Genomic DNA, 137,305 nt, shown 5'->3' with positions numbered 1-137,305 from the left:
TCCTTCCTCAGCGTCAAACCAATAGCTTGTCGGTGTTTCTCGAAAAGTTCTTTACCAAGTGGTTTGGTAAAGATGTCTGCAACATTCTCTTTGCTATCACAATGCTGCAATGCGATGTCACCAAGTAACACTCTTTCTTTGATGATGTGCTCTCTGACATCAATGTGCTTTGTCCTAGAGTGATGTATTGGATTCTTGGTCAATGCTTGAGCTGATTGATTATCACAGTATATTGTTGTTGGCTTTGATTCATCGAAGTAATCTATTTCTGACAATAGTCTTCTAGCCTCACATGCAACTGTAGTGAGAGCCCTATACTCTACTCCAGTTGAAGACAAAGAAATAATTGGTTCTTTGTTTAACAACCATGATATAACACCTTGACCAAGGAAAAATGCATATCCCTATGTGGATCTCCTGGTCTCATGATCTCCTTTATAGTCACTGTCAGAGTATCCATGTAACCTTGGATGACTTCCTCTTTATTCTATCCCAAACTGTCTTATACCTTTGATGTATCTCAAGACTCTTTTGGTTGCGTTCCAGTGAGACTGTTTTGGATTTGCTATAAATTGTGCAAGTGAACTTACCGCATAACAAATATCTCTCCGTGTGATAGTTAAATATACAAGAGATCCGATGAGCTACCTATAGTATCTGTCATTGACTATAGGCTTTTCTGAATCTTTTGTAAGTTTCAAACTCTTTTCCATGGGAGTGGCTGTACAATCTTGCAATCTGCCATATGCAACTTATTCAGGAGACTATCAACATATTTTAGCTAACTCATGAAGATGTTGTTTGAATTTCTCCAGAACTCAATTCCAAACAATAGTGCATTAAGTCCAAGATCTTTTCTTTTTTTTGGGCTGAAAAAGTTTGTGTTATATTAGGATATCATCATCTTCATCATAAATATTTACATGTTCTTTGGTAAAGAACAACCAGGCCCCATGGGGAGAGTTTCATCATAACATTTCTTAGAAATATTCTTGAAGTAAAAAACAGTAGCAGCAGAGTCAAAAGAGAGGGACATAGGAGTCATCAGTGTCATCTGTATTGTCATCATTGAAGTAATTAGAGTGATTGAAACTCTCTAAGTCCCCAAAGCTGTCAGTGTCATCTGCATGGGCTTCACAAGGTGAGTCTGGTTCCTTTTTTATAGTTGTGGAGGGTACCTATTTAAGAAACTCAGTGATCTTAGCAGGGACTTCAAAGGGTGTGAAATTATCAATCCCAAAGAAGCTTTGAGTGTGTTCTTGTAAGTCAGCATTGAAGAGGGCAGCCTTTGCTTTGAAACTATGAATCATTTCTACAATTTTCTTCTGGTCCTACTCAGCCAGTTAACAAATAGTAAGTCAGCTTACAAAATAACCTGATTACACTGAAGATTATTCCTGGTTACCCATATGAACCAAAGTGCATGTGCTCTCAGGGGTGACCAAGTGTCCTGCTTTTTCCTTGCAGAGTCTCCAAGTAAGATGGCCTTCCAATTCACAAGCTCCCATGTCTACAGTTGGACTATTTTCCAAACCTTTTTGGCCATAGGACAAGCCACAAAGAGATGGAAGATATCTTCATTGGTAGAGGGGCAGTTCATACATTTACCATTACCCTTCCCAATCCTGAGTCCTCTGACATTGGTCCACACAGCTTTATGCAATATGAGCCACATCAGTGCAGATATTTTGTCTGGAATTGAAGGAGACCGAATGGCACAGAACTTGAATTTCCATTTCTCTTTGGAAAGGTCCAAGATCTTTCATGTTGAACTGTGCAAAGATAAGTATTGTTTCAATTTCTTGATGAAGCTATCCTTACATCTGGTCACAATCAGATTATCTATGTACAAACGTGCAATAGTAATGGCTTCCCCTTGAACTTTGTAGTAGAGAGTATGACCTGCATTGGACTTCATGTATCCCAGATCAGCAAAATACATGCGATTTTGCTGTTGTACCAACTTCTGGGTGCTTGCTTTAAGCGGTAGGGTCTTTTCTTGAGATGGCAAACCTGATTCTCCTTTCCTAGTTCAACATAACCTACTGGTTGTTGCATGTAGACTTCCTCATCTAGGTAACCATTTAGAAATGCATTCTTGACATTGAGCTGATACACATTCCATCTACTGAGTGTCGCTAGTGATATCAAGAACCATATGGAATCCATCTTTGCTATTGGAGCATAAGTCTCATTATAGTCTTGACCATATTGCTGTGCAAATCCTTTTGCAACTAATCTGGCTTTGTATCTTTCAATACTTCCATTTGGATTGCACCAACAACCAATCGTGCCTCCTTTATTTAGCCAAGCTTCTTTCCTTCTCATCATCCTACAAATGGAGGGGGTGCCAATTTGTGAAATCCTTGTAGCAATCATGAAGATTAGCTCCTAATTTCTAACCAATTAGTCAAACCCTAAATCAATTCTTGGTATAAAGGATCCTAGTAGGGTTCTTTTTCTTTTTGCAAAAAGAGACTTCTATTAAGTATTAAAGAAAAACCGTCAGAGCAAGCTCCATATGGGATACATCATGCAATGCATGAAAAGCTCAAGAGCCAAAAAGAAAGGATTGAGGCTGATAGTGCCATCTCAATCCGGTAGAAACCTCCGAGAAAAAGGGAGAACCTCTCCAAACTCGAAGAAACATAGTCCTTCTAGAAGAGGCTGCCCGTGAAGGGCCCTGCATGCTAGCCCATATGGCTATCAAAGTGTGAACCGTGTCAAACCAAATACCCGTGAACACCTGTAATGGGTGTGTCTGGGTGCCATCCAAGGCCTCAGTACATCTGGCTCTCCAAATGTGCCAAAAGGAAATGCTAGCCAAAATCTCCCAAGAGGTGTCCACTGAAACATGAGAAGCTCTGAACGGAGTAAGTGGTACATCCTGTAGAGAGCAGGGTCTATCACCTACCGGCAGACCGAGAGTGCCCAAGAAGAAGGCTCACCCTCATAAAACACCTGGGGCCTGGTAAGAGAGAACCATGCGACTGAGCCCCAAGTCATGAAGAAAGGGGAAGTGTGAAAGATGCTGAGTATCCGAGCAACCTCTTTCCAGACAGTCCTCGCCTGACTGCAGTCCCAAAGGCAATGTCGCACTGACTCCTCTGCAGAATGGCATTGAATACAAGTGGGATCAGCCCCAAATCATGATCTCCACAGGTTCACTGCAATCCCTCCATGAATAGAAAGCCAAAATAAAAGAGTGATCTTTCTATTTCTGAGGGATTTCCAGAGCCTCCTCCAGAAATTTCTACGCAAGTCTGCGGTGATGAAGAAGCTTTCCCAATGGGGGGCTCTGGAGGGAATCCAACCCCTACTGTTCAGCTGAAACCTCCTAGCATTACCAACCGTGAAACGAAAGAATGGAATCCCCCTCTCTCGGTGCCCATGATCTATCCATTCCCACTCTCCTGGGTCCCACTGCAAGCACCTGATAGGTGCACCTCCATATAAAGGCCAAGAGCAGAGGGTTGGGGTCTAAATACCACTGCAAGCCCGCTCCAAGGTCCACAAAACTAGCAATCCTGACAGGATGAAAGGAAACCTCAAGAAGAATGCCATCCTTGGATGTAGAAAGTAAACCTCCATCCCCAACATCAAAGACCAGTGCGTCTTCCCCGAGACCTCGGAGAGCAATCACCTGTAAAGGAACTGATGTCCTTGAAAAAGCCCCCATCCAAGTGGTGGAAGTAATAGGCAGCTCAACTGTCCATTCCACTGGGATGGCTGCATCTATCTGCTGAATCCTGCGTGCTACCCCTCTGAGGTGACTCACAGACTGCAGTCTCTGATCCACAGGTAGCCTGATAAAAGATTTCCAAGTGCCTATTGTGTAGGCGGGGCCTCTCTCCCAATTAGACCACTGCATGTAATGGGAAGTGCCCAATGGTCTAGCATGCTCGTCAAGAATACTATCATTCCAAATGATCGGCTACCTATCAATCTCTTCGATGGTAGAAGGTGGAATCCTTCGAAGAGTGTTCCTGAAGCTAGGTCCAACGTAGGACTCCCACCTTCTAGACCATGTCTGGTTACCTATCAAGAACCAAGTTTGGGTTTCAATGTAGATCACATGTTGGCTACCATAGGGATTCTAATTTGGATTACTTATTTGGATCCAACCTAGATGCCTGTAGGATTACGTATCATTTGATTTTTACTCATGACTCTTGCATTTAGGATGCCGATCACCTAGTATCCAAAATCTAGCTTCATTGAGAAGCCTTGATCTGGCCTATTATATTCATGGGGGCTCATGTGTGAGGCAATGATGTCTAACACTTATCCTTTTTGTAAAAGCATATCCAAATGTAATGTCAACCAAGATAGTGATTCACCCTCCATGGTAGCAATAGGATCACAGTCTTCATCCTAGACAACCATAGTAGCACCCACAAAATCCCCAATAGATGCCACAACCTCTATAGTAGCCCTAACCTCTAATGTCCTACCTCACAGGACTACTTCCTTGTTACTAGCTCTACATTTAGACTCAATCATTGAATAGCCCTAAAATGGGACCCAAAAAATGCCCCTCCATTGAGGACACCAATAGTTGTACAATGAGTATACTGGGTATTGATGATTGCTAGGCTCAAAATAGAGAATAAAGACGGTAGATAGCATATATGTTTGTTCAAGACATGATGTGATATTGTCCATGCATATTCATTCTATGTGTGTGTGTGTGTGTGCACGCGTGCGTGCGTGTGTGTGTGTCTCTCCCTCTCTCTCTCTCTCTCTCTCTCTCTCTCTCTCTCTCTCTCTCTCTCTCTCTCCCCCCCTCCCTCCCTCCCTCTAGGTGAAAGTATGGTAAGGTGTTCAAAATAGTATTGTCCACTAAACATAGGGGTATACCTGTGGGTACTTAGCTTCAACAGATGGGTAGACCCTCCTTGTGTATGCGTTGTCAGATTGCAGAGGAATCTAGCAAGCATTGTTTATGGAGTTGTACCAGCTCTAGAGTGGTATGGACAGGTATCTTCAGGTTGTTCTCATATGTTACTTCTGAGTCCTTTCTGATGACATGGGGCGCTGCTCTTTGGGGGAGAGGATCTGGAGCCTTTACTCTCTTTGAGGCAGAGCCAGAAGACTTTGGTTTCTTCATGCAGCGGCGCCAGAGACGGGGTTGCACGGAGGCCAGCATCATGGAGCTGCAGCATTTACTTTTGTTACCGATACCAGCACAGGATTCCATGCCTATTTCAGCTGTAGGGTCAGCCTGGGAGGTGATTTCCAGCATTACCCTATGGCGGATATGGTGTTCGCGATGTTCTCTTGTACTTGGGGACCATTTATGCATGGAGGCTGACACTCTCGCTTCCATTTGGACAGAGATTATTTTCACTCTTAGGAGTCAGCAGGAGCGGTGTACAGGCACCTCTTTGGCAACTCGTGGGAGACTTATATCCTTCATGAGGACATGGGACTGCTCTTTATTTTTTCACTTGACCCCTTTTGGGATGTCGTGGCATTTTAGACCACCTCCATGGCTTTTTTGCCACATTGTTGAGGCTAGGGATAGAGTACTTTCTCTCCCACCTGTTGTATGATTTGTTTTGAATGGAATATATCACTTTTTAAATTAAAAAAAAGTATTGTCCTAAACATGTGCTATAAAAGCACAAAACAAAAGGTGAAAATGGGGTTTTATAAAATTTTAAAATATTTAAATTTTCAAAAAAGACTTCAAGATTAACTATTATGTGCAATAAGACCCACCCACACAAAGATTGTATGGGACTTAGACAATGGATACTTTTGAGCTTGAAACTAAATGCCTGACTCATTTCAGCAAACTTTTTGCAGCACCATTGCCACTTACTCCATCAGAGATTGAAGCTAGAAACCTTTCCTTGGATACAGTGATGCCTATCATGGTTCCTCAAGATGCTCTCACTATGGATTTGAGTTTTCTCCAGAGTGAGCTAGATGATGCTTAAATCCTTTAGGTACATGGAAATCCTCAGGATGGGATGGGCTTACATGGAAATCCCCAAGATGGGATGGGCTTACACTAGAATTCCTTCATGCACATTGGGATCTACTCAAGGGAACAATCCTTCAAATGGTGAACCATTGTTGGATCCTCATGGAAAGAGGGACTAGTAAAGTTGGTCCCAAAAAAACAAATGTGTAAAACCCTTACTAATTGGAGACCCATCAATTTAATGCTTGTTATTACTACAAAAATGTTGGTGTAGGTCTACATCTGGCCCAGTATGTTTTTGTGCCACGAAGGTAGATACATGACAACATTGCCAATGCATATATAGACATTAAATATGGCAAATATAAAAAGCAAGATGTGCTAGTTATGCAGGTTAATATTGCTAAGGCGCTTGATAATGTGGAATGGGATTACATTACTCAAGTAATGCATAGATTGGGTTTTGGTTCAAGAATGTGCATTTTACTGCTATAACTACATGATTGGTGGTGACCTCTCCCATCCATGGAGTTTTGGTAGATCAGTGAGGCAAGGATGACCTCTCATTGCTTTACTTTATGCCAAAAGTACCCACCCACTATTGTTATACATGGAAAACTTACGAAAACTGAGGGTAGTTGCATGGGTTATAACTTCCAAATGGCAAACATTTTGTGGCTCAAGATTATGCATATGGCTCTTTTTTCTTTCTGCACAACACTTAATCAGACACATGCTCTATTATAGATAATTTGAAATTATATGGATTGGCTGCTGTGTTACATATCAATTTCCAAAATCTAAGCTTTTGCTACTAACTACAAAAGATTGGCATGAGCTACTATGGCTGGGTCAAATTTTGGAACCAAGACAAATAGTTTGGCACTTGGGATATCCGATTGGCTAGTGTATATCTTTAAAGGAAGAAACTTCTTGGGTGATGCAATGAATATAACAAAAAATTGGATTACTAGAAGCTCTCTACTTGGTCACTACACATGCATTTGCTCATCGTTCAAGCAATCATAATGGCTTATATACAATCCCACTTGCCACTTATACCATGGGAAAGAAAAGCCTTGGATGCTTTCATGTTGCAAGCAATGAAATTTCTTTGGAAGACAAGAAAAGGCAAGAAATATCCCCGTCTTTTGAAAGTTGAGTTAGTTTTTTCTCCCAAAATGCATGGAGGACTTAACATATTACATAGACACTATCATTTAATTGCTAAAAAATCTACCATGGTACTTACTTTTGCAGCTTGGAAGGAGCCATGGACACAAATGCTTGCTGGAATGTGCACTAAGGTTCATACACATGATTTTGGTGATGACTAGGACATAACTTTATGGGATTTTATTATGGGCTCCTTTCAAGGTAACATCCTTGGCAATCCTTTTGCTAGATGACTCATTGTGTTGATTGGAAAGTACTCTTGCAATTCTTCTTTTGGTTTGGCTATCTACCAAATATGGGAAACAATAAGGCATTAGAAAGCATTCACTGGAGCAAGCTCTTTCCTACACCTCTTGCTGTGATAAAGCCCTGAAAAGCATATTTTCTTACGTGTAAAAGTGACAAATATTTCCAAAATATTACTCAAGAGGATGACACTTTCATCTCCTTTCCTAAAGCGAATACACATTATGGTTTGGGCCTACACTCAAGGCCTTTATGGCACAAGTTGCGGGATTTGATTCGGCCATTTCTCTTGGTTCCTCCTCTTCAAGGGCAGAATAAATTGGAAGATTGGAAACTTGAGAGACTAGAGATAGGTTGCTAGAATCTTTAGAGGGTTGAAACTGATAGCTGAAAGAGTTTATCAAACTGGTCATCTGGCCATGGATACAACATAATGCTGATGAATTTTGGAGATTGAATAAATTGCCCAATTGGTGGAAAAGATGCTTGCATACCATATGGAAGAATGGGCTTCCTCTAAAGCAGAGGTCTTCATGTAGCATTGTCTAGTGCTACGGGTTTTTCCTATGGGGACCATAGTGGCCCAACATCATATTGCACCTATGAATTGTCTACATTGCTCTTGTCCCATAGAAATATTTCTACATCTCTTATGGACTTGTTTAGCAAACCAAGGATCTCCTACAAGCCTTGTCAGATGGCCTATGGATTCACTTCCCCTCGCATGCTTTCTCCAAATAGTTTTGGATTTTTGAGAGATTTCACTCTTCCCTTGATGATTGTAGCCCCTTATTTTCTTGGGTTGGATTCACTGCATACTGGATCATCTGGCATGATAAAAACCATTGCATGTCCTTGACTAACTCTCTGAATACTTATGCATTTTTCAGGCATTCCTTACATACATCCCTAAATGATAAATTCCTTACATACATCCCTATATGATGCTCATCATCTAGGTGGCATTTCCCTACATCTTTTGGAAGTGTTTCCCCACTGCTTCTAGCTGCCACGCTCGGTGGTGGCAGTTGCAAATTGCCTACGTTAATTGAAGCACTAGTTTCACACACAAATGTGTGTGTGTATGTGTGTGTGTGTGTGTGTGTGTGTGAGAGAGAGAGAGAGAGAGAGACAGAGACAGAGACAGAGACAGAGACAGAGACAGAGACAGACCTGTTTGGTATTGATTGGGAAGATTCAAAGTTTGGAAGCCATAAATGTACCATGGATGGGTAGTGGGCACATATCAAAGGATACAAAAGTAATGTGAAAGTTAAGTATATTCGAGATGTTTGGTATGTTCCAAATTTGAGGCAAAATCCGATTTCAGTTTTAAACATTGCCCATGATCAACATATGTTGGTCGCATTTCATGATAACCAATGCAGGATCTAGGATCCAAAGAAAGGGTATGAGGTTGTAGCAACAAGCACATATGACAGAAGCTTATACAAGCTTGATGCTCAGCCTTATGATCAAAAGGTATTGGCCGTAGCAAACACTTCCCAGGCTGATTCATGGCATGCCAGGTTTGGACGTGTACATCACAGGGCATTGTCCTACTTGTACAACAATAATATGACTCAGGGAATGCCAAAATTATAGCAACCAGCAAATGAAGTGTGTGAGGGGTGTGCACTTGGCAAATTGCATCGCTTGCCATTCAGTAAACAAGGCAAGAATTGGGTCCAGCAACCAGAGTGTTGCAGATAGTGCACAGTGATGTATGTAGCCCCATGACTATTCCCACGCATAGAGGAGCAAGGTACTTTGTGACCTTTATAGATGACTTTTCCAGGTTTACATGGCTTTTTCTCATGAAGCAAAAATATGAGGTGTTCTATTGGTTTCAAGAGTTCAAAGCTATGGCTGAGAACCAAACCAATTCTAGAATTGAAACACTCAACTCAGATAGAGGGGGAGAGTACATGTCACATGCATTCCAGGAATTTTTTAAGCAACATGGGATTACACATCACTTGACATGCCCTTACACAACACAGCATAATCCACTCTCTGAGAGGAAGAATCATACTCTCATGGACATGACGAGATGCATGCTGAAATTTAAGAGAGTCTCAAAGGCTTTTTGGGGAGAAGCAGTTGTGACAGCCACTTACATTCAGAATAGATGCCCTACCAAAGCTTTGGTTAATGTGACTCCATTTGAGGCTTTGTATGGCTTTAAGCCAAAGGTTAGTCATTTCAAAATTTTTGGCTCAGTGGCATATGCTTTGGTTCTAGACGCACATCGGACAAAGCTTGATGACAAGAGTTTCAAATGCATTTTCATGGGGTATAGCACTGAAAGCAAGGGATTTAGGCTTTATAATCCCACTACCAGGAAGGTGATAATCAGCAGAGATGTTCTCTTTGCTGAGAATGAGTGCATGTAGCCCGCTAGTGCTGACTTGCCACCATATGATGACACCCCTTTGGACATCATCCAACTTGAGGATGATGAGACAGAGTCTCCTGATGCTTCCCCTTCTACTTCTCATAGTTCAGAGGGCTTGCCACATGTTGAGGATGGCTTTCCCTCAAATGTTTCAGATTTGCAGCCAATTAATGAGAATAGACAGCCTCATGTTTGGAGGCATTATCAATGTCATGAAGCCACTAAAGATGTTGATGCAGCCCCAAGTGGTACAGCAGAGAAATCTATTCCACGTTGGGCAAGGTTGACCATTCAAGATGCTAAGGATCAGCATACTTTGGGAAAAACCAGGGCCAACACTTAGAAAAATCAGCAAAAGGTCAATTATGCTTTGATGACCTCAGTGATAGAAGCTGAAAATGAGCCTTAGAGCTTCAAGGATGCTCAGCCTAATCCGGCACGGTAGAAAGCTATGGAAGTTGAGATTAAATCCATTGAGAAGAATGCCACATGGGACTTGGTTGATGCACCCATTGGGAAAAATGTGGTTGGCACGAAATGGATTTATAAGGTGAAATACCATTTAGATGGCACCATTGAGAAATACAAAGCCCGTTTGGTTGCCAAGGGGTATGCACAAGAGGAGGGGATAGATTATGAGGAGACATTTGCTCCAGTGGCTGAGAGTGTATCCCAGCTTATTGACTCACATGGGGTTTTACAGATAGAGCCTGATGACGTCTTACGCATAGCTTCAGATTTCTATGCCACCCTCCTTACTGCTGATCCTGAGACACACGATAGAGAGGATGCTAGACAGGCTGTTTGGCAGAGTATCCCTGTGTTGGTGAATCCGGATATGCATGTTCTACTCGACGCACCTTTCACCAACACAGAGTTCAGGACTGCACTTTCAGCCCTTCACGAGGGCAAGTGCCCAGGTTCAGATGGCCTCACCCCGTCTTTTTTCATTGCATTTTGGGATATGATTGGAGACTATATTACTTCAGCCATGCAGGCCATTTGGGACTCTGGCGAGATGCCTGGGTCGCTTACAGAGGGTCTCATCCACCTTATCCCAAAAGGAGGTAGCAGAAATTTAGTGTCCCAGTGGAGGCCTATCACACTTCTGGGGACTTGTTACAAGATTCTGGCCAAGGCTATCAGCCTCCGATTGCAGCCACTTCTCCCTGATCTTATTCATGATACTCAGACGGGATTTGTGCATGGCAGAAGTATCTTTGATAACATTTTTTCTTTCTGGGAAGCTTCAGAGTGGGCCATGCAGAGTGGCCAGAATCTTGCCATTCTACTATTGGATTTTGAAAAAGCTTATGACAGAGTAGATTGGGGTTTTTTGGAGGGCACCCTTCTACGCTTTGGATTCACTGATGTTTGGATCAGAGGTGTTTCCTCTTTGTACAGATCAGCCCATAGCCAGGTACTTATTGGTGGGGTAAGGGGTGAGAGATTTCAGATTTCGAGATCAGTCCGTCAGGGATGCCCCCTTGCTCCTTTCCTTTTTTTGTTCGTGGCCAAAGCTATGAGTATCTATGTTAGATCTCAAGCTGACATCTCTGGGCTGAGACTTCCCATCAGAAGAGAAGAGCAGCTACTTGACAGTGAGTTGGCTGATGACACAGCAATTTATTTGGATGCCTCTCCACAGACGCTCACTTCTTTCAGGACAGCATTGGATTTATTTTGCTTGGCAGCAGGGGCGCAGATAAATTGGCATAAATTCAATGGCTTTTGGATCAGTGATGAGGACACTCCAGTTTGGGGGCTTGACATAGGGTTCACTTGGGTTCAGAGGGGTGTGCCTATCAGGTATTTGGGCTGCCAGGTCGGCTTGGGTATTTCTACCACGCAGCAGTTTGCTCCCGTGTTGGAGAGCATCAGAAGGAAGCTTCTCTTTTGGAGCTCAGCCAAGCTGGATCTTGCCTCTAGAGTTGTGGTGGTCAACCAGGTCCTCTTGGCCACAACCTGGTTTGTATGTTCATGTTCGTGCCGTTCTAGGGACTGTATCATTCAGCTCAGAAGACTGATCAGGAACTTTCTCTGGAGTGGGCTTGATGGCACAGCAGATGCCTTAGCCAGGGTGTCTTGGGAGACCCTCATCCTCCCTACACAGGATGGGGGTCTCAATATTATTGATCCAGATTTACAGTGCAGAGCTTTACTTTGCAAGATGGTGGTGCGAGGACTTGTGCCAGGACAGGAACTGTGGAAGGACTTTCTTATCAGCAGCATACAAAGGTGCACACCTTCCTTAGAAGGAGACTGGATGAGCAGTGTTAGATGGATCTTCACCACAGCACACCTTAGGTCACCTTCGTCCCCTCTCATGGTTGCCATTCTGAAAGCTTTTGGGCCAGTTTCAGAAGCACTCTTCGGAGGATTCCTCTTTCCTCCTGGGAAGAGATTGATAGGCAACCATCATGTGGAACGACAGTATTTTAGATGATCTTGGCAGGCCACTGGGTGCCTCACTCTACATGCAGTGGGCCAGGTGGGAGAGGGGACTTGCTTCTTCTTTGGGATCTTGGAAAGCTTTCCGTAGGCTTCCAGAGGAAACCAAATCAAGGTTGACAGGACATCTCAGAGGGAGTGCAGGGAGGATCTTGCAGATTGAGGCAGCCCTTCCAGAGGTTTGGATAGACACAGATGATATGCCACTCACTTCCTCCACTTGGGCAGGTACTTTCTCGAGAGGCGCGGTTCCGCTTCAGGTCTTAGCTTTCCGAGATGCACAGGAGGATGCTTTGGTTTTTAGTGTCCAGGATGGTGGCAGATTGCTCAGGTCCACAGAGGACATCTTGCTTGAGTCTGCTTTTCAGCCTATCAGGGTTGTAGGTCTTTTGATGCAGGGATCAGATTCAGAGTGGTTCTTAGACCCTGACCCTCGGCTACTCTCCACCGGGTCTTGGAGGCTCTGGCTCTATGGGGGAGTTCCCATCAGGTATTTACAGTGGGACCCCGGAGAGTGGGAGTGGATTGACGCAGGGCATCGAGAGAAGAGCATCCCCTTCTTTCGTTACACGGTCAGTAATGCCAGGAGATTTCAGCTCAGTAGTAGAGGTTGGAGACCCTCCAGAGTTCCTCATTGGGAGACTTTTGGTATTACTGTGGATCAGCAGAGGTACTTCTGGAGGAGGCTCTGGAAATCCCATAGGAATAGAAAGATCACTATCTTCTTTTGGCTTTCTATCCATGGAGGGATTGCAGTGAACCTTTGGAGATCCAGATTCGGAGCCGACCCTACTTGCCCTCGTTGCCTTTTTGCTTCGGAGTCTATTCAGCATTTTTTATGGGATTGCAGACAGGCGAGATTGATTTGGATGGGGGTAGCCAGGATTTTCAGTCACTTTGCCCATTCCCCACTTTTTATGACTTGGGGCTCGGTGGCTTGGCTTTCTCTTACAGGACCTCAGGTTTTCTATGAGGAAGTTGACTCCTCTCGGGCCATTTCGGTTCGACGTCATCGGATTGAGTTCTGTTCGTTGGATGTGGTACCACACCGTCCTTTTACAGCTGTACATGCCTCTGTGGATACTTCTTGGGAGATTCTAGCGAGCATAGCAGCCTGGCATATCTGGAGAGCCAGATGCACAGAGGCTATGGAGGGTACGCAGGTTCATCCCTCGCACACATTGGCTAGTATCTGGACAGACATCGTACAGACTCTGATGGCCGTATGGACGGGTATGCAGGGGGACTCCCGTGCAGCCTCAGCTAGGAGGGCTTCTTTCTTCAGGGAATGGAAGGATTCTCCTTTCTTCTCTGAATCTACTACAAGGTTGAGATGGCACTTTCAGCCTCAGCCTTAGCTTTTTTCCACCTCACTCTGAGGGGTTTTTATTTATCCTCATGATTTCATGATGTATTCCGCTTTGAGCTTGCTCTCGCGGGTTTTTGTTCTTACTTAATAGAAGTCTTTTTCGTGAAAAAAACACAGCCATACAACTTAGCCCAAGAAGGGGAATGCAAGCAGTTCAAGTAAAGATAAAAAAAAGGGCAAATGCAACTATTGCAAGAAGCCAGGGCATTACCTCGCAGAGTGTCAGAAAAGGATTGCCAATGAAAAGAAGAGGCAAAGGGATAGCTCGAGCAATAATTTTGTTGCCCCAACTGAAACTCGTGCTTCAGATGCACATGGTGAAGCTCATCTTGCCCAAGGTGATAGAGATTTTGTGTTTGCTGCATTAAATGAGAAGATGGATGCCAAGGGGGATTTGAATGCTGAAAATCAATCAGGGGATGCTTCCCTTGTTGCAAGTGATACATGGTATATCGACAATGGTGCTACTAAGCACATGACTCCTCGCCAGGAGTGGTTTGAGAGCATCACACCTGTTCATGGTAGATAGGTTACGTGTGCCAATGATGCTTCTCAAGACATCATCGGAGTTGGGCACATTCCTATTCAGCTTGATAATGGGAAATTTTAGTATATTTGAGATGTTTGGTATGTTCTAGATTTGAGGCAAAATCTGATTTCAGTTTTAAACATTGCCCATGATCAACATATGTTGGTCGAATTTCAGGATAACCAACCAATGCAGGATCAAGGATCCAAAGAAAGGGTATGAGGTTGTAGCAATAGGCACATATGACAAAGGCTTATACAAGCTTGATGCTCAGCCTTATGATCAGAAGGTATTGGCTGTAGCAAACACTTCCCAAGCTGATTTATGGCATCCCAGGTTTGGACATGTCCATCACAGGGCATTGTCCTACTTGTACAACAATAATATGACTCAAGGAATGCCAAAATTACAGCAACCAGAAAATGAAGTGTGTGAGGGGTGTGCACTTGGAAAATTGCATCGCTTGCCATTTAGTAAACAAGGCAAGAATTGGGTCAAGGAAACCAAAGTGTTGCGGATAGTGCACAGTGATGTATGTGGCCCCATGATTGTTCCCACGCATAGAGGAGCAAGGTACTTTGTGACCTTTATAGATGACTTCTCCAGGCTTACATGGCTTTTTCTCATGAAGGAAAGATCTAAGGTGTTCTATTGGTTTCAGGAGTTCAAAGCTATGGCTGAGAACCAAACCAATTCTAGAATTGGAACACTCAACTCTGATAGAGGGGGAGAGTACATGTCACATGCATTCCACGGATTTTTGAAGTAGCATGGGATTAAACATCACTTGACATGCCCTTACACACCACAGCAGAATCCACTCCCTGAGAAAAAGATTCATACTCTCATGGAAATGATGAGATGCATGCTGAAATTCAAGAGAGTCTCAAAGGCTTTTTGGGGAGAAGAAGTTGTGACAGCCACTTATATTCAGAACAAATGCCCTACCAAAGCTTTGGTTAATGTGACTCCATTTGAGGCTTTGTATGGCTTTAAGCCAAAGCTTAGTCATTTTAGAATTTTTGGCCCAGTGGCATATGCTTTGGTTCCAGATGCACATCGGACAAAGCTTGATGACAAGAGTGTCAAATGCATTTTCGTGGGGCATAGCACTGAAAGCAGGGGATTTAGGCTTTATAATCCCGCTACCAGGAAGGTAATAATCAGCAAAGATATTCTCTTCGCTTAGAATGAGTGCATGCAGCCTGCTAGTGCAAACTTGCCACCATACGATGACACCTCTTTGGACATCATCTAGTTTGAGGATGATGACATGGAGTCTCCTAATGCTTCCCCTTCTACTTCTCATAGTTCAGATGGCAATTCAGCCAATTCAGTGAAGCACAGTACAAAGCTACCAATTCAGCCACTACGGAGTTAATGTGGTTACGGAAGCTTTTGCATGACTTGCATCATGCACAGGATGGCGAAGCAAACTCTATCTTCTATGACAGCCTGAGTTGCATTGCCATAGCCAACAATCCTGTCTTTCATGCTCGCATGAAACACATTGAAAATTATTACCATAATGTACGGGATTGTATTTCTGATGGCTTCATTGATCTCATCTATTGTCCATCTGAGGACAATGTGGCGGATATCTTCACCAAAGCCCTGTCAACAGATATTTTCTTACGACATCGACATGGCTTGGGGATCAGAGACATTCTCACAATGTCAAGGGGGGTTGTGAAGTGATTCACAATGACATTGTTTTCATGTACTCCCATAGGTTGCATATCCATCTGGATGAATTTGTGCAACCATGGTACTTTAGGTACTACAGGGTACACCTGAGATGTTTCCAGGGTACTTTCAGCCATATCTTTGAGGGGGGATTTGTAAGAGATTACAAAGATATGGTGTAGGCATAAAGTCAACCCTATGGTTGACCAATAGTACTTGGGTACTATATATACCAAGTACTTATATTGTTTCATTTGAACATTTCTATTGGAGCTTCGTGTGTGTGCACTCTTACTCACTTGTGTTCACAACCTGTCTCCACTTTGTTCCTACACTCACAATATCAAGGGGGGTTGTGAAGTGATTCACAATGACATTGTTTTCATGTACTGCCATAGGTTGCATATCTATCTAAATGAATTTGTGCAACCATGGTACTTTAGGTACTACAGGGTACACCTCGGATGTTTCCAGGGTACTTTCAGCCATATCTTTGAGGGGGGATTTGTAAGAGATTACAAAGACATGGTGTTGTAGGCATAAAGTCAACCCTATGGTTGACCAGTAGTACTTGGGTACTATATATACCAAGTACTTGTATTGTTTCATTTGAACGTTTCTATTGGAGCTTTCTTTTGTGTGCACTGTTGCTCACTTGTGTTCACAACCTATCTCCACTTTGTTCCTATAGTCCCAGGTGTAAAAACTCAGCTTTGAGCACAGTGCTCGTAGCGTCTTAAGTGTCAAAAACAACCTGGAAAAAACCTCATTCCAGAAGACGAGCATCTAACAATCGTGGAGTGAGGTCTGGGGGGAGAGCCGCAAGCATTCAGTCTTTGGCTTGGGATCTGAAAGGGTGAGACCCGAAGATGCATGCAAGCAACATGGTAGAGCATTCAATCTCTACGTCCTTCTTAAGTTGCTGCAACTCGTCTTTAGAAAAAGTAATAGTTTTCGCGGCCGGTGGAGGTGTAGGACTGGTTGACGGAATATCCATGCCAATCGAGGTGAGGAGGCCGACTTGCACACTTTTGAGGCTCCTTCTGCTCCAAAAAACGCTACGGGAGAAGGAAGAGGGGGGAGACAGGAAGAAGGAAAAAAAATGCCGGGGGTAGGGAGGGGGTAGAGGGAGGGCTGAGGCAAAAGCGGGGGGAGGGAGCCGGGAAGAGTGAGCAGGGGAGCAAGGAAGGGGAAGTGGGCTGAGAGGGGAGGGGGCAGCTGAGCGGCGGGCAGGGATAGAAGGTGGTAGAGGAGAGGGATGTAGAGGCGGGGGGTAGAGGCGGGGGTAGGGAGCGAGTAGATGGGAGGGGTGTAGAGGCGGGGGGAAGGGTAGAGGCGGGGGGAAGGGATAGAGGTGGGAGAAGGGATGGGGGATGGTAGAGGTGGGGGGAAAGTGTAGAGGTAGAAGGTAGTGGGAGGGAAGAGGCAGGGGGAAGGGTAGAGGCGGGGGAGAGGGGAGAGGGGTAGAGGGAGCGGGGAAGAGGAAGAGGCGGGGGCAAGGGTAGAGGCGTGGGTGAGGGGAGCGGGGTAGAGGGAGCGGGGGAGTAGGGAAGAGGGAGCGGGGGAGCAGGGTAGAGGGAGCGGGGGAGTAGGGAGGAGTGGGCTAAGAGGGGAGGGGGTGGACTGAGGAGGGGAAGGGGCAGCGGGCTGAGAGGTGAGGGGGCGGGCTGAGAGGGAGAGAAGGGGGAGAAAGGGAGAGGCTGAGGGTAGGGGAGGGGGAGCGGCTGAGGTCGAGGGAGGGGGCTGAGGGAGGGGCTGAAGGAAAGGGGGCAGCGAGGGAGCGGGGAGGAGCAGCAGCTCCATTCGACCTTTGGGGTCCTCTGCCCTGGGTAGTCCCCCTAAAATGATATATATTGAGTGTTTGGTTTTCACTAAGTCTAAAGGTCCTCTGCCTTGGATAGTCCTCCTAAAAAGATGTATTGGTTTTTCTATTTTGGTGTGTGGCTTCCTAACATGTCCTATTATGAAGCCAAGGGGTGATGTACGGTGGGAGCCATGTATTGGCTTTGATAGGTTTAGAGGGGGATGTATTGTGGGAGCCATGTATTGGCTTTGATAGGTCTCGTAATCAAGCCTGGCTGAGTTCAAGGATGTTGGTGTATTCCTAGACCTATGAGCTGGTCATGTAGCCATGCTATAACGTGAGCCTCTGAGCATGTTGAGTCTCAAGCCATGAGAGTGCTTGGATCAACCTCTGAACACACTCAAACTTTAGCCTCTGAGTTAAGTAGGGTGCACAGTTTGATGATCGTCATTGTCATGTTCTATTCTTGGTTCCATTCCAATAGTCCTTCACCTTAGACTGTAATTGTCATGTTCTATTCTTGGTTCCATTCCAATAGTATCTCACCTTGCCTTCATGGGGGGGTGTTGGAATATGAAGCCAAAGTGAGTCTAAAATGAGTGTTCTAGGTGTGTTTTATAGTCTAGTGAATCCTAGACATGCCACGTGTCATATTGGGAGCTATCCCATATACACTATGGCTTTCTAGAGTCTAGTGTCACACTATGTAATGTTGTACTTGTCTATTGTCTATGACATCAGTCAACATCAAGCTTTATATCATGTGAGTATTTTGGTTATCATTGCCTAGCACTTGTTCTTTCATTTTCCTTTCCATTTTGCTTTTTATTATGCTTTCCACATTTCCATTCCGTTCCTAGCTAGCTACTAGATCTCTTCAGTTCCAACTGACAATTCTCATTTGCGAGAGGAAGAGGCCGGACCTACCCGACCTGGTAGCAAAGAAAGCCCTCTCTTGAGAAAAGTTCCTCCTATCAAGAGGAGGAAGGTCAACAGGGGATAGCACACCCACACCTGTTGAGGGGGAAACCCTTTCCACAGATGAAAGATGTGCTCCCCGAGCGTAGAGGGTACAAACTCCTCCTCTGCCTCAAACTCAGCTAAGTCTACTAGAACTAAAAATGAATTCCTACAAGGTACCTTTGGCGTAGGAGTGCGAAGGAGCCCTGCGGAAGGAGGAGTGGAATCAATAACCTCCTTACCTCTGTCAGGTGTAGACAGAAGTGCAAGGAGGGGGGTGCTGCAAGACCTTGGCATGGTGCTGCATGACCTCGACATGGATCTGCATGACCTTGGCCACGACTTTGGCATTGTTCTCAAGTAAGACACGGGTCTCTGCCGTAAGGTTCTCCCTAGGTGAGCGCTCCTGCACATGAACACATGAAGGGGCAGGAGTAGTATCATTTGCACATGGAACCACGATAGGAATGTCTCCTACCTAAAGAGACGGGTCTGTGGCGCCATCAGTGGTAGCTTGAGGTGGAACTAGCTCCCTAATTCTGACTGGCACCCAACGGGGGATGACTGAAACAGGATGTGCTAACTGTCCCGTCCAGGCTAAAGAAGTACCAAGACGAGATGCTGACGGTCCTGACTGTGAAGTCGAAGGTCTAGCAGTGCATGAAGAGCGAGGAGCTGGTCACGTGGTGCTATGATGCCCATGGATCTTTTAGGTCTTTTCTTCTTTCTTTTCCTTGGGCAATCTCCAGCAAAGTGCCCAAGGGTCCTGCTAATCCTATACAATCCAGCAAAGAGTGATGTCGAAATCTCTTGCTCTGCGTCTTTTTTACGCTACTGCAGCTCGTCTTTTAAAAAAAGCATTCTTTTCGCGGCTGGTGGGAGTGGATGGAGATTGGCTAAAGGAAGAGCCATCACCAATCGAGGTGGGTAAGGCCGACTCGGACACTTGGAAAAGTAGCAGGGGGGCTAGTAGGGTCGGGGGTGACAAGGAGTAGCAGCTGCAACTTTAGGAAGGAGTGAAAAACTTGATTGTAGGCAAGTTTCAAGGAGCCAACTATAATATTGACATATGGACTATAATTCTCACCCAAGTTACCACTAACACATATCATTTATTAGGCGGTAACATTGTCTGTACCGAGAATAAAGCATTTGCATTGAGAATAAATCATTTGTACCAAGAATAAAGTATTTGTATCAATGATAGTTAGCCAATTTCCAATTTCTCCAACCATGAAGTTTTGTTTGTGATTGCATCCATAATTGCATGAAAATCATGTTCATGTATGTAAGTCACATAAAAAAGCCATGCGATTACGTGAATATGCAATCTATGAGAGATTCCCTCTTTCTCCTTCAACTCACCTCCTCTCTCTCATCCCCTTGGTGATGGTATTGGTCTTATTAGAATACGGTTGAAGGTACTGCACACGAGGCGAGGTGTTGGAGATTTTCCCCAAAAAATGTCACAACAACATAGTAGTACTTGAGGTATTACTAATAAAAATATATATCTATTTAGTATTTTACTTGACAACTTGCATTGTGCTTTTATCTTTAAGTCATTGTGTGAACATAAAAATTTGTGATGTAACACTACACATTGATTGTTCTACTTGCTTGAGATGGTCATATCACAAATTTCCTTATTTCTTTGAATGATCAAATCCAATACCTTTGAGTTGAAAAATGGAATTGTGACTAAATAATGCCTAGAATGAGCTGCTCTAGTAGATACTTAAACTATTCTCAAGTAGAATTGAGGCACATATGGAGCCAAAGCATCCCAAATTTAGTGAAGGGGATCGACATGCATGATAATCGTTTGCTTGAGGTTTGTTCATCCAGTAAACCAATGAGTTGATTTATGGGTGGTGGCTCATTATGTCATCTTGATGTTTAAAGATTTAGTGAGAAAATTATCTTAAGCTTATATCATAGTATAAATTTATGATAGCTATGGTAACTTATTAGCTCCATCGGGTGCCAATATCTAGATGGTGTACCTTGTTGCATTCATAAGACGGTTCAATGGATTTGTCGAGCATAAAAGGTTTTTGGGATTTGATGCATTTAAGAGTATAGAAGTATTGAAATCCTCATAAAATCTGAACTCCAAAGAAATGATTTCCCTTGTAAAGCAGTTATGAAAGGGACAGTTAAATTTATTCAATTTGGCATGAAAAGAGAGAGAAACTTTGCATCCCCTGTTGGAATATGAAGCCAAAGTCAGTAAAAAATGAGTGTACTAGGTGTCTAGGGGTGTTTTATAGTCTAGTGAGTCCTAGACATGCCACGTGTCATATTGGGAGTTATCCCATATACACTATGGCTTTCTAGAGTCTAGTATCACACTATATAGTGTTGTACTTGTCTTGAGTCTTTTGATATCAGTCAACATCAAGGTATCTACATGTGAGTATTTTGGTTATCATTGCCTAGCACTTGTTCTTTCATTTTCCTTTCTATTTTGCTTTTCATTATGCTTTCCACATTTCCATTCAGCTCCTAGCTAGCTACTAGTTCTCTTCATATGGTATCAGAGCCATGTTCCTAGCCCTGCTCTCTCTTTCCCTTTTCCTTCCAAGAGGTTGAGCTGAGGGAGGCCAATGAAGCTACTCTAAATCCTCCTCCTTGGAAGGCTGCCCTCTTCTCTTCTTCCTTGAGCTCTCTTCTCCATGCCATGATCTGCCACCTCTCTTCTTCCTTCAACTACATCTTTCTATGACCTCCGGACGATGTGACGCTTTTATCCGGAGCTCGAAGCAGAACCACGGCTTTGTGTCTTCAGCAAAGTTGTAGAGGACCTTGAGTACTACAAATTTTGTTTTTACATCATTGCAATCTGAGTTTTTTGTGAACAGTTACAGCCCTTGCAAGAAGTGACGAAATTTGTTTCTGCGCGCGAATTTTGTTTTGAAGCTCAATGATTTGACAGCAAAGTTGTAGAGGACCTTGAGTACTACAAATTTTGTTTTTACATCATTGCAATCTGAGTTTTCTGTGAACAGTTACAGCCCTTGCAAGAAGTGACGAAATTTGTTTCTGCGCGCGAATTTTGTTTTGAAGCTCAACGATTTGACAGCCCAAGCATAATGTAACCAGCTCAACGTGGAGCCGCCCATCCTCTTCATCGTTGACATCTGCTCCAGCCCGCCATTTGCTCCTTCTGCCCGACATTCTCTTGGAGCTGCTGCCCACAAGTTTGTGCCTGCATTCTACCCATCATTCTCTTGAAGCTGTTGTCCACGCTGCCTCTATCTTCTCTGCCCGTCACTTGATGTGAGCTCTTGACATTACATTGCGGTGACTCCTTCACGTGACTACTCCAAACTTTGGTGAAGACTTCCCGAGCTAAATGTGAGTTCTCCAATACTACTCCAACACACTCCACTACAGTGATCTCTCTGATTACATCGAGGTTGATGTAGACCACTCTAAATCAACAAGTGACTTCTTCAACATTGCTTATTCGATGGGTACCTGAGGTACTGCGCATTGACACATGTGTATTAGCTACTTGGAGGACATCTCTTTCACAAAGAGATTTTTTAATTTATTACTACACGCTTGATGTGTATCGGGGTCCTCTGCCTTAGTCCTCCTAAAATGATATGTATTGAGTGTTTGGTTTTCATTGAGTCTAAAGGTCCTCTGCCTCGGATAGTCCTCCTAAAAAGATGTATTGGTTTTCCTAATTTTTTGGTGTGTGGCTTCCTAACGTGTCCTGTTATGAAGCCAAGAAGGGATGTATTATTGTGGAAGCCATATGTATTGGCTTTGAGAGGTCTATTTGTTTATTAGGCCTGGCTTGAGAGTTCTAGGATGTTGGTGCATTGGTCTCCTAGACCTCTGAGTTGGTCATGCATCCATACATGATGAGCCTCTGAGCCATGCTAGATGAGATTTCTATGTTATGCTCACTAGACTCTGAGCCATGCTCACTTGCCTCTGAGATTGTGTGGGGACCATGTCTAGTTCTAGACCGGCATGCATAGTTCTGATGACCATCATTGTCATGTTCTATTCTTGGTTCCATTCCAGTAGTCTCTCACCTTGCCTTCATGGGGGGGTGTTGGAATATGAAGCCAAAGTGCGTCAAAAATGAGTGTACTAGGTGTCTAGGGGGTGTTTTATATTCTAGCAAGTCCTAGACATGCCACGTGTCATATTGGGAGTTATCCCATATACACTATGGCTTTCTAGAGTCTAGTGTCACACTATATAGTATTGTACTTGTCTTGAGTCTTTTGATATCAGTCAACATCAAGCTATCTACATGTGAGTATTTTGGTTATCATTGCCTAGCACTTGTTCTTTTATTTTCCTTTCCATTTTGCTTTTCATTACGCTTTCCACATTTCCATTCCATTCCTAGCTAGCTACTAGATCTCTTTGTCCCCAAGTAGTGTTCCAACTGCTATTTTTAATATCTACTTGCTTTAGCCTCAAAAAGATGCACCAATATTGAACACAAAATGTTTGGTGAACTGAAATGCTTCAAAATGAAGTACAAAGAACCAGTCACTTGTGAAAGCCTAACAACCAATCAAAATGAAAACAAACCAATCACTTGGCCTTCTTGAAAGCCTACCTATCTGTATTTTCAAATTTGCAACTTCATGGATGACTTCGTAAGGATAGAGAAACCACCTTGATGCAAATTATCTAGTCTTTATAGTAGTGTGAAGCAAGAAAACAAGAGAGATCATTTTTGTTAATAATTTGGATCCATAACATTTTGTAGAGGATCTAATTGCAAGGGTGACAATGTTCTTTGAGTATTTGGGAATAGAAAGACACATCCAATATCACATTAAAATTTCAAACTACTTGCCCACAAGCAATGTATCCCAACTAAAAAATAGAGCAAGAAAGAGAGTTTATTAAAGTCTTCGAAAGACCTAAGGGTCGATGAGACTAAAAAAATTAGAGACAACAAACTGAATGGGGTGGAGCCACTAAGCAGACATCTGCACCCAAGACAAATATTAACACAAACATGAGTTCTAAATATCTCTAAAACCCATGGGGAGGACATTAGGGATCCCCCACCTAGAGCAAAATTTCCATTCAGATAGCCCAGACTAGCAGTCCCCAGGGAGACGACGAGCTCAGATCCAAAGCAGGAGGCATGACAGACCCTCAATGTGTCGATGCATAGATCAAGCTTGAGGATCGTTTTCCAGACCAGAGACACAATCGATGGGGACTACAATGGCACTTGTCTGACAAAGAGCCACTACTAAGAGACCACAGCAAATCATGCAGGCTGATCGACAACAATGCTCTAACATGGGTTTCATGCCACAGAAATTATGATGACCACTAGAGCTTGACCCTCTTATCCATTCTCAACTGCGGTAATGAAATTAGTTCCTCAAACATCATATAGAGGACCATCAGAGTGATATCGTGTCTTGAGCAACTGGTCTCTATGTCGTAAGTGAATCTCTAGACCTCTTTGATCTAGGTTGACTCAGATACTAGAGGGGGGACCGAATCCATCTTTGAAAAGGTAGTAATGATGACCCTGTATCTGATAATACATATGGCATCTGAAAGCAAAGTGCTTCTTTGACATAGGGTGCAGATGCAGCCCTCTCTACGATGACTGCAGCCCCCGTCCAGTCTCAATCATAATCAGTGTGAGGAAACCTGGAAAAACTGATTGAAATACTAAGAGAGCGAGAGGTGGATTTCTGTGTGGCCTGGCAGGACGATGAAGCCCGCCTTTGATATCCATAGACAATGATCTTTGTGAATGCTAAGCTTCGCAGTAAGAGAGAGAGAGAGAGAGAGAGAGAGAGAGAGAGAGAGAGCATTTCAATACGTGCAAATTTGATGGTCTCTCAAGGTTATATTGGTCTCCAGTGCATGAGTTGTCAAATGTTACAAAATTACACATGTAAATGCTGGGCTCTCACTAGGATTCCCCTTGCTAGAGGTCTTCATGATAGGTCTTCATGATAGTATATTTCATTACAGCGGAGACGAGCAGTACAATCTATAATCCTGCGATTCATCCCCTCACATTCCTAATCGTAAGATGAAGTTTTGTTTGAAATAAGAGAAAACGGTGCATTGCGAGTACAAACATATGCTCTCAGGAAGGGCAAAAGTAAAAAAGAGCTCCATGAGCTGAGCTGTCCTCTGATCTTGATATACATTGTTCTTCCTATGAGAGTATATATCGATCTTGAAGAGATATAATAATGTTAATGGATTATAAATGTTTGAAATGTAAAATCTTCCTAAGCTTGGATGTTCTTGAGTCTTATCCAAAATATATACCATGAACAGATGAAAATTAAGTTACAAGGCAAGAGTGGATTAATGGGATATTTGATTCAGGCCCCAATTTGAAACTATGAACTGTCTACTTCATTACATAACCTACAGATAGTTACATGAAAGTTCTGAATGTATTCAGGCTCCAGTTAAATAGACTCCTTATTTTTGCTTATGATATGTAAATGCAACTACACATATAGTCTTCTACTACAAAATTTCATTTGATCGCCACAGACCTATTGAGAGCAATCACTTGTTTTCTCTATGATGGTATGTAAGACTTTCTTCGACTGACTCTGTATGAGTGGCCGTCATAATCATGGAGCCTTATAAAAGAAGCGTTCAAGCATATCATTGCCAGTGGTGAGATGTCACCCCTATTGTGAATGCTAAAAGTCTCACAAGATGACTGCACTACAGCCCAAGTTTCTGTTCTAATTTTTCAATCTGGTCCAGAAACATCCATGTCATCTGCAGATAAAACAAGGATCCATTCAGAATTAATCTAAATATTTAGAAAAAAAAAGGAAAAAAAAGATTTCTAATCTAGACCCAAAGAACCAATAGATACTGATCTTATAGCACCTTAATGTAACCGTTTCAAACCATGGGAGATCATCTCCTGGACTGATTTCCAACCACAAAAACAACAGCTGTACCAATAATGGTGTAAGTACTATCCTTCGAAATAAACAAGGGAAAATGCTGGCGATAGAGATAAGATTTGTATAGTCATAGAGAATCAGGCTTTTCTTAACAGAACATAAGAATGCTAAAACTGAACATAAGAATGCTAAAACAATGTGCAATCTGTACATTGTCTTTTCTTAACAGAAGGTTCTTTCTAAAAAATAAAAAATAAAGAAGATAATTAACCATAAGATTCTTGAGAAATTTGTCAAGAAGAAACCATGACATGATAAATTTATAGGGCATCCACTATTTGAAAGCGGATAAGCAGGCTTTAATCCAATGTAATCAGGCTTTGCTTGAGTATAGTTAAAGTAGAGGAGAATTTGATTTTGTGACTCTTGATGGGGTTCATGTTTCACCGCTCCCAGGGATGACTTTTCCATACTTGTCCTAGGGGTCCTTTTACTAAGGGGTAAACCCTAGGGCATGACTTAGTATTCCTATGCTAACTTGTGGGCATGGGTTAATTTTCCATGATTTATTGCTTATCCCAGGGTTCTTAGTCTAGGGGTTGTGCTTCTTGAGGTGATACTAGCTTGGATTCTTAATCTTGGCTCAAATAAACAAGGAGTTCGTCACCATGATTTTTCTTTAGTTAACTTTCTCCAAGGAGTTCGTCACCCTTACCACTTGACATAACATTCATTACCGGCTTAAACAAGGCCTTAATCTCGGCTCAAATAAATTTTCTTGCCTCCTTATCTTTAATGCGTTCTCACAGGGCAATGGTTTTCTGTCAGAGATTGAAGGCCTGCAATTGCTTGTCATAGAGGCGAACCAAGACAAGGCTGTAGGTCAGGGAGATGACTTAGTTTACGATTACTAGTGCTTCTGTCTGCATGTTGTTGTTTGTCGTGTGCGCTCCTTCCAAGTGCACATGCTTGATGTGGATACTCTCTTTCTCTGGAAGGGACCTCAAAATGCCCAGACGCTCTTCTGGAAGGGTTGGGCCTGCAAGTCATCTTCAACCTTGATGCTTGGAAGTGGCTGAGCCATTGTGATCTCCCTGAGGCATTGCTTGGGCTGCTCTCGTCCTTGGGAGCTCGTGTGGCTGAGGCTCGAATTTAGATGGGTCGGAGAGGCTGATGATCCTAGGGATCTTGGTCTCCCTGAGGAACTCAAACCATACACCGTATTTGTGTAGTGTGATGAAAGAGGGGATAAGGCTTTGCTTTCAGTCTACGTCAATCCCTTAGTTGTGTCGTTGGAGCTTTGGTTGGGTTGAGTTGAAGCGGGTCTTTGAACTGGCTTTGTGACATGCTCTTGACTAAATCGAGGTCCTTACCCTATTGCAGCATAAGGGGTTTGTGGTTTGCTAGACCAAGTCAATGACTTGGCTAGCATCTTGATTTGTCTACCCAGTTTGCTTGAAGGGTGGTGAGTTGTTCCCACAAGGAGTCACGTTCTTGAATGAGGGTGATCACATCAAGGGCTGGAGATCGTGCTATGGCCGTGGTTCGATTTGTGATCGAATTTTTCTTGCTTTGCAACTTGCAATGTCCTTGGTATTTTCCAACTTTGTCATGGAGGAGTTGTTGTCTGGCCGCTTTGAGTAACAAATTGTCCAGGCCTTCATTAGTCCGCTAAGCTTGAGCAAGCAAGATCTAGGACTTTCAACACTCTATTCGGATGACATTGAAATGAACCACTTGATGGGGGATCCCGTTGATTGCAATGTGTGTAAGGCATTAATTGCCTTTGATGCTTAATTGTACAAGTCGGCCCATACTTCCTCCATTTGATTGTGGGTTACCAACTTGGAGAAGGGAAAGAGCCCCAGCAAAGTGCCAAAAGAGTCGTCAATTAGAACATCGGCAATGTCTTGCATGGTTGCTGGTGGCCTTGAATAAGACTAGGGGTTGTGCTTCTTGAGCCCCGGCAAAGTGTCAATGGAGTCACCAGTTAGAACATCGGCAATGTCTTGCATAGTTGCTGGTGACGTTGAATAAGACTAGGGGTTGTGCTTCTTGAGGTGATACTAGCTTGGATTCTTCCGGGACTACTGAGGAGTCGCTATGGCTATCAAAGCTTGGACATTGTCTGGGTGGTCTGTTTGCTACAGAGGCAAGGGTGATTGAATGGAGCATGCTTTAACTTGAGGAAATTGCTACAGTCTCGCTCACTGGAATTCTTGGTGGTGCTACTATTGATTGCTGGTGCTGCTCGGTGGCAGCCTGCAATAGTGTATGGTGTAATTTTGATTATGTTGGTTGCCAAAGTCCACTGGGACTTGTAGTCTGAGGGGCTCCGGAGTTGAGGGATCCTTAGAAATCAGTGGGCCAAGCAACTACTCACCCTACCAATTTTAGTTGGAATAGCATAGATGTCCATGTAATTTGCAATGGGTTTGCCCATTGGGATGACCCTTAAGTTGTTACCAAAACTTGGAGAAGAAGGTTGAAGTCCAATTGGCAGAGTTTGCCTTGTGAATCTCATTTAATCCTCTGATGAAGACCATATGATGCAAATACTTGAGGATGGCTCAGGGTAAGAAGGATGTGAGCTGAGCACACAGCCATACTACCACCTTTCAGGTGGATTTCCCCAAGGGTGTGGACGTAGACTTGGGTGTTTAGTGGTGGTGTCTGGTACAATGTGAGCGAGAAGCGCCCCTTTAGCATGATGCCGCATAGACCTAGACTACTCCATCTATTATTCACATGCAAATGCAGTAACATTTAGATCCCAATCTTGGCATACTAACTTCATTAACCCATCCATACATCCCATTCCACAATGAGCTCGCCATGGTTGAAAACCTCCAAAGCAAGATCTATCCCACTGAATGCAAACTACGTGGCTTTGTCCCAGAACTGGGCACCAAATCTCCAAGGCCCTCCTTGGAAGGAGGTGGCTATTCCAGCAAATGGTTGAAGATAAGAATATACGCTGATAGGATAAAATTTGTATATATTTTTCTCCACATAGATTGTGCATGAGGGTAGACACTGAACACATGATAGTGTTAATTTGCGGGTTGCGTGTGAATAAGCCAATGTAACTGGCTGCACATGTAAAATACCTTTTTATTTTGAACTTGAAAGGCTAAAAGTTTTTTGCAGGGACTTATCAGGGAAATGATGAAATGCAATGTGGTTGCACCAGACCTCCAGAGCAAGGGTGTCCAGTGTGTGGTCAAATGAAATGTCATGAAGGGTTTTTTTATATTTTCCTGAGTCACTGTGGTCTTATATGTTATGGGAATTTGATGTGTTCTGGTGCCCATGTCAAGGGGCTTTTCATGTGTGTATATGGGGGAGCATGCAAGCCCTAATGTGCATGCTAATGTGTGTGGGAATTGTGTGACTAAAGAAGAGAAGGGAGCTTCATGAGCTCTGAGAACAAGGGTAGCCTTGCATCGGGTGACGTGCATGGGTTGAGGGCTGGAAAGAGCCGTACGGGCTTTGTACGGGCTGCAAAGGAGATTGCTATGGGCTGATGCAGGGGATCGTGTACGGAAGGAGCAATTGAATGCTAGCTAATGCTGTTGATACAGCGACGTACAGACGGACAATAAATTTCCGTACGGGCTGGTACGGAATCTCAAGCGCAGACTTTGTACAGGCTGCTGTACGAGCCGTACGGGCCTTAATTGCTGATTGGTATGGGCTGGTAGTACGGTGCCTTGATTGCAGGCTGAACGGGCATGTACGGATCATTAAAGATGTCTTCTACGAGCTGTACGGAGGATGGACGTCATTCAATGCAGACTGTACGGATTACTGTGTGTGGTTGTACGGGGTGTAAGTACCTACTGTCGTACGTATGATTGTACGGCTGCTTGTACGGTGAATGTACCTGCAGGTTTACAGATGATTGTACCCGCCAGTTCTTCTTTTGAACAGCTTGTGGGCTTGGGGGTCTTGCTGGCCATTGAGCAGTGGGCTGTGGGTTCATAGTATTCTGAGGCTGACTGTTTTCTGAGTTTTTTTTGGGGGGAAAGTTCAGTTCTGAGTTCAGTCTGTTCTGGGCTGTGTAGTCTTTCCCCTCTTTCAAAGAGTCTGTGCGTGTTCTAGTCAGATTGTGTGGGAGGTTGACTTGTTACTTGTGTGCTCTGGATACCCGCTCTGAGAGTCGGTGCATAAGCTCTACCTTGAGAGCTACCACATTACAATATTGATCCCGGAGGAGATCCTGAAGATATGATTTTGTCTCTAGAGTTGGATTCTGAAGAAGTGGATATGATTGTATGGGGTTAGCAGTAAAGTACTGAGTCATTTTGTGTTTGTCTGAGGACAATCTTGTGTTTCTTTTTTTTTCATATCATTGTGTTGGCGATCCTGCTGGGGACAGAGTCTTTGTTTTGGTGAGTGAAAGTCCACCCAAGTCAAGGAGTACTCAGTGATCTTGGAAAATGGCTCAAGAATTTGCAAGATTTTATGGTTTACCCAATGAAGACCCCGAAAAGTTTATTGAGAGTATGGAGTTCACAGCTCTCATAAAAGACAGAAATGCACCCGAAGTGTTGCTGCAAATTTTATTTTTTTGCTTGATGGGAGAAGCCCGTACATGGTTGCAGGAATTTCAGGCCAGTTCTCAAAATGAGCAAGGAGAACGCAGGAATCTCACTTATAGAGAGGTAAGAAGTAGTTTTTTAGCACGGTTTTCATGTACCAGGGATCCAGATGGAGTATGGAGGGAGTTATGTGCTTTGTATCAAAGGAAAGACCAAACTGTGGATGATTATGTGAGTAGATTTATGGTCATGTGGAATAAATGGCAGTCAATTCTTTTGCCAGAGGTACCACCTCGTGTCATAAAGAAGGATAGATTTATTGCAGGATTAAAGCTTGAGATTCGGGTGAAGGTTGAGGTGAAGGACCTGCCAACTTTTGAGGAAGCCCTGAGAGTGGCTAAGGAGAAAGAGAGGAAGCAAAGAAGGATAATTCAGTTGGAGTATGGCGTGCCCGTTGTTCCTTCTGTTATGGAGATGCCTGTGCAGAATGTAATTGAGCCAGTGAGGCCAGAAGAAAAGAAAGAGGGATCAATGAAGGATGAAATTCATGAAATGGCTGACTTAATGAAGAATCTCAGTTTAAACCTTATGGCAGGAAGAGGACGAGGTCGGACTCCAGGTGGTAGAGGAGCAGGTAATGCATCCAATTCAAGTGTTCAAGCACCTTTGCAAGGCGGAAGAGGACGGGGAGTGTATGCTCCGTATGTGCAATGCTTCAATTGTCTAGATTGGGGACACAATGTGATAAGCCCCCCAGAGTTGGCGGTGATATGTACCCACTTCCTTCAGATTTAAAAGATAGGTCAACTGATCATGGAGTGGAGATAAAAGAGCATGGACCTTCAAGTAGTAACGGAGTAAAGAAGGTTTCTTTTGAAGATAAGGGGAAAGGTAAGTTTGTCAGCGTGCTTGGATTGGAAGAGAGTGATTTGGATGTTTTGCCTCTTGGGAAGAGAGACAGGGATGAAGAAGGAGAGCCAAGTGTAAAAGAGTAAGCAGGCTAAAGATGTTGTTACTTACTAGAGGAAAAAGGTAAGGAAGCCCAGACAGAAGTACAGAACAGCTGATTATCCCTTGGGAAAGGAGCAAGCTGAATATGATTTGATTGCTGATTTGTCTAACAGAAAGGTGGATGTTACTTTTGCACAGATGGTTGGGCTCTATCCAAGGCTGAAGAGAGAATGGAGGAAAGCTGTAAATCCAGGTAAGAAGAGAGTTGTACATAAAGTAGCAAAAAATATTATGTCTATTTTGGAACTTCCTGATATTTGCCCTTCGGTGGAGGCATGGCATAAAGGATATGAGCTTGGAGAAGCATACATTGATGGAGGTGCCCAGATATGTGTGATGACTCAATCTTGCGTTGAGAGGTTGGGTTTGGAGGTTACTGATCCTTCTCACTTCCGAATAAGAATGGCCAACCACGCTAGAGTGAAGAGTTTGGGGGTAGTGAAGGATTTGGATGTGGAAGTCTTCAATGTGCATTGCAGAATAGATTGTCATGTTATGCCGGCAGGTATGGGTGCTTACCCTCTCATTTTAGGCAGACCTTGGTTGAGAAAAGTGGGAGCTATTCAAAATTGGGGGAAGGGAATAATCTCAATATATACATCTAATGGTAAAAAGTTCAGTTTTGATATGGTAAGTCATGCTGAGATATCAAGCCCAATCGAAGAAGAAGAAAAGCAGAGTGAGACCACGAGTGAAGAAGAAAGTAGTACTACTTCTGACAGTGATGAAGCTCAGGTTGCTTTCATTGAGGGAGTGAACTTTTTGGGTACAAAGGAGCAGGCTGAAACTGTACATCAGTTAGAAGAGGACAGATTTGAAGCAATGGAGGAGTTTATGCAATCTAAAGAGGCACCTATCTCAACACAGGAATTAGTACAGCAAATGATTAATCCAGATCTTACTCTGAAAGAAAAGGAAGAGTATTCAGCCATGTTGCGCAGGTATCCCTATTTATTTATCACATCGTATGAAGAGATTAGAGGGTTTAAAGGGAAGCCTTTGAAGATTGAATTAAAAGAAGATGCAAGGCCGGTATTTCAGAAAATGAAAAGATTGAGTCCTGAGCAAGTGAGGATACGTCGAGAGGAGGTGGTCAAGTTGCTTAAGGCTGATATAATTTTTCCCATTGTTCACTTTGACTGGGCCAGCCCTGTGGTTATCGTACCAAAGAAAGATGGACGATGGAGAGTATGTGTTAATTACAAACCGTTGAATGCTATGACGAAGAGTAATCTCTATCCTCTCCCACATGTGGATGACATATTGGATAAGATAGCCGGTCATGAGATGTATAGTTTATGTGATGGGTATTCGGGCTATTTTCAGATTGCAATTGCTCCTGAAGACCAGACAAAGACAACTTTCATTACTCCCTGGGGCTGCTTTTCTTATAAGAAGATGCCTTTTGGTTTGAAGAATGCTCCCTCGCATTATCAGGAGAACACAAATGAGGTACTTGTCCCTTTTCTTGATAAATTTTGCAAGGCTTTTATTGATGATATTTGTATTTTTAGTGATCGGAAGGATCATTGTTCCAAGTTGGATCAAGTACTTGGGAGAATTGATGATAGTGGAGGACAACTTAATCCCAAAAAATGTAAGTTGGCACGGCCAAGTATTAAAGTATTGGATCATGTTGTTTTTGAGAATGGAATAGAGCCAGACCCTGAGAAGATTAAAGCATTCGTTACTCTAGCACCTCCAACAGAGACAAGGCAGTTGCATACTTTCTTGCAAAAGGTTAAGTATCTTTCCAGATTCATTTCTATGCTCTCTCAAGTTTTGTATCCATTACAACAAGCAGTGAAGAAAGTGCCTTTGCAATGGACAAGTGAATGTGGAGAGGTTTTTGAAGCAATCAAAGAGATTGTTGGAAGAGTGTCAAGTGTTAAAGCTCCTGATTTCGATAAGACTTTCTATGTCAATCCTTCAGTAGGGCCAGATGCATTGGGAGCCATTTTATTGCAGCAGGGAGAGCAATCAAGGTAAATGAGGCCCGTGTTTTTTGCTAGTAGGGTAAAAAGTGAAGTAGAGAAGAAGTATTCAGCTGTTGAATTGGTATTAGCTAGCTTTGTATTTGCATGTAGAAGATTTCGGAATTATTTATTGCCTCATTCTTTTGTGGTACTTACCAGTTGTACTCTGTTGCCACAACTTGTGAATGGTATTAATTTTTCACGAAGTATGGTGAGATGGATAACAGAATTGCAGTAGTACACTTTTACTTTCCTGGTACAGAATTCAACCAGAGCAACCCTGGCCGATTTGCTTACTTACAAAGATACCCCTATTTTAGTCAAGGAAGTGGAATATCATACTGAGAGAGTGCAGGAAAAAAGTTTAGAAGACAGCTATACCTTGTTCTTTGATGGTTCTTACATGAAGAGTATTGACAAAGCAACCGGTGGAATGGTTGTCTATGATCTTGATGGTAAGGTAATTCGGAAATTAGGTTTTCCCTTGAAGATAAGCAGTAATAATGAAGCTGAATATGCTGCTTTAGTTGAAGGCTTGCAATCATGTTTGAACATGGGAATAAAAAGATTGATTATAAAAGGTGATTCAATGCTGGTTGTAAAACAGATTCTGGGGGTGTGGAAGATAAAGCATGAACATTTAAAGAATTGGGTTAGCATTGTTAAAAAGTTACTCAGACATTTTGATGCATGGTTGTTACAGCATGTGGACAGAAACTTGAATCATGAGACACATGATGCTGCTTGTGGAGAGGAAAATGTTCAGGTGTGTGTAGTAAAAGTTCAAGAACCTTTGTATAGAGGGAGAGAGTATCTTTCGAATGTGGAGGCTTTCTTGCTCACAGGAAAAGTGCCAGAAGAGGTTCCGAAAGAAAAGAGGTATAGATTTGTTAAGACTTGTGAGTCTTATTGTCTTATTGACGATGTTTTGTATATGAAGGGTGCAGATTTAGTCTTGAGAAGAATCCCATGGCAAGCTGAGATCATGCATGTGCTTGAGGCAAATCATGAGGGGATTTGTGGCGGACATTTCGCATTCAAGACAATGCTAAGAAAGATACTAATGGAAGGGTATATCTGGCCCTCTCTACAGAGAGATATAAAGCATTGGTGTAGATCCTGTTTACAATGCCAACAGATGGGAAGAAGAGTATTACATCCAGAGTTGAGAAATCTCATCATAGCATACAACATATTCGAGAAGTGGGGGATTGATGCAATCGGTCCACTTCCCATGACTTCAGGAGGTAAGTGTTACATTCTCACTGCGGTGGAGTATCTTTCAAGATGGGCAGAAGCACGGGCAGTTGCTTCAGTCAATGCTAAACAAGTGAGCAAGTTCATATATGAAGATATGTTGTAGATTTGGAATGCCTTTGGAATTGGTAAGTGATAAAGGGCCTGGATTTAGGAGTGAGTTGGTTGACTTGTTATGTGATAAGCTCAGAATTAAGCATAGATATGCTACTCCTTATTATCCTCAGTGTAATAGTAAGAATGAATATTTCAACGGAGAGTTGATTAATATGATGAGTAAGATCATGAAGATGCATGGGAAAAGCTGGGATCAAGTTGTGCCACAAGCACTGTGGGCTTACCGAATAGCAGTCAAGGAAGGTACACAGTTTTCTCCTTTTCATCTTGTATATGGAAAAGAAGCTATGTTGCCATTGGAAGTAGAAATTCCAGCTCTGAAGTTGCTCATGAAAATGGATGAAGAACCTAACACCGAGTATGAAAGAAGGTTGGTTGAACTACAGGAAGCTCAGCTTGATAGAATGAAAAGCAGTTGAACACTATGCTCAGACTCAAGAAAAGAATCAAATGAAAGCTAATTTGAAGTATAAGGATAAGAACATCAAAGAAGGAGACTTTGTATTAAGATATGACAGTAAACTGGATAGTACTTTCAAGACTGAATTTGTGACAAAGTGGGTGGGTCCTTTCAGTGTGTTTAAGAAGTATTCAAATGGATCTTATCAGTTGAGTGATTTGGATGGAAGTTTGGCAGAGAGAGAAGGAGAGAAAGAGAAGGAAGAGAGGGAGAGAGATTAAGAGAGAGCCTCCAATTCCATCGTCCTAGGATGACTTTCTAAAGAGACTTCTAAATGCACATTTTCCATAGAGTTACATATGCCAAATTTTCCTTTGATTTTGTCTCAAGCTACTTTAATGTTTTTTAGGCTAATTGGGTTGTTATTTGCCATGCATATAGATATACTTTAAAATCTTTTCTGAGTATGTACATACCAGAATGTGATCCACTTGGAACACCAAAGTTTCCTATCCCCATCAAGGAAGTCTTTCGGATTGAAAATGTGAATTTTGAGGTACATGAGTCATCTATTATACAGGTGCTGGCCACGACTTATTTGTGCATGATTCCATTAAGAGAGCCACTACTATTCTCCATTATGGACGTGACAAATATAAATATCGAGATTGGAAATAACTGTGTGAAGTTAGACCAAGGCTAAAGAAGTACTCTATCCAAGAGGACCCTTATGTTTCTATGGAGGATATGGTGTACATTGTTGGTGATGTTCGGCATGGCAATGTGACCGGGTTTATCAACAGCTATAGAAATACAAATTCAAAGCCAAATGTATGTTATGTATTTTTCCCTTATTTACTACCTTGGTCCATCTTTATGAGGAGAGAAGACGTTGCAGAATATGGACACATTTGTGTTGAAACCATAGATTCATAGGAACTCATCTTCAACTCTGGCAGATGCTTCAAATTTCGTTACCAGACCAGAACCAGTTAGTCTGGTTAGTTACGATGAACTCAACATCGCACTCCGGTGTCTGGCCTGATTCACATGAACTCATTTTCAGCTCTAGCAGATGCTTCAGATTTCCCAGAAAAGGAGTTTGTGCCCTCTACTTTTGGTGAGCCAGTTATTGTGTTTCCTGTTGACAGGGCTTCTTCGTCAAGTGACAGGGTTCTTTCCCCTGTTGATTTTCCGCCACTTGGTTCCATTCCTCGCTCCTCGAGCAGGAGGTTTTCCCCTGTTGAGGGGTCTGTTTCCACCACTAGGTTGGGTAAGGTGTTCCACTCTACATCCTCTCGTCGATGAGGATTATTAGCTAGAACATACAGGGCCTAGGTGGCGTCCCACATCGCCGCCGTAGACAGCTGATTTAGGATCAGCTTCATCCAGGTGTTACTAGGGGTTCCATAGATATCTTATTTATTCAAGAGCACAAACTGGATTCTAGAGATTGTGCCAAATCAAGCAAGTTGCTTTCTGGCCATACTTTTTGGTCGCCTGCCTTGGGAACTAGGGGGGGCACTTCTATTTCAGTTTTGCAATCGGTTCTCCCCTTAGTTGTTGGACACAGAGTCATTATTCCCTATAGGGCTCAGTGGATCATTCTCTTGATTGGAGAGCATAAGGTTAGTTTCCTTAACCTGTATGCCTCCAACATTAGAGAGGAACGTGTCATTATGTGGAAGGATTTGCTCTCCTAGGCCCCCATTGCAGATTCATGGGCGATTGGAGGTGACTTTAACATGGTTGAGTTACCATCAGACAAAAAAGGGGGTAGAGAAGGAGGACTTAACTCTTTGGAAAGAGCAGCTTGGGATGCCTTCCTTTTTCACTACTGTGGCAGAGATACTTGGTTGGACGATGCCTTTCTTATTCAGCCACAGTCCCTCCTGTTCTCTTGGTCGAACAGAAGGTAGCAGATGCCTATTCATGCACGCATTGACAGATTCTATGTAGATGATTGGGCACTAGACAGATGGATCGATATGCATTGCTACTGGGGTTTCCACTTCAGACCACTTTCCTGTTGTGCTGGCTATCTCAAAGCCTCACTTGAGAGGCCGGTCTGCCAGCATCAGGATTCCAGATGCCTTGTACAGAGAGAAGGACCTTACAGAGGCAGCCCTGCAGATATGGGTTTCTCATGTCCAGCGTGGGCAGCCATATCCATCACATGTAGTTGCTACCCTTTCTGGTATTAGCGACTTCTACCACTCAGTTGCTTGTACCAAGAGATTCTCAGACGTGAGATTGGTGTTTGCCAGCAGTTGGCAGCTTTGCAGAGGGAAGAGCGAAAACGGCCTTCAGATGCTTGGATTCAGGAGCGCCTTGCTGCAACAAAGGATCATTAGCAGATATTGCTTGATCAGAGAGCAGAGTATCCCTTTCATGCACGGAAGTCCGTCTCAATTCAGATGGGTGGCAGAGTCAATAAACACTTTTTCTCTACTCTTGGCCCTAGAAATAGTAGAGAGAGTGTATCCCAGCTTATTGACTCACGTGGGGTTTTACAGACAGATCCAGATGATGTCATGCGCATAGCTTCAGATTTTTATGCCGCCCTTCTTACTACAGATCCTAACACACGAGATGGAGAGGATGCTAGACAGGTTATTTGGCAGAGCATCCCCTTGTTGGTGAAACCGGATATCCATGTTTTGCTTGATGCACCTTTCACCAACATAGAAGTTAGGACTGCACTTTCAACCCTTCACGAGGGCAAGTGCCCAGGTTCAGATGGCCTCACCCCTTCTTTTTTCATTACATTGTGGGATATGATCGGAGACTACATTACATCAGCCCTGCAGGGCCTTTGGGACTCTGGCGAGATGCCCGGGACGCTCACAACGGGTCTCATCCACCTTATCCCGAAAGGAGGTTGCAGAAATTTAGTGTCCCAGTGGAGGCCTATCACACTTTTCGGGACATGTTACAAGATTCTAGCCAAGGCAATCAGCCTCCGACTGCAGCCCCTTATCCTAGATCTTATTCATGACACTCAAACGGGATTTGTGCATGGCAGAAGCATTTTTGATAACATTATCTCTTTTTGGGAAGCTTCAGAGTGGGCCATGCAGAGAGCGGCCAGAATCTAGCCATTCTACTCTTGGATTTTGAATAAGCTTACGACAGAATAGATTGGGGTTTTTTGGAGGGCACCCTTCTACGTTTTGGCTTTACTATGCTTGGATCAGAGGTGTTTCCTCTTTGTACAGATCAGCCCACAGCCAGGTACTTATTGGTGGGGTAAGGGGTGAGAGATTTTTGATTTCCAGATCAGTCCGTTAGGGATGCCCCCTTGCTCCTTTTCTTTTTTTGTTCGTGGCTGAAGCTATGAGTGTCTAAGTTTGATCTCAAGCTGACATCTTTGGGCTGAGACTTCCCATCAGAAGGGAAGAGGAGCTACTTGACAGTGAGTTGGCAGATGACACAACAGTTTACTTGGATGTCACACCACAGACACACTTCTTTCAGGACAGCATTGGATTTATTTTGCTTGGCGGGGGGGGCACAGATAAATTGGCATAACTCCAATGGCTTTTGGATCAGTGATGAGGACACTCCAGTTTGGGGGCTTGACATAGGATTCACTTGGGTTCAAGGGGTGTGCCTGTCAGGTATTTGGGCTGCCAGGTCGGCTTGGATATTTCTTCCACGCAGTAGTTTGCTCCCGTGTTGGAGAGCATCAGGAGGAAGCTCCTTTTTTGGAGCTCAGCCAAGCTGGTGGATCTTGCCTCTAGAGTTGTGGTGGTCAACCAGGTCCTCTTGGCAACGGCCTAGTTTGTTTGTTCATGCTGGTGCCATTCTAGGGAATGCATCACTCAGCTCAAGAGACCGATCATAAATTTTCTTTGGAGTGGGCTTGATGGCACATCAGATGAATTAGCCAGAGTGGCTTGGGAGACCCTCAACCTCCCTACACATGAAGGGGGTCTCAATATCATTGATCTAGATTTACAGTGTGCAGAGCTTTACTCTGCAAGATGGTGGTGCGGGTACTTATGCCAAGGTAGGAGCCGTGGAAGGCATTTCTTATTAGCAGCATATAGACGTGCACACCTTCTTTAGGAGGAGACTGGATGAGCAGTATTAGGTGGATTTTCACCACAGCACACCTCAGATCACCTTCGTCCCATCTCATGGTTGCCGTACTGAAAGCATGGGCCAGTTTCACGAGCACTCTTCGGAGGATTCCTCCTTCCTCTTGTGAAGAGATTGATAGGCAACTAATCATGTGGAATGATAGTATATTGGATGATCATGGCAGACCATTTGGTGCCTCACTCTACATACAGTGGTCCAGGTGGGAGAGGGAACCCGCATCATATTTGGGGTCATGGAAAGCTTTCCACAAGCTTCCAGAGGAGACCAAATCTCAGTTGACAGGACATCTCAGAGGGAGTGCATGGAGGATCTTGCAGATTGAGGCAGCCCTTCCAGTGGATTGGGTAGACACAGATGATATGCCACTCGCTCCACTTGGGCAGGTACTTTTACGAGAGGCAGTGTTCCTCTTCAGGTTTTGGCCTTTCAAGATGCACATGAGGATGCTTTAGTCTTTACTGTGCATGATGGTGGCAGATTGCTCAGGTCCACAGAGGACATCTTGCTTGAGTCTGCTTTTCAGCCTATCAGGGTTGTAGGTCTTTTGGTGTAGGGATCAGATTCAGAGTGGTTCCTCGAACCAGACCCCCGGCTACTCTCCACCGGATCTTGGAAGCTTTGGCTCTACGGGGGAGTTCCCATTAGGTATTTGCAGTGGGACCTTGGAGAGTGGGAGTGGATTGACGCAGGGCATCGAGAGAAGAGCATCCCCTTCTTTTGTTACACGGTCAGTAATGCCAGGAGATTCCAGCTTAGTAGTAGAGGTTGGAGACCTTCCAGAGTTCCTCATTGGGAGACATTTGATATCACTGCGGATTTGCAAAGGTGCTTCTGGAAGAGACTCTGGAAATCCCACAGGAATAGAAAGATCACTCTTTTCTTTTGGCTTTCTATCCATGGTGGGATTGCAGTGAACCTTTGGAGATCCAAGTTTGGAGCTGACTTTACTTACCCTCGTTGCCTCTCTGCTTTGGAGACTATTTAGCATTGCTTATGGGATTGCAGACAGGCGAGGATGATTTGGATGGGGGTAGCCAGGATTTTTAGTCACTTTGGCCACTCGCCATTCTTTATGACATGGGGGTCAGTGGCTTGGCTTTCTCTTACAGGGCCTCAGGTATTCTATGAGAGACTTGACTCCTCTCGGGCCATCTCGATTCGACGTCATCAGGTTGAGTCCTGTTCGTTGGATGTGATAGCACACCTTCCTTTTGCAGCTGTACATGCCTCTGTGGATACCTCTTGGGAGATTCTAGCGAGCATAGCATCCTGGCATATCTGGAGAGCCAGATGCACAGAGGCATTGGAACTCAGGTTCTCATCCGTCGCGCACATTGGCTGGAGACACTGTACATACCTTGATGGCCGTATGGACGAGTATGTAGGGAGACTCCCTTGCAGCCTCAGCTAGGAGGGCTTCTTTCTTCAGGGAATGGAAGGATTCTCCTTTCTTCTCTGATACTACTACAGGGTTGAGGTGGCACTTTCAACCTCAGCCTTGGTTGTTTTCCACCTCACTTTGAGGGGGTTTATTTATCCTCATGATTTCATGATGTATTCCGCTTAGAGCTTGCTCTCGTAGGTTTTTTCTCTTACTTAATAGAAGTCTATTTTGTGGAAAAAAAAAAAAACATGGCTCCCACAATACATCCCTCTCTAAACCTATCAAAGCCAATACATGGCTCCCACAGTACATCCCCCCTTGGCTTCATAATAGGACATGTTAGGAAGGCACACACCAAAATAGAAAAAGCAATACATCTTTTTAGAAGGACTATTCAAGGCAGAGGACCTTTAGACTCAATGAAAACCAAACACTCAATATATATCATTTTAGGGGGACTACCCAGGACAGAGGACCCCAAAATACATCAAGCGTGTAGTAGTAAATAAAAATATCTCTTTGTGAAAAAGATGTCCTTCAAGTAGCTAATGCATATGTGTGCACATCCCTGTGAGTCGATGACGATGTTGATGAAGCACTAGGTAGGAATGCCCAAAAATATGTGTCGCGGTGAAGTCCATGGGTAGCTACATGGAGAAATTACATGACTCTCAAAATGTAGGAAGGAGAGTCACCAATGTCGAAGTAGAAGCCTCAGGTACCACGACCAATCAAGAAGTCAATCAATGCGAAGTACCTCAAGCACCGATCAAATAAGCAATGTTGAAGAAGTCACTTGTTGATGTAGAGTGGTCTACATCAAGCTCGATGTAATGCACTAATCAGAGAGATCATTGTAGTGGAGTGTGTCGGAGTAGTCACGTGAAGGAGTCACTGCAATGTAATGTCAAGAGCTCATAGCTGTGTGGGCAGCAGAGCTATGTGGAGCAGAATGGCGGACAGAATACGATCACCAACTTGCGGGCAGTAGCTCCAAGAGAATGTCGGGCAGAAGGAGCAAATGGCGGATTGGAGAAGAGGTCAACGATGAAGAGGATGGACAGCTCCACGTTGAGCTGGCTGCGTCATGCTTGGGCTGTCAAATCATTGAGCTCCAGAACAAAATTCGCGCGTAGAAACAAATTTCGTCACTTCTTGCAAGGGTTGTAACTTTTCACAGAAAACTCGGATTGCAATGATGAAAAAACAAAATTTGTAGTACTCAAGATCCTCTACAACTTTTTTGACGACACAAAGCCGTGATTCTTCTTCTAGATCCTGGTAAAAGCGTCACATCGTCCGCAGGTCATAGAAAGATGTAGCTGAAGGAAGGAGAAGAGAGGTGGCATATATTGGCGCGGAGAAGAGAGCTCAAGGAAGGAGAGAAGAGGGCAGCCTTCCAAGGAGGAGGAGGTAAGAGTAGCTTCATTGGCCTCCCTCACCTCAACCTCTTGGAAGGGAAAGAGAAAGGGAAAGGGAAAGGGAAAGGGAAAGAGAGAGCAAGAGTAAGGAACATGGCTCTCATACCACATGAAGAGATCTAGTAGCTAGCTAGGAACGGAATGGAAATGTGGAAAGCATAATGAAAAGAAAAATGGAAAGGAAAATGAAAGAACAAGTGCTAGGCAATGATAACCAAAATACTCACATGATATAAAGCTTGATGCTGACTGATGTCATAGACAATAGACAAGTACAACACTATATAGTGTGACACTAGAGTCTAGAAAGCCATTAGTGTATATGGGATAACTCCCAATATGACACGTGGCATGTCTAGGACTCACTAGACTATAAAACACACCTAGAACACTCATTTTAGACTCACTTTGGCTTCATATTCCAACATGAAGGTGATTGCCTCAACCTTTTCAGGGTCCAAGTGAATGCCATTATATAACCCAAATATTGGATTTTGTCTAAACTCACTTTTTTTGCATCGAGATATGACTAATTGTCACGCAGAAACTGAAGAGCTTTTCGCACATCCACTAAGTGCTGCTCCGCTGTGGTTGAGAAGATCAAGATATCATCTAAAAAGATGAACATGCACACTCATATATGTTCAAGGAACACCTGCAACATCATCTTATTGAATGTTGATGGTGTATTTCTGAGACCAAATGGCATGACTACGAACTCATAATGAGCTCGCTCTGTCCTGAATGCTGTCTTTGGGATGTTAGTGTCAAATTTTTGGACCTGTTGATAACCACTCTTAACGTCTATCTTTGAAAAACATTTTGCACCATGTAAGTGCTCTAAGATATATTCTATGCGGGGCATTGAAATTTTATTATTGATCGTAATCTTATTGAGTGCCCTGTATTCGACGAATAGCCTGCTGACTTAGCCGTTTTCTTAACAAATGAAATTGGAGCCGCAAAAGGCGAAGAGGATGGCCAAATAAACCCGGCGCACAACAACTCTTTAGAAGGGGTGCTCCTGGAATATGGACAATATGAAAATGAAATATGGACAGAAACTTTGCTCGTCTCAGTGTTTTTCTAAGAGGTTGGTTGGGTCAAGAAGTACTTGAGATTTTGATGATCTGTCTTGACCGTGAAATCAGCCCCTAAAAGATAGTGTTTCTAGATAGTAAGAGCATGAATGCGCTAACATCTCTTTCTCATATGTTCCCATATGTTCTCTTGTCATCTTGCAATCTCCTACTTTCATAGGCAACCACCTGTCCATTTTTATGAAGAGCAGCTCCAACACACTCTCCACAAGCATCTTAGTCCACATTGAAGGGCTGGTACAATAAAAATCAGCTCTGTGATTAACTTCTCCTTGAGAGTGCTAAAATCTGTCCTTGTCATTCTCCCCATCAAAATACTGCAAATTTCTTGGTCAAGTCATGTAACGGGGCTGTAATATCAGCGAAGTGTCCCTAAAAACTACGCAAGTCATGCACCATTTGCAACTCGGGCCATTCCTAGATGGCTTTGATCTTCGAGGGGTCTATCCGTATGCCATCCTTGAAAATGATGTGGCTAAGATAATGGATTTTATCTAAACAGAATTCACTTTTCTTTCAATTGATGAACAAGCTGAATTCTTGAAACACTATGTCTAGATGTTTTTTATGCTCCTCTTTTGACCAAAGAACACAAGAATGCCATTAAAAAAAGTACCTGTAAAATGTCTCAGGTCTGAAAATCCTGTCCCTCATTCTATTGAAAGTAGCAAGAGCATTTGTTAAGCCAAAAGGCATGACAAGGAACTCATATAACCCAAAAGTCGTCGTAAAGGCAGTCTTATGAATGTACTGGTGGGGATGAATCTTAATCTGATGAGCCACCCTTCAATTCAATCTTGCTGAAACTAGTGGCTCCTTTCAATCGATCCAACACAACATCAATGTGGGGAATTGGAAACCTATATATTGAGGGCTCTACAGTCCACATACATTTGATAAGACCTATCTTTCTTTTGGACTAGTAGCACAGGCAAGAAAAAAGGAGAAGAACTAGGTCAAATTAGTATTGGAGCTTTCTTGTGTGTGCACTCTTGCTCACTTTTGTTCACAACCTGTCTCCACTTTGTTCCTACAGGACCCCGGGGAGTGGGAGTGAATTGATGAAGGGCACTGAGAGATGGGCATCTTCTTCTTTCACTATGTCACACATTCGTACTTCCCCCAAGAAATAAAGAAAAATATTTTATATTGACTTCGGTCAAATAAAGTTCACTTAGGTTAACTAGAATGAGTTCATTCTCCTTTGCACTGTATTGATTAGTGAACACTGTGGAATGCCTACAAGGGACACAATAGTCCAAGAACTAGAATGCATGCATTTGGCTAACCTCTAATGGGTTAAAGTGTTTGAGGCTGATTGTACATGGTGCAGAATTTGGAGAGTGCCACAATACAAGTACTTGGTATATATAGTACCCAAGTACTACTGGTCAACCATAGGGTTGACTTCATGTCTACAACACCATATCTTTGTAATCTCTTACAAATCCCCCCTCAAAGATATGGCTGAAAGTACCCTGGAAATATCTCAAGTGTACCCTGCAGTACCTAAAGTACCGTGGTTGCACAAATTCATTCAGATGGATATGCAACCTATGGGAGTACATGAAAACAATGTCATTGTGAATCAAGAGATTACAAAGACATGGTGTTGTAGGCATAAAGTCAACCCTATGGCTGACCAGTAGTACTTGGGTACTATATATACCAAGTACTTGTATTGTTTCATTCGAACATTTCTATTGGAGCTTTCTTGTGTGTGCACTCTTGCTCACTTGTGTTCACAACTTGTCTCCACTTTGTTCCTGCATTTGGCATCAGAGCGCTTCCATCTCTAGAGCCCATTCCCGTGCTTGCTTCCAGACACCCGCAAGCTTGGTGCTCCAGTGCGCGTTCCTGGTTCTCACATTCAGCTCTCCAGTTTTCATTTGAGGTAGCTCCAACAGTCCAACGGCTGAAAGTACCCTAGAAACATCTCAGGTGTACCCTACAGTACCTAAAGTACCATGGTTGCACAAATTCATCCAGATGGATATGCAACCTATGGGAGTACATGAAAACAATGTCATTGTGAATCACTTCACAACCCCCCTTGACATTGTGAGAATGTCTCTAATTCCCATTCATGTCGATGTCGTAAGAAAAGATCTGTTGATAGGGCTTTGGTGAAGATATCCGCCACATTGTCCTCAGATGGACAATAGATGAGATCAATGAAGCCATCAGAAATACAATCCCGTACATAATGATAATGATTTTCAATGTGTTTCATGTGAGCATGAAAGACAGGATTGTTGGCTATCGCAACGCAACTCAAGCTGTCACAGAAGATAGAGTTTGTTTCGCCATCTTGTGCATGATGCAAGTCATGCAAAAGCTTCCTTAACCAAATTAACTCCGTAGTGGCTGAATTGGCAGCTTTGTACTCTGCTTCACTGGAGGAAAGAGAGACTCGCTCTTGCTTCTTACTGAGCCATGAGATACAGGCTGAACCCAATGAGAAGCAATAGCCAGTAGTGGACCGTCTCTCATCAATGTCCCCTAACCAATCTGAGTTGGTGAAAACACTCAGCTTTAGATCACAATTTGAAGCATAATGCAAGCCAAGAGAGAGATTGCCATGGACATATCTGAGAACCCTCTTTGCTGCATTCCAATGTGTGATCGTGGGACAATGCATGAACTAGCTCAAAAGCCCTGTGGCGTAGGCAATATCAGGCCGTGTGGAGCATAGATATATCAAACTGCCAACCAACTGCTTGTACAAAGTGCCATCAAACTTTTCAGCAATATCATGCTTACTCAGCTTGAGTCCCTTTTCCAATGGAGTAGCCACAGGCTTACAGTTCTCTATTTTAAATTTCTGCAACAACCCCTTCGAATACTTTGTTTGTGACATACAGATCCCATCATGGGTCTGCCAAAACTCAATGCCAAGACAATAGTGCAATAGGCCCAAATCTGTCATGTCAAAGTTGTGACATAAAGCGGACTGCACTGCTGTAATTTGCTGCAAATCACTGCTAGTGAGTATAATGTCATCCACATATAGTACCAACATGACCAATTCTGATTTTTGCTGCAGAACATACAGATTTGGCTCTGTATGAATGTTTACGAAGCCCTGGGACAACAAAAACTGATGTATCTTCTAATACATCACATGAGGTGCTTGCTTCAGCCCATATAGAGCCTTCCTGAGCTTGCATACCTTGTGCTCTTGTCCCTTCACCTTAAAACCTTGGGGCTGATGTACATAGACCTCCTCTTTAAGATCTCCATTGAGGAAAGCGGTCTTGACATCCATCTGGTACACTGACCAACCATAAAACGCAGCAAGAGAGATGATAGAACGAATGGTGGTCATCTTGGCCATTGGAGCAAATGTCTCCTCATAATCTATCCCCTACTCTTGTGCATACCCCTTGGCAACCAAACGGGCTTTGTATTTCTCAATTGTGCCATCTGAATGGTATATCTTAACTGTGCCAACCACATTTTTCCCAATGGGTGCATCAACCAAGTCCCATGTGGCATTCTTCTCAATGGATTTAATCTCAGCTTCCATAGCTTTCTCCCATGTCGGATTATGCTGAGCATCCTTGAAGCTCTGAGGCTCATTTTCAGCTTCCATCACTGAGGTCATCAAAGCAAAAGTGACCTTTTTTAAATTTTAAAGTAGGCTAATCCTTAGCACCTTGAATGGTCAACCTTGCCCAACGTGGAATAGATTTCTCTGCTGTACTACTTGGGGCTGCATCAACATCTTTAGTGGCCTCACGACGTTGATAATGCCTCCAAACATGAGGCTGTCTATTCTCACTAATTGGCTGCAAATCTGAAACATTTGAGGGAGAGCCATCCTCAACATGTGGCAAGCCATCTGAACTATGAGAAGTAGAAGGGGAAGCATCAAGAGACTCTGTCTCATCATCCTCAAACTAGAGGATGTCCAAAGGGGTGTCATCGTATGGTGGCAAGTCTGTACTAGCGGGCTGCATGCACTCATTCTCAGCAAAGAGAACATCTCTGCTGATTATTACCTTCCTGGTAGCGGGATTATAAAGCCTAAATCCCCTGCTTTCAGTGCTGTAACCCACGAAAATGCATTTGACACTCTTGTCATCAAGCTTTGTCTGATGTGCATCTGGAACCAAAGCATATGCCACTGAGCCAAAAATTATAAAATGACTAACCTTTGGCTTAAAGCCATACAAAGCCTCAAATGGAGTCACATTAACCAAAGCTTTGGTAGGGCATCTGTTCTGAATATAAGTGATTGTCACAACTGCTTCTCCCCAAAAAGCCTTTGAGACTCTCTTGAATTTCAGCATGCATCTCGTCATTTCCATGAGAGTACGATTCTTCCTCTCAGGACTGGATTCTACTGTGGTGTGTAAGGGCATGTCAAGTGTTGTTTAATCCCATGCTGCTTCAAAAATCCCTGGAATGCATGTGACATGTACTCTCCCCCTCTATCCGAGTTGAGTGTTCCAATTTGTTACAATAGAAACACCCCTGACCACACGACGCTAGGCGTTGACCACGTGTCGATAGGCGTTGACCACCTGACGACATGTGTTGACCACATGTTGACCATGTGTCAACAGAAGTCAGCCACACGACAGGAGGAGTTGATCACACGGGTTCATCTAGGAGTACTATGCTAGGCAACCAGGTATCGACACATGTCAACCGCAGGTCGACACATGTCAACCACACGTCAACCAAGAGTATCATGTCCAAGGCAATCTCATCGAGAGCTGCGCATATGGAGAGTGAGCTTAGCACATGAAGCAGTCAGGAGCATTTACGTTTTACACAGTGGTTCAATGATTCAGTGGTGCGGTGATCCCGCTCGCCTGCACATGGAGAATTAACACCATCCTGACTAGGAGAGGCTGGTGGTGAGTCAGGGAGTCAAGAAGTTGCCGTAGCCATCAAGAGAGCCAACGGTGCAACGGCTATCCTCAACAGCTAAGGAGATAAGAGGATGACCAATGGGAAGAAAGGGGGAGATTCTCAGCGAAGAAGGGACCCTCCAAGGCAGGGGATGAGGATGAAGGTGAAGGTGGAGAAGGGGGGGGGGAGAAGGGTATTGGGCATTCAGCAAGCATTCGGCACTGGAGCGGGAGAAAGGAGAGTGTGAGGAGAGATAGAGGCTTACGAGCTCACCAAGGAGAGAGTGTGGAGAGACTTGTGTGCACCCTCTATCTACTATGGGGATAGACTGTGTGTTCTTGTGACTTGCGACTTGTGACCTGGAGACACTAGTCCAATGATATGTACTTTGGCCATCTTGGTCACTTTCTCATTCTTCTTGTCTCTTTCCGATATGGGGATTGTTCACTAGTGTATGACAAGATTTTCTTATTCTGCTTATGCTGTGGAGTTCTCAAGTGATTGTCATTTAGCATAGTACACTCGTAGTACACTCGTACGTCGTCATTCACTGCAGTATAGCATACGGCACTCGCACGGTGCACTCTGCGCGATCCATTGCATTAGAGCATTGCAACACTCATGCTTCTCATGCTAGCGACCTTTTGCCTCCGGTAACACCTCCGGAAGGATAGGAACCCCACCCCTTAGACAGTTTATGGCGATCACAGTGGGACATTGCTGGTGTTGAGTAGCACAAGTGAAGTGGTGATCTAGGGTCCTAGAGAGAGGTCTTATGCCGAGTAGTTCTGAAACATCTGAAGGAGCTAGTGAGAGAACTAGGAGGTACTTGAGGAGAGTGGAGAAAAGACTTCCGGCAGACCAAACTCGGTACAAGAAGCATTGCGTGCGACGTAAGTCAACGAAGTCCTTAACTCGAGCACAAAGTGAGCCCATTGGAGCAGTAGCCAGAGCAAGTAACTTCATCGACACTCTCATTGACTTGGATCAATAGGAACCCTGGTGGTCAGATCCGGACTCCGGAGAAGAAGAAGTGTAAAGCGAAGAACAGGTGAAAGAAGAGGGTACTAAGGACGAGGGCTCCTCAAGGACTCATCAAGGTCGAGGCAGCCTCTCTCTTCCTCTTGCAATGATGTCTTCATCAACCACCTCTTCTGCTGGAGTGGCGACTCCATCTACTTCCGCCTCGACCTCTACTGGACATAGCTCCGGGCTGCTAGCTACTCTTTCCTCTACATCTATCCCACTTGGGGGTACTTTTACTCCGGCCATGCCTTTACCTGCCATGATGGTTTCATCTCCCTTTCCATCCACACCGGTGTTGCCTTTTCCACCACCTCCTTCCTTCCCTACTGCCTACTCATCCATGACTTCAACTCCATCCCTCTCCTTTCCAAATGCTCTCCCATCCTCTTTAACCCCCACATCTTCTATTTTCTCACCCTTTCCCTTTGCAACACTAAGACCCTCCGTGTATGCGCTACCTTCTGGGTACACTTCCTCTATGGCTACATCAGTAGTGACTTCCCCATTGTGGTCCTCCACAGGAGTTGTCGTCGGTGTGGTCTCCTCCTCTGGAGCACCAACACTCTCAACAAGGTCCACGTGAAGACTCAAAAGTTCAAAGGCCACCTCCATGAGGATGTGGAAGCTCATATGAGGAAATTCCTCACAGCATGTAGAGCTAAAGGTGTGGAGAATGAGCATGTGTTCCTTCACATCTTCCCCTCTTCATTGGAGAATGCCACGGATGTATGGTACAATCAATTTCCCCCTGACCACTTCGAGACGTGGACAAACCTAAGGGAGGAATTCTTAAGCACTTTCAAGTTGGAAAAATTCGAACACATGATTGTCCAAGAGTTATCCACTGACACCATGAAGCTTGGAGAAAGCATCTCTGAGATGTACACTAGGATGAGGGTCTTGGCAGCAAAGATGTCTGTGCCACCTAATGATGCTGTCATGAAGGATGGTTTTTGAAAGCATTACCCCCTACCATTGCTATAAGGTTGGTTGATAAACTCCCTGAACATGCCTCACTTCAAGACTTCCTAAAAGAAGCTGTCAAGATGGAACGGTCGTAGCTAAGTTTTGCCTCACCAACGACTACGACCACCCAACTCCCAAGAGAGGAGGAATCATCCGCATGGCAGCAACTCAAGGAGTTAGAAGAAATCAAAGAAGGCCTAAAAGATAGAATAAAGGTGGATGGCCAGTCGTCCTTTGAGGCCCAGATTCAAAGTGGTCTTTGGTGAATACAAGGAGCTCCATCTAGCTGCTGCTCCTCCCCGTTCCCCTGCTGCTCCCCCTCCCTCAGCCCGTCTCTCTCCCCCCTCAGCCTGCTCCCCCCCCTCCCCCCCTGCTGCTCCGCCCCCTCCCCCTGCCTGTCCCTCGCTCCCTCCCTCTGCCCTTCCGCCCCCTCTCCCTGCTTCTGCCCCCTCCCCCCTGCTGTCCCGCCCCCTCTCCCTGCCTCCGTCCCCTCCCCCCTGCTGCTCCGCCCCCTCTCCTTGCCTCCGCCCCCTCCCCCCTGCCTCCGCCCCTTCCCCCCTGCTGCTCCGCTCCCTCTCCCTACCTCCGCCCCCTCCCCCCTGCTGCTCCCCCCCTCCCCCCTGCCTCTGCCCCTTCCCCCCTGCTGCTCCGCTCCCTCTCCCTGCCTCCGCCCCCTCCCCCTTGCTGTCCCGCCCCCTCCCTTGCTTGCCCCTCGCCTCCCCCTTGCTGTCCCGCCCCCTCCCTGCTTGCTCTCCCGCCCCCTCTCTTCCTCTCACTCCTCCCTTTCTTTTCCTCTCCTTTCCCCTCCCTCCCTCTCAGCTTGCCCCTCTCCCCTCTCAGCCCCAGCCCCTCTCCTCCTTCCCTCCCCTTCCCCCCTGCTTCCTCCTAGCCTCTTTTCCCCTCCCTTGCCCCCCGCAGCTTTTTTGGAACGGAAGGAGCTTTTATTCTGTTCGAGTCGGCCTCCTCACCTTGATTGGCGATGGATACCCCGTCAGCCAATCCTACTCCATCTCCACCGGCCACGAAAACTATCACTTTCTCTAAAGACGAGTTGCAGCAGCTCAAGAAGGATGTAGAGATTGAGTGCTCTACCACATTGCTAGCACGCATCTTCGGGTCTCACCCTTCCAGATCCCAAGCCAGAGACTGGATGCTTGCGGCTCTCCCCCCAGACCTCGCTCCTCGATTGGTAGATGTTCGCCTTCTGGGACGAGGTTTTTTCCAGGTTGTTTTTGACACTCCAGTGGCTGCGAGCACTGTGCTCAAGGCCGAGTTTTTTTTTTTCATGAAAAAGACTTCTATTAAGTAAGAACAAAAACCCGCGAGAGCAAGCTCAAAGCGGAATACATCATGAAATCATGAGGATAATAAAAAACCCCCTCAGAGTGAGGTGGAAAGAAACCAAGGCTGAGGCTGAAAGTGCCATCTCAACCCTGTAGTAGATTCAGAGAAGAAAGGAGAATCCTTCCATTCCCTGAAGAAAGAAGCCCTCCTAGCTGAGGCTGCACGGGAGTCCCCCTGCATGCCCGTCCATACGGCCATCAGAGTGTGTACGATGTCTGTCCAGATACTAGCCAATGTGTGCGAGGGATGAACCTGAGTACCCTCCATAGCCTCTGTGCATCTGGATCTCCAGATATGCCAGGCTGCTATGCTCGCTATAATCTCCCAAGAAGTATCCACAGAGGCATGTACAGCTGTAAAAGGACGGTGTGTAACCACATCCAACGAGCAGAGCTCAACCCGATGATGTCGAACTGAAATGGCCCGGGAGGAGTCAAGTCCCTCATAGAAAACCTGAGGTCCTGTAAGAGAAAGCCAAGCCACCGAGCCCCAAGTCATAAAGAGTGGGGAATGGGCAAAGTGACTGAAGATCCTGGCTATCCCCATCCAAATCAATCTCGCCTGTCTGCAATCCCATAAGCAATGCTGAATAGACTCCGAAGCAGAAAGGCAACGAGGGCAAGTAGGGTCGGCTCCGAATCTGGACCTCCAAAGGTTCACTGCAATCCCTCCATGAATAGAAAGCCAAAAGAAGATAGTGATCTTTCTATTCCTGTGGGATTTCCAGAGCCTCCTCCAGAAGTACCTCTGCTGATCCGCAGTAATACCAAAAGTCTCCCAATGAGGAACTCTGGAGGGTCTCCAACCTCTACTACTGAGCTGAAATCTCCTGGCATTACTGACCGTGTAACGAAAGAAGGGGATGGTCTTCTCTCGATGCCCCACGTCAATCCACTCCCACTCTCCGGGGTCCCACTGTAAATACCTGATGGGAACTCCTCCATAGAGCCAAAGTCTCCAAGACCCGGTGGAGAGTAACTGGGGGTCAGGGTCTAAGAACCACTCTGAATCTGATCCCTGCATCAAAAGGCCTACGACCCTGATAGGCTGAAAAGCAGACTCAAGCAATATATCATCTGTAGATCTGAGCAATCTGCCACCATCCTGGACACTGAAAACCAAAGCATCCTCCTGTGCACCTCGGAAGGCTAAGACCTGAAGTGGAACCCCGCCTCTCGAGAAAGTACCTGCCCAAGTGGAGGTAGTGAGAGGCATATCATCTGTGTCTATCCAAGCCTCTGGAAGGGCTGACTCAATCTGCAAGATCCTCCCTGCACTCCCTCTGAGATGTCCTATCAACCCTGACTTGGTTTCCTCTGGAAGCCTACGGAAGGCTTTCCAAGATCCCAAAGAAGAAGCAGGTCCCCTCTCCCACCTGGCCCACTGCATGTAGAGTGAGGCACCCAGTGGTCTGCCACGATCATCTAAAATACTGTCGTTCCACATGATGGGCTGCCTATCAATCTCTTCCCGGGAGGAAGGAGGAATCCTCCGAAGAGAGCTTCTGAAACTAGCCCAAGCTTTCAGAATGGCAACCATGAGAGGGGATGAAGGTGATCTGAGGTGTGCTGAGGTGAAAATCCATCTAACACTGCTCATCCAGTCTCCTCCTGAGGAAGGTGTGCACCTCTGTATGCTGCTGATAAGAAAGTCCTTCCACGGTTCCTGTCCTGGCATAAGTCCTCGCACCACTATCTTGCAAAGTAAGGCTCTGCACTGTAAATCTGGATCAATAATATTGAGACCCCCATCCTGTGTAGGGAGGATGAGGGTCTCCCAAGCCACCCTGGCTAAGGCATCTGCTGTGCCATCAAGCCCACTCCAGAGAAAGTTCCTGATCGGTCTTCTGAGCTGAATGATGCAGTCCCTAGAACGGCACCAACATGAACAAATAAACCAGGCCGTGGCCAAAAGGACCTGGTTGACCACCACAACTCTAGAGGCAAGATCCAGCTTGGCTGAGCTCCAAAAGAGAAGCTTCCTTCTGATGCTCTCCAACACGGGAGCAAACTGCTGCGTGGTAGAAATACCCAAGCCGACCTGGCAGCCCAAATACCTGATAGGCACACCCCTCTGAACCCAAGTGAACCCTATATCAAGTCCCCAAACTGGAGTGTCCTCATCACTGATCCAAAAGCCATTGGATTTATGCCAATTTATCTGCGCCCCTGCCGCCAAGCAAAATAAATCCAATGCTGTCCTGAAAGAAGTCAATGTCTGTGGAGAGGCATCCAAATAAATCGCTGTGTCATCAGCCAACTCACTGTCAAGCAGCTCCTCTTCTCTTCTGATAGGAAGTCTCAGCCCAAAGATGTCAGCTTGAGATCTAACATAGATGCTCATAGCTTCGGCCACGAATAAAAAAAGGAAAGGAGCAAGGGGGCATCCCTGACGGACTGATCTCGAAATCTGCAATCTCTCACCCCTTACCCCACCAATAAGTACCTGGCTATGGGCTGACCTGTACAAAGAGGAAACACCTCTGATCCAAACATCAGTGAATCCAAAGCGTAGTAGGGTGCCCTCCAAAAAACTCCAATCTACTCTGTCATAAGCTTTTTCAAAATCCAACAGTAGAATGGCAAGATTCTGGCCACTCTGCACGGCCCACTCTGAAGCTTCCCAGAAAGAAAAAATGTTATCAAAAATACTTCTGCCATGCACAAATCCCGTTTGAGTGTCGTGGATAAGATCAGGGAGAAGTGGCTGCAATCGGAGGCTGATCGCCTTGGCCAGAATCTTGTAACAAGTCCCCAGAAGTGTGATAGGCCTCCACTGGGACAATAAATTTCTGCTACCTCCTTTTGGGATAAGGTGGATGAGGCCCTCTGTAAGCGATTCAGGCATCTCGCCAGAGTCCCAAATGGCCTGCATGGCTGAAGTAATATAGTCTCCAATCATATCCCAAAATGCAATGAAAAAAGACGGAGTGAGGCCATCTAAACCTGGGCACTTGCCCTTGTGAAGGGCTGAAAGTGCAGTCCTGAACTCTGTGTTGGTGAAAGGTGCGTCAAGTAGAACATGCAAATCCGGATTCACCAACACTGGGATACTCTGCCAAATAGCCTGTCTAGCATCCTCTATATCGTGTGTCTCAGGATCAGCAGTAAGGAGGGTGGCATAGAAATCTGAAGCTATGCGTAAGACGTCATCTGGCTCTGTCTGTAAAACCCCATGTGAGTCAATAAGCTGAGATACACTCTCTCTACTATGTCTAGGGCCAAGAGTAGAGAAGAAGTGTTTATTGACTCTACCACCCATCTGAATCCAGAAGGACTCCCGTGCATGAAAGGCATACTCTGCTCTCTCATCAAGCAATAACTGCAAGTGAGCCCTCGCTGCAGCAAGGCGCTCCTGAATCCAAGCATCTGAAGGCCGTTTCTGCTCTTCCCTCTGCAAAGCTGCTAACTGCTGGCGAACACCAATCTCACGTCTGAGAATATCTCATCTCCTGGTAGAAGCAACTGAGCAGTAAAAGTCACTAATACCAGAGAGGGCAGCGGCTAAATGTGAAGGATGTGGCTGCCCTCCCTGGACATGAGCAAACCATACCCGTAGGGCTGCCTCTGTAAGGTCCTCCTCTGTGTAAAAGGCATCTGGGATCCTGATGCTGGCTGATCGGCCTCTCAAGTGAGGCTCTGAGATAGCCAAAACAACAGGGAAATGGTCTGAGGTGGAAACCCCTGCAGCAATGCATACCGATCCCCCTCTGTCAAGTGCCCAGTCATCTACATAAAATCTGTCAATGCGTGCATGAATAGGCATCTGTTGCCTCCTGTTCGACCAAGAGAACAGGAGGGACTGTGGCTGAATAAGAAAGGCATCATCACACCAAGTATCTCTGCCACAGAAATGGAAAAGGAAGGCATCCCAAGCTGCTCTCTCCAAAGAGTGAAGTCCGCCTTCTCTACCCCCTTTTTTGTCTGAAGGTAACTCGACCATGTTAAAGTCACCTCCAATCACCCAAGAATCCACAATGGGGGCCCAGGAGAGCAAAGTCTTCCACATAAGGACACGTTCCCCTCTAATGTTGGAGGCATATAGGTTGAGGAAGCCAACCTTACGCCCTCCAATCAAGAGAATAATCCACTGAGCTCTAGAGGGGATAATGACTCCGTGCCCAACAACTAAGGGGAGAACCGACTGCGAAACTGAAATAGAAGTGCCTCCCCTAGTGCCCAATGCAGGCGACCAAAAAGTATGTCCTGAGAGCAACTTGCCTGACTTGGCACAATCTCTATAATCCAGCTTGTGCTCTTGAATAAATAATATATCAATGGGACCACCAGTAACACCTGGATGAAGCTGATCCCGGATCAGCTGTCTGCGGCGGCGATGTGGGACGCCACCTAGGCCCTGTATGTTCCAACTGATAATCCTCATCGACGGGAGGATGTAGAGTGGAACACCTTACCCGACCTAGTGGCGGAAACAAACCCCTCAACAGGGGAAGACCTCCTGGATGGAGGGAAGGAACCCAGTGGAGGAAAGTCAATAGGGGAAAGAATCTTGGCACCTGAAGAAGAAGCTCTGTCAATAGGAAATCCAACCACTGGCTCCCCAAAAGTAGCGGGAACAAACTCCTCCTCTGGGAAATCTGAACTCTCTGCCAAGGCTGAAAATGAGTTCCTGTGGAGCAATCCAGACACCGGAGTACGAAGGATCCCTTGTGAGGGAAGAGGATCAACAGTGTAAGCTATCCCCTTCCCCCTGTCTAAGGGAGGGAGTGAGGAAGGCTCTCTACCCGGTGTCTGCCCAGCCGCGAAAATCTCTCCGTCCTCAAGAGGAACATCTGGCAGTGCTGGATCTAAGGAAGAAGCTGCAACTGGGGAGGAGGTCGAAGCTTCAGCGTCTCGGACTGTGCAAGGTGAGACAGGAAGGACAGCTCGAGGTGAAGCAGAATCTACTAAGGTACCCTCGTGAACTGAAGGAGGGACCTGCACACGTACTGGAACCCACTGTAAAGCGTCACGTGTGCCTGAGGGAGGTGGGGGTCGAGGAGCAGGACCTGTACCACCCCCCTGGTGAGGCCGAGGAATAGGTACTGCTCAGTCAGGTGGTGGTACAGGCTCAAGGCCGAGTTTTTACACCTGGGACACAGGAAGATCTTCTTTGAAGCCTTTCACCTTGGTTTCGACCCAGTAGAGGCAGATAAGAAAATCTTCTCGCTCTTCATCAGGTTCCCCGGGCTTCCCCAGGTTTACCATCGACTTCTTTCTGTTATTGGGGAGCATTTTGGCGCAGTTGCTGAGATCCCACCCCTCCCTGGGTTGCCATTGACTGCAGCAGAGGCAACCAAGGCTGATGGGGTTCCTGGAGTTAGGGTCCTTTGCAAGGATCCTAACCTCGAGATGGACCACGTCATGATCCAGCGCCCGGATGGTTCCTTTTTTCGCCAGAGAGTGGAGATTTCAGGCAGGCAGGACCAGTGCAAGATTTGCAGGACCTTGGGACACTTTGCCAGGGATTGTCCCAGGAAGAAGAAAAGGCCTAAGAAGCCCTCTGGTACAGCTACCGCCTCAGGGCATCGACAGGGGGGACAGGGGGGGGGATTAGACCTGGCACTTGGCCCTCGACCTCGACAGAGGGGTGGTACAGTCTCTCATGCCACACGCCGAGGGAACAAGTATGCTCTCCTTGCCACCGACTATGGAACCAAATGGGTCGAAGCCAAGGCAGTCAAGAACTGTATAGCCCAGGTAGTAGCCACATTTCTATATGACCAGATCATCTCTCGCTTTGGCTGTCCTGTTGAGCTGATGAGTGATAGAGGGTCTCACTTCCTAAATGACACCATTGCTGCACTGGTTCACTTGCTACAAATAGTTCACAAATTTTCATCTCCCTATTACCCACGTGCCAATGGTCTAGCTGAGAGCTCAAATCGCACAATGTACAGGATCATGCATCGTCTTTGCCTAAGTTCTTTAGCCGATTGGGATGACATACATCCAGCTACTTTATTCGCCTATCGAACTGCTTACAAGGCGAGTACTGGGTATTCACCCTTCAAGCTGGTTTATGGACTGGAGGCCGTCATGCCTTATGAATTTCATCTTGACACCCACAGGGTTCTTCCAAACAAAATGACAACTTTGAAGCCTGCACAATGGAATGCTTGTGGGATTTGGAGGCACTAGTAGAGCATCAACGTGAAGCAGTTTTCGCTCAAGAAGTGTGGCAGAAACGATAGAAAGCTTGGCATGACCGAAACCTCAGAAAAAGAAATTTCAAAGTTGGTGATTTAGTACTCTTGTATTCGAGTAAGTTTCTCAAACACAAACCTAAGTTTGTAAGTGGTTGGACAGGCCCATTTTTCATTACCAAGCTTATCCCAAGTGGCGGAGTCTACTTGGCCACTTTGGAAGACAGACTCCTACGTGCACCAGTGAATGAGTCACGCATCAAGAGGTACCATGATCAATGAGGAAACACCCTCCTAGCCCTTCTATATACACTCTTGCCTTCTCCTTCCCTGGTGACATCTTCTTCCTCTGAGTGCCACTTTCTCTCTCTACATGGGTCTTTCTCTTTCCACCCGAATGTCACTTTCTCTCTCTAAGTGAGGCCTCCCTTTTCCACCCCGTGCCACTTTCTCTCTCTAAGTGAGGCCTCCCTTTTTCACCTCTTGCCACTTTCTCTCTCTAAGCGAGGCCTCCCTTTTTCACCCCGTGCCACTTTCTCTCTCTAAGTGAGGCCTCCCTTTTTCACCATGTGCTACGTTCTCTCTCTAAGTGCGACCTCCCCTTTTCATCCCGTGCTACTTTTTCTCTCTAAGTGAGGCCACCCTCTAAATGCGCCCCTTTTTTTTTCACTCCATGTCAGTTTCTCTCTCAAACTACGGCCTCCCCTTTGCATCCTATGTCACAAACCTTCTCTTTCCACTCTTTATCCAACCCCCACCTCTCTCTTACAAATTTCTTCTCTTTCCACCCTCTGTCCAACCTCCACCTCTCTTACAAACACCTTCTCTTTCCACCCTCTGTCCAACCCCCACCTCTCTCTAACAAAATCCTTTTCTTTTCACCCTATGTCCAATCTCCCACCTCTCTCTTACAAAATCCTTCTCTTTTCACCCTATGTCCAACCCCCACATCTCTCTTGCAAAATCCTTCTCTTTCTACCCTATGTCCACCTCTACCTCTTTCTTACAAAATCCTTCTCTTTCCACCCTCTGTCCAACCCCCATCTCTCTCTTACAAACACCTTCTCTTTCCACCCTCTGTCCAAACCCCCACCTCTCTCTTATAAAATACTTCTCTTTCCACCCTTTGTCTAACCCCCCACCTCTCTCTTACAAACCCCTTCTCTTTCCACCCTCTGTCCAACCTCTATCTCTCTCTTATAAAATCCTTCTCTTCCCACCCTCTGTCCAACCTCTACTACAAAATCCTTCTCTTTCCACCCTATGTCCACCTCTACCTCTCTCTTATAAAATCCTTCTCTTTCCATCCTCTATCTAACCTCTACCTCTCTCTTACAAAATCCTTCTTTTTCCACCCTATGTCCAACCCCCCATCTCTCTCTTATAAAATCCTTCTCTTTCCACCCTATGTCCAACCCCCCACCTCTCTCTTACAAACCCCTTCTCTTTCCACCCTCTGTCCAACCTCTACCTCTCTCTTACAAAACCCTTCTCTTTCCACCCTCTGTCCAACCTCTACTACAAAATCGTTCTCTTTCCACCCTATGTCCACCTCTAACTCTCTCTTATAAAATCCTTCTCTTTCCACTCTCTATCTAACCTCTACCTCTCTCTTATAAAATCCTTCTCTTTCCACCCTATGTCCAACCCCCCATCTCTCTCTAATAAAATCCTTCTCTTTCCACCCTATGTCCAGCCCCCCACCTCTCTCTTACAAACGCCTTCTCTTTCCACCCTCTGTCCAACCTCTACCTCTCTCTTACAAAACCCTTCTCTTTCCACCCTCTGTCCAACCTCTACCTCTCTCTTACAAAATCCTTCTCTTTCCACCCTATGTCCAATCTCCCACCTCTCTCTTACAAAATCCTTCTCTTTCCACCCTATGTCCACCTCTACCTCTCTCTTACAAAATCCTTCTCTTTCGACCTTATGTCCAATCCCCCACCTCTCTCTTACAAACCCTTTCTCTTTCCACCCTCTGTCCAACCTCTACCTCTCTCTTACAAAACCCTTCTCTTTCCACCCTCTGTCCAACCTCTACCTCTCTCTTACGAAATCCTTCTCTTTCCACCCTATGTCCACCTCTATCTCTCTCTTACAAAATCCTTCTCTTTCCACCCTATGTCCACCTATATCTCTCTCTTACAAAACCCTTCTCTTTTCGCCCTCTGTCCAAGCTCTACCTCTCTCTTACAAAATCCTTCTCTTTCCACTTTATGTCCAACCCCCCACCTCTCTCTTACAAAATCCTTCTTTTTCCACCCTATGTCCAATCCCCCACCTCTCTTACAAAACCCTTCCCTTTTCACCCTCTGTCCAACCTCTATCTCTCTCTTATAAAATCATTCTCTTTCCACCCTATGTCCACCTCTACCTCTCTCTTACAAAACCCTTCTCTTTCCACCCACTGTCCAACCTCTACCTCTCTCTTACAAAACCCTTCTCTTTCCATGCTCTATCCAACCTCTACCTCTCTCTAACAAAATCCTTCTCTTTCCACCCTATGTCCAATCCCCCACCTCTCTCTTACAAAATCCTTCTCTTTACACCCTATGTCCACCTCTACCTCTCTTACAAAATCCTTCTCTTTCCACCCTATGTCCAACCCCCCACCTCTCTCTTACAAATCCCTTCTCTTTTCACCCTTTGTCCAACCTCTACCTCTCTCTTACAAAACCCTTCTCTTTCCACCCTTTGTTCAACCTCTACCTCTCTCTTATAAACTCCTCTTTCCACCCTATGTCCAATCCCCCACCTCTCTCTTATAAAATCCTTCTCTTTCCACCCTATGTCCAACCCCAACCTCTCTCTTACAAACCCCTTCTTTTTCCACCCTATGTCCAACCCCCCACCTCTCTCTTACAAACCCCTTCTCTTTCCACCCTTTGTCCAACCTCTACCTCTCTCTTACAAACCCCTTCTCTTTCCACCCTATGTCCAACCTCTACCTCTCTCTTACAAAATCCTTCTCTTTCCACCCTATGTCCAACCCCCCACCTCTCTCTTACAGAACCCTTCTCTTTCCACCCTATGTCCAACCCCCTACCTCTCTCTTACAAAACCCTTCTCTTTCCACCCTATGTCCAACCCTACCTCCCTCTTACAAACTCATTCCCTTTCCATCCTCGACCACTTCTACCTCCCTCTTAGAAACACCTTCTCTCTTCTCTCTCCACCCTATGCCACTCCCCCACCTCTCTCCTACGAATACTTTCTCTCTCCACCCTTGGTCACACTCATCTCTTTTTCTTACCAAAACCTACTCTTTCCATCTTCCATCATTTTGGCGAATATGCTAAATTTGGTGAATACGCTAAATTTGGCGGATATGCTATTTCTGGTGGATAAGGTTAAGTTTGATGAATTTGCTTTTTGGCTCTCCACCCCCTTACACATCACACTCAAAAGCACTATTTTGACGGCCAACTATCCTCCTCCTAGCTCTCCCCTCCTTGGCGGCCAAGCTCCCTTCCTCCCTCATCAGCTCTCCCCTCCTTACCAGCCAACTCTCTCCCTATCCATGCAGCTCCCTCTCCTCAGCGCAGCCCCCCCTCCTCGCTCTCCTGGTGCAAAACCCCCCCCTCCCTCTCCCTCTACCCGCCACCCTCCCCCTCCCCCCTCTCCTGCGCGACCCCCCCCTCCCTCTCCCTCTACCCGCCACCCTCCCCCTCTCCTCCCTCTCCTACGCAATACTCGCCACCCTCCCCCTCCCCCTTCTCCTGTGCAACACCCCCCCCTCCATCTCCCTCTGACCGCCACCCTTCCTCTCCCCCCTTTTCTTGCACAACACCCCCCTCTCTCTCCCTCTACCTGCCCCCCACCACCCTCCCTACCCTCGACGCCCCCCCTTCCCCCCCCCCTCTCCCCCCTCTCCTTCGCAACCCCCTCTCCCTCCCCTTCCCCCTCTCCAGCGCAACCCTCCCCCCTCTCCTACGCAACCCCCTCTCCCTCCCCTTCCCCCTCTCCTACGCAACCGCCTCTCCCTCCCCTTCCCCCTCTCCAGCACAACCCTCCCCCCTCTCCATGTACCCGCCTACTCCTCTCCCTCCCCCTCCCCCCTCTCCCTCTACCCGCCTATTCCCCCCTCCCTCTCCGACGCAACCCCCTCTCCCCCGTGAAAAAGGAAGGCATCCCAAGTTGCTCTCTTCAAAGAGTGAAGTCCTTCTCTACCCCCTTTTTTGTCTGATGGTAACTCAACCATGTTAAAGCCAGCTCCAATCACCCATGAATCCGCAATGGGGGCCCCAGGAGAGCAAATCCTTCCACATAAAGACATGTTCCCCTCTAATGTTGGAGGCATACAGGTTAAGGAAACCAACCTTACACCCTCCAATCAAGATAATAATCCACTGAGCTCTAGAGGGAATAATGACTCCATGTCCAACAACCAAAGGGAGAACCGACTGCGAAACTGAAATAGAAGAGCCCCCCCCTGGATCCCAAGGCAGGCGACCAAAAAGTATGACCAGAAAGCAATTTTCCAGACTTAGAGCAATCACTGGCATCCAACTTGTGTTCCTGGATAAAAAGGATATCAATAGCACCTCCAGTGACACTTGGATGAAGCTGATTCCGGATCAGCTGATATCAATAGCACCTCCCTATATGTTCCAGCTAACTATCGTCATCGACAGGAGGGTGCTGGACGGAAAGGCTTACCTGACCTAGTAGAGGAGACCAGCTTCCCCTTGGCCAAAACACTCCTGCTGAGGGCAAGAAACTCAACAGGTGAAAGGATCCCTACACCTGCTGAGGGGGACGCCCTGTCAAAAGGAATCCCAATGATCGGACAAGCTCATTTGAAGGCCCGTTCTGATGTGGAACTGTAGTATCTGGGGCTGCAGCAGCATCCACCTCTGGTATCTGGATGGCATCTGTCTGAACCGGATCAAAGGTCTCCTCTTGAGGTAAAGGAGCCACTCTAACCGCTCTCCAACGTGGTATTGGGAGTGCTGCAGGCTTTGGGCGCCCTGTTGTCCTTGGTGGTCCTGGGGTGCACGGAGCAGGGCGCCCTGCTACTCCTGGTAGTCCTAGAGTGCGTGGTACAGGCCGCATGGGAGGTGCAGACGGGGTAGTACGTGAAGGAGCCGCACTAGAAGACCTCTTGGGTCTTTTTCTCTTCCTTGGGCAATCTTTAGCAAAGTGCCCAAGGGTCCTTCAAATCCTGCATTGATCCTGTCTACCTGCAATCTCAATTCTCTGTCGAAAGAGAGAGCCATCTGGACGCTGAATCATGATGTGGTCATCTCTGATGTTAGGATCAGAGACAATGACGCTAACTCGAGGCACCCCATTCGCTCTGACTGCCTCTGCCGAGGAAGAAGGCATGCCAAGAAGGGGGGGAATCTCAGTGACCACTCCGAAAGTGGCTCCGATAGTAGCAAGAAGTCAATGGTAAACCTAAGGAAGACCAGGAAACCTCATGAACAGTGATGTGACCTGACTGTCCTCCTCGACTGGATCGAAGCCCAAGGTGTAGGGCAAAAGAAAAATCCTCCTCGAACCCAAAGCCAGGGGATTAACTTTGAGAACAAGGGTTGTGGACTCGTGGGAGTCGAAAATCACTTGGAAGAATCCACGTCCCAGGAGTCAAATATCCCTGAGGTGTGGGGCGAGATCTCCTGGTAACGCCACCAGCATCCAGTCTCTAGCCTGTGATATGGAAGGATGTGACCCAAAGATGCGGGCGAAAAGTGATGTGGAGCCCTCTAATTCCACATCTTTCTTGAGCTGCTGCAACTCGTCTTTTGAAAAAATGACAGTTCTCGCGACTTGTGGAAGTGGACGGAGATTGACTGAATGGGAATCCATTCGCCAATCGAAGTGAAAAGGCCGATTCCAACACTGTTAAAGCTCCGTCTTTGAAACTATTGCCCAAGACGCCCTGAAACGGGCATAGGAAGGAGGACAGAAGGAGAGGGTAGGAGAGAGGGGAAGGGACAGAGAGGAGAAGCGGAGGGGAGCTGAGATAGGATAGAAGGGAGAGGGCTGACGGGGAAGGAGAGGGTAGGCGACGGAGAGGAAAAGAGGGGGAGGTTAGGAGGGAGGGAGGGGGCTGAAGTCGGGGAGGGAGAAGGTGGGCGGGGGAGAGGAAGGGAGGGGGCAGATTAGGAAGGGAGGGGGCAGGGGGGTTAGAGGAAGGGTGAGGGAAGGGGCGGGGGAGGGAGGGGGCGGGGGAGGGGAGGGAGGAGGGGGGGGAAAGAGGGGGCGGGGGGGAAAAGGGAGGCGGGGGGGGCAGCGGGGAGGGGGAGAGGGAGGGTGGGGGAGGGGTAAGGGTAGGGAAAGGGTGGGGGAGGAGGAGGGGGCGGGGGGGCAGCAGGAGATGTTGGTAAATTGGTCTCCTAGACCTCTGAGTTGGTCATGCATCCATGCATGATGAGCCTATGAGCCATGCTAGATGAGATTTCTATGTTATGCTCACTAGCCTCTGAGCTATGCTCACTTGCCTTTGAGATTTTGTGGGAACCATGTCTAGTTCCCGGCATGCACAGTTTTGATGATTGTCATTGTCATGTGTTCTTGGTTCCATTCCACTAGTCTCTCACCTTGCCTTCATGGGGGGGTGTTGAAATATGAAGCCAAAGTGAGTAAAAAATGAGTGTACTAGGTGTCTAGGGAGTTTTTAATAGTCTAGTGAGTCCTAGACATGCCACGTGTCATATTGGGAGTTATCCCATATACACTATGGATTTCTAGAGTCTAGTGTCACACTATATAGTATTGTACTTGTCTTGAGTCATACACATTAGTCAACATCAAGCTATCTATTCATGTGAGTACTTTGGTTATCATTGCTTTGCACTTGTCTCTTCATCTACAGCTTTTTCATTTCCTTTCCATTCCGTTCGTGTGCCATCACTTTCAATATGTTGGTCAAGGGTGCCGTGATGTTCGAATAATCACGCACGGACTTCGGTAGAAAAACCATAAATCCTAGGAAAGAATGAAGTCGTTTCACTGTCTGAGGGATGGGCCATTCCAAAACCTTCTGGATACAATCTAGATCATTGCTAATACCTTCAGAAGAAATCTTGTGTCCTAAGTAAATGATCTCCTTCATAAAGAAGTCACATTTACTCGTCTTAGCATAGAGCTTATGCTGTCTTAGAATAACTAAGACATCCGGAGGTGTCCAATGTGATCCTCTAGCATTTGGCTATACACCAAGATGTCATCTAAGAACACGACAACGAATTTGCCTAGAAAATCTCGGAACAAATCGTTCATCATTTGCTGAAAGGTAGCAGAAGCATTGGTCAGACCAAAAGGTAATACAAGAAACTCGTAGTGGCCATACCTAGTTCGGAATGCGGCTCGATCTATGTGCTTAGCATAGATACAGATTTGGTGATAACCCATACGCAAATCAATCTTAGTGAAGTACTTCGCTCCAGCCAAACAGTCTATCAAATCATCGAAATGAGGAAGAGGGTATCGATTCTTAATTGTCACTTTATTCAATCGTTTATAATCTACACACATTCTCCACGAACCATCTTTCTTCTTTCTTAAGAGGACAGGTGCACCCCATGGTGATTTACTTGGGCGAATATAGCCAATATTCAGATAATCTTGTAGCTGTGAAGCTAACTCATCCTCCTCAAGCTGGCTCATCCTGTAAGGTGGAATACTAATAGGTTCAGTCCCAGGTACTAAATCTATGCGATGATCTACTGCCCGTTCTGGAGGTAAACCTTCCGGCAGTTGAGCAGGGAATACATCCATGAAATTATCCAACAACATCTCAATTCACCATGTTCAAACACGCTTAAATCATTTCTGTTATTAACAGAGACAACAAATGAAGAAAGTGGAATCAAAACACACTGATATACATCATAATGAGAAGTGTTTATTATATTCCAAAGCTGCATCGCCGATACCATAGGTCCCTGAGAAGAGGGGATATTATTACACTGAATACAAAATTGGGTGTCCTTATCCAAAAAAAAGAGTGTATGCTCTTTCCATCCAATCCGAATATCGTGGGTTTTAAACCACTCTATTCCAATTAACAAGTCCACATGTTCCAAGTGCATGACATAGCATGTAAGAGTAGCTATGTAATCTTGAATCCGGATAGAAAGTGCGTCGACCTTGCGATCCCAAAACTGCTTCCTAGCTAGAAGCTGCACCTCGTAGGTGTGATCACTAGGTACCGTGGACAGCCCCATGGTCTGCACAAGTTTGTAATTAACAAAATTGTGAGAGCTGTCCGGGTCAAAGAGAATGTGAACTCTTTGGTCCCTTACTTCTCCATAAACTTGGAAAAGGTCATGGGGGCCAAATAACGAATTATTAAAAGTGCAACTACAAGAAAGTAGGCAAGTAATGACATTTACGTAAATACTTGTCATCGAAACTTGGTTAGCTCCCTTAGCTTTGATACCTTGTTCCGCATGGATCTTCGGTCTCGACACTTGTATCTAGTTCTTGCGCTTAGGACAATCATTCCGAGTGAGCCTGCTCCTTGCATATGAAGCAACGTCCTTCTTTCTTTAACTTCAAGGTGCGTAGGAAACAGGCTCGACCATTCTTCGTCTGAGTCGAGTTCTTCTTGGAGGCATTGTTGATTGACTTCGACTCCCCGGTACTAGTGGTAGACTGGAAGAACTTCCTCTTGTTCTTCCCACTCGTGTCGGCAATAATGGTTCCCTTTGTGTTGGCCATGGTATCATCATAGATGCGCGCATAGTTCATGGCCTCTTGCAAAGTGGTACAGTTGTTATTCTTGATCTATAGCTTGTACGAGTCAGGCAAACCATCCACAAAGAAACCTAACAAGGTAACTGGATCCATCTTTGTAGCTCTGGTCTGCAAATCACAAAATCTCTGAAGATAGACCTCAAAATTCAAGTTCTGCTTGGACATATCGAGGGCCTTAAACTTGCCTACGATATCGTAATCTTCCTCCCTCTTAAGAAACGCTTTCCTGAAGACCTCTTCGAATTCGATCCATGTTGCAGGCTTTGGTCGGAGTTCCTTCCACCACAATAAAGCCTTCCCTGACATATACCCTGCTACAAGCTACATCTTCTTGTCATTTGGGTCAGGGTGAAACTGGAAGTGTACTTGCCACTTGTACAACCAAGTGTCAACCACCTCCTTGGTCTTGGACTTCTAATCTCTGGGATAAGGATTTGGAGTGATATTTGGATCTAACACTGAAGCCAAAGCATCCACCTGCGTGAGCGCTTGTACAATGCTAGTCAAAACCGAGACTGAAGTCTGAACCCCTTGGAGTTGCTGTGTCAACCCCGTTTGATTCGCATTAGATCGCTCAAAAATTTTTTTTTTGGGGGCAAAAAAAGAGACTTCTATTAAGTAAGAAAGAAACTCACTAGAGCAAGCTCTGTGCCGAAATACAACATGCTAAGCATGTAATAAAAAACTCCTCAGAAAAATGAGGTAGAAAGAAACCAAGGTTGAGGCTAAAAATGCCAACTCAACCTTGTAGAAGTCTCAGCAAAGAAGGGAAAGTCTCTCCAATCCCTGAGAAAAGTAACTCTCCTAGAGGAGGCTGCTCGAGAGGATCCCTGCATGGTCGCCCAAATGGCCATCAAACTGTGTACCGTATCTGTCCAAGTACTGGCCAAGGTCTGAGAAGGGTATACCTGAGAACCCTCCATTGCCTCAGTGCATCTGGCTCTCTTAATGTGCCATGCTGCAATGCTAGCTAAAACCTCCCATGGAGAGTCAACCGAGGAATGAGTAGCCCTGAAGAGAGTGGCCGGAACATCCTCTAGAGAGCACGATTCCACAAGGTGTCGTCGAATGTGAAGAGCCCAAGAGGATTCCTGTCTCTCAAAGAAAACCTGGGGCCCTGAAAGAGTGAGCCAAGTCACTGATCCCCAGGTCATATAGAAGGGGAGGCGAACAAAAGTGCTGAAAAGTCTTGCAATCCCCTTCCATATGATTCTCGCCTGTCTGCAATCCCAAAGGCAGTGCTGAATTGTCTCCGAAGCAGAAAGGCAACGAGGGCAAGTAGGGTCAGCCCCGAACCTGGATCTCCAATGGTTCACTGCTATCCCACCATGAATAGAAAGCCAAAAGAAGAGAGTGATTTTTCTATTCCGGTGGGATTTCCAGAGCCTTTGCCAAAAAAAATTTTGCAAGTCTGCAGAAATCTGAAAATTCTCCCAATAAGGAGCTTTGGTCTACAGCTGAGCTGGAATTTCCTGGCATTACTGACCGTGTAATGAAAGAAGGGGATGCCCTTCTCTCGGTGCCCTTCATCTATCCACTCCCATTCCCCAGGGTCCCGCTGCAAAAACTTAATTGGGACACCTCCATAGAGCTACAGCCTCCATGAGCTTAAGGCAATAAGTAGCAGGTCAGGATCCAAGTACCACTGTGAAAGAGAGCCATGCTCCATGAAGCCCACTATCTTAAGAGGCTCAAACGGCACCTCCAACAAAATACCGTTTGCGAATCTGGACAGCCTGCCCCTCGAAGAAACATCAAAGACTAGGGCATCCTCATGTGTATTATGTAAAGCAATCACCTGCAAAGGAATTCCCAATTTGGAAAATGCCCCCATCCAAGTGGAACAAGTAATAGGCATGTCATCTGTGTCCACCCAATCCAAGGGCAAGGTTGCATCAATCAATTGGACCCTCCCTGAACTCCCTCTGAGGTTATGAACCATCTGAGCCTGACAGTCTACAGGAAGCCTCCTGAAGGCTTTCCATGCTCCCACAGTAGATGCAAGGCCCCTCTCCCATCTGGACCACTGCATGTAAAGAGAAGCTCCAAGTGGTCTGCCATGCCCATCCAAAATACTATCGTTCCACATGATAGGCTGCCTTTCAATTTCTTCACGGGTGGACGGGGGAATCCTGCGAAGAGTACTTCTGAAGCTGGCCCATGCTTTCAGGGTAGCAATCATAAAAGGGGAAGAAGGAGATCTGAGGTGGGCTGTGGTGAAAACCCATCTGGTACTATGTGTCCAATCCTCTCCTGAAGTGGGAGTGCGAGACTGTATGCATCTGATAAAGAAATCCTTCCAAGGCTCTTGCCCTGGCATAAGTCCTCTCACAACGACCTAGCAGAGTAAGGCTCTGGACTGTAGATCCGGGTTGATGATATTCAAACCCCCTTCTCTTGTAGGAAGAATCAAGGTCTCCCATGCCACCCTGGCTGTAACATCAGTTGTGCCATCTAGACCACTCCATAAAAAGTTTTGTATAGGCCTCTTAAGCTGAGTCATACAATCCATAGAGTGGCACCAACAAGAGCATACAAACCATGTTGTGGTTAGAAGAACCTGGTTAACCACCACCACTCTGGATGCCAAGTCAAGTTGGCTGAGCTCCAGAAAAGGAGCTTTCTTTTGATGCTCTCCAATACCGGAGCAAACTGTTGTGAAGGAGAGATGCCCACTCCAACCTGGCAGCCCAAATATTTGACGGAGTCACCCCTCTGTACCCAAGTGAAGCCAATATCATTACCCCAATCCGGGGTGTCATCATCGCAAATCCAAAAACCATTGGATTTATGCCAATTAATGTGTGCACCTGCAGCCGTGCAAAATAAATCCAAGGCTGTCCGGAAGGAAGTGAGTGTCCTGGGGGAGGCATTCAAAAAAACACCCGTGTCATCTGCCAACTCACTATCCAGGAGCTCTTCTTCCCGGCGGAGAGGAAGCCTCAGCCCATAAATATCAGCTTGAGATCTAAGGTAGATACTCATAGCTTCTGCCACAAACAAAAAAAGAAAAGGGGCAAGAGGACAACCCTGGCGGACTGATCTAGAGATCTGAAACCTGTCCCCTCTTACCCCCCCACTAAGCACCTGGCTATGGGCTGATCTGTAGAGAGAGGATACTCCTCTAATCCATGCATCTGTAAAACCAAAGCGAGATAGAGTACTCTCTAGAAAATCCCAGTCTACTCTATCGTAAGCTTTCTCAAAGTCCAAGAGTAGAATGGCCAACCTCTGGTGGCTTTGCATGGCCCATTGTGAGGCCTCCATCCGAACCTGGGCTCTTGCCCTTATGAAGGGCAAGTAATGCAGTCCTGAATTCGGCATTGGTGAAAGGTGCATCAAGAGAGACATACATCTCATCCTTCACCAATACAGGGATACACTGCCAAATAACATCTCTGGCATCACCTAGGCCTGTGTGCCCGGATCTGCACTAAGAAGGGATGCGAAAAATTCCGAAGCTACATGAATGACGGCATCCGGATCTGACTGTATACCCGGTCTGAATCAACAAGCTACGAGACACTATCTCTACTATGTCTAGGCCCATGAGTAGAGAAAAAGTGTTTGTTGACCCTGCCACCCATATGAATCCAAAAGGATTCTCGTGCATGAAAGGCATACTTTGCTCTTTGATCCAACAATGTCTACATATGAGCCCGTGTTGCAGCAAGGCGCTCCTGAATCTAAGCATCTGTGGGCCTCTTTTGCTCTTCCCTCTGAAGGAATGCTAACTGCTGGCGTATACCAATCTCACGTCTGAGAATCTCATGTCTCCTGGAATCAGCGACTGTATGATAGTAGTCACTAATTGCGGATATGGTTGCAACTGCCTGAGATGGCTGGACAACTCCACCCTGTATGTGACAAACCCAAATCTGTAAAATATCCTTCATGAGGCTCTCCTCTGCATAAAAAGCATCCGGAATCCTAACACTGGCAGAGCATCCTCTCCGATGAGGCTCAAGAATTTGCAATACCTTTGGAAATGATCTGAGGTGGAAACCCCAGTAGAAATGCACACAGATCCGCCTCTGTCAAGTGTCCAATCGTCTACATAAAATCTGTCAATACGTGCATGGATGGGCATGTGTATTCTCCTGATCGACCAAGAGTACATGAGTGACTGTGGCATAAGATGAAAGGCATCATCAAACCAAGTGTCCTTGCCACTGTACTGAAAGAGAAAGGCATCCCAGGCTGCCCTCTCCAAAGAATGAATTTCACCCTGTCTGCCTCCCTTTTTGTCTGATGGCAACTCAACCATGTTGAAATCGCCACCAATGATCCAAGGATCTCCAATGGGGGCCCAAGAGAGTAACTCCTTCCAAAAGGAGACCTGCTCCCCTGTGTTGTTGGGAGCATAAAGATTGAGAAGACCAATCTTACGCCCTCCAATCAAAATAATGATCCATTGAGCTCTAGAGGGGGAGATAATACCATGACCAGCAACCAAGGGAAGAATAGAAGGAGAGACCGAAATGCAAGTACCTCCCCTTGAGCCCATAGCAGGCGACCAGAAGGTATGTCCTGAAAGCAATTTGCCAGACTTAGAGCAATCACTGGCATCCAACTTGTGTTCCTGGATAAAAAGGATATCAATAGCACCTCCAGTGACACCTGGATGAAGCTGATTCTGGATCAACTGTCTACGGTGACAGTGTGGAACTCCACCTAGGCCCTGTATGTTCCGGCTGACTATCCTCATCGACAGGAGGATGCTAGATGGAAAGGCGTACCCGACCTAGTAGAGGAGACCAGCTTCCCTTGGGCCGAAACACTCCTGCTGAGGACATGAATCTCAACAGGTGAAAGGATCCCCACACCTACTGGGGGGGAGGTCCTATCAAAAGAAATCCCAATGACCAGGACCCCTAAGGTGGAGGACACAAACTCCTCCTTATTCATGAAAGTCGCCGAATCTGCTAGTGCCGAAAAAGAGTTCCTGAGATGTAAGTTTGGCCGAGGAGTGCGAAGAAGACCTGCACTCGTGGAAGATGGAGGAGAAGGACCTGCCAGGTCTCTATCAGCAGAACTGGAGCTGGGGGCTGAGGAGGCCTGTGGCTGGGCTGAAGAGGAATCGGGAGTCCTCATCTATGCATGCACTTTCTCGGTCATCGTGACTGTGGCAGGAACAGTCTATGGGGAAGAGGTATCTGTAGCCTCCTCGTGGTCAGAAACTGGGGCTGGCGCATCTAAAGGCCCCTCCTAATGTGGAACTGTAGTGTCTGGGGCTGTAGCAACATCCACCTCTAGAGTTTGGATGGCGTCTGTCTGAACCGGATCAAAAGTCTCCTCCTGAGGTAAGGGAGCCGCTCTAATAGCTCTCCATCATGGTATTGGGTGTGTTGTAGGCTTTGGGCACCTTGCTGCCCCTGGTGGTCCTGGGGTGCGCGAGGCAGGGTGCCCTGCTGCTCCTAGTCGTCTTGGAGTGCGTGGTACAGGGTGCTGGGGAGGTGCAGTCGGGGTACTCCGTGAAGGAGCCACACCAGAAGACCTCTTTGGTCTTTTTCTCTTCCTTGGGCAGTCTCTAGCAAAGTGCCCAAGGGTCCTACGAATCCTGCACTGGTCAAGTGTACCTGCAATCTCGACTCTCTGTCAAAAGAGAGAGCCATTTGGACGTTGAAGCATGATGTGGTCGTCTGAAATGTTAGGGTTGCATGTAGAGTGAGGCACCAAGTGGTCTGCCATGATCATCTAAAATACTGTCATTCCACATGAGGGGTTGCCTATCAATCTCTTCACGAGAGGAAGGAGCAATCCTCCAAAGAGTGCTCCTGAAACTGGCAACCATGAGAGGGGACGAAGGTGATCTGAGGTGTGCTGTGGTGAAGATCCACCTAATACCGCTCATCCAGTCTCCTCCTAAAGAAGGTGTGCACCTCTGTATGTTGCTAATAAGAAAGGCCTTCCACGGTTCCTGCCTTGGCATAAGTCCTCGCACCACCATCTTGTATAGTAAAGCTCTAGACTGTAAATCTAGATCAATAATATTGAGACCCCCTTCCTGTGAAGGGAGGATGAGGGTCTCCCAAGCCACCCTGGCTAAGGTATCTGCTGTGCCATCAAGCCCACTTCGAAGAAAATTTTCGATCGGTCTCCTGAGTTGAGTGATGCAGTCCCTAGAATAGCACCAGTAAGAACAAACAAACCAGATCGTGGCCAAGAGGACCCGGTTGAGCACCACAACTCTAGAGGCAAGATCCAGCTTGGCTGAGCTCCAAGAAAGAAGCTTCCTCCTGATGCTCTCTAACACGGGAGCAAACTGCTGCGTGGAAGAAATATCCAAGCCGACTTGTCAGCCCAAATACCTGACAGACACACCCCTGTAAACCCAAGTGAATCCTATATCAAGCCCCCAAACTGGAGTGTCCTCATCACTAATCCAAAAGCCATTGGATTTGTGCCAATTTATCTGTGCCCTCGCCAAAGTGAGCGTCTGTGGAGAGGCATCCAAGTAAACTGCTGTGCCATTTGCCAACTCACTGTCAAGTAACTCCTCTTCCCTTCTAATGGGAAGTCTCAACCCAAAGATGTTAGCTTGAGATCTAACATAGATACCCATAGCTTCGGCCACGAACAAAAAAAGGAAAGGAGCAAGGGGGAGCATCCCTGACGGACTGATCTGGAAATCTAAAATCTCTCACTCCTTACCCCACCAATAAATACCTGGTTGTGGGCTGATCTTTACAAGGAGGAAACACCTCTGATCCAAGCATCAGTAAAGCCAAAACGTAGAAGGGTGCCCTCCAAAAAACCCCAATCTACTCTGTCATAAGCTTTCTGAAAAACCAAAAGTAGAATGGCTAGATTCTGGCCGCTCTGCATGGCCCACTCTGAGGCTTCCGTTATCAAAAATGCTTCTGCCATGCACAAATCCTGCCTATGTGTCATGAATAAGATCTGGGAGAAGGGGCTGCAATCGGAGGCTGATTGCCTTGGCCAGAATTTTGTAACAAGTCCCTAGAAGTGTGATAGGTCTCCATTGGGACACTAGATTTCTGCAACCTCCTTTCGGGATAAGGTGGATGAGACCGTCTGTAAACGACCTAGGCATCTCACCAAAGTCCCAAATACCCTGCAAGGCTGAAGTAGCATAGTCTCCAATCATATCTTAGAATGCAATGAAAAAAGAGGGGGTAAGGCCATCCGAACCTGGGCACTTGCCCTTGTGAAGGGCTGAAAGTGCAGTCCTCAACTCTGTGTTGGTGAAAGGTGCATCAAGCAAAACATGCATATTCGGTTTCACCAACAAAGGGATGCTCTGCCAAATAACCTGTCTAGCATCCTCTCTATCCCGTGTCTTAAGATTAGGAGTAAGAAGGGCAGCATAAAAATCTGAAGCTATGCGCAAGACATCATCAAGATCTGTTCGTAAAACCCCATGTGAGTCAAAAAGTTGGGATATACTCTCTCTACTATGTCTAGGGCCAAGAGTAGAGAAAAAGTGGGTAGAATCGGACGTAAAAGGACTCCTGTGCATGAAAGGCATACTCTGCTCTCTGATCAAGCAATACCTGCTAAGGAGCCCTTGCTATAGCAAGGCGCTCCTGAATGCAAGCATCTGAAGGCCGTTTCTGCTCTTCCCTCTGCAAAGCTGCCAATTGCTGGCGAACACCAATCTCACGTATGAGAATATCTCATCTCCTAGTACGAGCAACTGAGAGGTAGAAGTTGCTAATACCAGAAAGGGCAGCAGCTACCTGTGATGGCAATGGCTGCCCACCTTGGACATGAGAAACCCATATCTGCAGGGCTGCTTTGTAAGGTCCTCCTCTGTGTACAAGGCATCTGGAATCCTGATGCTAGCAGAGCGGCCTCTCAGGTGAGGCCCTGAGATAGCCAGCACAACAGGAAAGTGGTCTAAAGTGGAAATCCCAGCAGCAATGCGTAGCGATCCACCTCTGTCAAGTGCCCAATCATCTACATAGAATCTGTCAATGCGTGCATGAATAGGCATCTGCTGCCTCCTGTTCGACCAAGAGAACAGGAGGGACTGTGGCTGAATAAGAAAGGCATTGTCCAACCAAGTATCTCTGCCACAGTAGTGAAAAAAGAAGGCATCCCAAGCTGCTCTCTCCAAAGAGTGAAGTCCTCCTTCTCTACCCCCTTTTTTGTATGACGGTAACTCAACCATGTTAAAGTCACCTCCAATCACCCATGAATCCGCAATGGGGGCCCAGGAGAGCAAATCCTTCCACATAATGACACGTTCCCCTCTAATGTTGGAGGCATACAGGTTAAGGAAACCAACCTTACACCCTCCAATCGAGATAATAATCCACTGAGCTCTAGAGGGAATAATGACTCCGTGTCCAACCACCAAGGGGAGAACCGACTGCGAAACTGTGCCCCCCTGGTGCCCAAGTCAGGCGACCAAAAAGTATGGCCAGAAAGCAGTTTTCCAGATTTAGAGCAACCACTGGCATCCAGCTTGTGTTCTTGGATAAAAAGGATATCAATAGCACCTCCAGTGACACCTGGATAAAGCTGATTCCGGATCAGCTGCCTATGGCAACGGTGTGGAACTCCACCTAGGCCCTGTATGTTCCAATTGACTATCCTCATCGACAGGAGGATGCTGGATGGAAAGGCTTACCTGACCTAGTAGAGGAGACCAGCTTCCCCTGGGCCAAAATACTCCTGCTGAGGGTAGGAAACTCAACAGGTGAAAGGATCCCTACACTTGCTGAGGGGGAGGCCCTGTCAAAAGGAATCCCAATGACCGGGACCCCTAAGGTGGAGGGCACAAACTACTCCTGAAAGTCGCCGAATCAGCCAGTGTCGAAAAAGAGTTCCTGAGAAGCAAGTTTGGCCGAGGAGTGCGAAGAAGACCTGCACTCGTGGAGGAAGGAGGAGAAGGACCTGCCAGGCCTCTATCAGCAGATCTGGAGATGGGAGCTGAGGAGGCCTGTGGCTGGACTGAAGAAGGATCTGTAGTCCTCATCTGTGCAAACACTCCCTCAGCTATGGCATGGACAGTCTGAGGGGGAGATGTATCGGTAGCCCCCTCGTGATCAGCAATGAAAATGGCTGGGGCTGTGCATTTGAAGTCCCCTCCTGATGTGGAACTATAGTATCTGGGGCTGCAACAGCATCCACCTCTGGTGTCTGGATGGCATCTGTCTGAATCCGATCAAGGGTCTCCTCCTGAGGTAAAGGAGCCACTCGTCCGTGACTCAATCCAGCACCTGGGAACGAGACTTGCTCCCACTAGCTATCTGGGAACTAAACCTCTGGGCCCCTTTTATAGAGTCGGGCCCAATGCTTCAAATGTAGCGAAGACCTAAATCCGGTTCATACCCTTGCCACTTAACCCGAGAATCAAGCCTGCCTAGCCCTAAGCCTCCCCAGGCTACTTGAGCTAGTCTTGTGTACCCCAGTACACGTCAGAGACCAATCCGTGCACATGACAATTTGTTTGAATTTAAGGAAAGCTATCTCCGGGGTGATCACATGATTATCATAGATTGGAGAACGGCATATAGAACTAATAATTCTTGTTTTCTACAATGTCTAGAATTCTGATTGGTTTTGACCTACCTTAAAACTTTCATGGTCTCCCCAGAGAGATGTGATCAAAGTCAAAACACCTTACAAGAACAAAAAGTCAAAAGAAAACAAGTCCCAGAAAACTGTGATTTTATCCTTAACCGAAGAGACCTTCTCGATTTAACCCCTTCAACACTATCTGTTACCAAAAGCTGAAATCTATCTGCAAAATATATATTCTCACCTGATAAAATTTTCTAAATTACGGAGGATTACTTACTATAACATGAGGTGCAATGCGGACACAGTAGACACCAAATCCAGTGTAAAGTCTCAACGGTCCATTTTGCTTCAAAGTTTTTATTGCACAATCCAGTGGTCCTGAGAATGGTAACTTCCCTTCTGCATCAGGTTGCATCTTCTGTATTTGTGTCTTTATGTAATCAAAGGGAAGGCTGCATGCAGAGGCAAAAAGTCCTGAAACTGCACTTGAACCTGTAAAATAAATAAATTAGTGCTAATCATAGTGGGTGGAACACATTGAACCCTGCTCACATATCTTCCAAAAAAGATTGAGTGAATCAAGAACCACCACAAAGTTCCAGCTAATTTTGTGGACTTCAGTAAATTGTTATGGATAAAGAGTATAATATGTTTCAGATCTAACAAGGTAGCAGCAACAAACTTGCAAGAATTTAGGGCAACTGAGAATGACAGAGAGACAAGTGCATTACAGACTAGCAGCACATGCCACCAAAGTGAACGTAATAAAACATCCTGCAAAACAATACCTGGCACAAGTGACCAATGACATAGCAACTCTTCGAGGATGATGTCCAACTATATCAATGTATTTCAAGGTATAAGTTTTCACAGTTTAGAATACCAAGCTTTGAAAACATCCATCATCTGCTGAGCCATGTATTTCAAGGAAATATTTCTCACAATTTAGAATACCAGGCTTTGAAAACACCCATCTTTCACGTCTACCAATCTGCCAATGCTCAACTTATGTCATTACCAATATCATGTAATGTTTAATCAATATGGCAGAAATTTTTAGGATTGATATATTCTTTGATCCAATGAGACTCCACAGAGTAAAGATGGCCATCAACAAATGCCTCCAGGAAGACACTTCCGTGCTCTCATCACCACTAGCCTGACAATTGAAGAGCCTACTGGACAGATTAAGGCAGAATGCCCACAAGAGTTTTTTTTTTTCAATGAAAATACTTCTATTAAGTATGGAAAATACCCCAAGAGCAAAACTCATGGTGCAAAGCATGAGAAACAAAATATCTAAGTGGGAAAATAACCTGCTCATCAGATAGAGCTAGAAAAGCACCAAGATTGATATGAAAGTACCACCTCAACCTTGCGGTGGACTCTGAGAAAAAGGTGGAGCCACTCCACTCCTTCAGTAAAACAGTCCTCTTTGCAAAAGCTGCCCAGAAAGACCCTCGCATGCTCACCCAAATGGCCATCAAAGTGTGTACAATATCTGTCCAAATACTAGGCAATGTGTGAGGGTGGACTTGGGAGCCATCCAAAGCCTCTGTGCATCTGGGTCTCCAAATATGCCATGCTTAAATGCTTGCTAAAATCTCCCAAAAAGTATCCATTGAGGCATGTGCAGGTCTATAGGGAAAGTAGGAACATCATCCAGAGAGCATGACTCAACTAAATGTCGTTGAACTAAAAGAGCCCAAGAAGATTCATGCTTCTCATAAAAACACTTGACGTCCCAAGAAGAGTTAATATTTTCAAATTGTTAGAAGAGAAAGATAACATTATATTCTTGGATCTCTCTACACCCAAAGCCTCTCCATAGCAATGTTGCTGTAGATATATTTCAAGAACCAGCAATAAGAGTCGACTATTGATCAATTAAAATTCAAAATCAATAAGACACCATGAAAACTCTGTAGTTGCATCAAGAGAAGAAAGGCAGTAGCAAATACAGCGCTCCCTGATTCTCTCTCTCTCTCTCTCTCTCTCGCCCCCCCCCGCCCCCCCGTCACCCTCCTTCTCGCCATCATGCCTTCCTCCCCCCCTCATCAAACTCCCTTTTGCCCCTCCTTTCCCTTTTCCCTTACTCTCGCCATCTGTTCTAGCATGTAGCAGCCAGCCCAAAGGCTGATGCACAACCTATTGCCCCTGACCACACTACTCTCTCTAGATCCTCTTTGCTCTTCCCGTTCCTTCTCCATCTGGATTTCTGCCTGGCCCTGGCTAGGCCCTCCCAGCCCCGATGCTACTGTGGCCCCTCTTCACCCTCTCCAGCACATTTTCTAGTGTGCCAGCAGTCCCCTTCTCAGCACAGTGGGGCTGGCTGGTGCGCCACCCTTTCAGCAACCCCCTATGGGGCTCTTATATACTACCCCCCCTCCCCCTTCCCTTCCTTATCTTGAGAGCCCCCTTCTTCCCTTCCTCTCGCCGCCTTGCCTCTCGACGCCTTGTGGGGCTGTTTCATTTCTGTTTCCCCCCCTTCTCTCGACAGCTCCCTTTTTCCCTTCCTCTCGCTGCCTTGCCCCTCCAGCTGCCCTTTCCGCTTTCCTCAAGCCCTTCTCTCTACCCTTCTGCACCCTCTATCCTTGCTATGCATAAAATGAATGAAATATATCTTTACTACTTTCTTGTTTAAGTCAAGGTTACTCTGCCCTAGGTTGTCTCCCAAAAAGAATGCAAAAAAATCATGTGTGTTGAGTCAAAGGTTCTCTGCCTTGGATAGTCCTCCTAAAAAGATGTATTTTCCTATTTTGTTTTGGTGTGTGGCTCCATGTCTCTCATTAGCCCTTGGAGCCAGGAGGGGATGTACTGTGGGAGCCATGTATTGGCTTTGATAGGGTTTAGAGGGGGATGTATTGTGGGAGCCATGTATTGGCTTTGATAGGTCTTGTTATCAGGCCTGGCTGAGTTCCAGGATGTTGGTGTATTCCTAGACCTATGACCTGGTCATGTAGCCATGCTATAACGTTATCCTCTGAGCATGTTGAGTCTCAAGCCATGAGAGTGTTTGGATCAACCTCTGAACACGCTCAGACTTTAGCCTCTGAGTTACATAGGGTGCACAGTTTGATGACCATCATTGTCATGTTCTATTCTTGGTTCCATTCCAATAGTCCCTCACCTTAGACCGTCATTGTCATGTTCTGTTCTTGGTTCCATTCTAGTAGTCTCTCATCTTGCCTTCATGGGGGGGTGTTGGAATATGAAGCCAAAGTGAGTCAAAATGTGTGTTCTAGAAAGGCCCAAGAAGCCCTCTGGTACAGCTACCGCCCCACGGCCTTGACAGGGGGGTGGTACAGGTCCAACACCTGCTCCTCGGCCTCGACAAGGGGGTGGTACAGGTCCAGCACATGCTCCTTGACCTCCACATGGCGGTCCTCCTCAGGATGGCGGTATAGATCCTACTCGCCAAAGTGCTCCTCCACTGAGCACTCCTTTGATACTGCCACCCTCTACCTCAGGTGCCTCATGACCTTCTACCTCAGAGGCACCCAACGCATACCAGTGGGTTCCGGTTCGTGTGCAGATTCCTCCTTCAGCTCACGAGGATACACTAGTGGACTTTGCTTCACCTCGGGCTGTCCCTCCAGTCTCATCTCACACAGTCCGTGACGCTTCTGCTTCAACCTCCTCCCTGGTTGCAGCTTCTCCCCTAGAACCAGCGGTGCCAGACACTCTCCTCGAGGCAGTAGAGGTCTCCGCGGCTGGGCAAACACAGGATCGAGAGCAGTCCTCACTTCCTCCCTTGGATAGGGGGAAGGGGATGGTTTACACTATTGATCCTCTTCCCTCAGAAAGGATCCTTCGCACTCTGGTGTCTGGCCTGATTCACAGGAACTCATTTTCAGCTTTCGCAGATGCTTCAGATTTCCTAGAGGAGTTTGTGCCCTCTACTTTTGGTGAGCCAGTGATTGGGTTTCCTGTTGACAGGGCTTCTTCGTCAAGTAGCAGGGTTCTTTCCCCTGTTGATTTTTTGCCACTTGGTTCCATTCCTCGCTCCTCGAGCAGGTGGTCTTCCCCTGTAGAGGGGTTTGTTTCTGCCACTAGGTCGGGTAAGGTGTTCCACTCTACATCCCCCCGTCGATGAGGATTATTAGCTGGAACATACATGCCTAGGTGCCGCCCCACATCGCCGCCACAAACAGCTGATCCGGGATCAACTTCATCCAGGTGTTACTGGGGGTTCCATTGATATCTTATTTATTCAGGAGCACAAACTAGATTCTAGAGATTGTGCCAAGTCAGGCAAGTTGCTTTCTGGCCATACATTTTAGTCACCCGCCTTGGGCACTAGGAGGGGCACTTCTATTTCCGTTTCGCAGTCGGAGGGCTCTACTCTGAATCTCCAGATCATAATTCTCAGCCCTTGCTCTACTTGCCGGGGTTTAGATGGCATACACACCACTAGATCAAGGATTGATTGCCCAGAGAAAGTTTTGAGCCAACATCCTAAGGAGTCCCATACACCTTTAGTGGAAACACTAGCATGATAGATGTACCAAGTTGTGACCAAAAGAACCTGGCTGCCACAATGATTATACCTACAAGAGAGATCCTGGTAGAGATTTAGTAAAGGAGCTCCTATGCACTCTCTCTAGCACTGGAGCTATATGCTGATTTGTTCAAATATCCAAATCCACCTGACAATCCAAGTAATGCATCATTTGGCCTCGGGGTATATATCCGGAGTCAAGATCAAACCCCCACGTGAGTGCTTTCTCTAATTTAGTGAGAAAAACCTATTGATTTATTCCGTTTTTCACATCCCTATAATAGAGTTCTAGGAGGTGTCTCACCCTCTCTAGGTTGTCTACGGTGGCCTCCACATATAGGAGAGTGTTGTCTACAAGCTCTGAGTCTATGAGCTCCTCCTCCTTTTGGATTTGCAAGAACATCTCCACTTGACCGGTCTCCTAGGGTTTAAAGAAGTATCCCAAAGCCTCTACCATGAATGAAAACTAAAAAGGGGCCAAGGGGAAGCTCTACCTTACACACACACACACACACACACACACACACACACATAGAGAGAGAGAGAGAGAGAGAGAGAGAGAGAGAGAGTTTATTAAAGGTTTAGACAACCGATGGGTCTATGAGAATGTGAGAAATCTGATACAATAAGCTGAAAGGGTGGAGCTATTAAACGAGCATCATCACCCATGCTAAATGCTAAGTACTACATAGTCATAACATCATTATCATCATCATCATCATCATCACCATCACATCAAATCAGATCCAATGCAAAGTCTGGTCACATACATCAAATATATGAGTGGAGGCCCCAAAAGGGAGTTGGATATTATGATGGACCGGGTGGTGGGTGGGGCTGTACTAGCATGAGGTCAGATTTATAGAGCGCTGGAAACTATTCGTGGATGTGTACGCCGTGACCTCTCGGCGATGGCTCTGTGTCTGACAAAGGCCATGGTGGTTGTGGGTAGGTCTATATTAGCATAAGGTCAGAGTTTTAGAGTGTTGGCGGCTAACTGTGGACGTGGTACATTGTGACCTCTTGGCGATGGCTTTGTGTTGGTCGTGCTTCAGCATTGAACATGGATGGGATGTCCCCACATAGGATCTGTGCTTTCGTCTTCTATCAAGTGTATTGTGTTTTCACCTTCCATCTCTGGTACTATCTGATTTGGGTGGAAGAACTCCCTAATCATGCTCTAAGATGAGTCTATTTGTGTGCCCTGTCCCTGTCTCAGTGATCTGAGTATGCGCTCTCTATGCCTAATTACCTCATGTATGAAGGTGGCTAGGCATCTCTAGTATGGATAGAAGAGGAACCAGGAGAGCCGTCTGAAGCCACCTCTAAAGAGACAATGATAGCAGCCTTGGATCTTATTGTATGCATGGCATTTGAAGATGAAAGTGCTCTTCTGACTCGATCACTTTCGATTACACAAGGTGCACATGGTACTCTCCTTGGGTAATCCCTCATCTCGTCCACTCCAAGTGCGGAGTCGATGTGATGAAACACGGAGTTGTCCAACAGAGATCCTCAGTGAATGTGGAAGGTAGATCTGTGTATACCCTGGTGGGCTCCTCGGAGATGCACTCTCTATAGAAGATGCACTTCTCACTTGGTGCCAACCAGGTCCTAAATGTGTATAGCTATAGAAGGTCCTCACATATGACCTGATTGACCTTGTGATATCTGAGTGGAAGAGATGGCACCTTAATGTTGTCCTAGAAGGCAGGTAATTTGTCCATGTGGAATCCCAATCTCTCAAACCACCTGCATGTGTGCACATACTAGCATCCCTAATCACCCTCAACTAATAGGGTCATAGAGGAGGATAGTGCTAGCCATGGTAGTCTATGTCACCAAGGTAGTGCTACCCCGTCTAAAATAAAATCAACATTTGGTTGGAGTTCTGCTTGCATACAAAGTTGAAATCCCAATGCCCAATGCTCTGAGAAGGCTAATATCCTCATAGCCCCATCCAACAATGTCCAATCCACCATGTCGCTGGCCTTTTCCAAATCCAAGAGTAAGATCGCAAGTGGCCCTACAAGGTAAAGATGTTGTCTAGGATACTCTTGTGTTAAAAACTGGTCTACATGTCGAGTATGATGTCAAGGAGACATGGGCACAACCACAAGCTTGAGACCTTGGCCTCTTCTATGCCGATGTCTAAGAGAGTAATCGGATGCCACTAATGAATGTCGTTTTGATACCCTCCCTTTAGGAGAAACAAATAATGTTTATTAAAGTCTCCAAAAGACCGAAGGGTCTATGATGATAAAAGAAATAGATACAATGAGAAAATCTTGAAGGGCGAGGCCACTAATTGGGATCCATACCCAAGATGAATACTAAGAGGGTCTCACATCACAGAGGCTCCTACATGGTCCTTTGTGGCTACCTCATAGTAACTTGTGTGTGTGTGTGTAGTTGTGAATTGCCTCTTTGTCGACACGTGTTTCTATGGTGGGTGATGTTAGGGGTGGTCAATTCCTAGCACGTAGACATATTGCTCCTGTTATTTGTCACAGATGTCTAGCTCCTAGGAAATCTTTGATCCATCTTTTTTGGCATTTCCCTATCACTTGTGACTTTCTGTTTCTACTATAGCAATGTCTCAGATCCAGATTCCTTACTGCTTCCTTTGGCAAGATCTTTTGGATATTCAGCATTTATCCAAGCGTGAGGTGTTCTAGGTGGTCTAGGTGTGTTTTATAGTCCTAGACATGCCACGTGTCATATTGGGAGTTATCCCATATACACTATGGCTTTCTAGAGTCTAGTGTCAGACTATATAGTGTTGTACTTGTCTATTGTCTATCACATCAGACAACATCAAGCTCTTTGGTATCATGTGAGTACTTGTCCATTGCTTTCATTTTCTTTCCATTTCCATTATGCCTGTTATCTTCCCTTTCCATTCCTACTATTGGCTTGCTTCTCTCCCTACCACTATGATCTATCACGTGGTATCAAAGCCAATTTCCTAGCCCTGATCTCTCTTTCCCTTTCCCTTTCCCTTCCAAGAGGTTGAGGTGAGGGAGGCCAATGAAGCTACTCTATCTCATCCTCCTTGGAAGGCTGCCCTCTTCTCTCCTTCCTTGAGCTCTCTTCTCCACGCCATGATCTGCCACCTCTCTTCTCCTTCCTTCAGCTACATTTTTCTGTGACGTGTGGACAATGTGATGCTTCTATCCGGATCCAAAAGTAGAATCACGGTTTTGTGTCTTCAGCAAAGTTGTAGAGGACCTTGAGTACTAAAAATTTTGATTTTACATCATTGCAATCCGAGTTTTCTGTGAAAAGTTACAGCCCTTGCAAGAAGTGACTAAATTTGTTTCTGTGCGCGAATTTCGTTTTGGAGCTCAATGATTTGATAGCGCAAGCATGATGCAGCCAGCTCAACGTGGAGTTGTTCATCCTCTTCGTTGTTGACCTCTGCTCCAGTCCGCCATTTTCTCCTTCTGCCCGACATTCTCTTGGAGCTGCTGCCCACAAGTTGATGGCCATATTTTGCCCGTCATTCTCTTGGAGCTGCTGTCCTTCTACTTCTGTTTGCCATGAAGAAGTTCCAGACTTGCTCCAGTTCATGAAGAACTTATCAAGGTGATCTTTTCATAGTGACACTTGCATTTCTACTCTTTTTCAGCCATGGAGTCTTCCAAACTTTGGTGAAGATTTCCCGAGCTAGATGTAAGTTCTCCGATACTACTCCGACACACTCTACTACAATGATCTCTCTGATTAGTGCATATCATCGAGCTTGATGTAGAACACTCTACATCAACAACAAGTGACTTCTTCAACATTGCTTATTTGATTGGTGCCTCAAGTACTTCGCATTGATTGACTTCGCGATTGGTCGTGGTAACTGAGGCTTCTACTTCAACATTGGTGACTCTTCTTCTGGCATTTTGAGAGTCATCATGTGATTGCTCCATGTAGCTACCCCATGGACTTCACCGACTCATATTTTGGGGCATTCCTACCTAGCGCTTCATCGACATCATCATCGACTCGCAGGGATGTGCACACGTGCCTTAGCTACTTGGAGGACATCTCTTACTTCTAAGAGATCTTTTTTTATTATTTCTACAGCTTGATGTATTTTGGAATTCTCTACCCTGGGTAGTTCCCCTAAAATGATATGTATTGAGTGTTTGGTTTTCATTGAGTCTAAAGGTCCTATGCCTTGGATAGTCCTCCTAAAAAGATGTATTGGTTTTTCTATTTTGGTGTGTGGCTTCCTAACATGTCCTGCTATGAAGCCAAAGGGGGGATGTACTGTGGGAGCCATGTATTGGATTTGATAGGTTTAGAGGGGGATGTACTGTGGGAGCCATGTATTGGCTTTGATAGGGCCCGTTATCAGGCCTAGCCAACTTCCAGGATGTTGGTGTATTCCTAGACTTATGAGCTGGTCATGTAGCCATGCTATAACGTGAGCCTCTGAGCATGTTGAGTCTCAAGCCATGAGAGTGCTTGGATCAACCTCTAAACATGCTCAGATTTTAGCCTCTGAGTTACGTGGGGTGCACAGTTTGATGATTGTCATTGTCATGTTTTGGTCTTGATTCAATTCCAATAGTCTCTCATCTTGCCTTCAACGGGGGGTGTTGGAATATGAAGCCAAAGTGAGTCTAAAATGAGTGTTCTAGGTGTGTTTTATAGTCTAGTGAGTCCTAGACATGCCACGTGTCATATTGGGAGTCATCCCATATACACTATGGCTTTCTAGAGTCTAGTGTCACACTATATAGTGTTGTACTTGTCTATTGTCTATCACATCAGTCAACATCAAGCTCTTTGGTATCATGTGAGTACTCGTCCATTGCTTTCATTTTCTTTCCATTTCCATTATGCTTGTTATCTTTCCTTTCCATTCCTAGTGTTAGCTTGCTTCTCTTCCTACCACTATGATCTTTCAAAAAAGTGCATGTGTATATGTATGTGTATCTCTCTCTGTATGTGTGTGTGTGTGTGTGTGTACATAAATACATATCCGTCAGCATCTAACCTTGCATCAAATGTCTCTTAGAAAGGTTAGTTGCAGTAGGGTGACTAGATGCACCCACTAACTATGGAAGGACATTGGGAAAAGACCATCCTCCCCAGTGCATTTCTGCAGCGGGAGGGCCTTGAGGGCTTCAAGAAGCTCCTTATCAATGAAAGGGGTATCTATCTAGCTCATCATATGCGGGAAAAACACTGAGGGGATGTGGGATAACACCTCCTCCCTAGCTGCCCTCACCTGCGCAGTCTCCTCTGCCTGAAGGAGCTGGTGGTAGAAAAAGGTGGTGGTCATCTAGACACCCTTAAATTAGACCCTATGCACTAACCTCATATATGCACGCCTCCGAAAATAGCAACAACATGTTGCTCCATACTATTGAATACCAAATATCCAATGGTAATAGGAATCTATTGATATGAGACAAACATTGCTTTTAAGTGTCTCCATCAAAACAAATTTAACAATGTAGTTGAATAAAATTGAGAAAAACTGAAAGTGTCTTCCAAAAAGCTAATCACTTTCTTCTCTCTCAAGGATAATAGAAATATGTTACTCCTTTTGAAAAGCGACAAACATCCAAGAAAGAATGTGGCATTAAAGGACAGAACAGTATGAACCATTCGTATCATGCCTGGAGTCAACAAAAAATGATATGCAAAACTACACGTGTAGATAAATACAATATTTCTGTTGTCATAGACATGATTTCCAGAAATAAAATAGAAGAAATACCAAAAAGGATGTAAGGCAAATGGTGTTCACAAAGTTCAAGTTTCCTCTAAGAATCTTTGTAAAAAAACGTTCAGTCTATTGTCCCTGTAAAGCATCAGTTCAAGAAAATCCATGCCCACACGAGTACATCACGAGGGGAGTTCTCAAAACGAGCTCAACCCACACAAACAAGATGCATCAATTTAGAGGGTCAAGAAGGGCAGAGCTTGATCCTATGAATGCAAATGTAAAACCAGTGTGAATCTAAAAACAAGGGCGGCGGAGCCTGAACCTATGTGATGTACATGTAAAACCAGTGTAAAGCCGCGTCATGCTCAGAAAACTATTAAAAGATCAGAATTCACGCTCAACTTATTATGGAGAAACCTAGTGTGTCACTTACCAATTAGTGTGGTGGCCTCTGAGAGATTCAATTTGTCCCTAAAGAATTCAACACTCTGATCATAAGAAGCAAGCATGCCCATGTTTAAGGACATTGCTCGTACAACTGTGGGCCCAGCTCCCTTCCAAAGTGCCAACGTTCCCTCCTCCCTAGCAATCCTTACAAGTGCATCAATAACGTTTTTGTAATTTCTCCTTTGACTAGGTGGCAAAGTATTATCAGCTTGCATCCTCACAAGTGCCAAATCGGCTGGATTTCCAACACATGCACCGATTGCTCCAGCTGTAAGACCACATAAAGCATTTTGATAGAGGGGAAGTGGCTTTCCTTCATTTGCTTGTGTGGCCTTTTTTGTCAATATCCTGCAATATTCAGTATTGTTGAATTCAGTTTCCCAGAGTTAAGAATCTGAAGTTTTTACATGTTCCCGTTTATTCTCATTCGAAAAGTAAAACAAGGAGGCTACTACCTGAAGGATCCAAGACGAGCAGTGGTGTATGTGGCCTGCCTCAACAGTCCTGCAGACAGCCCCTGCTCATAGGACAACAGAAATCCGTAAAAAGTTTATGCTTATTGATTTTGCTGGAGTAAATATCTGCCTGCTCTACTATAAAAGTCCACAATTCAGGGCTGCTCACTCCTCGGTCGACTCTCCATGGGAGATGCTAGGTAGCATTGCAGCATGGCACATTTGGAGAGCCAGGTGCACTGAGGCTTTGGAGGGTTCTCAGGTTCACCCTTCTCAGATCTTGGCCAGTACTTGGACAGATACGATACACACTCTAATGGCCATTTGGGCGACCATGCAAGGATCATCTCGAGCAGCCTCCTCCAGGAGAGTTACTTTTCTCAGAGATTGGAGAGCCTCTCCCTTCTTTGCTGAGACTTCTACAGGGTTGAGATGGCATTTTCAGCCTCAGCCTTGGTTTCTTTCTACCTCATTCCTCTGAGGTGTTTTTATTACATGCTTAGCATGGTGTATTTCCGCACAGAGCTTGCTCTAGCGGGTTTCTTTCTTAATAGAAGTCTCTTTTATGGGGAAAAAAAAAAAAGTCCACAATTCAGAACTAGATTAACTGACGGACAGAAAAATATTTCTTAACAAAAACTCACCTCGTTCAAAACTTTCTCGTAAGGCTGCTTTTAAGAAGGGATAGTAAAAGGAAAAAGAATCAATGCCCTGTCAAGTCCCCGACTGATTCTCTATTCTTCTCTCTTTTTTTAAAGAAACAGACTTCTATCGATTAGAGGGGGGTGAGAAAAAGAATATGTGGTCCCAGTCCCTCATGATAGATTCTCTCCAGCCTGAGCAGCACGAAATCCCGCTCCAGGTGGCCATAAGATTGTGGATGATGTCATGCCACATCATGCAAAGGGACAGGAAAGTGTAAGTCTAAGTGCCCTCACCCTCAATTGTATCTATACATTTTATTGTCAAACATTCCATGCTATGAGACTACCTAATCTCCCATGCCGAATCTATGAAGAAGGAATGGCACCTAACGATGGAAAGTCATACCCAGTCCAAGTGAGTGGCCCAGGGGGTCCCTCCTCGAACCAAAAGCTCATTGCCCAAATCTGATCCCCCATAAAACACATGCAGGCCTTGATGATGAAAGTACCTCGCCTCATTTTGCCAAGCAAGCATGTAATGCAATGGCATATCCTTTGGGTCTCGTTGGAACTCCATAAGCAATGCTGAGTGCACTCTATCATTGCAAAGCATCTTGGGCACCAGGTTTCTATAATAAAACCTCTCTCTAAAGGTTAATAAGAAGACCACCAAGCTAGAAGAGACAAAAGAGCATAGAGATTGGTCTCTTGTGCAATCTCCAAAGGCATCTCCAAAAATGGGTCCGCAAGGGAGGGGTGATACCAAACCTCACCTAGTGTGTTCTTTTTTTCTTTTTTTTCCCAAGAAAGAGACTTCTATTAAGTAAGAGAAAAAACCCGCGAGAGCAAGCTCAAAGCGGAATACATCATGAAATCGTGAGGATAAATAAAACCCCCTCAAAGTGAGGTGGAAAACAACCAAGGCTAAGGCTGAAAGTGCCACCTCAATCCTGTAGGAGTTTCAAAGAAGAAAGGAGAATCCTTCCATTCCCCGAAAAAAGAAGCCCTCCTAGCTGCATGGGAGTCTCCCTGCATACTCATCCATACGGCCATCAAGGTATGTATGGTGTCTGTCCAGATATCTGTCCAGATACTAGCCAATGTGTGCGAGGGATGAACCTGAGTATCCTCCAAAGCCTCTGTGCATCTAACTCTCCAGATATGCCATGATGCTATGCTCGCTAGAATCTCCCAAGAGGTATCTACAAAGGCATGTACAGCTGCAAAAGGAAGGTGTGGTACCACATCTAACGAATAGGACTCAATCTGATGACGTCGAATCGAAATGGCCCAAGAGGAGTCAAGTCTCTCATAGAATACTTGAGGTCCTGTAAGAGAAAGCCAAGCCACTGAGCCACTGAGTCCCATGTCATAAAGAATGGGGAGTGGGCAAAGTGGCTGAAAATCTTGGCTACCCCCATCCAAATCATTCTCACCTGTCTGCAATTCCATAAGCAATGGGCAACGAGGGCAAGTAGGGTCGGCTCCGAACCTGGATCTCCAAAGGTTCACTGCAATCCCACCATGGATAGAAAGCCAAAAGAAGAGAGTGATCTTTCTATTCCTATAGGATTTCCAGAGTAGCACCTCTGCAGATCTGCAGTGATATCAAATGTCTCCCAATGAGGAGCTCCGGAAGGTCTCCAACCTCTACTACTGAGTTGAAATCTCCTGGTATTACTGACCGTGTAATAAAAGAAGGGGATGCTCTTCTCTCGATGCCCTGGGTCAATCCACTCCCACTCTCCAGGGTCCCACTGCAAATACCTAATGGGAACTCCCCCGTAGAGCCAAAGCCTCCAAGATCCGGTGGAGAGTAGCTGGGGGTCTGGGTCGAGGAACCACTCTGAACCTGATCCCTGTACCAAAAGACCTACAACCCTGATAGGCTGAAAAGTAGACTCAAGCAAGATGTCCTTTGTGGACCTAAGCCATCTGCCACCATCCTGCATACTAAAAACTAAAGCATCCTCGTGTGCATCTCAAAAGACCAACACCTGAAGTTGAACACCGCCTCTCGTAAAAGTACCTGCCCAAGTGAAGCAAGTGAGTGGCATACCATCTGTGTCTACCCAATCCGCTGGAAGGACTGCCTCAATCTGCAAGATCCTCCATGCACTCCCTCTGAGATGTCCTGGCAACTGAGATTTGGTCTCCTCTGGAAGCTTGCGGAAAGCTTTCCAAGACCCCAAAGATGATGCGGGTTCCCTCTCCTACCTGGACCATTGCATGTAGAGTGAGGCACCAAGTGGTCTACCATGATCATCCAATATACGTCATTCCACATGATCGGTTGCCTATCAATCTCTTCACGAGAGGAAGGAGGAATCCTCCAAAGAGTGCTTCTGAAACTAGCCCATGCTTTCAGAATGGAAACCATAAGAGGGGACGAAGGTGATCTAAGGTGTGCTGTGGTGAAGATCCACCTAATACTGCTCATCCAATCTCCTCCTGAAGAAGGTGTGCACGTTTGTATGCTGCTAAAAAGAAATGGCTTCCACGGTTCCTGCCCTGGCATAAGTCCCCGCACCACTGTCATGCAGAGTAAAGCTTTGCACTATAAATCTGGATAAATAATATTGAGACCCCCTTCCTGTGTAGGGAGGATGAGGGTCTCCCAAGCAACTCTGGCTAAAACATCTGCTGTGCTATCAAGCCCACTCTAAAGAAAATTTTTTATCAGTCTCTTGAGTTGAGTGATGCAATCCCTAGAACGGCACCATCATGAACAAACAAACCAGGCTGTGGCCAAGAGGACCTGGTTGACCACCACAACTCTAGAGGCAAGATCCAGCTTGGCTGAGCTCCAAAAAAGGAGCTTCCTTCTGATGCTCTCCAACACGGGAGCAAACTGCTGCGTGGAAGAAATATCCAAGCTGACCTGGCAGCCCAAATACCTAACAGGCACACCCCTCTGAACCCAAGTGAATCCTATGTCAAGCCCCCAAACTGGAGTGTCCTCATCATTGATCCAAAAGCCATTGGATTTACGCCAATTTATCTGTGCCCTTGACGCCAAGCAAAATAAATCCAATGCTGTTCTTAAAGAAGTGAGCGTCTGTAGAGTGGCATCCAAGTAAACTGCTGTGTCATCTGCCAACTCAGTGTCAAGTAGCTCCTCTTCCCTTTTGATGGGAAGTCTCAGACCAAAGATGTCAGCTTGAGATCTAACACAGATACTCATAGCTTCGACCACGAACAAAAAAAGAAAAGGAACAAGGGTGCATCCCTTACGGACTGATCTGGAAATCTGAAATCTCTCACCCCTTACCCCACCAATAAGTACTTGGCTGTGGGCTGATCGGTACAAAGAGGAAACACCTCTGATCCAAGCATCAGTAAAGCCAAAACGTTGAAGGGAGCCCTCCAAAAAACCCCAATCTACTCTGTCATAAGCTTTCTCAGAATCCAAGAGTAGAATGGCTAGATTCTGGCCGCTCTACATGGCCCAATCCTAAGCTTTCCAGAAAGAGAAAATGTTATAAAAAATGCTTCTGCCATGCACAAATCCCGTTTGAGTGTCATGAATAAGATCTAGGAGAAGGCGCTGCCATTGGAGTCTGATTGCCTTGGCGAGAATCTTGTAACAAGTCCCCAGAAGTGTGATAGGCCCCCACTGGGACACTAGATTTCTACAACCTCCTTTCGAGATAAGGTGGATGAATTCCTCTGTGAGCGATCCGAGCATCTCGCCAAAGTCCCAAATGCCCTGCAGGGCTGATGTAATGTAGTCTCCAATCATATCCCAAAATGCAATGAAAAAGAAGGGGTGAGGCCATCTGAACCTGGGCACTTGCACTTGTGAAGGGCTGAAAGTGCAGTCCTGAACTCTGTGTTGGTGAAAGGTGCATCAAGCAAAACGTGCATATCCAACAAAGGGATGCTCTGCCAAATAACCTGTCTAGCATCCTCTCTATCCCGTGTGTCATGATCAACAGTAAGAAGGGCGGCATAACAATCTGAAGCTATGCGCATGACATCATCTGGATCTGTCTATAAAACCCCATGTGAGTCAATAAGCTGGGATACACTCTCTCTACTATGTCTAGGGCCAAGAGTGAAGAAAAAGTGTTTATTGACTCTGCCACCCATATGAATCCAGAAGGACTCCCGTGCATGAAAGGCATACTCTGCTGTCTAATCAAGCAATATTTGCTGATGAGCCCTTGCTGCAACAAGGCGCTCCTGAATCCAAGCATCTGAAGGCCATTTCTGCTCTTCCCTCTGCAAAGCTGCCAACTGCTGGCGAACACCAATCTCACATCTGAGAATATCTCGTCTCCTGGTACAAGTAACTGAGAGGTAGAAGTCGATAATACCAAAAAGGGCAGCAGCTACATGTGATGGAAATGGCTGCCCACCCTGGACACAAGAAACCCATATCTGCCTGGCTGCCTCTGTAAGGTCCTCCTCTATGTACAAGGCATCTGGAATCTTGATGTTGGGAGACCGGCCTCTCAAGTGAGGCTCTAAGATAGCTAGCACGACACGAAGGTGGTCTGAAGTGGAAACCCCAGTAGCAATGCATACCGATCCACCTCTGTCTAGTGCCCAATCATCTACATAGAATCTCTCAATGCGTGCATTAATAGGCATCTGTTGCCTCCTGTTCGACCAAGAGAATAGAAGGGACCGTGGCTGAATAAGAAATGCATCGTCCAAACAAGTATCTCTGCCACAGTAGTGAAAAAGGAAGGCATCCCAAGCTTCTCTCTCCAAAGAGTGAAGTCCTCCTTCTCTACCCCCTTTTTTGTCTGGCGGTAACTCAACCATGTTAAAGTCACCTCCAATCACCCATGAATCCGCAATGGGGGCCCAGGAGAGCAAATCCTTCCACATCATGACACGTTCGCCTCTAATGTTGGAGGCATATAGGTTAAGGAAACCAACCTCACACCCTCCAATCAAGAGAATAATCCACTGAGCCCTAGAGGGAATAATGACTCCGTGTAAGATCCCATAGAAGATGCAGGTCCCCTCTCCCACCTAGACCACTGCATGTAGAGTGAGGCACCCAGTGGTCTGCCATGATCATCTAAAATACTGTCATTCCACATGATGGGTTGCCTATCAATCTCTTCCTGAGAGGAAGGAGGAATCCTCCGAAGAGTGCTTCTGAAACTGGCCCAAGCTTTCAGAATGGCAACCATGAGAGGGGACGAAGGTGATCTGAGGTGTGCTGTGGTGAAGATCCATCTAACACTGCTCATCCAGTCTCCTCCTGAAGAAGGTGTGCACCTCTGTATGCTGCTGATAAGAAAGTCCTTCCACGGTTCCTGCCCTGGCATAAGTCCCCGCACCACCATCTTGCAAAGTAAAGCTCTGCACTGTAAATCAGGATCAATAATATTGAGACCCCCTTCCTGTGTAGGGAGGATGAGGGTCTCCCAAGCCACCCTGGCTAAGGCATCTACTGTGCCATCAAGCCCCCACTCCAGAGAAAGTTTCTGATCGGTCTTCTGAGCTGAATGATGCAGTCCCTAGAACGGCACCAACATGAACAAAAAAACCAGGCTGTGGCCAAGAGGACCTGGTTGACCACCACAACTCTAGAGGCAAGATCCAGCTTGGCTGAGCTCCAAAAAAGAAGATTCCTTCTGATGCTCTCCAAAACGGGAGCAAACTGCTGCGTGGTAGAAATATCCAAGCCGACCTGGCAGCCCAAATACCTGATAGGCTCACCCCTTTGAACCCAATTGAATCCTATGTCAAGCCCCCAAACTGGAGTGTCCTCATCACTGATCCAAAAGCCATTGGATTTATGCCAATTTATACGCGCCCCTGCCGCCAAGCAAAATAAATCCAATGCTGTCCTGAAAGAAGTGAGCGTTTGTGGGGTGGCATCCAAGTAAACTGCTGTGTCATCTGCCAACTCACTGTCAAGTAGCTCCTCTTCCCTTCTGATGGAAAGTCTCAGCCCAAAGATGTCAGCTTGAGATCTAACATAGATACTCAGAGCTTCGGCCACGAACAAAAAAAGGAAAGGAGCAAGGGGGCATCCCTGACGGACTGAGCTCGAAATCTGAAATCTCTCACCCCTTACCCCACCAATAAGTACCTGGCTGTGGGCTGATCTGTACAAAGAGGAAACACCTCTGATCCAAGCATCAGTAAAGCCAAAGCATAGAAGGGTGCCCTCCAAAAAACCCCAATCTACTCTGTCATAAGCTTTTTCGAAATCCAAAAGTAGAATGGCAAGATTCTGGCCACTCTGCATGGCCCACTCTGAAGCTTCCCAGAAAGAAAAAATGTTATCAAAAATGCTTCTGCCATGCACAAATCCCGTCTGAGTGTCATGAATGAGATCAGCGAGAAGTGGCTGCAATCGGAGGCTGATAGCCTTGGCCAGAATCTTGTAACAAGTCCCCAGAAGTGTGATAGGCCTCCACTGGGACAATAAATTTCTGCTACCTCCTTTTGGGATAAGGTGGATGAGACCCTCCGTAAGGGACCCAGGCATCTCGCCAAAGTTCCAAATGGCCTGCAGGGCTGAAGTAATATAGTCTCCAATCATATCCCAAAATGCAATGAAAAAAGACGGGGTGAGGCCATCTGAACCTGGGCACTTGCCCTTGTGAAGGGCTGAAAGTGCAGTCCTGAACTCTATGTTGGTGAAAGGTGCGTCGAGTAGAACATGCATACCCGGATTCACCAACACAGGGATGTTCTGCCAATTAGCCTGTCTAGCATCCTCTCTATCATGTGTCTCAGGATCAGCAGTAAGAAGGGTGGCATAGAAATCTGAAGCTATGCGTAAGACATCATCAGGCTCTGTTTGTAAAACCCCATGTGAGTCAATAAGCTGGGATACACTCTCTCTACTATGTCTAGGGCCAAGAGTAGAGAAAAAATGCATATCGATCCACCTCTGTCTAGTGCCCAGTCATCTACATAGAATCTGTCAATGCGTGCATGAATAGGCATCTGCTGCCTCCTGTTCGACCAAGAGAACAGGAGGGACTGTGGCTGAATAAGAAAGGCATCATCACACCAAGTATCTCTGCCACAGAAGTGAAAAAGGAAGGCATCCCAAGCTGCTCTCTCCAAAGAGTGAAGTCCGCCTTCTCTACCCCCTTTTTTGTCTGACGGTAACTCGACCATGTTAAAGTCACCTCCAATCACCCATGAATCCACAATGGGGGCCCAGGAGAGCAAAGTCTTCCACATAAGGACACGTTCCCCTCTAATGTTGGAGGCATACAGGTTAAGGAAACCAACCTTACGCCCTCCAATCAAAAGAATAATCCACTGAGCTCTAGAGGGAATAATGACTCCATGCCCAATAACTAAGGGGAGAACCGACTACGAAACTGAAATAGAGGTGCCCCCCCTGGTGCCCAAGGCAGGCGACCAAAAAGTATGGCCAGAAAGCAACTTGCCTGACTTGGCACAATCTCTAGAATCCAGCTTGTGCTCTTGAATAAATAATATGTCGACCATGCAAAGCATATCCGATAATGACAAAACTTTGCACACACCTCAACATAATTGAAACAGACTTGGGACCTGTACCACCACCAATCTGAGGAGGACCGCCATGCGAAGGTCGAGGAGCAGGTGCTGGACCTATTCCACCCCTCTGTCGAGGCCGAGGAGCAAGTGCTGGACCTATACCACCCCCCTGTCCCCCCTGTCGAGGCCATGGGGGGGTAACTGTACCAAAGGGCTTCTTGGGCCTTTTCTTCTTCTTGGGGCAATCCCTGGCAAAGTGTCCAATGGTCTTGCAAATCCTGCACTGGTCCTGTCTGCCTGAAATCTCTACTCTCTGGTGAAAAAAGGAACCATCCGGGCGCTGGTCAAAACATGATCCATCTTGAGGTTAGGATCCTTGCAAAGGACCCTAACTCTAGGTACCCCATCAGCCTTGGTTGCCTCTGCTGCAGTCAATGGCAACCCAGGGAGGGGTGGGATCTCAGCAACTGTGCCAAAATGCTCCCCAATAACAAAAAGAAGTCGATGGTAAACCTGGGGAAGCCCGGGGAATCTGATGAAGAGCGAAAAGATTTTCTTATCTGCCTCCACTGGGTCGAAACCAATATGAAAGGCTTCAAAGAAGATCTTCCTGTGTCCCAGGTGTAAAAACTCAGCCTTGAGCACAGTGCTTGCAGCCTCTGGAGTGTCAAAAACAACCTGGAAAAAACCTCGTCCCAGAAGACGAACATCTAACAATCGTGGAGTGAGGTCTGGGGGGAGAGCCGCAAGCATCCAGTCTCTGGCTTGGGATCTAGAGGGGTGAGACCCGCAGATGCGTGCTAGCAACGTGGTAGAGCATTCAATCTCTACATCCTTCTTGAGCTGCTGCAACTCGTCTTTAGAAAAGGTAATAGTTTTCGCGGCCGGTGGAGGTGGAGTAGGATTGGCTGACGGAGTATCCATCGCCCATCGAGGTGAGGAGGCCGACTCTAACAAATTAAGGGCTCCTTCTGCTCCAAAGAAAAGCTGCGGGAGAAAGGGGGGTAGAAAAAAGGGGAAGGAGGCGAGGAGGGAGCAGGGGTAAGGGGCGAGAAGGGGAGGGGTAAAGGGGAGAGGCTGAGAGGCTGAAGGGGAGAGGGGCAGGCTGAGAGGGAGGGAGGGGGCAGGCTAGGAATAGGAAAGGGAGAGGAAGGAGAAGCTGGAAGGGGGCGGGCTGGGAGTGAAGGGAAGGGGGAGGAGAGGGAGAGGAGGGGGCGGGCTGAGAGGCAGAGAGGGGACGGAGAGGCAGGGAGGGGGCGGGGGAGCAGGCAGGGAGGGGGCGGAGAGGCAGGGAGGGGGCGGGGGAGCAGGGGCAGAGGCTGAGAGGTAGAGAGGGGGCGGGGGAGCAGCAGGCAGGGAGGGGGCGGAGAGGCAGGGAGAGGGCGGGGGAGCAGGGGGCGGGCTGAGAGGAAGGGAGGGGGCGGAGAGGCAAAGAGGGGGCGGGGGAGCAGGCAGGGAGGGGGCGGAGGGGCAGGGAGGGGGCGAGGGAGCAGGCAGGGTGAGGGGGCGGGGGAGCAGGCTGTGAGGGGGAGGAGAGGAAGCGAGCAGGAAGGGGGCGGGCTGAAGGGGAGGAGGGGAAGGGAGGGAGCGGCTCAGGGAGAGGGAGGGGCTGAGGGCAAGGGAAAGAGGGAGAGACGGGCTGAGGGAGAGGGTGCAGCAAGGGAGCGGGGAGGAGCAGCAGCCAAGGCATTCTGAGCTTTACTTTGCAAGATGGTGGTGTGGGGACTTATGCCAGGCAGGAATCGTGGAAGGACTTTCTTATCAACAGCATATAGAGGTGCACACCTTCTTCAGGAGGAGACTGGATGATCAGTGTTAGGTGGATCTTCACCACAGTACACCTTAGATCACCTTCGTTCCCTCTCATGGTTGCCATTCTAAAAGCTTGGGCCAGTTTCAGAAGCACTCTTCGGAGGATTCCTCCTTCCTCTCAGGAAGAGATTGATAGGCAACCCATCATGTGGAATGACAGTATTTTAGATGATCATGGCAGACCACTGGGTGCCTCACTCTACATGCAATGGTCCAAGTGGGAGAGGGAACCTGCATCTTCTATGGGGTCTTGGAAAGCTTTCCGCAGGCTTCCAGAGGAGACCAAATCAAGGTTGACAGGACATCTCAGAGGGAGTGCAGGGAGGATCTTGCAGATTGAGGCAGCCCTTCCAGAGGTTTGGGTAGACACAGATGATATGCCACTCACTTCCTCCACTTGGGCAGGTACTTTTTCGAGAGGCGGTGTTCCGCTTCAGGTTTTGGCCTTTCAAGATGCACAGGAGGATGCTTTGGTTTTTAGTGTCCAGGATGGTGGTAGATTGCTCAGGTCCATAGAGGACATCTTGCTTGAGTCTGCTTTTCAGCCTATCAAGGTTGTAGGTCTTTTGGTGCAAGGATCAGATTCAAAGTGGTTCCTAGACCCAGACCCCCGGCTACTCTCCACCGGGTCTTGGAGGCTCTGGCTCTATGGGGGAGTTCCCATCAGGTATTTGCAGTGGGACCCCGGAGAGTGGGAGTGGATTGACGCAGGGCATCGAGAGAAGAGCATCCCCTTCTTTCGTTACACGGTCAGTAATGCCAGGAGATATCAGCTCAGTAGTAGAGGTTGGAGACCTTCCAGAGTTCCTCATTGGGAGACTTTTGATATCACTGCGGATCTGCAGAGGTGCTTCTGGAGGAGACTCTAGAAATCCCGCAGGAATAGAAAGATCACTATCTTCTTTTGGCTTTCTATCCATGGTGGGATTGCAGTGAACCTTTGGAGGTCCAGGTTCGGAGCCGACCCTACTTGCCCTCGATGCCTTTCTGCTTCGGAGACTTTTCAGCATTGCTTATGGGATTGCAGACAGGCAAGGATGATTTGGATCGGGGTAGCCAGGATTTTCAGTCACTTTGCCCACTCCCCATTTTTTATGACATGGGGCTCAGTGGCTTGGCTTTCTCTTATAGGACCTCAGGTTTTCTATGAGAGAGTTGACTCCTCTCGGGCCATTGCGGTTTGACGTCATCGGATTGAGTCCTGTTCGTTGGATGTGGTACCACACCTTCCTTTTACAGCTGTACATGCCTCTGTGGATACTTCTTGGGAGATTCTAGTGAGCATAGCTTCCTGGCATATCCGGAGAGCCAGATGCATAGAGGCTTTGGAGGGTACTCAGGTTCATCCCTCGCACACATTGGCTAGTATCTGGACAGACACCGTACGTACTTTGATGGCCGTATGGACGGGTATGCAAGGAGACTCCCATGCAGCCTCAGCTAGGAGGGCTTCTTTCTTCAGGGAATGGAAGGATTCTCCTTTTTTCACTAAGACTACTACAGGGTTGAGGTGGCACTTTCAGCCTCAGCCTTGGTTGTTTTCCACCTCACTCTGAGGGGGTTTTTTATTCATCTTTGTGATTTCATGATGTATTCCGCTTTGAGCTTCCTCTCGCGGGTTTTTTCTCTTACTTAATAGAAGTCTTTTTCTTGAAAAAAAAAAAAAAAGAACACGCTAGGAGAGAACTGCCCAGAGAAATACTGGAAGATCACTCTCGCTGCTGCTCCTCCCCGCTCCCTTGCTGCCCCGTCTCCTTCAGCCCCTCCCTCAGCCCCTCCCTCAGCCTCAGCCGCTCCCCCTCCCCCACCCTCAGCTCTCCCTTCCTCCCCCTTCTCTCCCTCTCAGCCTGCCCCCTCACCTCTCAGTCCGCTGCCTTTTCCCCTCCTCTCCCTCTCAGCCTACTCAAAGAACACACTAGGAGAGAACTGCCCAGAAAAATACTGGAAGATCACTCTCGCTGCTGCTCCTCCCTGCTCCCTTGCTGCCCCCTCTCCTTCAGCCCCTCCCTCAGCCGCTCCCCCTCCCCCGCCCTCAGCCTCTCCCTTCCTCCCCCTTCTCTCCCTCTCAGCCCGCCCCCTCACCTCTGAGCCCGCTGCCCCTTCCCCTCCTCTCCCTCTCAGCCCACCCCCTCCCCTCTCAGCCCGCCGCTCCTCCCTGCCCTGCTCCCCCGCTCCCTCTACCTTGCTCCCCCGCTCCCTCTTCCCTACTCCCTTGCTCCCTCTACCCCGCTCCCCGCTCCCCCGTCTCTACCCTTCCCCCCGCCTCTTCCCTCCCCCTACGCTTCTTCCACCTCTACCCCTTCCCCCTGCCTCTACCCTCCCCCTACCCTTCTACTGCCTCTACCCCTTCCCCCCGCCTCTACTGACACATCCCAGCGCTCCCGAAACCTCTGATCTGCAAAACCAAACACGCACAACTTGAGAAACTGAGCAGGCTGCTCACCACCCAACCATGACATCTATGGAATGTGATCCCGAATCAGGAGATGTCCCCTCTGAGCCACGAGCTGAGCTACTGGCACGAACTCCCAATCAGATCCAAACCAGCCTGGTGTCCCATACTACCAGGTGGCGCTATGAAGCCTGGGATCTGCCACTGGGCCTTGGGCTACGCTAAGATGCAGGCGCGCGTCCGCGACTCAATCCAAGAACAGACCTAGCACTTGGGAACGAAACTTGCTCCCATTGGCACACTGAGAACTGAACCCCCTGGGCCCCTTTTATAGACTTGGGCCCCAGCGCCAAAAATAGCGAAGACCTATAAATGGTTCGTACCCTTGCCACTCAACCCGAGAATCAAGCGTGCCTTGCTCTAAGCCTCCCCAGGCTACCTGAGCTAGTCTTGTGTACCCAGTACACGTCAGATACCAATCCGTGCACATGACATACTCCCCTCCTCTAAGAACTCACTCCTGAGTTCGCTAGAAAACTCGGAAATGTTCTCTGGAGGTTTTGTAATGTCTCCCATGTTGCATCCTCCTCAACACAATCCTTCCACTTGATCTTGTATTCCGTGATAGATCGATTCCGAATCTGTCTGTCACGAAATTCAAGAATACACTCAGGTTCGTGTGGAATAAAAGTCAAATCTGTAACTTCTATTATCTCGTGAGGAGAAAAAGTTGATCATCCGCACCCAAGACTTCTTTCAGTCTACTAACATGAAAGACTGGATGGACTTTAACATCAGGAGGCAATTCTAGTCGATATGCAACTGGTCCAATTCTTTTAATGACCTTGAATGGACCACAGTGAAGGGATAATTTCGGAACCAAACCAGTACTTAGGCTCTTGGATTCCTTGGGAATTCGCAAATATACCATCGTTCCTTCAGAGAACTCTCTAGGTGAACGATGTCTATTAGCATAAAATCTGTCCCGATCTTGGGCACTTCTAATAGACTCCTTGGCAAACTGCAACATTTCCTGCATGTCTAGCAAGTTCTTAGCAGCATCATTTTGAATTCCTTTTAATCCAACCATAACTGGTGACTTAGGTTGAAACCCATACATAAGCATAAAAGGACTGTAACCAGTACTCGAATGCTTTGCATTGTTATAAGCAAATTCTATCATAGGTAGATAATCTTTCCATGAAGGCTGTCTCTTAGATACATATGCCCGAAGCATATCTTCAACCAATTGGTTAACCTTCTCTGTACTGCCATCGGATTGTGCATGATCTGAGGAACTCATACTTAGAGTAGTTTCTAACTTCTTTTTTTTTTTCCATGAAAAAGACTTCTATTAAGTAAGAACAAAAACCCGCGAGAGCAAGCTCAAAGCGGAATACATCATGAAATCATGAGGATAAATAAAAAAACCCCTCAGAGTGAGGTGGAAAGAAGCCAAGGCTGAGGCTGAAAGTGCCATCTCAACCCTGTAGTAGATTCAGAGAAGAAAGGATAATCCTTCCATTCCCTGAAGAAAGAAGCCCTCCTAGCTGAGGCTGCACGGGAGTCCCCCTGCATACCCGTCCATACGGCCATCAGAGTGTGTACGATGTCTGTCCAGATACTAGCCAATGTGTGCGAGGGATGAACCTGAGTACCCTCCATAGCCTCTGTGCATCTGGCTCTCCAGATATGCCAGGCTGCTATGCTCGCTAGAATCTCCCAAGAAGTATCCACAGAGGCATGTACAACTGTAAAAGGACGGTGTGGTACCACATCCAACGAACAGAACTCAACCCGATGACGTCGAACCGAAATGGCCCGAGAGGAGTCAACTCCCTCAAAGAAAACCTGAGGTCCTGTAAGAGAAAGCCAAGCCACCGAGCCCCAAGTCATAAAAAGTGGGGAATGGGCAAAGTGACTGAAGATCCTGGCTATCCCCATCCAAATCAATCTCGCCTGTCTGCAATCCCATAAGCAATGCTGAATAGACTCCGAAGCAGAAAGGCAACGAGGGCAAGTAGGGTTGGCTCCGAATCTGGACCTCCAAAGGTTCACTGCAATCCCTTCATGGATAGAAAGCCAAAAGAAGATAGTGATCTTTCTATTCCTGTGGGATTTCCAGAGCCTCCTTCAGAAGTACCTCTGCTGATCCGCAGTAATACCAAAAGTCTCCCAATGAGGAACTCTGGAGGGTCTCCAACCTCTACTACTGAGCTGAAATCTCCTGGCATTACTGACCGTGTAACGAAAGAAGGGAATGCTCTTCTCTCGATGCCCCGCGACAATCCACTCCCACTCTCTGGGGTCCCACTGTAAATACCTGATGGGAACTCCTCCATAGAGCCAGAGCCTCCAAGACCCAGTGGAGAGTAGCTGGGGGTCAGGGTCTAAGAACCACTCTGAATCTGATCCCTGCATCAAAAGACCTACAACCCTGATAGGCTGAAAAGCAGACTCAAGCAAGATGTCCTCTGTGGACCTGAGCAATCTGCCACCATCCTGGACACTAAAAATTAAAGCATCCTCCTGTGCATCTCGGAAAGCTAAGACCTGAAGCGGAACCCCGCCTCTCGAGAAAGTACCTGCCCAAGTGGAGGAAGTGAGTGGCATATCATCTGTGTCTATCCAAGCCTCTGGAAGGGCTGCCTCAATCTGCAAGATCCTCCCTGCACTCCCTCTGAGATGTCCTGTCAACCTTGACTTGGTTTCCTCTGGAAGCCTACGGAAAGCTTTCCAAGATCCCAAAGAAGAAGCAGGTCCCCTCTCCCACCTGGCCCACTGCATGTAGAGTGAGGCACCCAGTGGCCTGCCAAGATCATCTAAAATACTGTCGTTCCACATGATGGGCTGCCTATCAATCTCTTCCCGGGAGGAAGGAGGAATCCTCCGAAGAGAGCTTCTGAAACTGGCCCAAGCTTTCAGAATGGCAACCATGAGAGGGGACGAAGGTGACCTGAGGTGTGCTGTGGTGAAGATCCTTCCCAGTCGCCCTCGCCCTCCTCCCAGCCAATCCGTCAATGTGGCTCTCTGGACTTTGCCCTTCTGTTTCGCCTTCCTCATTTCTCATAGCCCTCCATGCCCCGCTCTTGCTACACTCACAGACGGCGAGATCAAGCGTGTCTCTCCTCCAGCTTCCATACAGCGATACGAACGGCTCTCACAACGGGAGAAAGAAGCCAGCGATGCATTTAGTCGGAGGGTAGATTATGCCGTCTCATGGCTCGAGAAGGGCAAACGAGCGCAGGCTGAGGGTGACTTCAAGGAAGCTCTTCTATGGTACACTCAGGCCAGAAGCCCTCCATTCTTACTTCCACCACACAATGATGGGAAATTTGTCACCTGAAATTTGTCATCCAGTCTCCTCCTGAGGAAGGTGTGCACCTCTGTATGCTGCTGATAAGAAAGTCCTTCCACGGTTCCTGTCCTGGCATAAGTCCTCGCACCACCATCTTGCAAAGTAAAGCTCTGCACTGTAAATCTGGATCAATAATATTGAGACCCCCATCCTGTGTAGGGAGGATGAGGGTCTCCCAAGCCACCTTGGCTAAGGCATCTGCTGTGCCATCAAGCCCACTCGAGAGAAAGTTCCTAATCGGTCTTCTGAGCTGAATGATGCAGTCCCTAGAACGGCACCAACATGAACATATAAACCGGGCTGTGGCCAAGAGGACCTGGTTGACCACCACAACTCTAGAGGCAAGATCCAGCTTGGCTGAGCTCCAAAAGAGAAGCTTCCTTCTGATGCTCTCCAACACGGGAGCAAACTGCTTGCGTGGTAGAAATACCCAAGCCGACCTGGCAGCCCAAATACCTGATAGGCACACCCCTCTGAACCCAAGTGAACCCTATGTCAAGCCCCTAAACTAGAGTGTCCTCATGACTGATCCAAAAGCCATTGGATTTATGCCAATTTATATGCGCCCCTGCCGCCAAGCAAAATAAATCCAATGCTGTCCTGAAAGAAGTGAGCGTTTGTGGAGAGGCATCCAAATAAATCGCTGTGTCGTCAGCCAACTCACTGTCAAAAGTAGCTCCTCTTCTCTTCTGATGGGAAGTCTCAGCCCAAAGATGTCAGCTTGAGATCTAACATAGATACTCATAGCTTCGGCCACGAACAAAAAAAAGGAAAGGAGAAAGGGGGCATCCCTGACGGACTGATCTCGAAATCTGAAATCTCTCACCCCTTACCCCACCAATAAGTACCTGGCTATGGGCTGATCTGTACAAAGAGGAAACACCTCTGATCCAAACATTAGTGAATCCAAAGCGTAGAAGGGTGCCCTCCAAAAAACTCCAATCTACTCTGTCATAAGCTTTTTCAAAATCCAATAGTAGAATGGCAAGATTCTGGCCACTCTGCATGGCCCACTCTGAAGCTTCCCAGAAAGAAAAAATGTTATAAAAAATACTTCTGCCATGCACAAAACCCGTCTGAGTGTCATGAATAAGATCAAGGAGAAGTGGCTGCAATCGGAGGCTAATAGCCTTGGCCAGAATCTTGTAACAAGTCCCCAGAAGTGTGATAGGCCTCCACTGGGACAATAAATTTCTGCTACCTCCTTTTGGGATAAGGTGGATGAGACCCTCTGTAAGCGACCCAGGCATCTCGCCAGAGTCCCAAATGGCCTGCATGGCTGAAGTAATATAGTCTCCAATCATATCCCAAAATGCAATGAAAAAAGACGGGGTGAGGCCATCTAAACCTGGGCACTTGCCCTTGTGAAGGGCTGAAAGTGCTGTCCTGAACTCTGTGTTGGTGAAAGGTGCGTTGAGTAGAATATGCATATCCGGATTCACCAACACAGGGATACTCTGCCAAATAGCCTGTCTAGCATCCTCTCTATCGTGTGTCTCAGGATCAGCAGTAAGGAGGGTGGCATAGAAATCTGAAGCTATGCGTAAGACGTCATCAGGCTCTGTCTGTAAAACCCCATGTGAGTCAATAAGCTGGGATACACTCTCTCTACTATGTCTAGGGCCAAGAGTAGAGAAAAAGTGTTTATTGACTCTACCACCCATCTGAATCCAGAAGGACTCCCATGCATGAAAGGCATACTCTCTCTCTGATCAAGCAATAACTGCAGATGAGCCCTTGCTGCAGCAAGGCGCTCCTGAATCCAAGCATCTGAAGGCCGTTTCTGCTCTTCCCTCTGCAAAGCTGCCAACTACTGGCGAACACCAATCTCACGTCTGAGAATATCTCGTCTCCTGGTACAAGCAACTGAGCAGTAAAAGTTGCTAATACCAGAAAGGGCAGCGGCTACATGTGATGGATGTGGCTGCCCACCCTGGACATGAGCAAACCATATCTGTAGGGCTGCCTCTGTAAGGTCCTCCTCTGTGTAAAAGGCATCTGGAATCCTGATGCTGGCAGACCGGCCTCTCAAGTGAGGCTCTGAGATAGCCAGCACAATAGGGAAGTGGTCTGAAGTGTAAACCCCCGCAGCAATGCATACCGATCCACCTCTGTCTAGTGCCCAGTCATCTACATAAAATCTGTCAATGCGTGCATGAATAGGCATCTGTTGCCTCCTGTTCGACCAAGAGAACAGGAGGGACTGTGGCTGAATAAGAAAGGCATCATCACACCAAGTATCTCTGCCACAGAAATGGAAAAGGAAGGCATCCCAAGCTGCTCTCTCCAAAGAGTGAAGTCCGCCTTCTCTACCCCCTTTTTTGTTTGACGGTAACTCGACCATGTTAAAGTCACCTCCAATCACCCATGAATCCACAATGGGGGCCCAGGAGAGCAAAGTCTTCCACATAAGGACACGTTCCCCTCTAATGTTGGAGGCATATAGGTTAAGGAAGCCAACCTTACGCCCTCCAATCAAAAGAATAATCCACTGAGCTCTAGAGGGGATAATGACTCCGTGCCCAACAACTAAGGGGAGAACTGACTGCAAAACTGAAATAGAAGTGCCTCCCCTGGTGCCCAAGGCAGGCGACCAAAAAGTATGGCCAGAAAGCAACTTGCCTGACTTGGCACAATCTCTATAATCCAGCTTGTGCTCTTGAATAAATAATATATCAATGGAACCCCCAGTAACACCTGGATGAAGCTGATCCCGGATCAGCTGTCTACGGCGGCGATGTGGGACGCCACGTAGGCCCTGTATGTTCCAACTGATAATCCTCATCGACGGGAGGATGTAGAGTGGAACACCTTACCCGACCCAGTGGCGGAAACGAACCCCTCAACAGGGGAAGACCTCCTGCTTGAGGAGGGAGGGAGGGAGGGAACCAAGTGGTGGAAAATCAACAGGGGAAAGAATCCTGGCACCTGAAGAAGAAGCCCTGTCAATAGGAAACCCAACCACTGGCTCCCCAAAAGTAGCGGGCACAAACTCCTCCTCTGGGAAATCTGAACTCTCTGCCAAGGCTGAAAACGAGTTCCTGTGGAGCAAGCCAGACACCGGAGTGCGAAGGATCCCTTGTGAGGGAAGAGGATCAATAGTGTAAGCTATCCCCTTCCCCCTATCCAAGGGAGGAAGTGAGGAATGCTCTCTATCCTGTGTCTGCCCAGCCGCGGAGATCTCTCCTGCCTCAAGAGGAGCATCTGGCACTGCTGGATCTAAGGAAGAAGCTGCAACTGGGAAGGAGGTCGAAGCTTCAGCGTCTCGGACTGTGCAAGGTGAGACAGGAGGGACAGCTCGAGGTGAAGCAGAGTCTACTAAGGTACCCTCGTGAACTGAAGGAGGGACTTGCACACGTACTGGAACCCACTGTAGAGCGTCGCGTGTGCCTGAGGGAGGTGGGGGTCGAGGAGCAGGTGACGGACCTGTACCACCCCCCTGTCGAGGCCGAGGAATAGGTGCTGGACCTGTACCACCACCTAACTGAGGAGGACCGCCAAGCGAAGAACGAGGAGCAGGAGCTGGACCTGTACCACCCCTCTGTCGAGGTCGAGGGGCGGTAGCTGTACCAGAGGGCTTCTTGGGCCTTTTCTTCTTCCTTGGGCACTCCCTGGCAAAGTGTCCTGAGGTCCTGCAAATCCTGCACTGGTCCTGCCTGCCTGAAATCTCCACTCTCTGGCGAAAAAAGGAACCATCCGGGCGCTGGATCATAACGTGATCCATCTTGAGGTTAGGATCCTTGCAAAGGACCCTAACTCTAGGAACCCCATCAGCCTTGGTTGCCTCTGCTACAGTCAATGGCAACCCAGGGAGGGGTGGGATCTCAGCAACTGCGCCAAAATGCTCCCCAATAACAGAAAGAAGTCGATGGTAAACCTGGGGAAGCCCGGGGAACCTGATGAAGAGCGAGAAGATTTTCTTATCTGCCTCTACTGGGTCGAAACCAATGTGAAAGGCTTCAAAGAAGATCTTCTTGTGTCCCAGGTGTAAAAACTCAGCCTTGAGCACAGTGCTCGCAGCCTCTGGAGTGTCAAAAACAACCTGGAAAAAACCTGGAGTGAGGTCTGGGGGGAGAGCCGCAAGCATCCAGTCTCTGGCTTGGGATCTGGAGGGGTGAGACCCGAAGATGCGTGCTAGCAACGTGGTAGAGCATTCAATCTCTACATCCTTCTTGAGCTGCTGCAACTCGTCTTTAGAGAAAGTGATAGTTTTCACGGCCGGTGGAGGTGGAGTAGGATTGGCTGACGGGGTATCCATCGCCAATCAAGGTGAGAAGGCCGACTCTAACAAATTAAAGGCTCCTTCCGTTCCAAAAAAGCTGCGGGAGAAAAGGGGGCAGAAGGAGGGGAAAGGAGGCAAGGAGGAAGCAGGGGGGAAGGGGAGGGAAGGAGGAGAGGGGTTGAGAGGGGAAAGGGGCAAGCTGAGAGGGAGGGAGGGGGCGCTGGAGGGGAGGGCTGAGAGGGTGTGGAGAAGGAGAGGGAGAGGGAGAGGAAGGAGAGAAGGGAAGGGGAGGAGAGGGGGGGGCGGAGGGGGCGGAGAAGCAGGGAGGAGGCGGGGGGGAGCAGGCTGAGAGGTAGGGAGAGGGCTGAGAGGAAGAGAGGGGGCGGGAGAGCAGGCAGGGAGGGGGCGGAACAGCAGGGGGGAGGCGAAGGGCAAGCAGGGGGAGGGGGCGGAAAGGCAGGGGGAGGGGACGAGGGACAGGCAGGGGGAGGGGGCGGAGCAGCAGGCAGGGGGAGGGGGCGGAGCAGCAGGGAGGGGGCGAGGGACAAGCTGAGGGGAGAGAGGGAGGGACGGGCTGAGGGAGGGGGAGCAGCAGGGGAATGGGGAGGAGCAGCAGCTCAGCTTCTGACTTAGCCTGAGTTTCTAACTTCTCAAAAACAAGTGTCCAAAAGTTACTTGTAAACTTTGAGTCCCTGTCACTAACTATGTCAAATGGCAAACCATACAGCTTAAACAAGTGGTCCACAAACTCGTGAGCCAGCTGAACAGCTGAAATAGTTGTTCTAGTAGGTATGAATCTAGCCATTTTTGTCAAATGGTCGACTATGACCCAAATGGAGTCATGACCCTTGCGCGTACGAGGCAAACCAGTAATAAAATCCATGGAAATACTTTCCCATTTATTACCTGGAATCTGTAATGGCTGTAATAAGCCTGCACTTCTAAGGCGTTCTGCCTTAGTAACCTGACAAACCTGGCAACCTACTACATAGTTCTCAATAAATGCACGCATCTTAGGCCAATAAAAGGTATGCTTCACAAGAGACAGAGTCCGATGTATACCTGGATGTCCAGCACTAGGAGCATCATGACACTCCCATAGTATCTTGGATTTAAGGTCCAGAACATCTGGCACACAAATCTTTTCATTCCGGAACAGCAAGCCGTTCCTAATCATCCACTGACCTCCTGCCGCCTGTATCGTAGGTGGCACAATCCCTGAGTCCTGGTCAACCATGGAGCTCCCATCCTGGACTCTCTGCCAATAAGAACTGAAATGACTATCAGTTGCGTATAGCCCTCTCAAGGATTGAAAAAGGTCTGAGGATATTTCCATAAATGACAGAGCATTTACAAACTTAACTCGACTTAAGGCATCCGCCACACTATTCAACGAACCCTTACGATAACATATTTCAAAATCAAAATCTTGCATTAATTCTGCCCATCTAGCTTTCCGTCCCCTCAATTCGGAACCATCACACACATACTTAATTGACTGATGATCAGTCAATACAAGGAACTTTGAACCATACAAGTAGTGTCTCCAAACCTTAAGAGCATACACTACAGCATAAAGTTCCTTCTCGAGTGTGGGCCAACGATATTGGGTGTCGTCTAGCTTCTTACTCTCGAAAGCTACAGGTCTGCCCTCTTGGAATAGGGCTGCCCCAATCGCATAATCACTTGCATCGGCCTCTAAAACATAAGGCCGGGTAGGATCGGGTAATGCAAGAACGGGTGCTTCCTTGATAGAAAACTTCAAGGTTTCAAGCCTTGTTCAATGCATCATTCCAAGAGATCGGCTAGGTAGACCTGCGTCCGCGACCTTTCAATATGTTTGTCAGGGGTGCCGTGATATGTGAATAATCACGCACAGACTTCCGTAGAAATACCGTAAATCCTAGGAAAGAACGAAGTTGTTTCATAGTTTGAGGGATAGGCCATTCTAAAACCTTCTGGATACGATCCAGATCAATGCTAATACCTTCAGAAGAAATCTTGTGTCCTAAGTAAATGATCTCCTTCATAAAGAAGTCACATTTACTCATCTTGGCATAGAGCTTATGCTGTCTTAGAATAACTAAGACAATCCGGAGGTGTCCTATGTGATCCTCAAGCGTTCGACTATAGACCAAGATGTCATCTAAGAACGCTACAACAAATTTGCCCAGAAAATCCCTAAACAAATCATTCATCATCTGCTGAAAAGTAGCAGGAGCATTGGTCAAACCAAAAGGTAATACAAGAAACTCGTAGTGACCATACCTAGTTCGGAATGCGGTTCTATCTATGTGTTTAGCATAGATACGGATTTGGTGATAACCCGTCCGCAAATCAATCTTAGTGAAATCCGTTCCGATGATCTGATAGACCGTTTGACCGTTTAGCATAAATACTTCGCTCCGGCCAAACGGTCTATCAGATCATCGGAACGTGGTAGAGGGTATCGATTCTTAATTGTCACTTTATTTAATCGTTTATAATCTATACACATTCTCCATGTAGAGTCTTTCTTCTTTCTTAAGAGGACAGGTGCACCCCAAGGTGATTTACTTGGGCGTATATAGCGGGTAGCTAACTCATCCTCCTCTAGCTGGCTCATCCTATAGGTGGTACACTAATAGGTTGAGCCCCTGGGACTAAGTCTATGCGATGATCTACTGCCCGTTCTGGAGGTAAACCTTCCGGCAGTTGGGCAGGGAATACATCCGTAAAACTATCTAACAACATTCTCAATTCACGGTGTTCAAACACACTTAAATCATTCTTGTTAATTACAGAGACAACAAATGAAGAAAGCGGAATCAAAACACATTGATAGACATCATAATGAGAAGTGTTTAATATATTCCGAAGCTGCATCGCAGATACGATAGGTCCCTGAGAAGAGGGAATTTTATCACACTGAATACAAAATTGGGTGTCCTTATCTACAAAAGAAAGTGTATGCTCCGTCCATCCAATCTGAATATTGTGGGTTTTAAACCACTCTATTCCGATTAACAATTCTACATGCTCCAGGTGCATAACATAACACGTAAGAGCCCCTGTGTAAGCTTGAATCCGGATAGGAAGCGCTTCAACCTTGCGATCCCAAAACTGCTTCCCAGCTGGAAGCTGCACCTCATAGGTGTGATCGCTAGGTACTGTGGACAGCCCCATCTTCTGCACAAATTTGTAATTAACAAAGTTGTGAGAGCTGCCCGGATCAAAGAGAATGTGAACTAGTTTGTCCATAACTTCTCCATAAACTCGGAAAAGATCATGGGAACCAAACAACGAAGTATTGAAAGTGCAATTACAAGAAAGTGGGCAGGTAATGACATTTACTGAAATACCTGTCATCGAAACTTGGTTCGCTCCCTTGGCTTTGGTACCTGGACCCGCCTGGAGCTTCGGTCCAAGCACTAACTTTTGATTCTTGCGCTTTGGACATTCATTCTTGGTGTGGCCCCGCTCCTTGCAATAGAAGCAACAGCCCTCCTTCTTTAGCTTCAATGTGCGAAGGAAACGGGCTCGGCCATTCTTTGCCTGAGTCAAGTTTTTCTTGGAGGCGTTGTCCGTAGACTTCGTCTCCCCGGTACCAGTCGTAGGCTGAAAGAACTTGCGTTTGTTCTTTCCACTCGTGTCGGAAACTGTAGTTGCCTTTGCACCGGCCATGGTATCATCATAAATACGCGCGTAATTCATGGCCTCTTGCAACGTTGTGCATTTGTTGTTCTTGATTTGCAACTTGTATGAATCTAGCAAACCATCCACAAAGAAACCTAACAAGGTCACTAGATCCATCTTTGTGGCCCTGGTCTGCAGATCTCGAAACCTTTGAAGATAAACTTCAAATGACAAGTTTAGCTTTGACATATCGAGGGCTTTAAGCTTGCCAACGATATCATAATCGTCCTCCTTCTTCAGGAACTCTTTCCTAAAGACCCCTTCGAAATCTATCCATGTATCCGGCTTAGGTTGGAGTTCCTTCCACCATAGCAACGCCTTTCCTGACATGAAGCCTGCTGCAAGCTGTATTTTCTTTTCATCTGGGTACGGGTGGAACTGGAAGTGTACCTGCCACTTGTGTAACCAAGTGTCAACAACCTTCTTAGTTCGAGACTTTTGATCTCCCGAAAAAGGGTATGGAGTTATGTTCGGGCCTAGCACTGAAGCCATGGCATCCACATGCGTGAGTGCCTGCACAGTGCTAGCCAGAAGGGTGAGAGTCGCCTGAATCCCTTGGAGTTGCTGTGTCAACCCTGTTTGATTCGCATTAACCTACTCGAATTTTCCATCCAGAGCAGTGGTGAATTCACTGAAGGCCTTCTTCGTAATTAGATCGTCATAAAGACCCTGGTCTTCCTCTCCCACAAGAGTGTAATCCAAATCCTTATCTCCCATGGTGAACTCGGGATTTGCAGGATTAGACATATCTGAAATCTGATTTGAACGAATATAAACTAAGAAATAACCGAGGGAATCGAAGCTAAAAGGAGAGTGGAGCAGAGAAAAACCGTCCCAAGAGATGCTGACGAAAGAAGATGCTGGAAACTGGCAAACAGCGGGCGCAATAAACCCAGAGTCTTCCTCTTGCTGAATTCGATGTAGGCTGCAGTGTACGGAGATCTGCAGTAATCCGTACAGTACGAAATCCTCCTGCTGGCCGTACTGTTGACGCAAACAGTACGGATGCTGACGTGGACTGTACGATCGCTGACGCAATCTGTATGGATGCTGACGCAGTCCGTACGGTTGCTGACGCGATCTGTACGGATGTTGACGCAATCCGTACGGTTGCTAACGCAAGTGTACGACAGCTGGCACGGGTTGTACGGCAGCCTGACGTGGGTGTACGGAATCCTGATGGCGCAATCAACGACGATGGGCAAGGTGGGCTTCTCACACAAAGCTATGGCTGAGCTTGAGACCTTGCCAAGCTATATAGGGAATAGGGCGGCTAATCTAGGAAGCCCTGCTTCCCAGAAAAGCTCACCCTCCCAACTTTGGAGGGTGGTGCTTTTTCAAAAAAAGCATCACCTCCCACAGAGTAGCCGCACCCTGTTCCAGCCCCTTGCGCATCACCCTGCCCTGGCCGAAACTCCTTCCAGCCATGGTGCACCACACAACCTCACGCCTCTGCGTTCTCTACCCCCACGCCGCTCTGACCAGCCACAATCTGCACGCCTGCCACTCAGCTCCTCTATCGCCTCTCCTACTTGCACCTTCGCTCTCTCCCAGCGACGCTCATCCCTCTCTCACCTAAGCCCTTCAGCAAATTCGAAACACACTCTCTCTTTCTACCTTTTCCCTACATCCTGACCACCCCAGATAACCCATAAACCAACCAGAATTTGTAGCACCAAATTTCGAATTTTAGGGCATACTTGGAGGAAGAAATCGTCCAAAATATTCACATCAGAAATTCCTACCTCAGGAGCTGGCTCTGATACCAACTGACACATCCCAACGCTCCTGAAACCTCTGATCTGCAAAACCAAACACGCCCAACGTGAGAAACTGAGCAGGCTGCTCACCACCCAACCATGACATCTACGGAATGTGATCCCGAATCAGGAGATGTCCCCTCCAAGCCACGAGCTGAGCTACTGGCACGAACTCCCAATCAGATCCAAACTAGCCTGGTGTCCCATACCACCAGGTGGCGCTATGAAGCTTGGGATCTGCCACTGGGCCTTGGGCTACGCTAAGATGCAGGTGCGCGTCCGCGACTCAATCCAAGAACAGACCTAGCACCTGGTGGCGCTATGAAGCTTGGGATCTGCCACTGGGCCTTGGGCTACGCTAAGATGCAGGTGCGCGTCCGCGACTCAATCCAAGAACAGACCTAGCACCTGGGAACGAAACTTGCTCCCATCGGCACACTGAGAACTGAACCCCCTGGGCCCCTTTTATAGACTTGGGCCCTAGCGCCAAAAATAGCGAAGACCTATAAATGTTTCGTACCCTTGCCACTCAACCCGAGAATCAAGCGTGCCTTGCTCTAAGCCTCCCCAGGCTACCTGAGCTAGTCTTGTGTACCCAGTACACGTCAGATACCAATCTGTGCACATGACATCTACCCTTCCCCCGCCTCTACCCTTCCCTCCACCTCTACACCCCTCCCCTTTACCCGCTCCCTACCCCCGCCTCTACCCCCCGCCTCTATATCCCTCTCCTCTACCTCCTTCTATCCTCTCCGCTGCCCCCTCCCCTTTCAGCCCGCTTCCCCTTCCTTGCTCCTTCGTTCACTCTACCCTGCTCCCTCCCCCCGCTTCTGCCTTAGCCCTCCCTCTACCCCGCTCCCTACCTCCGGCATTTTTTTCCTTCTTCCTGTCTCCCCCCTCTTCCTCTTGCAGCGTTTTTTGGGAGCGAAAGGAGCCTCAAAAATGTCCTCCTCACCTCGATTGGCGACGGATATTCCGTCAGCCAATCCTACTCCACCTCCACCGGCTGCGAAAACTATTACTTTTTCTAAAGACGAGTTGCAGCAGCTCAAGAAGGACGTAGAGATTGAATGCTCTACCACTGGTCGCACGCATCTTCGGGTGTCACTCTTCCAGATCCCAAGCTAGAGATTGGATGCTTGCGGCTCCCCCCCTAGACCTCACTCCACGATTGTTAGACGTTCGTCTTCTGGGATGAGGGTTTTTCCAAGTTGTTTTTGACACTCCAGAGGCTGCGAGCACTGTGCTCAAAGCTGAGTTTTTACACCTCGGACACGGGAAGATCTTCTTTGACGCCTTTGATATTGGTTTCGACCTAGTGGAGGCAGATAAGGAAATTTTTTCGCTCTTCATCAGGTTTCCCGGGCTTCCCCAAGTTTACCATCGACTTCTTTCTGTTATTGGGGAGCATTTTGGCGCGGTTGCTAAGATCCCACCCCTCCCTGGGTTGCCATTGACTGCAGCAGACGCAACCAAGGCTGATGGGGTACCTAGAGTTAGGGTCCTCTGTAAGGATCCTAACCTCACGATGGATCATGTTATGATCCAGCGCCCGGATGGTTCCTTTTTTCGCCAAAGAGTAGAGATTATAGGGAGGCAGGAGCAGTGCAGGATATGTAGGACCATTGGACACTTTGCCAGGGATTTCCCCAGGAAGAAGAAATGGCCTAAGAAGCCCTCTGGTACAGCTACTGTCCCACGGCCTTGATAGGGGGGTGGTACAAGTCCAACACTTGCTCCTCGCCTTCGACAGGGGGTGGTACAGGTCCAACACCTGCTCCTCGGTCTCGACAGGGGGTGCTCCTCGACCTCCACATGGCGGTCCTCCTCAGGATGGTGGTGATATAGGTCCAGCACCTGCTCCTCGGCCTCGACAAGAGGTCGTACAGGTCCATCACCTGCTCCTCGACCTCCACATGGTAGTCCTCCTTAGGACGGTGGTACAGGTCCTACTCGCCAGAGTGCTCCTCCACTGAGCACTCCTTTGATACCACCACCTTCTACCTCAAGTGCCTCACGACCTTCTATTTCAAGGGCACCCGACGCATACCAGTGGGTTTCGGTTCGTGTGCAGATCCCTCCTTCAATTCACGAGGATACACTAGTGGACTCTACTTCACCTCGGGCTGTCCCTCTAGTCTCACCTCGCAAAGTCCGAGACACTTCAGCTTCGACCTCCTCCCCGGTTGTAGCTTCTCCCCTAGAACCAGCCTGCCAGACACTCTCCTTGCGGCAGTAGAGGTCTCCGTGGCTGGGCAAACATAGGATCGAGAGCAATCCTCACTTCCTCCCTTGAATGGGGGGAAGGGGATGGTTTACACTATTGATCATCTTCCCTCAGAAGGGATCCTTCGCACTCCGGTGTTTGGCTTGATTCACAGGAACTCATTTTCAGCCCTGGCAAATGCTTCAGATTTCCCTGAAAAGGAGTTTGTGCCCTCTACTTTTGGTGAGCCAGTGATTGGGTTTCCTGTTGGCAGGGCTTCTTCTTCAGGTGGTAGGGTTCTTTCCCCTGTTGATTTTTCGCCACTTGGTTCCATTCCTCGCTCCTCGAGAAGGAGGTCTTCTCCTGTTGAGGGGTTTGTTTCTGCCACTAGGTCGGGTAAGGTGTTCCACTCTACATCCTCCCGTCGATGAGGATTATTAGTTGGAACATACAGGGCCTAGGTAGCATCCCACATCGCTGTCGTAGATAGCTGATCCGGGATCAGCTTCATCCAGGTGTTACTGGGGGTTCCATTGATATCTTATTTATTCAGGAGCACAAACTGGATTCTAGAGATTGTGCCAAGTCACGCAAGTTGCTTTCTGGCCATACTTTTTGGTTGCCTGCCTTGGGCACCAGGGGGGGCACTTCTATTTCAGTTTCGCAGTCGCGGTTCTCCCCTTAGTTGTTGGGGAAAGCTTTCCGCAGGCTTCCAGAGGAGACCAAATCAAGGTTGACAGGACATCTCAGAGGGAGTGCAGGGAGGATCTTGCAGATTGAGGCAGCCCTTCCAGAGGTTTGGGTAGACACAGATGATATGCCACTCACTTCCTCCACTTGGGCAGGTACTTTTTCGAGAGGCGGGGTTCCGCTTCAGGTTTTGGCCTTTCGAGATGCATAGGAGGATGCTTTAATTTTTAGTGTCCAGGATGGTGGCAGATTGCTCAGGTCCACAGAGGACATCTTGCTTGAGTCTGCTTTTCAGCCTATCAGGGTTGTAGGTCTTTTGATGCAGGGATCAGATTCTAAGTGGTTCCTAGACCCAGACCCCCGGCTACTCTCCACTGGGTATTGGAGGCTCTGGCTCTATGGGGGAGTTCCCATCAGGTATTTGCAGTGGGACCCCGGAGAGTGGGAGTGGATCGACGCAGGGCATCGAGAGAAGGGCATCCCCTTCTTTCGTTACACGGTTAGTAATGCCAGGAGACATCAGCTCAGTAGTAGAGGTTGGAGACCTTCTAGAGTTCCTCATTGGGAGACTTTTGATATTACTGCGGACCTGCAGAGGTGCTTCTAGAGGAGACTCTGGAAATCCCACAGGAATAGAAAGATCACTATCTTCTTTTGGCTTTCTATTCATGGAGGGATTGCAGTGAACCTTTGGAGGTCCAGGTTCGGAGCCGACCCTACATGCCCTCGATGCCTTTCTGCTCCGGATTCTATTCAACATTGCTTATGGGATTGCAGACAGGCGAGGATGATTTGGATGGGGGTAGCCAGGATTTTCAGTCACTTTGCCCATTCCCCATTTTTTATGACATGGGGCTCAGTGGCTTGGCTTTCTCTTACAGGACCTCAGGTTTTCTATGAGAGAGTTGACTCCTCTCGGGCCATTTCGGTTCGACGTCATCGGATTGAGTCCTGTTCGTTGGATGTGGTACCACACCTTCCTTTTACAGCTGTACATGCCTCTGTGGATACTTCTTGGGAGATTCTAGCGAGCATAGCATCCTGGCATATCTGGAGAGCCAGATGCACAGAGGCTTTGGAGGGTACTCAGGTTCATCCCTCGCACACATTGGCTAGTATCTGGACAGACATCGTACATACTTTGATGGTCGTATGGACAGGTATGTAGGGAGACTCCCGTGCAGCCTCAGCTAGGAGGGCTTCTTTCTTCAGGGAATGGAAGGATTCTCCTTTCTTCTCTGAAACTACTACAGGTTTGAGGTGGCACTTTCAGCCTCAGCCCTAGTTGTTTTCCACCTCACCCTGAGGGGGTTTTTTATTTATCCTTATGATTTCATGATGTATTCCGCTTTGAGCTTGCTCTCGCGGGTTTTTTCTCTTACTTAATAGAAGTCTTTTTCTTGAAAAAAAAAAAAAAAAAGAAGGTAAAGCTCTCCACTGTAAATCTGGATCAATAATATTGAGACCCCCTTCGTGTGTAGGGAGGATGAGGGCCTCCCAAGCCACCCTGGCTGAGGCATCTGCTGTGGCATTAAGCCCACTCTAGAGAAAGTTTCTGATCAGTCTTCTGAGCTGAATGATGCAGTCCCTAGAACGGCACCAGCATGAACAAATAAACCAGGCCGTGGCCAAGAGGACCTGGTTGACCACCACAACTCTAGAGGCAAGATCCAGCTTGGCTGAGCTCCAAAAAAGAAGTTTCCTTCTGATGCTCTCCAAAACGGGAGCAAACTGCTGCGTGGTAGAGATATCCAAGCCGACCTGGCAGCCCAAATACCTGATAGGCTCACCCCTCTGAACCCAAGTGAATCCTAAATCAAGCCCCCAAACTGGAGTGTCCTCATCACTGATCCAAAAGCCATTGCATTTATGCCAATTTATCTGCGCCCCTGCTGCCAAGCAAAATAAATCCAATGCTGTCCTGAAAGAAGTGAGCGTCAGTGGAGTGGCATCCAAGTAAATTGCTGTGTCATCTGCCAGCTCATTGTCAAGTAGCTCCTCTTCCCTTCTGATGGGAAGTCTCAGCCCAAAGATGTCAGCTTGAGATCTAACATAGATACTCATAGCTTCGGCCATGAACAAAAAAAGGAAAGGAGCAAGGTGGCATCCTTGACGGACTGATCTCGAAATCTGAAATCTCTCACCCCTTACCCCATCATTAAGTACCTGGCTATGGGCTGATCTGTACAAAGAGGAAACACCTCTGATCCAAGCATGAGTGAAGCCAAAGCGTAGAAGGGTGCCCTCCAAAAAACCCCAATCTACTCTGTCATAAGCTTTATCAAAATCCAAGACTAGAATGGCAAGATTCTGGCCACTCTACATGGCCCACTCTGAAGCTTCTTAGAAAGAAAAAATGTTATAAAAAATGCTTCTGCCATGCACAAATCCCGTCTGAGTGTCATGAATAAGATCAAGGAAAAGTGGCTGCAATCGAAGGCTGATAGCCTTGGCCAGAATCTTGTAACAAGTCCCCAGAAGTGTGATAGGCCTCCACTGGGACACTAAATTTCTGCAATCTCCTTTTGAGATAAGGTGGATGAGACCCTCTGTAAGCCACCTAGGCATCTCGCCAGAGTCCCAAATGGCTTGCAGGGCTGAAGTAATATAGTCTCCAATCATATCCCAAAATGCAATGAAAAAAGACGGGGTGAGGCCATCCGAACCTAGGCACTTGCCCTTGTGAAGGGCTGAAAGTGCAGTCCTGAACTCTGTGTTGGTGAAAGGTGCATCGAGTAGAACATGCATACGCGTGCTTTGCCAAATAGCCTGTCTAGCATCCTCTCTATCATGTGTCTCAGGATCAGTAGTAAGAAGGGTGGCATAGAAATCTGAAGCTATGCGTAAGACATCATCAGGCTCTGTCTGTAAAACCCCATGTGAGTCAATAAGCTGGGATACACTCTCTCTACTATGTCTAGGGCCAAGAGCATAGAAAAAGTATTTATTGACTCTACCACCCATCTGAATCCAAAAGGACTCCCGTGCATGAAAGGCATACTTTGCTCTCTGATCAAGCAATAACTACTGATGAGCCCTTGCTTCAGCAAGGCGCTCCTGAATCCAAGCATCTGAAGGCCGTTTCTGCTCTTCCCTCTGCAAAGCTACCAAACTGCTGGCGAACACCAATCTCACGTCTGAGAATATCTCATCTCCTAATACAAGCAACTGAGCGGTAGAAGTCGCTAATACCAGAAAGGGCAGCGGCTACATGTGAAGGATATGGCTGCCCACCCTGGACCTGAGCAACCCATATCTGCAGGGCTGCCTCTGTAAGGTCCTCCTCTGTGTAAAAGGCATCTGGAATCCTGATGCTGGCAGACCGGCCTCTCAAGTGAGGTTCTGAGATAGCCAGCACAACAGGAAAGTGGTCTGAAGTGGAAACCCCAGCAGCAATGCATACCGATCCACCTCTGTCTAGTGCCCAGTCATCTACATAGAATCTGTCAATGTGTGCATGAATAGGCATCTGCTGCCTCCTGTTCGACCAAGAGAATAGAAGGGATTGTGGCTGAATAAGAAAGGCATCATCACACCAAGTATCTATCCCACAGAAGTGAAAAAGGAAGGCATCCCAAGCTGCTCTCTCCAAAGAGTGAAGTCCGCCTTCTCTACCCCCTTTTTTGTCTGACGGTAACTCGACTATGTTAAAGTCAGCTCCAATCACCCAAGAATCCACAATGGGGGCCTAGGAGAGCAAAGTCTTCCACATAAGGACACGTTCCCCTCTAATGTTGGAGGCATATAGGTTAAGGAAACCAACCTTACACCCTCCAATCAAAAGAATAATCCACTGAGCTCTAGAGGGAATAATGACTCTGTGTCCAACAACTAAGGGGAGAACCGACTGCGAAACTGAAATAGAAGTGCCCCCCCGGTTGCCCAAGGCAGGCGACCAAAAAGTATGGCTAGAAAACAACTTGCCTGACTTGGCACAATCTCTAGAATCCAGCTTGTGCTCTTGAATAAATAAGATATCAATGGAACCCCCAGTAACACCTGGATGAAGCTGATCTCGGATCAGTTGTCTACGGGTGCGATGTGGGACGCCACCTAGGCCCTGTATGTTCCAACTAATAATCCTCATTGACGATAGGATGTAGAGTGGAACACCTTACCCGACCTAGTGGTGGAAACAAACCCCTCAACAGGGGAAGACCTCCTGCTCGAGGAGGGAGGGATGGAACCAAGTGGCGAAAAATCAACAGGGGAAAGAACCCTACCACCTGAAGAAGAAGCCCTGTCAACAGGAAACCCAATCACTGGCTCCCCAAAAGTAGCGGGCACAAACTCCTCCTCTGGGAAATCTGAACCATCTGCCAGGGCTGAAAACGAGTTCGTGTGAAGCAAGCCAGACACCAGAGTGCGAAGGATCCCTTCTGAGGGAAGAGGATCAATAGTGTAAACCATCCCCTTCCCCCTATCCAAGGGAGGAAATGAGGACTGCTCTCTATCCTGTGTTTCCCCAGCCACGGAGACCTCTACTGCCTCAAGAAGAGCGTCTGGCACTGTTGGATCTAGGGAAGAAGCTGCAACCGGGGAGGAGGTCGAAGCTTCAGCGTCTCGGACTGTGCGAGGTGAGACTGGAGGGACAGCTCGAGGTGAAGCAGAGTCCACTAATGTACCCTCGTGAACTGAAGGAGGGATCTGCACACGTGCCAGAACCCACTGGAGAGCATCGCGTGCCCCTGAGGTAGGTGGGGGTCGAGGAGCAGGTGATGGACTTGTACCACCCCCCTGTCGAGGCCGAGGAGCAGGTGCTGGACCTGTACCACCACCATCCTGAGGAGGACCGCCATGCGAAGGTTGAGGAGCAGGTGCTGGACCTGTACCACCCCTCTATTGAGGCCGAGGAGCAAGTGCTGGACCTATACCATCCCCCTGTCCCTCCTGTCGAGGCCATGGGGCAGTAGCTGTACCAAAGGGCTTCTTGGGCCTTTTCTTCTTCCTGGGGCAATCCCTGGCAAAGTGTCCAATGGTCTTGCAAATCCTGCACTGGTCCTGTTTGCCTGAAATCTCTACTCTTTGGCGAAAAAAGGAACCATCTAGGCGCTGGATCATAACATGATCCATCTTGAGGTTAGGATCCTTACAGAGGACCCTAACTCTAGGAACCCCAGCAGCCTTGGTTGCCTCTGCTGCAGTCAATGGCAACCTAGGGAGGTGGGATCTCAGCAACTGCGCCAAAATGCTCCCCAATAACAGAAAGAAGTCGATGGTAAACCTGGGGAAGCCCGAGGAATCTGATGAAGAGCGAAAAGATTTCCTTATCTGCCTCCACTGGGTCGAAACCAATATGAAAGGCTTCAAAGAAGATCTTCCTGTGTAACAAGTGTAAAAACTCAGCCTTGAGCACAATGCTCGCAGCCTCTGGAGTGTCAAAAACAACCTGGAAAAAACCTCGTCCCAGAAGACGAACATCTAACAATCGTGGAGTGAGGTCTGGGGGGAGAGCCGCAAGCATCCAGTCTCTGGCTTGGGATTTGGAGGGGTGAGACCTGAAGATGCGTGCTAGCAACGTGGTACAACATTCAATCTCTACATCCTTCTTGAGCTGCTGCAACTCGTCTTTAGAAAAGGTAATAGTTTTCGCGGCCGGTGGAGGTGGAGTAGGATTGGCTGACGGAGTATCCATCGCCAATCGAGGTGAGGAGGCCGACTCTAACAATTTGGAGGCTCCTTCCGCTCCAAAAAAAGCTACGGGAGAAAGGGAGGAAGAAAAAAGGGAAAGGAGGTGAGGAGGGAGAGGCTGAAGGGGAGGGGGGCAGGTTGAGAGGGAGGGAGGGGGCAGGCTAGAAAGAGGAAAGGGAGGGGAAGGAGAGGCAGGAAGGGGGCGGGCTGAGGGGCAGGGACGGGGCGGGCTGAGAGGGAGAGGAGAGGGAGAGAAAGGAGAGGGAGAGGGGCAGGGAGGGGCAGGGAGGGGACGAGGGGCAGGCTGAGAGGGGGAGGAGAGGGAGCGGAGAGTGAAGGGAAGGGGGAGGAGAGGGAGAGGAGGGAGCGGGGCTGAGAGGCAGAGAGGGGGTGGAGAGGCAGGGAGGGGGCGGAGAGGGGGGGCGGGGGAGTAGGCAGGGAGGGGGCGGAGAGGCAGGGAGGGGGCGGGGGAGCAGGGCGGGCTGAGAGGCAGGGAGGGGGCGGAGAGGCAGAGAGGGGGCGGGGGAGCAGGCAAGGAGGGGGCGGAGAGGCAGGGAGGGAGCAGGGGAGCAGGCAGGGAGGGGGCGGGGGAGCAGGCTGAGAGGGGGAGGAGAGGAAGCGGGCTGGAAGGGGGCGGGCTGAAGGGAAGGAGGGGAAGGGAGGGAGCGGCTGAGGGAGAGGGAGGGGCTGAGGGCAAGGGAGAGAGGGAGGGACGGGCTGAGGGAGAGGGTGCAGCAAGGGAGCGGGGAGGAGCAGCAGCTCCGGGCAGTGAGTCTGATGTAGTGTGTTCTTTGAGTAGGTGACCACTATAAATTCCTAATCTATGACCACCTAGAATTCCTAACCATATAGTTGAAAGAACAAGGGTACTTAAAGGGGACTCTACATCAATCCATCTACGCTCTCCTGGATCCTATGGCAAATACTAAAGGAGGCAGCCACTATACAAACAAAGCTGCCATGGTTTATCCATGGCCAAAATAGGATTGGGATATCTATACCAGTGGACCTCACTAAAGCCACTAATGTTGATGGTGTGGAGAACGACGCCCTCAACCGGTTCCTAAACTACAAGTCTAACTTATTGTACATGCACGCCACAAGAAGGCCGCCCCCCTAGGGAATGGAAACAAGAAAAACTAGGGAATAGGAATGGAATGCCACATCGTCATACCCATAAAAAATACACTATACTCTATACACTAGAAATCTTGACAGTTGGAGTTTGAACTCAATACACTCAAAAGTGAAATCACAGAGAAAGAAACACAGCTTGGAGCTGCTCCTCTCCCCGTGAGCTGCTGCCCCCCCCCCCTCTCCCTCTCTCAGCCAGCCCCCTCTCCCTCTCTTTCCCTCCCCCTCACCCTCGCTGCCCACCCTCTCCCTCCCCTTGCTTCTCCTCCTCTCCCTCCCCTTCGCCAGCCCTTTCTCCCTCCTCCCTCCCTTCCTCCTCCCCACTCTCCCTCTCCCCCCCTGCCAGCCCTCCTGCCCCCTCCCTCTCCCTCCTCGCCCTCACTCTCCCCACCCGCTGCCCTCCCTCCCCCGCCCCCTCTCCCCCACCCGCTGCCCCCCGCCCCCTCCCTTCCCCGTCCCCTTTCTCCCCCGCCCTCCCTCTCCCGCTGCGCCCCGCCCCCTCCTCCTCCCCCGCCCCTTCCCTCCCCTTCCCCCTCCACCACCCTCCCTCTCCCCCCCCCCCTCTACCCCCCCCGCACCCTTCTCCTCCCCCGCCCCCCCCTTTCTCCCCCCGGCCCCTCTTTCCCCCCCTTCTCCCTCCCCTCTCCCGCCTCCTCCCTCCCCCGCCCGTTCCCCCACCCTTCCTCTAACCACCCCGCCCCCTCCCTTCCTATCCCACCACCTCCCCACCCACCTTCTCTCTCCCCGCCTTCAGCCCCCTTCCTCCCTCCTAACCCGCCCCCTCCCTCCCTCATATCCCCCCCCCTCTTTTCCTCTCCGTCGCCTACCCTCTCCTTCCCCGTCAGCCCTCTCCCTTCTATCCTATCTCAGCTCCCCTCCGCTTCTCCTCTCTGTCCCTCCCCCTCTCTCCTACCCTCTCCTTTTCTCCTCTCTCCTACGCCCGTTTCAGGGCGTCCTGGGCAGTAGTTTCATGGATGGAGCTTTAACAGTGTTGGAATTGGCCTTTTCACTTCGATTGGCAAATGGATCCCCATTCAGCCAATCTCCGTCCACTTCCACCTGCCGCGAGAACCGTCATTTTTTCAGAAGACGAGTTACAGCAGCTCAAGAAAGATGTGGAATTAGAGGGCTCCACATCACTTTTCACCCGCATCTTTGGGTCACATCCTTCCAGATCACAGGCTAGAGACTGGATGCTGGCGGCCTTACTAGGAGATCTCGCCCCACACCTCAGGGATATTCTACTTTTGGGACGTGGATTCTTCCAAGTGATTTTCAACTCCCACAAGTCCACAGCCCTTGTTCTCAAAGCTAATCCCCTGGCTTTGGGTTCGAGGAGGATTTTTCTTTTGCTACACCTTGGGCTTCGATCCGGTCGAGGAGGACAGTCAGGTTATATCACTGTCCATTAGGTTTCCTGGTCTTCCTCAGGATTACCATCGACTTCTTGCTACTATCGGAGCCACTTTCGGAGTGGTCACTGAGATTCCCCCCCTTCCTGGCATGCCTTCTTCCTCGGAAGAGGCAGTCAGAGCGGATGGGGTGCCTCGAGTTAGGGTCATTGTCTCTGACCCTAACATCAAAGATGACCACATCATGATTCAGTGTCCAGATGGCTCTCTCTTTTGACAGAGAATCGAGATTGCAGGTAGACAGGATCAGTGCAGGATTTGCAGGACCCTTGGGCACTTTGCTAGAGATTGCCCAAGGAAGAGAAAAAGACCCAAGAGGTCTTCTCGTGCGGCTCCTTCATGTACTACCCCGTCTGCACCTCCCCTGCGGCCTGTACCATGCACTCCACGACTACTAGGAGCAGCAGGGCACCCTGCTTCGCGCACCCCCAGGACCACTAGGGACAGTAGGGCGCCCAAAGCCTGCAACACTCCCAGTACCACGTTGGAGAGCGGTCAGAGTGGCTCCTTTATCTCAGGAGGAGACCCTTGATCCAGTTCAGACAGATGCCATCTAGACTCCAGAGGTGGATGCTGTTGCAGCCCCAGATACTATAGTTCCACATCAAGAGGGGACTTCAGATGCACCAGCCCCGGTCATTTTCGTTTCTGATCATGAGGCTACCAATACTTCTCCCCCTCAGACTATTCATGCCACAGCTGAGGGAGTGTTTGCACAGATGAGGACTACAGATCCTTCTTCAGCCCAGTCACAGGCCTCCTCAACTCCCAACTTCAGACGTACTGATAGAGGCCTGGCAGGTCCTTCTCCTCCTTCCTCCACGAGTGTACGTCTTCTTCGCACTCCTCGGCCAGACTTGCTTCTTAGGAACTCTTTTTCGACACTGGCTGATTCAGCGACTTTCATGGATGATGAGGAGTTTGTGCCCTCCACCTTAGGGGTCCCGGTCATTGGGATTCCTTTTGACAGGGCCTCCCCCTCATCAAGTGTAGGGATCCTTTCACCTGTCGAGTTTTCTGACCTCAGCAGGGGAAGCTGGTCTCCTCTACTAGGTCGGGTAAGCCTTTCCATCCAGCATCCTCCTGTCGATGAGGAGTGGTCCAAAACCAGTTCTTTGTGAAGCCATCTACAATGGGATTGTAGCCATTGGCCAATGCTGCGTGATGTAGGAGGAGATGGCTCTGTCGAATCATGGCTTCTATATTCCTCTCACATCCCCCGCTATAGACAACAACCACAAGGGGAGGGGTGCACCTACCCCCACATCCCCAAGCTCTTACAATAGGCCAAGGGGCACGCAAGGAGCTAAGACAAGGGGGGGCACTCCTGCCCTAACAACCCTTGTGTTACAACAACAAAGGGTGGCAGACCTTCCCACTCCTCTACTCCATCACATAGATCTCAAAAGGGGGAGGGGTGTTCCCTGCCCTCCTAGCCCCTCTACATCAACAAAAAGAAGGGCAAGGTGGGGGATCCTCCCAACCCACTGCCATATCAACGACACCAAAAGGGGGGAAGGATGATCCGTGGACCGCCTGCAAGGTCACCAAACGAGCTATCCACAGCGCTAGGCTTTAAAAGGGGATGGGTGATAGAGCATGATGAAGGAGGGGAGGATAAGCTGGGAATAGAAGGCTAAGGTGGAGAGGAAGAGGAGGATAAGGTGGGAATAGAAGGCCGAGGTGGAGAGGAGGAGGACGAAGAGGAGGAGGATAAGGATGACCAACAGAAGGGAAGGGAAATGAAGAGGATAAGGGGATCCCTCCCTAGCAGGATCACAAAACTCTCCTATACCCTAGGGTAAAGCTACCTATAAAGCACATCTGTAATTATCAATGTATCAGAACCCAAGTTAGGTAGGGGAAGCTCAAATAACTGGTGGGCTTCTGTGCTCATAGAAGTTAGTGGCTTCAAGAGTTGCAGAGAAACGAGCTCCAGAGTAGAGAAGGCTCCTATTGTGTTTTGTTGGAAGCTTTCATTCTTGCCTATAGTGGATTACTTGGTGGATCAACACCTTTTTTTGAAGTTTCAGGACAAATTCCTTTCGTCAGCAAGGTTTCAAGCTTATTGAACAGCAGTTCCCATTGTTTTGGTGGATCATCTCTATACATTCAAGGGAGAAACCTCTATAGCAACACTGTTTCTTATTTATACAGCACCGGACTTGTCATGCAAGTCTTTTTTTCAACTCTGCAACCTTTTCCGAGTCTGCAGGCAATTAGACCACACAACACCGTCATCTTGTGGAAATCCCTGCTGCTTTGTGCTATGAACATCTCATGCCCTCTGATCAAAAGCCTTAGTGGTAGGGTCTCAAGGATTAGCTACTTGTTTTGTAAGGAAGACCCCAAGCTCCCCACGTTCAGTTCTGGTTTGGACTGTCTTGCACTTCTTCACTTTCTCTGATGTTTGTTTATATCCAAAGCACAAGAGCTGCGAGATAAAAAAATTGGAGACAGAAAACAATACCACAACAATTTGTGAGCAATTGTTCACATGCAGCGCATCCCGCAACTATTATGAATTAGAGTTCCTGTTGCTTAAGCTCATTGTAGAGATGGTTGTTGCACCTGAAAATCAAATACAGCATAAAAAACAGCCAGTATATACTTCAGTAGCTCTTGCTCTTTCCTTCCCTCTATTGCGTATCCCTCACCTCAGGTGCCAGCATGAAGCCTCAGCTGATTTTTGCCTGTGTGATATTTTTTCGCAAGGAAAGGATAAGGTCAAAACCGTTAGTCTATAAAATGAATGTAAAAGAGCTTTTAAATTTCGAGGCAGTTCATGTATGAACTGTGAATCACTTCAATGGCCTTGGATATATCATCACAGGTTGCACTATCATTATTGACATCATCTATGCACGAGCCCCAAGACACGGTATCTTGGAAACGAAGCCAAAATAAGGGTGACATCACTGGCATTAAGGGGGGAACCTGCCCCACGTAAACTATCTGCCAGTCACAACCTGATTGAGGGGATATTTGTGCCACTGGAGGTGCACACATTGAGACCACCTCCTTGCAGTGGGGTTGGAGATTGGTTCTCTCTTTGTGTGTTGAAGTCTCACCACCTTTGGTCCAAATGTGGGTTTGTTGGGTATTTTGAAGCCGAGTGTGAGAACCAGACCTGTAATTTATGTGTTTGCTTGAGTGCAAGTGTGAATAGGGTTCTAGTTTGGGGTTTAGTTTCAGTGTGAGTGGGAATGAGGTTTTGGTTGGTGGGCTTGTGTAAGTTTGAAGGGTCACTAGATTAGATTTGATTTTGTGACACATCATCAGTCGTGTGTGTGAGAAGATAAGGCACTTTGCTCTGCCTATAAAATGAGGCAGAATGCACTTGTTTGAACCCTTTTCTATCAACATCAATCAGTGTACTTTGCCTCAGCTTTGCCTTCATGTACCTCCATCCTCCTTGCTTCCATTCGTCTCTCTCTCTCTCTCTCTCTCCATGTAATTATCAACAGGGACTGCAAGCAAAGCTAAGGGAGAGAAGATAAAGATACAAGAAGGGGTCTTTAATCAAGGTTTTTCTTTGGCTCGAACAACCCTTGAACACTCAAGCAAGTTACTGATGAGCCTGAGGGCAAGGCCTGTAAACTGCCCAGACCTCAAACAGGATAGGACACGCATACATCCCCCACACACACGCACACCATCCAGTCTCATGGAGTATTTGCTGATCTCTGATCCAGGGCTACACAGGCTGGAGCACACAAAGGGCCATAGGAATCTGATGGCGTGTGTTGAATGCAGTGATCAAATTCTGCATGATGCGTTTCAGATTAAACTATAATGGCCTCTTTTTCTATCTATCAACTTTTGAAGGCACTATTTCAGTATAATTATTGCTTGTGCAGCTAACAAAGCAAAATCAATAAACTTAGAACAAGCGGGAGGCCTTTCAAATTCATAAATTTACACATAAGTCCCACAAATGTCGGTGTAAATTGAACCGTCTGAGGAAGTGCAACCTTAGGAACTTGTTCCTTTGCCCAGCGGATGGGCAACTAAGGTGATTAATCTACGGGCCCATAATTGCAGCTTAGGAGGCATACAATCCATCCCCTCCATCCCATGCTATTTTTCAAACTATATCCAAAGTTAGAATTCGTGTTTCAGAATTTGGATTTGATCTTCTTTTTTTTTTCAACTGAATTTGGATTTGGTCTTAGGTGTTATAACACATGGGCCATATTGCATGTCCAGAACCCTTGCACTAGAGGTAGAATTAGGGGTTCAAATCTCAACACTTACAAGACAATATATGGCATGCCGAGGGCACCTAACAAAACCAGAGGCGAACGGATGATCACTCCATCGCCTCCCCGACATTAGTTTAGGTCCCCAAGTTGAAATTGTAATCTGGCATTTGTAAGTTGCAAAACATAGTTGGACGTGAGGCCCAATGCAGTTCAACAACTTAAGCTCTCCGGTGATAATTAGCTGAGTTGCCTTCAAGTGGCGTTTTCCATGCATCCTCAGTGTGAAGCGATCGAAAGTTGTTTCTTTATGTGATACATGGTCCAAGTGAGCTTGAAGTGACGTATTGCCGTTAGCAGGTATACAAATAAAGTAAAAAATTCTAATGCAAAGCTTCAGGATAAACAACCGACCTTGTAGAATGCACCAACCCCTTCATTTTGATACATGCGTTTTGCCACCTGCGTCGCCGAGCCTTCGCCCAACTGTATTCGCACCTGCAAAGCCTCCTCGAATTGGTTAGTACTAGTAGACCTAACGATCCTAAGATCTCTTGGCAAGAGTCTCCTCCAGTTGTTCATAGGCTTAAGAAAATGACAATAAAAAAGTGGTTCCAAAGATAATTCGTAGTAAGACGTTCCAGGACCAAATTACTTTTGAGATCAAAATTGAAATTTAGAAAGACGAAACTAAAAGTTGAGTTAGACAACCCACAAACACAAACGCAGTTGTTTGTTGCAAATGAAGGATTGTATGTCATGCAGCAAAGGTAGTTGCTTGGCAATCACCTTAATCATGTCAACAGGCTGGATAACGCACGTTGCCAACATGCCAGATAACCCACCATTGACGAAGGGCTTAGCTGCTTGCCACACCACCGGACCACCTCGGAGCTTCTTATCAGTGGCCATGGGAAGATTTACACCAAGGACAGATGTCGAGCGTCGTCGAACGGAATCTCGGAAAAGGGACGTATAGCAGATATGGGCGACCCAAAACAGTGCAGAAGAGATCAGAAGCAGTAACAATCTGGATGCTGACAAACAAATGGAAGACAATCAGCAGTGAAGAAGGAGCAAATTGTGAAAGTCGACGTGAGGAAAGGTGGCAGCTAGAGGACTCATATCGAAGAAAAGACGGGTAAAGCCATGACGTGGTGGGATGGGTTGGCGAACACACATATACCTGCAATATATCATATGGAGAGAGAGTCTTACATTACTTCACTTTAACTAGTAGATTCGTGGTTCCTTGTTGCTTGGAAAATGGACTTAAGGCCTCTTGGTCACTTTTGTAGCTTGCTTGCAATCCAACTTGGTTGTTATTTATGTGTCTCAAACAAAAGACTTTAGGTAGATTCCTTTGACAAGACAAATATAGTAGTTTGGTGAATAGGTAGACTTCCTTTTACAAGACAAATATACACTACTAATTCAGCTTTGTTTGATCTATTACGAAATTGTGACGATAAGAGATTGGGATGCCTCTTTGGTCTGCATTTGCACAAGTGATAGAGAAAGACTCTACATGTAGTTACCCGCTTGTATACATCTCTCTCTCTCTCTCTCTCTCTCTCTCTCTACCCCCATTTTCTTCATCTTGCAATCTAGCCATACATAGTTATTTAATCTTATATGTCGTCTCCTCTACTTTGAGCTCTCCCTCTTTCTTACACCTCAACATGGTGTTTGATAGATTTTAATGATGAATCATTGTTGTATCTATAAATATATCACCAATTTGAGTCCTTCCAATAGGTCTGCAAGTGGAAATGTACTATTGTATATCAATTTAGATTTATGCATCATTACGTGAAGCTAATTTAGGTGAGCATTGTGTAAAGTTAATTGAGCTGAGTAGCTTACAATTTTACGATGCCTTGATTGGAGGTATGGATGGTGTGTGGATAAGACGATATAATAAAGTTATATGCATTGCTCATTAATCCATTTTACGGGTTTATTAAAGGGAATAAAAAGCCTACAAGGTATTCAATCCTCGTGGAAAACTCTTTATGATGACCAGATATGATGGCCAATAATGAAAGATTTGAAGAGATGCTATATAGTAATGTTGGGCAAAACTCAATTTGAACTAGCTCATAAAGATTTTTCCCTTCAATGAGTGCAATCCAAAGCCCTTGATCATATACAAAGTAGCTAGAAAGTTGTGTCTACATGCAATCATGAGGAAATGTGCTTGAAGGCAATGTCTTTCATATATGGTCTCAAGGGAAGTGAATGGGGGTAAAGGTGTTCATCAAAGCCTAATGAATTACTTATAATTTACAATTTACTCACATTTGCATCATCATCTACATTGAGATTTATGAAAGATTCAGTGCCCAATTGAAAACAAGACTCTACAATAGAAGAGAATGCTTACCCAATGCTCACCCAATGGAAGAGAATGCTTACCTCTATGGAAGATAATGCTTACCCAATGTTGATTGGGAGACCCTGGTTCAACAATGCAAAATTATTACATGATTTGGGCTCCAAGTTAATGACAATTAAAACTCGAGATAAGGAAGTATAAGTTCCTACTAATCCAAGAAAAGTACACAAGAGTTGCAGACCAAAGGATTTAGAAGCTCGAGATTAGTTTCCATAGGATGTTGAAACTTGGCTTATGGAACTCCGGATCCTCCTAGTGGGAGAGCTTGATCTCTTCTAGGTGGCTTTTGGACTCAAACTGATCACGGATTAAGAGTGATTGAGAGATCAAGAGAGATTGAGTGTTTCATTCCATTCTCTTCCGTTGAGAGAAAATTCCGTCCATAGAGAGAATTTCCGTCCATATTTTGTGAAGAGGAGTTCATTTCTTTTGAGTGATTGTAAGATCTTGTGAGGAAGAGAGCTTTGTGAGAAATCCCATTGTCAAGAAAAAGAGAGGTGTACTTTCTTTGAGTGCTAGTGAGCCTTTGAGGGAGAAACAAGCTCTCTTTGAGCTCCTTGAGCCACCAACTAGATTCGGTGACCTCCATCAACTACTTGCAGTACCACGAACTCCTTGCATCAGTGTCTTCATCCTGCTGCAACCAAGGACCATTGAAGTCTGCTCCTACAAGCTTGTTGCACCCAAGGACCATTGAAGTCATCTACAATGTTACTTCATGCAACAACCGACTCAACGGTTGCAACAAAAGACAAGTGAGCGGCTCCCCACAACAACTCCTCGCCAACCTCTATTTTTGCGAGGTACTTTGCACAATGTACTTTCCTACGAATATACAAAAGTACGAGTCACCTTTTTCCCACGACAAAGAAGCGCCATCACTAGCAGCCCATGGAGCACGCCAGCCTCCACGCTCTTCTCCTTCAGTCAGCTTCACCCTTGGACTGCAGCAGCCGAGCCTGAGAGCCCCACTAAGCTCCAACAACACAAAAGCCTCTCCATTTCCATCGACTAGGAGCTCACAGGCCATACTCGACACACAGCCTGTCGACTAAGCAACGAGCACCCTAGAGCTCTCTGGCCGATGACCTCTAAGCTCGCAACAACTCAAAGGCACATACAAGCTCTCTTCCACTGGTGAATGAACTATTGCAGTAGGAGCCGACATCAAACTCATGGATAGTTCGTCTACACATCAATCCATCTCCTACGAGCTTTGCTATAGCAGCCGCCTAGCAACCAGCCATGGCAAATGCAGCTGCTCTCTTCAATGGCAAAGACAACAACCATGCGATGGTGGATATCCAAACTCCAGTGAAGCCCAAGCATTCAAACGAAGCTCCATAGCAACTGCGCCCAAGCGCCTCCTGCACACACACACAATGCCTCAAGCTTCTGCCATGCATTCGCTCTAAGCCTCGCCCACTAAATGAGCCCAAAGCTCTGCCGCATCAATTGTTTGCCAAGCCAAGCACTGACGCCAGCAACTTCAAGCTCCTCCAAGAGCTCACAGACTGCAAGGCCAAAGACGGAGAAGACGACGGAATCCCGAAGATTCCCTTAGAATCATCAGAGATTCCAGTGCCCCACGTAATGCCACGTGGCACCCCACACTCAAGCTTAACCTTATCCTCACCAACATCCAATCTGCCACATCACCTTATCTGAACACGTGGCCACATCCACCAACTGCCATGTTAGCAGCCTCGTGAGGCTACCACGTTAGCTTCTTATCCATAGTGACACGTCACCTGCCACATCACCAGTGACATGTCACCTACCACATCATCACTGACACATCATCAGTGCCACATCATCATTACCACATTAGCTACCACATCATCATTGCCATGTCATCATTACCACGTCATGTGCTGACATCATCACCTGTGCCACCTCAGCTGTTCAGTCAGCACAGACCTCTGTAGGCACAGTGACACATCACACTGCATGTGACCCATAGTGACACATCATCATTGAGCATCATTTGCACTCCTTTTGCCCCTCCACTTAGATCAAGTCGTATCTCTTGATCCAAGAAGAATTTGAGGGTGCTCCAAAAAGAAAAGTCGCTCATTTTTTCATGCTCTATGTGCTCGTTGCATCATGCACACATTTTGGCCCAAGTTACACTCACATTTTAGCCTTGCCAACAAAACCACTTCCTTCACGCACATTTGCCTCTACATCGACGCATCTGACCCAACACTTAAAAAGGACAAAATAATCTTTCATCGATTGACGGTTGGTATATATCTAGATTAGAGTAGACTAGATCACCATAGAGGGGATGCTTTGAATTTCCCCAAGTTGCCATCTAAGCCATGCCTGAAATTCTCGACTAGTACCTACTCGGACCATATGCTCACATACAGTTTCACATCATTAATTACCTAAAACCTTACATTCATCAGTTCAGTGAGCAGACTTTAGAGAGTACAAAGGCATTGCAGATTGTTTCAGTGGGCAGATAGCACTTGATTTCACACACACATGCCACCATTGTAAAGTCTATTCGGCTATCTCACGGCATCGTGCACATCATTTCAGCCTTGTAAAGCCTCTTGGCTATTCCCGACATCATTGCCACAAGCCTTGTAATACAGATTAGATTTTATATATTGCAGTTCTATCTTCACCGATAGTTCAGAGATTTCGCTTGGCATAGTCAGTGTATTTGCAGTTGATTCATACAGAGAATTTTCACAACACTTTTGAGTACATTTCTTGCACCATGTCTACAACTAGCAACATCAATTTGGAGGCATCTGCTAAGTTAGACAACTCCAATTACGGTACATTGAAATACCGAATGGAGACCATTCTTGTACTTCAGGACAAATGGGAGTATGTCAATGGGTCTACACCTAGACCATTGGACAATCTAGCCACTAGTAGCTCTACTCCATCTATTGTCATAGCACCAGCAATGGGATCTACAATGGCATCTACAGCTACACAAACAGTTTCTGCACCAGTAGCAGATCCTGCCATTTCCCGAGCTCAAGCAGAATGGGATAAGAAAGACAAGTACGCCTATCACCTAATCAAGTAGAATGTGCAAGATGTCATGCTAGGACAGCTCAACACAGTCAAGACATCAAAAGAAGCATGGGATATGTTCGCAGCTCTCTATGAGTCCAAGAGTACATCCAAGATTCTTACCCTGAGAAACCAGATCAACTAGAGTTTTCGTAATAGAAGTGAAACTGGTCATGCTTATGTACTCCGCATAAAAGACTATAACAATCAACTTGCAGCAGTAGGAGAGACTATGAACCTCGCAGAAATGGTTCAAGTCATTCTGAATGGACTAGGAGATGGATACGAGAATCTAGTCCAGTGTATTGCCATTCAACAGCAAATTCTGACACTGGAAGAACTTCAGTCAGTCCTACTTAGTGAAGAACTCAGGATTCAGGCCATTTAAGCATGTAAAGGTCATTCTTTAATGATTAGGCATTCATAACTTCAGACAGAAGCAGAGGCAAAGGCAGAGGTAGAGGCAGAGGTAGATCATATCAAAAAAGTGATCATCATCAACAAAAAAATCAAAGTCAGCATCAACATCAGCATCAGCATTAGCATCATCCTCAGCAACATCAGAATCAGCAAAGAGGAAATCATTCCAACCAAGGAAAATTTCAAGGACGAGGGAATACATCCACCAACGTGTCAAACATTCAGTGCAACTACTGTCACAAGTTTGGACACTATGAAAGAGATTGCTCCAAGAAGCAGTATGACCAAGGCAGTCAATCCAGTAGTAATCGAGGGAATTTCTGAGGCAAAGGAAATCATCATGGTGGACATTCTAGTCACAGTCATTTTGCAAATGAACATGGGAATATGTTTCTTGCAAGCGAGGAAATGCATCAGACTGATATAGTGTACTCAGACACTCATTTCAATCCCAAAGAGGATTATAGCTATCAAGTCAACCAAGTGGAATAGGATCCTTGGTACATCGACAGCGTTGCATCATCTCACATGACAAATCATCAGGAATGGTTCATAAAAATGAAACCATTAGAAGGTCAGAAAAATGTCATCTATACAGCAGACAATACACTGAATCTGGTTCAAGGGACATGCATTATCCCTATGAACAATTTCATTAGTACAAAAGGATTAGTGAAAGATGTGCTCTATGTTCCGAATCTCAGCAAGAACCTTTTGTCAGTAGGTCAAATGAAGGAACACAATTACGAAGTCATCTTCGACGGTGATGAATGCACTATCAGAGACAAATCCAAAAGATGTCAGCTAGTAGCAAAAGGTGTCAAGGAAGGATGCTTATACAGAATGCTAGCTACAGTACCAGATAAGCATGCCATGTCAGCTCAACCGCAACAGATGCCACTATTTGCAAAATGGCACAAGAGATATGGTCATGTCAACTTCAAGTACTTGTTGGATCTCAAGAATCAGAATATGGAAATTGGGATTCCGAAGCTACAGTTCCTTGGAAAAATTTGCGAAGCATGCTACTTCAGCAAACAAAAGCAAACCAACTTTGTCAGAAGTACCTCTCGTGCACGAGGTATTCTTGATTTAATACATATAGATGTATGGGGTTATGCCCAGACCTGCAGCATTAATGGTTCACTTTTTTTCTTGACTTTCATCGATGACTACAGTAGATATTGTTGGGTCTACTTTCTGAAAGAGAAATCTAAAGTGTTTTCCAAATTTCAAGAATTCAAAGCCATGGTAGAAAACCAGACAGGCAGAAAGATCAAGGTCATGAGATCACATAGAGGAGGTGAATACATGTCTTCAGCATTCATGAACTTTTGCAGAAGTCACGGCATTCGAAGACAATTCACATGTGCAGATACTCCTCAGCAGAATGCAAGAGTTGAAAGGAAGAATGGGACTTTAGCAGACAGTGCTAGAGCAATGCTTAGTGAAAAGCATCTTCTGAATCAGTATTGGGCAGAAGCAATGGCCACTGCAAATTACTATTTGCTTAATCGGCTTGCTACCGAACCGATACAGGGTATGACTCCTTATGAAGCATTCACTGGACAAAAGCCAGACATTGGGCATCTCGGCATATTTGGTTGCATAGCATATGCCCACATACATGATGATCAACGTAGGAAATTGGATGCGAAGTCAAGTTTTGGCTTTGTCTTGCGGTTTTAGGTGCACGTAGGTTTAGGATTCTTTTAACACCTCATTCTCATTGTGACCTCTAGCCACCTCATTCTCATTGTGAGCTCCTCACTAGTTTAGGACTTTATCAAACACATCAGCTCATCGGCTAGCTGGTTGAATTGTTGAAGGTCTTGTTTCTTCCAGGAAAAAAGCATGTCGGCGAGAGGGATTATAGACCAAAAGGTGACTTTTTGAGTCTCCCTCTCTCTCTCTCTCTCTATCACTCTCTCTTTATTCTTCTTTTTGTACTTTTACCTTTGCATAAAACTTTGCAAACTGCAAAAGGTGACACACACACTCTCTCTCTCTCTCTCTCTCTCTCTCTCTCTCTCTCTCTCTCTCCCCTTCTTCTTTTTTGAGTTCTTCTTTTGTATAAAACTTTTACATAGGGCTGAGCCATAACATTGTTTGTGTACAGAAGCAAACATGTCTCTGAAGAAAAACATGAAGTCGCCAAGAAAGATCAGAAAATCCAAGAAAGTGCCTCATATTCTCTCTCCAACAAAGAACTATAAACAAAGGAAAAGGGAAAGGGCAAGGCACTTCAAACCCTTTCAATTCCAACCAGGGTGAAGCATGAGTGGAAGTCTTCCCTTAAAGCTAGGCTAGAATTCTACCAGGACATGTATAAGTGGATGCAAGACACTTGGGGCACCGTGGAAAAGGCAAGCCGGTGAGCATATCACATTGGAAACCTCAAGAATGAATTTTATGAAGAATTTATTTATGTATATAAAAGGATATACTAGACTGGAACAATCACGAACAATGAGGTGGGCACTGTATTTTTTGTGAGCATATGTTGCATGTATTCATGGCACTGAGGTGGATTGGGATGATTTTGCCCACCATTGAGAAACCAATATGAGGACTGCTAATCAAGACAACACTTGTATCAAATAAGAGCATGTCATGGGAACCACATTGGAAGGCCTTACAAAGGAATAACCTATGAAGACGGGGACTTGAGGAATATGTCGTGTGAGACAATGACTAATGATCAGCAAGTGGTCTTATCTGATTGGAAGAGAATGGTGGGGGAGGAGAAACAAAAATTGGAGTCATACTTAGAAATGGTTACTACACATGAGTCACAAGCCACAACTGATATAGAAGAATACCAAAATAGTACTTGGTAGTATTAAAAACATTCTATTATAAAGCTAAAAAAGCACCATGTTAGCATTATAGGCTAATGAATGTACTCTTTAGTATTCCTTCTGCTGATCATACTAACATAGTGCTATGTTAGCATTATAGGCTGATTGTATCATTCAATACTACATATGCTGATTGAATTAAGTAGCCTTACATAGATTGTACAGCTAGTTTTAGTACTATATGTACTAATGGTGATGTGTTAGATCTAAATTTGGCACTAATATAGTACTAATATAACACTATTCTAGTATTAATATAGTAGATTATAATGCATATTAACATACTAATAACATAGTACTATTATAGTACCAACATAGCAGTATTAGTTTCTATTTCAATACTTATATATTAGAGCACTAACGTAGTACTCAAATAGTACTATATTAATATTGATATAGTACTATCTGTTTCTCTTTAGTACTAATATTGTGGACTACATGTTTCTATTCTAGTACTAATATATTAGAGCAGTAATATAGTATTGAATAGTACTAATATTAACACGAATATATACTATCTATTCTTTTATAGTACTGATATAGTACTAATATAACACTGTTCTAGTATTAATGTAGTCAACTACTAATGCCTAGTAATATACCATTAACATAGTACTATTATAGTACTAACATAGCACTATTTGTTTCTATTCCAATACTAATATATCATAGTACTAATGTAATACTCATATAGTACTATTTTGATACTAATGTAGCACTATCTGTTTTTATTCAATACTAATATAGTACTATTCTATTTCTATAGTAGAGTACTAATATAGTACTAATATGGCACTATATATTTCTTTACAATACTACTACAATAGAGCACCAATATTACTAATGTAGTTTCTATAGTAGAGTACTAATGTAGTACTAATATAGTGCAATCTGCAACTATTGTAGTACTATTTGTTTCTTTGTTACAACTAGTCTAATTGTTAGAACTAAGGTGGTATTGTCGGTTTAGTTCTAAGCTGTTTCCCTATAGTATTGAATGGAATGCAGGTGGATTTCATGTTACTTAAGCTACAAAGAAGTCTATGAGTGTAGCTGTCCAAGATGAAATTTTCAAAAATCCAGGCAATACCATTTTGAATCCCAATGTGAAGAAAGAGAAGCATGGATCCGCACAGGCCTCGTGGTAACCCACTAATGACATCATGGTAGATGGCAATCTCATGTTTGGTGAGAACCCTGTGGAGGATGACCCCATGGAGGATGTAAATAGTTCAAGTGCTACCTTGGTTGTTTGTTGTCGCTACAAGCAAGGGTGAAGAGGATAATGATAATGGGGTTTTGGAAAGGGTGAGAAGGTAGAAGGAAGCAATTGAGAGATAGCCTTCAAAGGGGGGTTCAGACCCAAAACATGGAGAGGGAGGGGATGAAGGTATGATGTGTCTTTGACATTCTTTCTTTTTTTTTGTGTTTTTCCTATTACATTACATATGGACTAAATGTAAATAACAAAAGTTGTAATTTGTTATCTATTTCACAAGGTAAAATAACCTAAAAACATGTGGTTGCTACTTCGATAAAGGGAGGAGTAGAACAAAAAAAAAGAAGTGCTGTTCGATCCTTATACAATAACAAGAAGATAAA

General features: G+C 46.6%; 1 protein-coding gene across 3 annotated transcripts; it reads right to left on the bottom strand.

The window, feature by feature from the left end:
• Positions 1–24,707: 24,707 nt before the first annotated feature.
• Positions 24,708–128,092, bottom strand: LOC147883849 (mitochondrial dicarboxylate/tricarboxylate transporter DTC-like). 3 transcript variants are annotated; one of them, XM_087398740.1, is made up of 6 exons: positions 127,772–128,092; positions 127,397–127,480; positions 86,393–86,454; positions 85,924–86,285; positions 75,590–75,804; positions 24,708–25,316 (listed from the first exon to the last, which is right to left on the bottom strand). In XM_087398740.1, the coding sequence occupies exons 1-6, from the start codon at positions 127,892–127,894 to the stop codon at positions 25,260–25,262; spliced, it is 903 nt and encodes a 300-aa protein (XP_087254866.1). In that variant the 5' UTR covers positions 127,895–128,092; the 3' UTR covers positions 24,708–25,259. The 3 variants fall into 3 exon arrangements, with proteins under 3 accessions (XP_087254866.1, XP_087254868.1, XP_087254867.1); XM_087398742.1 differs by lacking the exon at positions 127,772–128,092 and adding an exon at positions 127,698–127,769; XM_087398741.1 differs by lacking the exon at positions 127,772–128,092 and adding an exon at positions 127,038–127,145 and having other exon boundaries at positions 127,390–127,525.
• Between the last annotated feature and the right edge of the window lie 9,213 nt (positions 128,093–137,305).

The sequence above is a fragment of the Dipteris shenzhenensis genome, chromosome 27 (assembly GCF_047967505.1).
Source record: "Dipteris shenzhenensis isolate YYH24624 ecotype China chromosome 27, Dip_SZ_1.0, whole genome shotgun sequence".
NCBI classification, from domain to species: Eukaryota; Viridiplantae; Streptophyta; class Polypodiopsida; order Gleicheniales; family Dipteridaceae; genus Dipteris; species Dipteris shenzhenensis.
The sequence above is the reverse complement of the archived record's forward strand: the minus strand, read 5'-3'. Positions and strand labels throughout refer to the sequence as shown.

Coding starts and splice junctions, on each gene's coding strand:
- LOC147883849 (XM_087398740.1), bottom strand. CDS start 127,894: ATGGCCACTGATAAGAAGCTCCGAGGTGGTCCGGTGGTGTGGCAAGCA. Junction 86,286..86,392: donor GCTCGTCTTGGATCCTTCAG/GTAGTAGCCTCC, acceptor TGAATATTGCAG/GATATTGACAAAAAAGGCCA. Junction 75,805..85,923: donor AGAGGCCACCACACTAATTG/GTAAGTGACACA, acceptor TTTATTTTACAG/GTTCAAGTGCAGTTTCAGGA.